Raw genomic sequence first — 117249 nt, forward strand, 5'->3', positions numbered from 1 at the left:
CCCCATTGGCCTGGGCAGGTCTGGTCCCAGCCCTGAGACCCTGGACAAAGCACTGGGCCACCCTCACCCTCAGTGTCCTCCTCCAGAGAATGGGGCACGTCCTAGGGGTGATGCCCGGCGCAGGGTCTGACCCTGGGGGTGCCTTGCCTCGCGGTCCTCACCCGTTCAGTGTGAGCCATGAACGTGTGGGAAGTGCCTGGCTCTGCAGCCTCCAGCCCCTCCCAGCCGAGCAGTCAGGGTCCCGCCAGCCCCTCTCCAGCCCTGGACGCAGCAACCCCCGGTCCCTGCTTCCTGCCTCTGCGGACGCGGCCTCTCCCAGTACCTCCTCTGGCACACGCACACGGACACTGTCTGTCTGGGTCCAACCCGCAGACAAGCCTCGCCGTGCTTTGAAACACGGACCATCAGTGTAACTGACGGTTAAGCTGAGAATGCGCCACTGCAGGGGGAAGACAGGGCTGAGGTCCTCGGAGGGGTGACCTTGGAGCGGCCCCTCCCGAGGCTGGACTCCGGCCCCGCCCAGGACCCCGCGAGCAGCTCCGCGCCTCCGGCCGTGTCCACGCCGCGCCCTCTGCCGGGAACGCGCGGCACTGCGCCCGCGGGAAGGCGCCTGCGGGGGGCGGGCTCCGGTGCGGCTCCACACCCCGCAGGGCACCGGCCCCGCCGCGGCGACGCACCTGCTCCAAATGCCGGCAGTGCCGGGGGAGAAACCGCCACCCTCTCCTGAGGGAAGCCCTTCGGGTACACACAGCTCCCGCCGCGCCGGCTCTGCCCCACGCCGTAAGCCGTCCTGCTCCCTGGGCCCCCAGGGCCTTTCTCGGGCCGCCCGGACCCCTCTGCTCCTGCCCCACCCCTCCCGCCCCCAGGCCCCACAGCCAGCCTCCCTTTCCGGGCCCTCGGCAGACCTCGCTCTCTCCGACCAAGCTGCCAGGTCTGTGACCTGTCGCCCGCCAGGGTGCAGCGCCCAGTCGGCCCGCAGTCGACCTCCTTTGAATAAATGAAGGAGCAGGTGAAACGAATGTTGACATCGAACCCGTGTCTCCAAATCCCGAGATCCGAGACGAAGAAAGGAAACATCTGCGGCCCATCCCCGCCACAGCTGCGCGTGCCAAGCGCCTGTCCGCGGGCGTCGCGGGCTCTCCCGTGACCTGCGTGCTCCTCGCCAGGCCCCGCCCGGGTCAGTGTCACGCCTGGCGGGATGACCAAACACCCAGGCCCACCCCACGGGCCCAAGCAGATGCTGGCTCCGCAGTCACCTCTTCCTGGGCAGCCCCAAGTGCTGAGTCGGCACAGATGCCGCCTGTGAGCTTTGATGAGGAAGGCCCCCAGGCGGGGTTCTGAGAAGGACCCCTCAGGAGGGACCACCGACCCCCACGGGAGACCTCTGCTTCTGTCCCATGAGGCTCACCGAGCGTAAACTCCACCTGCCTTTCACCTTTCACCCAGAGGAGCTCAAAGTTGTTGAAAGTACTCGTAAAGAACATTTAACAAAGCAAATCAGGGGGCGAGCCACACGCTGGCGGCCCACTCTGCCCACCTCCTCCCCGCGGTCCCACGGCGGGTGGGATGCACAGGCTGCAGCCCCGCCCTGGGTCCCAGGTGACAGGTGACAGGAGGGGCAGAAGGCCCGGCTGTGTTTGGGGGGGGCCGGGCAGGGGGAAGGTCTCCTCTCCCCGCACCTGCCGTGCTGTCGGACCTCTACAGTGAGCCATTGTCACTTTTATAATCAGCTAATAACAACAGACATTTGTACTTTTCGCTTTGGAAATAATAGGTGTTTGTGATCGTGAAAGTATATGAGGCTTTGTGGAAAATTGGGGAATATAGAAAGTGCCCAGAGTGAAGAGGACCAGCCCTCAGCTGCCAGGCCCTCGCGGGTCTGTCCCGCCTGTGCCTCCGTCCAAGGGTCACTGCCGCTCCGCCCCAGGTGACATCATTATGCTGCAGCCTGCCGATGGGTGGGGCCCAGAACAGGCCCGGGCTCCTAAGAGGACGACTGGTCCCAGCATTTCTGAGGGGTCTTCACCCATGTGTTCATTCATTCGTTCATTCCAGGTGTGCCAGATGCCTGATGCGGTGGGGATACAGCGGTGACCCAGGCTGACGGGATCCCAGCCCCGCCAAGTACCCAGACACCCCATGCCTGTGGCCAGGATGCAGGGCGAGAAGTGGATGCCAGGCAGGCTCAGCTGCCTGTCGCTCAGTCGGGACCAAGCCCTCTGTCCTCGAGGCCCTGAGAGGGATGGCTCAGTGGCCCTGTCTTCTGGAGGGGGTCTGCTGGCCTGGGCAGCAGGTCGTTGTTTTGCAGAACTTGTTGGTGGGGGGAGGGTCCTTCACCCTCCCCCCTCCGGCGGCCTCAGGGAAGTGTTCTGGGCACCGCAGGCAACCATGTGCCCTCACCCGGGCCTGGGGCTAGACAAGGTGGGGGACCCCTCCCCTCCCGGAATACACCTCTCTCCTCCCCAACCCCCACGGGGAACAGAGGCCCCACTCTCCAAACCCACCTGACCCTGAGCAGGCAGCTACCGGCCCCCCCTCGGACTTCCTCACCAGTACTGGGTGACCCAGCTTCCAGACTCCAGGACAGAGGCTCCCATGTGGCACTCAGGTCTGCAGGCGGCGGCCAGCACCCACGGGGCCAGCTGGAATGCTCGGAGCTCCTACCCTGACCAGGGCTTCCCTGGTTAGAAAGGGCTCTTGTGTCCGGTGGGGCCTTGGATGGGGCATGTCCAGGAGATGGTGCCCAGAGAAGGGACCCTCGCTAGCCCATGCTGCCAGCAGGGGGAAGAGGGCATCAAGGACTGGACCCCCTGGCCCCTCCTCCTCTGCCCTCACCACGCTCTGAGGCAGGAAGTCAGAATGTGTGTGTGGGGGGACGGAGGGCGGGGGTGGTGCTGTGGGACGTCTTGCTCTTCTCGGCCCGTCAGGACGTGCCCAAGGCCGTGTGCCAGGCTGGGCTCCCGGTGGCCCAGGGGACACAGCCACAGTGCTGGCCGTGGGGCCAGGTGAGGGGCTGGCACAGGGCGCTGCATCCCACACACTCACCTCTGGGCCACAGTTCCTGCTCCCTCCTGTGAGCGCCATGCTGCTCCCCTCACATGACAAACCCTCGGACCCCTCCCCTTCCACATGCACCTGACAGCCAGGGAACTCGGTGCCCACGCCGGGGCGTGGAGGAGTGCCCACGGGGTGGGGTCGGGAGCAGACTAACACGGACGTCAGGGATGTTGGGTAGAGACTCAAGGGAAGTGTGGGTCTGGGCAAAGGTGCCACAGCACATGCGAAGGCCCTGAGCCAGGAGGGAGCCAGGGGGCCGGTTGTGGAAAGAGCCACGTGAGGCTGGCACGAGACCAGGCAGAAAGGCCTGGGGTCCCTGAGGACGATGCAGACCACTGCAGGTCTTGAACACCAGAGAGATGGACACAGATGGACTTAGGTTGGACCAGGTGGCAGCAGTGGAGGTGGTCGACACGGCAGGAATCTGGAGCTGCCAGGATCTGCAGATGGTGGTGGGCTGGGTGTAAGAGGGAGAGAAAGCAAAGGAAACCCCAGGAGTTTTGAGGTGAGAATGAGGAAAGAAGAGGTGGACGCCCTGAGGTGGAGGATGGCATGTCGGGGAGCTCTGGCGGAATGAGAGGTGTGATGGTGGGGGAATCAGCCCAGCGGGGCCATCTGAGCTTGGGATGGTACTTCGAGCCCTAAGTGGACACGAGCAGCTCAAGGGCTTGAGAAGCACCCATGACTGAGGCGGGGGCGGTGGGGACGCATTTAGAGGCTGACGAGGAAGCGGCAGAGGCACAGGGGAGAGACAGCAGCGTCCTAGGGTGAGGACACTGCCAAGGGTCAATGCAGAAAAAGCTGACAGTTGGCCACTGTACTTAAAACACAGGAGGTGGTAGTGACAGTGGCCTCAGAGAAAGTGGCAGGAAAGAGAAAGTGGAGATAAGGCTGCAGAAAGCTCTGGGCAGGAGTTTGTTGTAGAGAAGAGCAGAGAAATGGGCAGGTGGGTGGACGGCTATGGGGCGCAGAGGGCTCTGTTTTTTAGGACGGAGAGTTCACAGCACCCTAAGTAGGTGAGAGGTGGGCTGTCAACAGGTTTCTCTGTGTCCATCTCTAGGGAGAATATGGGTCCTATGACCATAGGGACTATGTCCATGTGGTTCTCCAGGGACACCAGCACCCTGTACTAGGAGGCGCCAGGAAGCTCTGTGGAATGAAAGAGTGAATGAGAAATCCTTACAATTGTCCAGGTGAAGAGTGGTGAAGGCTTAGCCGGGACTGGAGTCGGGGGTGGGGTGGGGTGGTCAGAGGTTGCCAACGGGGTGGGGTGGGGAAGGGGAGGGAGGCAACAGGGGTGTGGCCCAGAGTAGGACAGGCCTTGGCGGGGGCGGCAGGGATGAGCGGTCTGTAGACCTCTGAGCCCGGGGTGCGCACCTGGTGCCCAGCAGAGATCCCACAGACTGCAGATTTGGGCCCCTGTGGATGCAACCAGTAAGGGATGGGCCCAGGATGCAGGCACCTGGTGGGTGCGGGCCTGGATATTATCCTAAGGCGACAGTCCGGAGCAAACGCACGGTGTTAAGAAGACCCAGAGAGGATGTGGATTCAGAAGTGAAGGTCACGGGCGAGCTGGACAAACGCAGCCTCCTTGTCCCGAACCGAGGAGTGAACTGGAGCAGAGGAGCAGGCTAGCGAGTGTAGACAAACCTTCCGCAGAAGGAGGAGGGCGGCTGCGGCCGGGAGAACCCACTGAGCCCGGACCTGCCGGCCGTGACCTTCGCTGGGTTCTCTGCTCCTCGCAGTCTGTCTCCGCAGTTGTAAGCTGGCCGGACGCGGGTCACGCGGTCCGATCGCCGTTCGGAATCCAGGGTCTGAGCGGCGGGCTGCACTCGTCACGGGCGACCCGTCCCCGCTGTCCCCTAGCCCAGCGGCTCGCAGACTCGCGCTCACCCGATTTACCCGGGCTTGTTAGCACAGACTGCTGGAGTTTCGATTCAGCGAGTCTGGGCTGGGCCGAAGGCTTGAATTTCCAACAACTTCCCGGGGCGCGCAGCGCAGGGGCCCCACCTGGGAACCCCGGCCCCGGGACCCCACTTCACCGAGGGGCCAGCGCGCGTGGCAGACAGGGGGCGTCGGTTGCCGGGCAGAGCCGGGCCGCGCGCGCCCCCATTGGCCCCAGGTGGGGCCGTGCCCCGCCCGACAGGTAGTCCGCCCCGCGCCGCGCCATTGGGCTGCGGCCGCGGGGTCCCCCGGGGATTGGCCCAGGTGGCGGCCCCGCCTCGACCTCATTGGCCGCAGGTGCCACCGCCTCCGCCCCGGGACCGCCCGCCCCGCCGATTGGCCGCCGGCTGGGCCTCGGGTCGGCCATGTTCGGACACCCCCCGCCCCCCTCGAGGCCTGACGCCGGACTCCGTGCGCGCCCCCACCGGCGCGCTCGCGCCGGCCGCGCCCCCGTCCCGCCCCGCCCCGCCCCGCCTGCCGCCAAGTTCCGCGGAGTTGGCCGGAGCGGTGCTCATCTGTCCCCGTGCCGCGCGCTCCCTTCCGCGTTCCGCCGTCTACCCCACCTGCGCCCCGGCCCGGCCGCTGGGGCCCCGCGCCATGGCCCGAGCGTCCGGGGTGCAGCGCTGACGGCGGCCGGCGGAGCGCGCCATGCCCAGCAGGACCGGCCGCAAGATGGACGGGAGCGGCGGCCGCGTCCGCCTGAAGGCGCACTACAGGGGGTGAGCGCGAGCGCCCGACGGCAGGGCCCGGCCGGGGCGGGGGGCGTGTGCGCCGAGGCGGCGGGGCCGAGGGCAGAGCCGGGCGCGGGGAGCTGCCCCCGACAGCGCCGGCCGTCGGCGACCGTGTCGTTGCAGCTTCGGGAGGCCAAGGGCTGGGGGCAGCCGGCCGTGGCGCGGGAGGGAGGGGACAGCGAGGCCCCTCCGGGCCCAGGGGCGTCCCGGGAGGTCCGGAGGCGCCAGCGCCTAGAGGCGGCCCCGGGCGAAGCGGGCGCTCCGGGCGCACTTGAACGTCACCGGCGGGAAGGTTCGCGGCCAGGGTGGGGTCGGACTGGCCCCCCGGCGCCCTAGCTCGGGGTCGCCGGGCCCAGCTCGGAGCGCGCGGCCTTGCGGGTCTCTCCCCGCCCCGACGAGATTTTCCTGGGGCTGGGACTTGCCCGGAGGGGAGGCGGGCGTCTGGCACGCCCCGCAGCCCCGGGCCTGTGTTGACACTCTCCCTGGAAAGTTGGCCGAAACATTCAGGCCACAGCCTGTAAGGACGAAAGTTTTTGTCAAATTGTGAAGATTGCTGGCAGGTTTTAAAAACCGAGGTTTTCCTAAACTTTTTCCACTGTACCCGACCAGCTCTCAGTGTCAGAACCGTTTCATGACCGGGTGAAGGGCGGGTGCGGTGAGCCGGCTGGTCGCGCGAATGGAGGGCGCCTGGAAGGGCTAGGGCCCTGCGTCCGCGCTCGGCGCCTGGATTCGACCTGCCTCCCTGTGAAATGGGGCGAGCCGGCGCCCGCAGGGGTCAGTGGCCGGAGCGCCTGGCCCGGCCCAGAGAGCGCTCGCTGGACTCTCGGTCGCGTCGGGACAGCCCTGGGGGGGGGCGGGGGGCGGGGGGGAGGGGCTGCGCCCAGAGGCCGGGACCGCGCTGCGCGCTCGGTGTAGACTGAGGTCGGAGAAGTAGGAGCCTTTGCTGCTGCTGCTTTCCACTGGTGTTGGTCCCCGGGAGCCCCCAGATCGGACCTGGCTGCTCCCAAGGTCGCCTCTGCCGGGGAGTGGGGAGTGGGGAGCGGAGCGGACCTTGGCCCCGCAGATGAACTTGGTGGTCTCGGCTGTAGTGGCACCGGAGGAGGGGCTTCGGGCTCGAGCTGGGGAGCACACCTTGTTTGGGGTGTCAGTCAGGCCTCTCCTGCCCGCTTTGCTGTCCTCAGCCTGACCACCTGGGAACGCAGTGGAGGGGGCAGCAAGGGGAATTGGTGGCAGTGCCCCAGAAGAAGGATTTCTGGGGGGGAAAGACTGGCCAGCCCACCTGAGGAGGCTGAGGGGGTCTTGTCTTTTGGCTGGCAAGGTGGGCTGCAGACTGAAGCTGGTGAGGTGTCAGCCAGGTCCTGCGCCTCGGCTGGTCCGAGGGTCTTGGCTCACTGAGGGTAAGGAATGGCTGCCGTACAGCAGAGACAGTCCTCTTCCCTTCCTGGAACCATGGAATAGAGCAACAAGTGACTGAAAATCAGAGTTGATCCTTAGTGAGAGGAAGTCCACACCCGGAGAGGCCAGGGGGCAGGTGGGAACCAGACCCCCAGCCTTCCCCCAGGACGAGTTCAAGTAGGCACTGCGCCAGGGGTGGAAGGCGGACCAGGCAGTTGCCGTGGGCAGAGTTCAGGGAGCCCCAGGGAGTTCTGGCTGAGCTGCCTGTCCGTCCCCTCCCCGGGCTTGGGCCCCTGGAGAGCGCTTTGGTTACCGGGGGAAATGTGACCTGTTGAGTCTGGTTTCCCGGCGATGAGGCCACACCCTATACTCTTCCCTCCTCTTTCCCGTCCCAACCTCCCCTCCTTCCTCTCCCCTCCCCTCCCCTCCCCCCTCCTCCCCTTTCCTCTGCCCCTTCGCAGTCCCCTCCCTCTCCTCCCTCCCCTCCCTGCTGCGGCTTCCTCCCTCCTTGTCCCACTCTTCCTTCTCTCCCTCCCACCCTCCTCATTTCTGCCCCAGGCTGACCGTTCCACCTCGATACCAGCTCCTCACGCCTCCCGGTGCTTTCCCTAAAGTGCTCCGCACTGGCGCCTCTAGCCGGGACGAGAGAGTCTGGCGTCTGAGTTGGGAGACGGGCGCTGACCTGATGCTGGCTCCGGAAAGTGTCCGCTGCGCTCCGCACTCACTTATCCAAACCCCGTGGGTCCGAGTGAAATTCTTTCTCCGTGCTGCCACTGCAGGTTATTTTTAACCAGCAGGGCTGGGAGCTGAGGGTCAGATACATTGGAGACACTATTCTTTTTTTTTTTTTTGAAATTTTAAGATCAGCTTATTAAGTTCAGTGCTGAAAGCCATCAGAAGAATATTCTCCTGAAAATTATTTTTTCTTAGAAAAAGAGAAAGGAAACTCAGCACCCTCTTAGCATGGCCACAGATGCGATGGCAGTCAAGCCTCTCTGAAGACGAGCTAGTCCATTAGTCGGTCGAGTCCCTCTCCCGTCGGCAGGACTGCAGTCTGGATCACCCTCCAGCCCCAGGTCATCCATTTCCTGGAACAAAGACTCATCTACCTCCGCGTTGTTTCCAGCATCTTCCAAGAACTGAATATCAGATGTGGAGACACTGTTCTTAAAAATAGGGGGTTGTCAGCCGCCCCCACTGGGGGGATGCCTTCTCCCCTCACCCTTTCCCATCCCCTCCCCTCCCTGCCCCAGGCCCTCCAGAGGCTTGAGATCACCGTTTCCCCCTCGCTTGCTGGGCCTTTGGAGGGTGTGCAGTCACCAGACAATGAGGGTGGGTCCGGGGGTCCGGCAGCTTCTGTGTTTTCAGGGGGTTTCCAGGTGATGCATGCTGGGTTTGGAGACCCTGCTCTGCCCGCTTTTCTGAGATCACAGGAACACTTGGCCGGATCTTCCTTCTCTGCAGCTCAAGCTTGTCTTCCAGAACTCTTATTGAGGGCCTGCTGTGTGCAAAGCCCGGGCCTGGGTGCATGGCTTGGGCAGACCCAGGAGTCCCGGGAGGGGCCATCCAGCAGGCTGTTGCCCCAGCCCGGGGCTCTGTCTTGGCGCCCTGAGCTGGCAGCCTCAGGATCCCGTTTGCTCAGAGATGCCTCTTGATTCGGGTTTGGGATGACATTAGGGGTGGTGGTCAGGGGTCTGGCCGGGGGTTGGGACAGTCCCTCCCCACTGGTGCCAAGGTCATGCGTTGGAGGGAAGAGCTGCAGTGCTGTCACTGGGTGATGAGCTTGGGGCCCAGGGGCGCCTCCAAACCACTGGGGAGCTGCCCACCTGAACTCTAGGCCCTGAAATGCTGGGGGGTGGGGGACTAGCTGCCACGTGGGGTTAGAACTGCGGAGGAGGGTCATGGGGCAGGGAGAGGTCAAAGGTGAAGGGATGGCAGACTGACTTCTAGAGTTCCCTGTGGCAGGGGGACTGGTGGATGCTGGGTCGTTGGCGAGTGTGGGCAGCGTGGGTACCAAGTCTGGGTGACCCCAGGATGATGGGGTGGGTGCGATGGGGGCTTGGTCTCTGGGGCCCCCGCTGATGAGCCGTGTGAGCCCTCTGTGCCTTGCATTGCCAAGACGTCGCAGGCTGTGGTGAGCTTGGGGCCCCGGGGACAGGTGCTGTGGGTCTGTGAGCAGATGGGGCCAGTTCCAACGAGAAGGGGTGGCTGGCTGGGGGCCGTATCCCCCCACCCGCTAGGGCGAGCGACCGTGGGCCGGGCCCCAGCTGTGGTGGCGCCGAGCAGGCAGGTGTGAGTGGCCCTGGATTTGTTACCTGGCGGACGGAGACTCTTATAAACACACGTCTGACAGACTTCAGAAGCCAGCGGTGTTAGCGCCAAGCAGACCCTGCATTTCTCTTGTACGGGATGTTTCACGTCTTTCTTCATACGCTCCACACCCTTGTGGTGTCAGATGCTGGCAGAATTTCCCCAAAACTTGAGCGTATTCTAAAGTGGTTCTTGCTAAGAGTCTCCGTGAGCGTAGCCGAGTCAGTGCCATCCCTGCTTTGGGTGGTGGGTGACGGGAGGGGACAGTGCATGGTGGGGGGGATGCCCCTCCCCCATCCTCGGGGGGGTCGAGCGTTTCCCTCGTGCTGACTTGCCTCACCCCCGAAGGGCCAGCCCTCAAAGGCTGACCGTGAGTCCCTGAGCTGTCTCCAGTGATCCAGCTTCTGCTTCCCTATTTTGGATGAAAAGATAAAAGGCAGTGACATTCTGGGACTGGCTTTTCCAAAAAACCGAACCTGGAATTCTGTTGTGGCCGCACCAAAGGCGCTCGAATGGTCCCTCCAGGGTTTCAAGAAGCTGCGGCCTTGGATTAATACGTTACCGCCTTCTGCCCCCACGCCCCCAGTTCCCGTCTTCTGAAGGTATATGACGTGGCCCTGTTGGCGCCATGGAGGTTGGGGGACGGTGTGATGAGGCTGGTGGGCTTGAGCTGAACAGGCTGTGTCCAGCCGCCCCACCCTTCTTGGGTGACCGTGCTGGCAGCCTCACTCCCGGTGTCCGAGCAGGTCTGCCTGGCCTCCACGGGGGGTGGACGGTGCTTTCTGCCGCGCCCACCCTGGTCCTTCCGCCCCGCTGAGGCACATCCCCGCACCCAGATAGACCTTTCTGCACAAGGGCACTCGTGGTGGTAACTTGCGTAGACTGCGGGCAGTGGTTCTGGGGAGAGGCTGTAATATTCTCTTTGGGGACAACATTGCTTCATTTATTTGGTCAATAACTTGGTTAATCATCAGTACTTCATGTGTGCGCCATGGTGAGACCTGTGCATCCTTTCTGCCCCAGGGACATCCTGATCACCAGCCTGGACTCCGCCACCACCTTCGACAAGCTCTGTGAGGAGGTGCGGGAGGTGTGCCACCTCCACCAGGGCCACCCGCTCACCCTCAAGTGGGTGGACAGTGAAGGTAGCGCCTGGGCGCGTGTCGGGCGGGTTGTGAACCTCTGAATCTGTGCGCAGCCCCTTCTGGGGGAGACGGACGACCTTGGAATTAAACCGGTTAAATTTAACCAGCTTCCCCACTGGGGTCGTTGGAAGCTGTTTCCTGGGAAGAGGCTGCGACAGGTGCGTGGACAAACTGGGCGGGGGGGTGGGGGGTGAGCTGCCCCTTGGAGGGGGAGCCACCCACCCCCGCAAGGCCAGCTCTGGTCTGGGCACCAGGGAGAGGCTGCAGGGTCTCCTGCACACCTTGCACGGCTCCTTACCCTCCTTACGTGACCTTCCTTCCCCATATCCCGGGTTTTTCTGTTGGGTGATTTGGAAGCTGAGCTCTTCATTTTCTCGGGGAAGTGGGGAGGGTAAGGGTGGCCGGGGCCCCAGGGTCCATCTCTCCTTCCCTCTCCCTCCCTCCTCTCTACCCCGCCACTTCCTTCTTTCCTGCTGCTGGACACACTTCGGAGAAAGCTGAGGGTTTGGGAGACCATCCAGGAGCTCCCTGGCAGCTCTCAGCCTGGACAAGGGGCAGGCAGGTCTCTGGCCGTGCCCCTTCCCGCAGGCACCTGGCCACGTGGGGCGCTGGCTGTCTGTGGATCTGTGCCCCTGTCCAGCTGCAGCGGGCAAGGAGCCCTTCCCTCCGCTCTAGGACTGGCTAAGTGTGTGCTTACTCTCACCCTGGCCGGGAAACCTAGGACGCCTTAGCTCCCCGCGTGGCCTTCTCAGGCTGTGGGTGAACTCATTGCCCTTATAGGCTTAACTGGTTCTGCTGTCGGGCCCTGGCTGGGGTGACCTGCTGGTCAGGCTGGGCAGCTGGTCACAAGCAGTGAGACTACCCTCCCAAACTCGGGTGCCCGCCACCGTGAACCCCTCTGCCTTGGGCCTGCGGTGGCCTCATCCATGTCTCTTGTCCACCAGGTGACCCCTGCACTGTGTCCTCCCAGATGGAGCTGGAGGAGGCCTTCCGCCTGTCCTGTCAGCGCAAGGACGAAGGGCTCATCCTTCACGGTCAGTGCCGGCCAGAGGGTGGTCTGGGGAGGGTGTGTGCATGTGTGTGTGTGCGTGCGTGTGTGTGTGTGTGCATGTGCGTGTGTGTGTGTGTTGGGGGGGGCGGGGGCGCTCTGTCAGACCAGTAGCCACGTGGAGGATCGCGTTTTAAGATCTTAGGATGCCCGAGAATGTAAGGATGTGGGATGGGATGCAATGGGGTTTTTTTCTCTTACATTTTATTAACCCAGATAAAATTGCTCTTACTTGTAAGGAGAAGCCCAGGTCCTGGAGCTGGTTAGCCTTCACTGCCCTCGTTTCCTGGGGGCAGCATCGCTTACCTGCCCCCACCTTTCCGGGAGCTCCGAGGGCCTGGGGCCCACGTGCCTGCTGGCAGAGCAGGGACAGTGCTGCAGCCCTGCCCCGGGGCAGATGAGACCCTCCCCGTGGCTTTCTGCAGGCTCACAGCCTCCCTCCGCTGGTTAAGCTCAGCGCGGGGTAGAAATTGAGTTGCGGGAAGTGTTCTTTGCTATCGTCTTTAAATCGCAGGTTTTCACGCTGTGCCCCCGGCACTTTGGGGTTCCGCAGGGTGTCTGCCGAGAGAGCGTAGTTCTGGCAGCTGTGGCCGCCCTGCCACTCTGCAGCCACTTCTGGTGCAACTTATAGTCAGGCGGGGGCCGCGGACGGCTGAGCCCAGGAGCCAGGACCGGCGCACGAAACCATCTATAGTGTTCTTTTTTTTTTTTTAATTTAATTAATTTATTTGTGGCTGCGTTGGGTCTTTGTTGCTGCGTGCGGGCTCTCTCTAGTTGCGGCGCGCAGGGGCTGCTCTTCGTTGCGGTGCGCGGGCTTCTCGTTGGCAGTGGCTTCTCTTGCTGCGGAGCATGGGCTCTAGGCGTGCGGGCTTCAGTAGTTGTGGCGTGCGGGCTCAGTAGTTGTGGCGCACGGGCTTAGCTGCTCCGCGGCATGTGGGATCTTCCTGGACCAGGGCTCAAACCCGTGTCCCCTGCATCAGCAGGCGGATTCTTAACCACTGCGCCACCAGGGAAGCCCCTGTCCACGGTTTTCTGTTGGACCATCGTTCTCTCTGATGCTGGACTCGCGGTTGGTTAAAATACCTAGTTTGTCCTTTGTATGAACGTGGATTGAACGTCAAACCTACGCTCGTCCACTGCCTGGTGGTGGTTAGCACGTCTGTGTTGACTCAACAGTGAAAGGTTTGGTACTTTCAAAATTCACTCTATTTTCTAGATTAAGAAAAAGGTCATTTGAGCTAGGTTTTAATACGTTTAACCTTTTCTAGTAACTTACTGTGGAAGCCCAGGGTATATCTTACGACGCTTAATTTTGAACTCCATTTTGAGTGTAAAGAAGTGGACCGAAATGTGCTTTCAAAAGTCAGTTTTCGAGGGAATTTCGGTTTTTTCCCATTTCCGTATGGACTTATCCATACACATCAGGAGTCCTCCTGGGACGGCTCTGCTCTCTAGACCCCTCTGGCTGCTTTTCCCCCTGAATTATTCCGTGCAGCTCCGTGTCTCGTCAAAGGGAGTTTGGCACACATCCATGTGCTGGGTTTGCCTTAATGAGCGTCTCCCAGGAGCAGGCTCTCATCGCAGCGGGGGCTCTACGGGCAGCCTGACTCCCAGCAGGACTTCTCACGAGGCCGCAGTGGGCACTGACGCTCTCTCTCTGTCTCTCTCTGTCTCTCTGTGCAGTTTTCCCCAGCATCCCCGAGGAGCCAGGCATGCCCTGTCCGGGAGAAGACAGTGAGTACCGCCTCTCCCATGACCTGTGTCACAGTGCTGGGTTGACGTGTCTGCTCTGCGAGGCGGGGGAGGATGGAGCTTGGTGGCCCGAGGCTTAGGTGCTCCTCGCAAACAGTCTGAAAGCAGAGTGGGCAGCGGGTGTGGCCTCGTGTGGGGTTTTCACTGGTGTCCTCGCCCTTGGCTAGGGGTGTATCCACCATCAGACAGGGCACCGGCTTGGTCAGTGATGCCATGAGGTAAAGCCCAGGAGAAGCCCTGATGCCCCCCGGCGGGAAGGGGCCTGGCTGGGATGGCTGGACACTGCTCCCGTGTGTCTGTCCCAGCTGCGGCCACCCCCAGTCATCGGCCCCTCCCAGTCCATACCGGGCCCCCCAGGGAGGCATCCGTTCCTCCTCCACGGCAGGTCTGTTGGTTGAAGATAGAGTCCCAGGGGCCATGGGTCGGAGGAGAGCTTCTGACCACGCCCCGGAGGCCCCCGATGAACAGCGTGCCCTGCCTCGTCTTTCGGGGCAGGGCCCCCACTGGATGGGGCGAAGAGAAACTTTACACCAGCCACCAGACCCTCCTCGGGCCCTGGCCGGGTGCTGAGGGGCTCTGGACCCCGGTGGCCGCTTGTTCGGTTAGGGGGACTTGGCTCCGCCTCCTGCCAGCAGGGGTCCCAGGGTGGGCTCCGGATCAGGTCCCTGGGCCCGGCCTCTGGGTGCCAGCAGCGTCCTGTGTGGGGTGGGAGCAGATTTGAGCAGAGGCCGGACTTGGGTGCGTGACTTGCATTTCGGGGAGCAGTCGGGGCTGAAGAGAGATTTGGGAGCCCTTAGCATAGAGGAGGTTGTTGAGGCCACGGAGGGTGTGGCCAGTGATGAGGGCCGGGCCTCGGGGTCTCCCAAAGAGAACAGGGGGCCCTGGAGGAGCAGTCAGCAAGGCCATGGAGACATCCCGATCGTGGAGCCCTGGCGGGAGTGGAGCAGGCAGTCTGAAGAGGCAGCAGCAGCCCAGGGGCCGTCAGGAGGTGCTGCCCCAGGGGGCGGACGTGAGGGGCAGGTCTGGGAAGGCTGGGGGGTGGGTGAGCAGTCCCAGTGCGTCCTGGCTGGGAGGCAGATATCCGCTGGTGGTAGATAAAGCCAGAGGTGGGGGGCGAGCCTGGAGCTTCTGAGACCTGGAAGCCGCCCTAAGAAGGTGGACGGGGGGCGGGGGGGAGTCAGTCCCACGAGTAAGACTTCCTGGCCGCCGCCCGCCCCGTCCAGGACAGCAGGCTCCTGTGCGCATGTGTGGTTTCGCTGCCAGCGGCCCTTGGACCTGCCAGGACCTGGCTCAAGACCGGACACTGCGGGGGTGGGGAGTGCGGCCAGCTGGGAGCAGACCCCATGAGCAGAAGCCCACCCGCAGGAGCCCCAGGTGGCCAGAGAGGAGCTCGGTGGTGGGGGGCTCGGAGGCGGGTGGGCCTCCCCATCCCCCGCGGGGCTGCCCCTCCCCGTGACCCCCCGCCCCGGGGTACCCATGTCTCATGGAAGGGGCACACTTTTGATAGTTCACGTTGTCTTTTCAGACACATAAAAGGATAAAATAAGGTAGACCTTCCAGGTGGAAGGAGGGTCCCCTCCACTGTGCTCTGTACGAGGGGTCCCCCAGCTAGTTTCTTTGCCCCCTTGATGGCTCTCAACCACAGTGACAGGCTGTCTGTCTGCCCAGAGCCGTCGCCAGCAGCCCGTGCGGCGCGGGGGTCGCCCAAGCATCTCTGCATCTCGGTCTCTGGCTGCCCGGCCATCAGCTCAGGCCAGGGCCCCAGCAGTGCCGCCCTGAGGGCCTCGGACCTGCCCGTTCTGTCCCCGACTCGGTGCCCTCCTGGCTTCATCCCCGCGTGGACGCCGCCCTGTCTGGGGCCTCATGTAGGGGATGGTGATGGGGGTCGGCACAGCCGATGCTGTGCCCTCCTGGGGTCGTGGGAGTCACAGGGTCTCTGCCGGAGAGGGACGTGGGCTGACGTGTGGGCAGGGGCTGCATCACCGCGGGGGAATGCGGAGAATGTGGGGCCATCCCCACTCGCGAGCAGGTCCTTGAGATGCTCACCAGGGGCGGCTCCGAGCTCCGGGCCACTCGCTTTTGTTGGAACATTCCAGCAGCCTCTCCGCGCAGGTGGAGGATGGGGTGGACGGAGGGTGGGGGTGGCGTCCTCTCCCTGGCTCTGCTTGTCCAGCTCGGTCGTGACGCTGACCTTGGGCAGTTAGGACCGCCCTGCGCTGGTCCCCCGATGGTCTGGGTGCAGGCGTGATCCTGGCACCTGCGTGGGCGTTGGTGTTCACTGAGGCCGGGCGAGTGAGAAGGGTCAGGCTGGTGGGACAAATGGCACCCTTGACCCGGGTCAGGACCGCGTGCAGATGCTGGCGGGTCTGACGGGCGGTGGCCAGACAGGGACACGCAGCAGAGATGCAGCCTCAAGGTCATGCTGGGCATGTCCGGCCGGGCCTGTGTTCATGGCAGCAAAGCGCCTTCCAGCACCTTCTGTGCAGGTTGTCAGCCTGAGTTTAATCGGTTCTATAGGGTTTTTAAAAAATGGTGTAAAGTACACCTAATATAAACTGTGCTATTTTAACCACTTTAAACTGAACAATTCAGTGGCATTTAGTAGGTTCACCACCTCTGCCGTTTCTGAAACACGTTCAGGAAGAAAACCTCGTGCCCACGAGCAGTCACAGCTCCTCCGCTCAGCGCCTGACAGCCACCAAACCGCTCCATCTCTACGGAGGTACCTGGTGTAGACATTTCGTGTAAATGGAACAGATAATATGTGGTCTTTTGTAACTGGCTTCTTAACGTGATGTTTTTGAACTTCATCCATGTTGTAACATGTATCAGAACTTCAGTCCTTTTTTTTTCCCCCAATTTTTTTTATCACGATGAAATACACGTAATATAAATTTATCATCTTAACCATTTTTAAGTGTGTAGTTCATTGATATAACCTGAATTCATGTTGTTATGCGGCCATCATCCCCATCCGTCTCCAGAACTTCCTCATCTTCCCAAACCGACACTCTGCCCCCATGAGACACTCACTGCCCACCCCTCCCCCAGCCCCGGGCCCCACCCTCCTACTTTCTGTCTCTGTGAGTGTGACTCCTCCAGGGACCTCACAGAAGCGGGATCACACAGAATTCGTCCTTTTGTGTCTGGTTTATTTCACTCGGCATCGTGTCCTCAGGGTCCATCCACGTTGGAGCAGGTGTCAGAGTTTCCTCCCTTTCTAAGTTTGAATAATATTCCATTGTATGCATGGACTGCGTTTTGTTTATCCATCTGACATGGGGTCGCTTCTGTGTTTTAGCTACTCTGAATACTGCTATGAACATGGATGTAGAAATATCTCTGAGACCCTACTTTCAGTTCTTTTGGGTATACATGCAGTCATGGAATTGCTGGGTCATAGGGTAGCTCTAGTTTTAATTTTTTGAGCAACTGCCGTGGTGCAGTGGCTGCACCATTTTACATTCCCGCCAGCAGTGCACAGTGGTTCTAATTTCCCCATATTTTCACCAATGCTTGTTGTTTTCTGGTTTTTGATAGTAGCCATCCTGGTGGGTGTGAGGTGACACCTCACTGTGGTTTTGATTTTCGTTTCCCTGATGATTAGTGATGGTTGAGCCTCTTCATGTGCTTGTTGGCCGCGTGTATGTCTTCTTCGGAGAAATGTCTACTCAAGTTCTTTGCCCATTTTGAATTGGGTTGTTTGTTTTGTTGCTGTTGAGTTTTAGGAATTCTCTACATATCCTGATATTAATCCCATATCAGATATATGATTTGCAAACATTTTCCCCCATTCTGTGAGGTTTTTTTTGTTTGTTTAACTTTGTTTATTGTGTCTTTTGATGCACAAAATTATAAAATTTTCATGAAGTGCAGTTCGTCTGTGTATGCTTTTGTTGCCTGTGCCTTGGTGTCATGTCCAAGAGATCATTGCCAAATCCCATGTCGGGAAGCTTTTGTCCTTTGTTCTCTTCTAAGAGTTGTATAGTTTCAGATCTTACGTTTAGGGTCTTTGCTGCATTTTGAGTTAACTTTTGCATATGATGTTAGATGAGGGTCCAACTCTGTTCTTTTGCATGTGAATATCCAGTTTTCCCAACACCATTTGTTGAAAAGACTGTCATTTCCCCATTGAATGGTCTTGGCACCCTTGCTGGAAATCATTTGACCATATGGGTGAGGGTTTATTTCTGGGCTCTCTCTTCTATCCCATTGGTCTATATGTCTGTCTTTATGCCGGTACCACAGTTTTGATTACTGTAGCTTTGCAGTGTGTTTTGAAATCAGGGAGTGTGAGTCCTCCAGCTTTGTTCTTTTTCAAGATTGTTTTGGCTCTTCTGGGTCCCTTGAGATTCCATAAGAATTTTAGGATGTTTTTCTGCCAAAAACATCATTGGGATTTTGGTAGTGATTGCATTGACTCTTCAGATCACTTTGGGTAGTATTGATATCTTAACGATATTAACTCTCCTAATCCATAGACACGAGATGTCATTCTACTGATTTATGTCTCGTTTAATTTCTTTCAGCACTGTTTTATAGTTTTCAGTGTACAAGTCTATCACTTCCTTGTTAGATATATGCTTAAGTATTTTATTCTTGATGCTAATGTAACTGGAACTGTGTTTGTAATTTCCTTTTTGGGTTGCTCACTGTGAGGATATAGAAATGCAACTGAGTTTTATGTGTTGACTTGCTATCCTGCTATTTTGCTGACTTTGTTCTCACATCGTTTCTGTGGAATCAGTTTTCTGTGTCATCTGCGAACAGAGATAATTTATTTATTCCTTTTCAATTTACATGCTTTTCATTTCTTTTTCTTGCCTAATTGCTCTGGTTAGAACCTCTAGTACTCTGTTGAATAGAAACGGTGATAGTGGGCATCCTCGTCTGTTCTTGATCTTGAAAGAAAAGCTTTCAGTCTTTCACCCTTGAGTGTGATGTTTGCCGTGGGTTTTTCCTGTGTGGCTTTCTTGTACTGAGGTGGTTTCCTGGTTTCTAGGGTATGAGAAATGTGCTTGGTCCTTGTCCCTAGTTTACGGGCAAGGAGCTCCTAAAACCCTGGGAATTTCCTGAGTGATAGGAGTGTCTTGTCATTCATTAGGACGTGATTTAGGGTGGGGGCCCTGATAGCCTCAGGATGGGGCTGGTCACTGGAAAGACAAAGAGATTAGAGGCTTGGAGCTTTCAGTCCCACCCCCTGACCTTAAGCGAGGGGTGAGGGGCAGGAAGTTGAACTACTGTCCAACAACTGCCAGTGATTTAATCAACTGTGCCTATGCAATGAAGCCTCCATAAAACCCCGAAAGGATGGGGTTCAGGGAGCTCTCAGATCAGATTTGGGGGAGTGGCTCCTGGAGAGCGCGGAAGCTCCGCACCCGTCCCCGTGCCTCGCCCTGTGCATCCTTCTGGCTGTTCCGGAATTAATCGGGGAAGTTAAATGTTTCTCTGAGTTCTGTGAGCTGCTGTAGCAAATGGATCGAATTGAGGAGGGGGTTGTGAGCCTCCAGTCTATAGCCGTGGGTCAGAAGCAGGTGTCAACCTGGACTGGCAACTGGCATTGGGGTGGGGTGGTGGGCAGTCTTGTAGGACTGAGCCCTTACCCTGTGGGGTCTGACGCTACCTGCAGGGAGATGGTGTCAGAATTGAGTTCATAGCTTGGTAGTACGGGAAAAGCATGCCAGGTACCTCCTATTCCTAGTTTGTGGAATATATTTATGGTAAAAGGATTTTCTACTTTGTCAGATGCCTTTTCTGCATCCACTGATACGACCGCATGTCTTTCTTTTGTTCTGTTACTGTGGTTCATCACGTTGATTGATTGTTCATCTTTTTATTCCAAGAATAACTCCCACTTGGTCATGGTGCATAAGCCTTTTAATATGCTGCTGAATTTGGTTTGCTAGTATTTTGTTGAGGAGTTTTGTGTCAGTATTCTTAGGGGACGTTGGTCCTTCGTCGTCTTTTCTTGTAGTCTCTTTGCCTTGCTTTGGCGTTAGGGTAAGTTGACCTCCTAGAACGAGTTAGGAAATGTTCCCTCTTCAGTTTTTTGGAAAAGTTGGGGAAGGATTGGTGTTAGTTCTTCTTTAAATATTTGGTAGAATTCACCAGTGAAGCTGTCAGGTCCAGGACTGTTCTTTGTCGGGGAGCTTTTTTTTTTTTATTACTGATTCACTGTCCTTACTAGTTATAGGTCTATTCAGATTGTCTGTTTCTTAGTGACTTAGTCTTGCTAGATTCTGTGTTTCTAGGAATTTGTGCGTTTCGTCTAGGTTATCCAGTTTGTTGGTGTACAATGGTTTATAGTAGTCTCTTACTGACTTCTGTGAAATCAGTGGTAATGCTCCCACTCCCATGTCTGATTTTAGTCATTTGAGCCTTTCCTTTTTTCTTAGTCCATCTATAGCTAAAAGTTTGTGAGTTTTGTTGATCTTTTCAACAAAAATGGTTCCCCTGATTTTTCTCTATTGTTTTTCTATTCTCTGTTTTGTTTATCTCTGCTTTAGTCTTTATTATTTCCTTCTGCTAGCTTTGGGTTTTATTTGTTTTTCTAGTTTCTTAAGTCGTATAGTTAGGCTGTTGATTTGAGATCTTTCTTTTTTAAAAAAATTTATTTTATTTATTTATTTTTGGCTGCGTTGGGTCTTTGTTGTCGAACGCGGGCTTTCTCTAGTTGCGTTGAGCGGGGGCTACTCTTCGTTGTGGCGCACGTGCTTCTCATGGCGGTGGCTTCTCTTGTTGCGGAGCACAGGCTCTAGGTGCACGGACTTCAGTAGTTGAGACACGTGGGCTCAGTAGTTGTGGCTCACGGGCTCTGGAGCGCAGGCTCAGTAGTTGTGGCGCACGGGCTTAGTTGCTCCGTGGCATGTGGGATCTTTCCGGACAAGAGCCAGAATCCTTGTCCCCTGTGTTGGCAGGCAGATTCTTAACCACTGCACCACCAGGGAAGCCCCGAGATCTTTCTTACTTTTTTTTTTTTGTTTTTTTTTGTTTTTGTTTTTTTGCGGTACGCGGGCCTCTCACCGCTGTGGCCTCTCCCGCTGCGGAGCACAGGCTCCGGACACGCAGGCCCAGCAGCCATGGCTCACGGGCCCAGCCGCTCCGCGGCACGTGGGATCTTCCCGGACCGGGGCACGAACCCGCGTCCCCTGCATCGGCAGGTGGACTCTCAACCACTGCGCCACCAGGGAAGCCCTTTCTTACTTCTTAAGGAAAGCATTTATAGCTGTAAATTTCTCCCTTCGCTTCGCTTTCTCTACATCCCTTAGGTCTTGGTATGTTGGTCTTTGTTTTTGTTTGTCTTCAAGTATTTTCTAATTTACATTGTGATTTCTTCTTTGATACACTGTTTAAGAGTGTGTTGTTGAATTTCCACACGTTGTGAATTTTCCAGTTTTCCTCCTCTTGTTAATTTCTAACTTGATCCTGCTGTGGTCGCAGAAGATATTTTGTATGCTATCTGTCCTTTAAAATCGATTGAGACTTACTGTGTGGCCTGATGGTTGGGAGGGCAGAGTTTTAACTGCTGCGGCACCAGGGACGTCCTCTTGGGTGTTCCGTCACATCTTATGTATCGATTCACCTGTTGTTGGACGTTGGGTTGTTTCTGCGTCTTGGCTATCGTGGACATTCATGCACAGGTTATAGGTTTTGAAGATACTGAATTGGTCATTTTGTTCTGGCCACAGCACGGAGAAGTTTTCAAGTCTGTGTATGTTGAAGCATCATCAGAATAAACTGTCAGCAGGGCCCGGGAGACGCCCCACCTTAAAGGGTTCTGGCTTCTGTCTGGTTCCGCGTCCTGCGCAAGCAGAGCTTGGTTGCCCTGCATTGCCCGCGAGGCGCAGGCGATGGGGGTGAATGTGCCGTCGGCTCAGCTGGGAGGCTGTGCTCCCTGCTGTCGGCAGCAGGGTCCTGATGGCAGCTGGGAGACCGGGAGGCTCCCTCCCACCAAGCGGAAGCACCTTTCCAGGGCGTTCCGGGGCGCTGTGTGTGGGGAGAGCTGGGCTGGCTGGTGACGTCCCCGGGGGAGGTGGGACCTGCAGGTGGTGGCTCTGGGTGGCTTATTGGAGTCCAGGAATGACGTGGCAGCACTGGGGCCCGAGGGAGGGCCACCTGCTGGCTCTGGCAAGGGCGCCGGGCAGCCCAGGGCCAAGCGCGGGGTGGTGGCAGCACAGAGGGGCTCTGTGACCTCACAGAGGTCCATCCCGCTGGGGGTCCTCCTCTGCTCACACAGAAGTGTTCATGTTGGATTTTTGTGCGTTTCAACCTGTTTCACATTTTCCTTTCTGGCTCCCCCAAATGGAAGAAATATTTCGTTTCTTGCATTCTGGTCTTTGATTCGTCTAGAACGTACAGCTGTGTCCCCGGTGGTGTTGGCCTGGGTGTCTGGCTGGACGCGTCTCCTGTCTCAGATGTGAGTGGCCAAAGCTCTCGGGCCCGAGATGCAGCAAACCCAGGTCTCTGCTCTGCCCCTCGGGCAGCGGGACTCAGGGAGCCTGTGAGATGCAGCAGATGTCGTACCTGGGGGCGGCGGGGATGTGGAGAATGCGCCGCACACGGGCCTGGGTCGCGGCTCCTCCGGAGCATACAGTCTCGGTGACAGACGGCAGGCCGGTCCCCGCCGGGATTGCCGCAGTGAGCATCAGGGTCGCACCCGGGCGCTGTGCGGGGATCCCGTCAGGGACCCTCCTCGCCTCCCCTTTGCCGTCCCACCCCCATCAGGAAGGGAGGGCACAGGGCCAGCAGGCGGCCGGGCCCCTTCCGGGCAGGGTCCCTGAGTGCCCACTGGATGGCCTGCTCTAGGCTCTGCTGGGCCACTTGTCCTTGCAGCCACGAGGCCCGACGGGAGGGAGAGGCCTGGCGCAGGGCAACGGGGACTTGGGGGTGTGCGGTGCTGCTGGGCGTGTTAGGTCCTGGGGCTGCGCAACCTGGTACCCCGAGCTCAGAACAGCTGGAGACGGAGTCTGCAGTGGGAGCTCCAGGGGAGAAAGGTCTGGGTCTTCTGGCCGCACACTCCTCCCTCCGGCTTCATGGGCACCTCCCCTCTGTGTCCGCCTGTCTTTCCTCCTCTTCTTACAAGGACATGTCATTGGATATAGGGCCACTCTCGAGCCCCTTACTTCCTCACGTCTGTGAAGACCCTTTTCCGGGTAAGGTCCCATCTGCAGATTCCAGGGTCTAGGCGTGGACATGTCTCGGGCCAGCACCCAGCCCCCTACAATCAACTACACTCAGGTCCGATCCCCCCCGCACCCTGTGGGTGTGGTCTGCCCCCGGGAGGTGCCCTGCGCACAGGGTCCCTGCGGGCCTCTGGCGTGGAGCTTTGCGGCAGACGCTGTGCAGGTTTGCAGGGAGCCCAGGGCCCTCGCAGTGTTTGGGTCGGGGTCCCGTGCGGAGCTCTGAGGGGTGGGACCGTGGATCAGATGGTGGAAGGCGGATTCACACCAGGCCCCACGCAGAGATGTGGGGGACGGGGACCTGGGGGCTGAAGCTAGTGCTGCGGCCAGGCTGGCGGTCAGGGGCATCGCCTGGGCCGGCTACTCGCGCACAGATTGCGGGTCTGGGTGGCACGTCCGTGGGTCTTCCCGCAGGGAGCAGGCCCAGCAGGGGCTAAGCATGGTCGAGACCTTCAGCCCTCCCGAGGACAGTGGGGTCCTGTTGCCCACTGCCCCGTCGGCCCCCTGTGACGGCCGCTGTCCTTAACATCTGGCTGCACTCCCCTCAGTGTGACCGGACCCCTGTCGGCCACTCCTGCCGGCCCCTCCTCCACTGGGGCTCTTCCCAGGGACCTGACTCCAGCCTGGGGGCTGGGGGTGGTTGTCAGCTGGAGCGAGCCCCCGTCCCTGGGAATGTTGGGTAGTGACTGTGTGCCTGGCCGGGAATCAGGCAGGTGTCCAGGCAGCAGCTGCAGCTCTGCCAGTGGAGCAGATGACAGACCCGTTAGCTACTGCCTTTCCTTACCTGTAAAACGGGGTAATGGGACTGTGACTCAGACACTGTTTGTAAAGCACTGAGACCTCCGTGGAGCGAGTGGTTATTCAGCGTGTTTTAAAGGACAGTTGGGGGCACTTACAGGGCAGAATAAATGCAATAAACGAAGCCCTCTCGGTCACTCGGGAGTGTCCCTGTGGGTGGTGAAGTTGGCCCCAGGAGGGCTTCCTGGAGGAGGAGTCTCGTTGGAGGCCCTGTCACACGGAGTTAGCCGTGGACACTGCGGGTGCTCGAGTGACCCCCGGGAAGGGGTGTGGGAAGGAGGGCTGCAGCGTCAACACCAGGATCCGGCCGGGGCAGGGCTGGCGGGTCTGGACTCAGCCGGGCTTCTCAGTCCTTAAAGGCCTCGGAGAAAATGCAAATCTGGGGGTTTGGTGCTGGATCCCGTCTTAAAAGCCGCCAGTGTCCTGCGAGGTCCTGGGAACCTGGTGCTGGCACCCTGTGCGCTTCGTGTCATCGGTCCCGGCCTGTCCACACGCTCAAGCGACAGAGGTGTCCCTGGACTGTTGGGTGGGCTGGCTGGTGTAGGAACCCCGCTCCAGCCTGCTCCCAGGGAGAGGCGTCCCACGTTCAGGGGGGCAGGCAGTGCTGCAGAGGACCCTGCTTGTCACCTGGGTGGCCCTTGTGTGGCTCTGGGGCCGAGCCTGGCACCCAGGGCAGGACCCCCAGGGTCGGGGAGATTGTATCTGGGCCAGGACCCTTCAGGTCTGGAGGTGGAGTCTGGCTAGGAGGATGACGGCTGGCTTTGTCTGCAGCTGTGCCCCCTGCCAGCCCCTGTGGGCTGGGCCAGGCTTCCTCACCTGTCAGGAGCCCCAGGCCTTTGGGGGCTTCCGACGCCCTCTTACTCCCAATCAGTGGCAGCGGCGTGGGGGTGGCAGCCTGGCCCTGCTCTCCCTGCAGCTGGGCCCCAAGCCATTTCCTCTCCTATTCTGGGGCCAGAAAGCTCTCACAGCCTGAGGTGTTAAACGCAAGTACCTGGATACACGCGAGTCAGCCTATGGGAGAGTGAGCGGAAGGGAGACTCACCTGGGCTCTCACCTGGGCATGTACGTCCGGAAGCCCAGAGGAGTGGTGACCGCGGAGTGGGGCCGGGTTGGGGCTGGTGGGGACAGCCATGGGCTGCAGGGGCCACGGTGGGTTGCGGGGGAAGGGGCATCCCCGCCAGTGGCTGTGGGAGAGGAGGGGGCTCAGGCTGGGCCCCCTGCCCACCCGCCTCTCTCGTTCACGCTCCCACCCGCTGTGCCCGGAGCTGCTGTCCCGCCTGTTCTCTGGCTCTGAAGCTTCGCGTGCCTCCCGGACACACGCTGGGCGACCACCCAGAAGCAGAGCTGGTCCTGGAGGGGCCTTGGCTGGGGCACGTCTCCCGCGGCCACGACCCACCAGGGAAACCAGGGGTCGCTCCGTGCGATGGTGGCGGCTCCTGAACGCGCGTGTTTGTGAGAGCCCAGAGGGCGGTGCCGCCATGCTGCCGGGTCCAAACCCCGGCTCCGGGCAGGCGAGGCAGCTTCCTGTGCCTTGGTTTCCCCTGCTGTGAAAGGGGTCTGGAGTGACCGCCCCCTTGGGTGCTGTGTGGGCACTAGCAGAGCTAGAAGGGCTCCGGGAACAGGCCGAGTACCCAGCTCGCCGCCTCCCCTGCCCCCGCTGGTGGATCAAGGGCGAGGAAGTTGCCCCCGTCGTGCGCTCACGGCCACCCAGCGTCCTCAGAGTGAGAGGACGAGAACGAGGCCCAGCGTGGGTGGGGGGCTGGGGGTGGGCCAGGCGGTCGAGCAGGTGTGGGTGGACCGGTTACCACCGAATCCTTCCAGGAGGACGGACGCCTGCTATTTCCTGGTGTTTATAGGTGTGTGTACTGTTTTATGAACAATCCAGTTTCAGGAAATTCTGTGGCGGTCCAGTGGTTAGGACTCTGCGCTTTCACTGCCGGGGCCCGGATTTGATCCCTGATCGGGGAACTAGGATCCAGCAAGCCCTGCAGAATGACCGAAAAAAAAAGAAAAAAGAAAAAAATCCAGTTCCGTTCAGCTTTGTCTCAAATTATCTGCAATAACCCGGAACAGCTACTTTCCACCTAAAATGGACTTCCGGTGAAATGCACAGTCTCCTGGTTCCGCTTGGGTTTTCTCGAGTTCTGCAAAGCTGGGTGTTTGGACTGACTGGGGGAGAGATGGCTGAAGGGCAGCAGCGGTGACACCAGCGCGTCTTTTGCGGGTTCTCCCCTTGGACTCAGGATAAATCTGCATTTCCCAGCGAAGCCCACTGTGGATGTGATGGTTCCGCGATTTCATAGTCTTAGGGTTATGCCAGCTTCTCCTGTAAAAGCCAAACGATAAATATTTGGGGCTCTTTGGGCCATTTAGCCTCTGTCTTGGGCTCTCGGCTGCCGTGTGGTGTCGAAGCAGCCCCAGTACGGCAGCGGGGGAGCAGGGCTGTGCTACCGCGAGGTGTCCTCGATGGGTACTTTCACAGCTTCTGGGGACTTTCTACTCCATTGGCGCTTCTGGAGTTGTACTGAGTTTCAAACACCCTCGCACGGTCACTCGATGCGGGTCAGAGAAGCTCCACGGTGACTTCCGCCCGGAGCAAGGGAAGGAGCTGGAGTCCAGACCCAGAGCTTTGGCGCGGACTCTGTCGGGAACACAGGTAAGCGTAGACTCCTGAGCCGGCTGCCTGCCTAGAATCGATCAGAGGAGGGAGGCCTGAGGGTGGGGGAGAGAAGTTCCAGCATGTTCCGTGCCCCCAGCGTGAAGCCTGGCCACACAGCCTGAGCACAAGCCCTAGGGGCTCCAGGGAGGGGAGCCGAGTCCCCTCGTGATTTTGGAATTGGAGGGAAGCCTGAAGCCGGCCAAGGCCGGATGCCGGGTGTAGTGGGTCCTGGGGCAGGTGTCGGAGGTCCGGGGTCCACTCTGGCCACGGCCGGCACGACACAGGCCGCGTGGGGGGCCCACCTCCCACCTCAGCCTGGAGCAGGTGCGGTTCCAGGCTGGTCACCCCGATACTTGCCTCCTTGGGAGCTCGGTTCCCCCATTTCTGCCCTTCCCGCTGGCCCCCCCCCCCCCCCCCGAGTAGCAGCAGCATCAAGACACACCTCCTGACCTGGGTTCGCTGCCTCATTGACCGGAGCCAGGCCTCTCTCCTTCCCCTCCCCCCGGGCCACAGTGCCCAGGCCTTGGGACCCGTGAGCATTCACGTTGGACCCATTCTTGGCCTCAGCGATGCAGGTCGGAGGTCACCCGCATGGTGGCCGCGGCATCCCCGCATCCCGGCCGGTAAGCCTGATGTGGTGGCCCCAGGCCCCGCCGGGCTCCGTTCCCCATGGACGCTGCGTTTGAGCAGCTCCGGGAGGCCGAGCCGCTGCCCTGGGCTCCCTTCAGGTCCATTTCAATGCAGAGATGCTTGTGGTCCTGTGACGTCAGCTCCTCGACATCCAGGCCGTGTTTTAGCTGGTGCCTCAGCTGCCGGCTCCAGCTTCCCAGGGGAGCCGGGTACCACCCGGGCCTGGAGACATGAGGAGGCAGGGATGTGAGAGGCGGGGGACAGGCCGGCCAGCCTTCCTTTAAGTATCTCCCCTGGTGTGTGAGCCCCCCTTGCCTGTTGTCGGGTCCAAGGGGAGCAGGGGGCAGCGTCGGCACATTCAGGGAAGGAGGATGCCTCCTTTCGTGCCCACTGCTCCGTAGAGCATAAAGGATCCGGCCGAGGAGGCAGTGGAAGAAAGCCCGGTAAGTGATGCGCATCTCCCGGCGGGGCAGCCGCGATGGTCCGCGTCTCGGCTGCGTGGCACCCGGCCTGCAGCCTCCCTGCTGCACAGATGCTCCAAACACAGGCGCGCTGGTGCCACCGGCCCCGGGCAGGGATGTGGCCGCAGCAGCTCCGAGTGCGCAGGGGGAACAGCGCCGAGGGGTGACAGGTTTTAGAAAAACAAGCCCCAGGGGAGCGTGCCCAGCGAGGGATGCGGCTGACGCGGGGGGAGGGGGTGGGTGGGGAGGAAACCTGCCCCTGAAATCGGAAGGTATGTGACCGAGGCCCGGCCGCGCGGCTGGTTGGCTCTGGGAGCAGCCTCGTTTTCATGTGGCAGCCTGGCCGGGGGGCCCTGCTCTCTCCCTGGGAGTTTTGCTGCCGGGGCTTAGCGGCGAAGGGTCTGGAGTGAGCGTGCATGTGTGTTGCCTGCTCTCCGCTCCGCGTTGCTGCCGCCTGCGTGTGGGCAGCGCCACGATGGGGCCGCCCGGGGCCCCCGGCTGCCCAGGCTGCCCGCGGCCGGCACCTGTTTCCCAGCCCTGAGCCCCATGCGCAGAGTGGCTGTGCTCCCGCAGCCCCGGCGGTCCTGGCTCTGGCTCCGGCTCCGCGTTGAGGGCAGGCAGGTCGTGTCGGCGTCTGGCTTCTCCGCCCGGGCCTGGGAGGTCGGCGGCTGGGTCCCTGTTCTGACATGACTGGAGGTAGACTCGGGCGCTCCGGGGCTGCACGTAGCTCGCGGGGAGGTGGGGATGTGGGTGCTTTTCTGACGTCCATTTTGCAGAAGGTGTTTTTGTAAAAATCAAAAACACCAGCAGGCAGCCCCCGCCCACCCAAGGCTGGTGGGGAGCAGGGCGGGTGGGCTGCTGGGTGGTGGGTTCCCCCCCATGTGGACGGGGCTGGGGTGACGGGGAGGCCGTTCTGCCAGAGCCACCCCTCCCCCAGGAGCAGAAGGACTGTGTACCGGCCACCCTGCAGCCAGCCCGGGATGCGGGGGTGACTCATTTGTTTTGGATCCTAGAATCAGAACGTAGGGTGCATTGGAGGGGTGCATGGGAAAGGGAGATGGAGCGGGTGTTGGCGCACACGTGCACCGGCCAAGGAGCAGAAATTAGCTGTGTCATAGTTTCTTCAGGATGTCTTGGCCTCTTTCCTTTCACGCGATCACACGCTGCCCGTGCAGGGCTGGTGGGACCCTCAGGGCAGACACGCTGCCCAAAGACCCAGGACGTGACTTCCAGGCCTCAGGGTCTCGGCTGGGTTTAGTCAAAGCCGTGAATGGGGGACAGGTGGGAGGAGTGAACGCCCCCAGAGCCACAGCCATCCTGTGTTGATGCTGCCAGGTGGGGCAGTGGCAGGGCCCACCTGTATCCATGTGGCTTCACCACTCTCCTGTCTCTGCTGCGTCAGCCACGACGGGCCGCCTTCACAAAGTTCAGAGCTGCTGACAGTTACGTAAGGAGTGTGAGCTCCGTAACCTTCCAGACTTTACTGCCAGGGCTGCCTATTTATCAGTCGGTCACACGGAGCGGCCGGGAGCCCCTCCGGGTGGATGTCACCCTCCGCCCCCCGTCCCTGGGCACCGACCTGGGGGCCCCGTCAGGGTCGTCTGTCGTCCCTGCGGAGACGTCCTGCTTCAGAAGCTCCCCGTGTTCCCGTCTTGTTCCCTTTAACATTTGAGCGGGGGGGGGGGGGGTTGTGTTTACCCCCAGGACGGAGCGGATCCCATGCAGTCCAGCCCCCTGGAGGCCCATCCTCCTCGGAGCTCTGGTCGGAGAGTGTGCCTGGCTCAGGCTCCAGGCCCCACTGAGCATCCGAAGGCCTGGGGAGCAGTTGTTTCCTGCTGTCTTGGGGCTGTCATGGGGCTGTCGTGGCGGGCGGAGGATGCCCTAAGCGCTGCCCGCCAGAGCCAGGGCCCAGCGACGCCCAGCCCCGCGGAGGACCAGCCCTCTTTCCGGGTGTCGTGTCTCTGTTTACATCACAGAACAGAGAACGATTCTTTTCCATGTTTCCCTGCCTCGCTCTCTGGGAAAGGCGCGTTTGGGGGCTGGCGGGGCTGGCCGCCCCCTTGGTGGATCCCTGCTGCCGCTGGGCCTTTGCTCGTCTTTTCCCTCCACTCTTGCAGGGCAGGCGGGGCTTGGGGCTACGGCTCCACAAGGGTCGGATGGGCGTTTCATGTTCTAGTGGGGTCCCCGGCTCCCAGCCCAGGGGTGGGCACCAAGCAGGCTCTCTGTCCATAAGAGCTTGTTGCTTTGTGGGAGGGGCAGGAAAAGCTTTGTCCAGAATCAGCCATCTGCACCAGTTACCCAGTGTTTGAGTTGTTTTGGTCACGAAATCATGGCTGACATCATCCGATCGGGAGGTGGCGCCACAAAGTCCCCGCCGTGTGTGTGGACGTGGCGGTTTATTTTAGGATCGTCCTGAAATGTAGAGTAGGCCACCTCGTTGGTGCCTGCCTGCTTCTCCTCCGTGTCTCTGAGGCCTCCACCCAGGCCCAGCCGGATTCTGATCCCCCCCAGATAGCCGAACCATGAGCCGGTGGGTCCCCGTTTCCTCCAAGAGAGATTCCAGATCAGGAGAGGCAAGGACGCCGAGTTGACAACTAACGAGCCTTTCTCGGCAGTTATTTCAAAGGTGCCGAACCGTGGTCTGACAGCTGTGGAGGCTGTTTCAGCTTCATTTCAGTCCATGATCATTTATTGGGTGAACAGGAGATTGTACACGCGATGCTGGGGTGGGGTGGGGTGGAGGGGACCCTGAATTTGCATTTTATTGTTTAGTTTGCATGTGTCTGGTCTTTTCTTTTTAATTAACAAGTTTATTTATTTATTTATTTATGGCTGCATTGAGTCTTCGTTGCTGTACATGGGCTCTCTCTAGTTACGGCGAGTGGGGGCTACTCTTCGTGGGGGCGTGTGGGCTTTTCATTGTGGTGGCTTCTCTTGTTGCGGAACACGGCCTCTAGGTGCGTGGGCTTCAGTAGTTGTGGTGCGTGGGCTCAGTAGTTGTGGCTCGTGGGCTCTAGAGCTCAGGCTCAGTAGTTGTGGTGCACGGGATTATTTGCTCCGCAGCATGTGGGATCTTCCCGGACCAGGGCTCGAACCCATGTGCCCTGCATTGGCAGGCGGATTCTTAACCACTGTGCCACCAGGGAAGTCCCTGGTCTTTTTTTTTTTTTTTTAAAGTTTATTTATTTATTTGTTTTTGGCTGAGTTGGGTCTTTGTTGCGGTGCGCGGGCTTCTCATTGCAGCGGCTTCTCTTGTTGCGGAGCACGGACTCTAGGCATGCGGGCTCAGTAGCTGTGGCTCGCGGGCTGTAGAGCGCAGGCTCCGTAGTTGTGGCGCACGGGCTTAGTTGCTCCGCGGCATGTGGGGTCTTCCCGGACCAGGGCTCGAACCCGTGTGCCCTGCATTGGCAGGCGGATTCTTAACCACTGTGCCACCAGGGAAGCCCTCCCTGGTCTTTTCAAAGTCTGCTTTTTTGCCTGTGTCTTCTGTGGGAAGTTTAAGAAGAGTTGACTTGTGGCAGTGGGGAGCATCTGTGTGTGGGTGCGGCGAAGAGCGCCTGGGAGGGAGAGCTGGGGTCAGCACCCCAGGGCTGCCCTGGTCAAGTGGCCCCGTGGCCCCCTGCCCTGCGCCTGTTTCCTTTTCTGTGATGTGGGCTTGTTGAGAGGATGGAACGAGGTTGTGTCAAACGTGGAGGAGCTGGGCATCCCGTCCTGGTCAGGAGATGCGCATGTGTACAGTTTGCGTTGTATATTGTTTTCATACCTTGCATTTAATTTTGAGTTTTAGGTTTCTATTTTAAGGTGTTGAATAGTCCATGTGGTTTAAAGGGAGAGAACAGGTGTCGCCACCCCTCTGCCACCCTTGGCATGTATTTCCAGATTTCCGGATCACACTTTTCCGTTGGGGGTGTTACTTGTTCCGCTCTGCCTCTGGACACGTCAGCTCAGCTCTCCCTCCCTCCCTCTACCCCCAGTAGGGTTGTTTTGTCATTGACTGTATCTCGTGGTCATGAGCCACCAGCATTAGACTTCCTGTCTTGTACAACTTGTAGTTTTTCTTGCTGTTACTACTTGTCTTGATTTTCGTCCTTGCAGTTTTCTAGAAGTCCTGCCTCATATTTGCCCATTATCTTCCCAGCGCAGGGACAGCCCTCCCGGGGCCCCCCAGGCCCTGAACAGCATGCCCAGGACCTCCCTTTGCCTTCATCCCGCAATCTCCTGCCACTCTGCTCTGCCCGCCGCCTCCATCCCTGGCTCCCCTGTTCCCTTTCTTGGCTTCATCTCTGGTTAAGACGTCCTCCAGAGATGTTCTGAAAGAGGGGCCCCGGGGTTGGGGGTGGGAGGTAAGGCTTTAGAGACCTGGAGTGGAAGTGCTTTTACTTGAGTGGAACATGGGTGATAGTTTAGCTGGGTATGGAAGCCTGTTAGAATCGCCCCCCTCAGCACCTTGGAGGAACCGACTGTGGTCCACTAGTTTCTGGTCTGATGGCAAAGTCAGAGGCCATTTTGATTGTTGTGTGTGTTTTTGTTTTGTTTTTTTTTTCTGCTGAAAGTTTCCAGGATCTTTTGTCTTCTGTATTCTCAGGTTTCACGATGATGTGCCTGGATGTGGGCCTTTTTGTCTCTTGTGCTGGAACTTTCAACGTGGAAACTCAAGGCATTCCTGATGGGAAGGTTCTGTTCAGTTATTTCTTTCCTTTTTTTTTTTTTGCGGTACGCGGGCCTCTCACTGTTGTGGCCTCTCCCGTTGCAGAGCACAGGCCCCGGATGTGCAGGCTCAGCGGCCGTGGCTCACGGGCCCAGCCGCTCCGCAGCACGTGGGATCTTCCCAGACCGGGGCACGAACCCGTGTCCCCTGCATCGGCAGGCAGACTCAACCACTGCGCCACCAGGGAAGCCCTGTTCAGTTATTTCTCTGATGGTTCACTTTTGACGGTTCTGTTACCTTCTCTTCCCACTGAAGGTTAGTTGGAACTCCTGGACTGGTTCTCTGATTTTCTATTTTCCACTTCTTCTATTTTATTTTCTAGGTGATATCTTTAATTTTTCTTGTCCAAACCATCTACTAAGTGTGTTGTCTTGTCCTTGTTTTTTAACTTCCAAGAGCTCTGTTTTGTTCTCTGAAGGTTGCTTTCTAGAATAGACTGTCCTGCTCTTGTTTCAGAGCTGGAAGATCAGTGTTTCTTTGAGGTTATAATTGTGGCAAGAGGCCGCATCATGTGAAGTGATTACGTGAGTCACTGAGCACTTCTCTGGCTTTAAGGCTTCCCAGGCATGAATCCTTTAATCCTCGTGCTGCCCTATGGGTACCTGCTATTATTGTTTGTGTCCCGTGGAGAGAATGCCACCCAAGGCACGGAGAGGTCAGGTCATTTTCCCACAGCACACAGCTGTGCCTGGTGGAGCTGGGGTCCATCCCCCGCAGGCTGGGCCCAAGTCCAGGCCCCTGCTCAGACCCTCGTAAATGGAGCGTGACTGTGGGTGAGAGTCCCCGCCACTTTGAGAATCAGGTGCGTGAATGAGGTCCAAGCAGAGTAGGGCAGGTGCAGGAGGAGCTGGTGTCTTCCTTCTCCACGCGTTCTTCTGCCCTTCCCACTGCGTGTCCACCCAGCTGCTTCTTCTTGGCTTGTATTGCTAGGAGGTTTCCCCCAGCCCCCATGACCCATGCTCATCTGCCCATGGGGATGACTGGTGCAGTGTCCTGGCTGGGCTGCTCCCGGGAGGCCGGGGGTCTGAAGCTGGGTGACCAGGCTGCCGTCATCCCCCCCAGGCTGGGCCCTCATTCTGCCCGCCTCCAGGGTGAGGCCAGGGGTCTCCTCCTCAGAGACCAGGAGCCTATGAGTTGAGGCCTTGGGGGGCTCCGCCCTGCCCCGTCTCCTGTGACCCCCGGTCGGCCGCCCATCTCCCAGGGTGCCACGCGGTGCCCCTCTTCCCACCCCCCCACCCCCGCTCCTCTTTGCTGTGACGGGTTTATCGGTGCTTTCCTTCCTTCGACTGTGGTCTTGGGAGGGAAGTAGGAAAATGATTGTGTCCCTGCTGCTGTGTTTATCTGGATACCACGTAGGTGATTCTTTCCCGAGGCTAGATTATGCAGGAGAACCAGCGCTGGGACAGGCCTTCGCGGGTGGGTGTGGGCGAGCGTGGGCATCTGGAATCAGCCTGTCCGAGGGCCCGCGTGACCGTGGGACGGAGGATGCGGGGCTGACGGCGGTGTGGGGTGGTGTGGCCCCCCGGCGAGGGGCAGCGGGAGGCGGCAGGGCTGGCGCGTCGCGGGCGCTTCCCAGCAGTGGTCTGTGCGTGTGAGTTGATAGACGTTATGTTTTAGAACAGGCTTGGGGTTAGGGAGAATTGGGACGGCGGCACGGGAGCCGGTAGCACCAGTGTACACGTCAGTCACAGCTAAAGATCCCACGTAGGCACGTTTCCACGAGCTCGAGCCCCACCTCACTCGGGATTCCTCAGTTTCCCCTCGTGTCCTCGTCATCCTGGACCCCACATGACATTCAGTCGTCACGTGTCCTCGGGCTCCTCTGGCTGCGACAGGCCTCAGATGCCTTTGGTTTCTGTGGCCTTGGCCGTGTGCAGGAGTGCTGGCCAGGTGTGGGTCGACTGCCCCTCTTGTCTGATGTTTGTCTCATGTTTCTCTCACACTTCGACTGGGGTCAGGGGCTTGGGGAGGAGCCGCGGAGGCGCCGCCCTTCTCATCACATCACGTCGGGGCACCTGCTCTCACATCACCAGGTGACGTGGCCTCGCTCACCTGGCTGAGGTGTGTCTGCCAGGTGCCCGCTGCAGAATCCCTCTTTCTCCCTTTGCATCCTCTCCTCTGAGGAAGGTTGTCAGCACAGCCCATCAGGAGGGGAGGGGGCGTCCCTGCGGATTACCTGGACTCTTCTGCTCGGGGTGTTTGATGTCCCTTCCATTGCTTTCTTTCTTCATATCAGTCTGGACTCACAGCTGGTGGTTTTGTACCCGGGATTCTCATCCAATATGACTTTCTTCTTCTGTTGCCCACATTGTTCCAGCTTCGGCCACTGGGAGCTCCTCAGGTGGGTCTGGGGAGTGTGAGGGCCAGACTGCTCCCCAAGAGGGTGGTGCTGGGGGCTCAGGGGTGTGAGGTGGACCTGGAGCCCCCGTGGGTGGTGAGGCAGGGGGATCTCTGACCCCCATAGGTGGGGACACAGGCTTTCCCTCCGTCCCTTCACCCAGGAGAGACGGTGAGGGCAGGAGGGCACGAAGGGCAGCATGCTGGTCGGCCTGTTACGGTGGCTCAGCTGCCGCCGTCGGACGCGGGATCTTCCCGGCGAGCATGGTCTGTTCTCTTCCGTCCTGTCCTTCCGTAAAGCAGTGATGGTGACACAGGCCCAGCCCCAGCCATTGCGGCTCCAGGTGAGGCCCCAGGACGGACGCCATGGCAGTGCTGCCCTGGGAGAGCCCAGGCGTGTTTCTGGCTGCTGACCCGACGGGCCTGGCCCGGAGCAGCTGGAAGCGGCTCCAGTCGACGTTGGTGGCCGCGCGCCCTGCTCTGGCACTGTTTGGGGAGGGGCTCCGTGCGGGTGACCATGCGGGGGGCCTGGGGCTGCCGAGCAGCCGTTCAGGACGGACCCGGCAGATGGCATCTCTCCAGGAGCAGGTCCGTCGGTGCCGTGTGTACCTTGGCCGCTGTGGAAGGTGGATTCACGTGGAGGCTGTAACTAACCGACCCGTGAGTGTGAGGTTCGCTGGTTGAGCGTCCGGTGACTGTTTTGTGATGTCAGCAGCTGAGCGCTGGGAAAGGCTACGTTCATGCTGGTGTCCCTTCTGCCAGTCTGCCTGGTGTCAGCGCTCCCACTGCGGCCGATCCCCCGCCGCCCAGCGACCCGACCGCAGGCAGAGCTGGGGGAGACACGCGGTCATCTGAGAAGGTCAGCAGGGAGACACGGACACCGGGTCCCAGCTGGTTGATGACCGTAGCTCAGGAAGTGCTACCTGTCCCCCGGCCGGCCTCCTTCAGAGTGGCACCCGTGGCCTTTGGCAGTCGGCGGGGGAGCCAAGCAGCGAGCGGCTCCCGGGAGCGGCCCCGCAGACAGCTGGCAGGGGCAGCATGCCCACCATGGCGACAGGACCGGATGTGAAGCCGCTGTGAGGGTTGTCACGCTATGGACCCTGGTCTTAAGCACCTCCTTCCTGGGTTAGCATTTCACGTCTCGCCTGAAAGCGTCTGGGTCTCAGAACGGACCCCCGGACCACGCACACCCTCGCCTCTCACCAAGCTGTGCTCTCGTTGATCACGTTCTTTCCAAATCCTTTGTCATCGGAGCTGCCTCTCCGAGCCAGTGTCACCCACCAGCGGTCCTGCTTCCAGCACGGGCGCCTCTCAGGTCCACGGAAGGAGAGGAGGTCCGCGGTGGAGCCTGTGGCCTGTGTCCCCCCACGTGGTGTCGGCGTCCGTGGGAGGGTTGTTCCTGTCGTGGCGCTCCCGAGGCCGTTTTCTCTTTCCATCGCTCCCTCTACCGATATCAGTAGGCATTTTATGCTGTAAGGAAGAGCCGTCCCTGCTCCCCTCCCTGTTTAAAAACAATGTCGTACCCTCATGGGGTACGACATTGAGGGGTTTTCTAAATTGTGAGTTTATTAAAATTCATTTCTGTCATTTCTTTTGAGGCTCTATTTGGCCGGCAGAGCCTGGGGAAGCGGCTCCCGCCGGCTTGGGGCGCGTTCCCACCAGCGTTTGAGGGCGTCCCCGCTTTCTGGTATAGTCACCTCTGGGATCAGCAAGCACGGTCCCAGTTCCAGCCTGGAGCTTCTGTTGCCCTGAGGACCTAGCCTCCCGGGGTGGGGGAGGGCCTCTAGAAGCAGAGCTGGGTTCCATGCGCCCCTCACCCCCGGGAGTAGGACCCGAGCTCGCGCTCTGACCCTCGAGCTCCCACCGGGACTGGAGCTGCTGCGGCTCCGCCCGCCTCCGTGCCTCTCGGGCTCTCTGCGCATGCACCGACCCGGTTCCCTGGCAGCCTTGGTCCTTGGCCTCTGCTCCCCCGACACGGGTTCAGTTCGAGCGCGGCTCCCAGGGTTTACCGAGGTTCCGTTGTCATCGTCCCTATGGCTGTGTCTATGCAGTACTCAGTCGGGTTTATTTATTTCTGTCTGCACTCAGTTTTAGGGTGTGTTCCTCATCCCTATTTGTTTATTTTATAGAAGGGTTGTGTAACACATGAACATGATTCAAAAATAAAAACAGTGTGCAGGGGCTTCCCTGGTGGCGCAGCGGTTGAGAGTCCGCCTGCCGATGCAGGGGACGCGGGTTCGTGCCCCGGTCCGGGAAGATCCCACGTGCCGCGGAGCGGCTGGGCCCGTGAGCCATGGCCGCTGAGCCTGCGCGTCCGGAGCCTGTGCTCCACAGCAAGAGAGGCCACAGCAGTGAGAGGCCCGCGTACAGCAAAAAAACCCAAACAAACAAAAAACTGTGTGCAAAGATTCCTGTTCATGTACCTTCGACCCATGTGCACCCAACTTCAGTAATTTCTTTGGCTTATTCCTGTGTTTCTTTTTGTAAAAATAGGTGTGTGTGTGTGTGTTATTTACCCTTTTTCGTTGCACAAAGAGTAACCTAGTACACGTACTCTTCTCTGCTCGTGCTGTCTTACTCTTGTCTGCTATTATACATACATGTGTATATGTATTTAGAATGAGAATAGAAATATAAATAAATGATAACTCCTAAAATACTGACGGCATCGCAAAATCTAGAAAAATCACTAATTAGACTCACCATTAAATATCTGCTTGGCATGATTCTATAATACGTTTCTCCCAATATGTTCTAGCTGCAAACATTGTGATTGCCTTCTCAAGTGACAATTTTGCAATATTCCCTATAGAGAAACCTCAAAGATAATTACCTCCTTCCTGTCATATAGTTGACAAAATTTTACTTTTTGGCCATTTAGAAAATCTTCTTTTTGGCCTCACAAATTATTATTGGAAACATCACGTCAATTTTTAGGATTGTTTTCAAATTTGGGAGAGCCCTCAGTTTCTTTCACTTAAGGTCTGTAAGACTTCAGAACAGTTCAGATTTTCTTGTACAGTGACTCATCTTACAGATTCTTCGAGATGATAATCACGCATTTACCGTTTTGCTGTCCAGGTCCTCGCTGTAGACACACATTGTATGAATTCTGTGTAATCTTCATTCACGTTGTAGTTTTTAGAGACGCTTGAAACGTGTGACTTGACTCAGTATTTCTGTAAACGTGTGAAGCACAGCGCGTCACCCAGAACTACCGGCAGCTCCCAGTCCTGCCACAGGTTTGTACCCACAAACGTGATGATGCTTTAAAGCTATGACGGGGGCGCTGGCCATTGTCCTGCAAAGCATCTGGGACCAGTCAGACCCCTGAGCATCAGACACCCCACGTCCACCCACATTCCTGATACATCTTCTTCAGTTAGCCGTGGCCAAATAACACATGGTATAAAAATTACCATCTCAACCCTCTCTCTGATTCTCTTTATTAAGATTTTATGTTCTAGAGCAGTTCTGGGTTTACAGCAAAATTGAGAGGAAGACACAGAGTTGCCACACCCGCCCTGCCCCCAGGCACGGCCTCCTTGTTACCAGCACCCCGCCAGAGGGTACACTTGTTGCAACCCACGAACCCACGTCATCACCCGGAGCCCGTGGTTTACACTGGGGGTCACTCGTGGTGGTGTGCGTTCTGTGTGTCTGGACAAATGTATGACGACGTGTACCCACCATGACGGTATCATACGGAGCAGTTTCCCTGCCCTAAAAATCCTCTGTGCTCCCCCGTTCCCCTCTCCCTCCCTCCAGCCTCTGGCGGCCGCTGATCCTTTTACCGTCTCCATAGTTTTGCCTTTTCCAGAACATCTTATTGTTGGAATCATGTCATGTGTAGCCCTTTCAGATTGGCTTCTCTTCTTGAGTAATATGCATTTAAGATTCCTCCATGCCTTAGGGCTTCCCTGGCGGTCCAGGGGTTACGACGCCATGCTTCCAATGCAGGGGGCATGGGTTCCATCTCTGGTTGGGGGTCTAAGATCCCACATGCCACGTGGCATGGCCAAAGTAAATAAGTAATTAATTGATTAATTTAAAAGAAAAGACTCCTCTATGTATTTTCATGACTTGAAAGCTCATTTCTTTTTAGTGCTGAATAATATTCCACGGTCTCGAAGGACCACAGTTTATTTATCCATCACCTGCTGAAGGACACCTTGGTTGCTTTCACGTTTTGACAGTTATGAATAAAGCCGCCAGAAACGTCTGTGTGCAGGTTTTTGTGTGAACGTAGTTTTCAGCTCCTTTGGGTACATACCAAGGAGCATGACTGCTGAATTGTCCGGTAAGACTATGTTTAATTTTGTAAGAAATCACCAAAACTGTCTTCCAGGGTGGCTGGTCCGTTTTGAACTCCCACCAGCAACGAGTGCGAGTCCCTGATCCGTTGGTGCACGTTCTCACCAGTGTTCGGTGGTGTCGTGTTCTGGATTTTGGTCATCCTAACAGGGCCATCTTGACCATTTTTAGCGTGTGGTTCAGAAGTGTTAACCGTATTCTCATGTTCTACAGCAGATCTTGAGAACTCTCTCATCTTCTGCTTTTAAACGAAGAATTCTGTGAGAAACAGGAGATGACAGATAGGTTTGGAGCATCGTGGCTTATAGGGTTAAGGCCTTGTCATGGGCCAACCGTGTCCACAGCTGGGAAGGGCCCCACGACCAAGAGAGCGGTGACGTTAGCACCTTTGGACAGTGGCCTGAAATGCCAGGTGGTCCTTGCAGCTTATATGCCACCAATAAGACCTTTGCTCCGAGGGATTTTAATGATTCCCTTATTTTTGCATAGTTTTTGTTTGTCCATTTTGTTCTGTTTTGGTCTCATCATCCAGAAAATGTTGGTGTCGTTACCAAAGGACTATGAAAAGATATCCGAGCAATATGTCCATTATGTCATCAGACAGATTTACTGTGGGCAGAGTGAGTAACTCAGAGGTGCTTTTTCCTCTGAAGCTGGCATTTTGGGGAGTCGGGGGTACCATCTTTCTGCTCCTGTGTGGGGAGGGCGTGGCTGCTGGAAGTGACCTGCCACGGAAAAACGTCTGACCTAACGGGGTGGGCACCCGTCCCGTCCGGCCGCCGAGGAGCTGCACTGGTGTGGAGGCAGTGAGGACGGCGTCTGGGCGGCCGCAGCGGCGGGCAGTCTGGCCTCGAGGTGGGGCTGCGGGGACAGCGGTGAGGGGCGGGCTGCTTGGTGGCTGGCACGTGCTGGCCGCCTGGACACGTGGCTTGAAGGCGTCCTTTGTTCTGATGGGGCGGAGCCAGTGCTGAATAGCGGCTTTCTGTGCGGCGGCCGCGTCAGTGAGGGCTCTGCCTTGGATGCCCCCCCATTCGAATTCCAGTTCTGCTGCTTCCCTCCTGTGTGACCTTAGGAAGGTCGCAGCCTTTCCTATGGACCTGGTGCAGCCTCCGCCTCCCTCACCTGGATAACCCTGCCCCCTGCAGGCGGAAGGGGCCTGTAAATGGGGTCTCACTGGACCGTAACCCCCTGTCACCACCCCACCCCGTCTAGCCGGGCTGAGGGGGCCCTCGCTGTGGGAGTCCCACCTCCCTCTGCAAAGGCAGCTCACGTCAGGAGGGCTGCAGGCCTCCGCCCTCCCACCCCCGTCTCCTTCCCCATCCCATTGCACACCATCCTTCCCCCCCACCACGAAAACTCACACCCCCCCCCCCACCGTTTGTCTTCTCCCCCGGCACCCAGGCTTTTGTGCTGCCCCCCACCCAACCACCAGGGTGTGGCCTCTGTGAGGGTGGGGTCCGCCTGCTTCCACCTCAGGTGTGTCCTCCCTGGGCATTCACTGAACAGGCTCCCACGAAGATGTCCCCCCCTTAAACCAGAGGTCCCCAGACCCTGGGACCAGTCAGCGATGGGCTGCACAGCGCTGCCCACTGCCCGGGAGCACTGTCAGCCCCGCCACGTGGCTCAGGCCGCCGGAGCCTTGAGCCAGCCCGAGGCCGGGTCACGTGTGCCGCTCGGCGTCTCGGGAGGGTCGCTGGTGACTGAGTGGACGGGAAGGCAGCACTGTGAAGACAGGACTGTCCACTTTGTATTTAAAACAGCATTTCTCGTTGACAAGCAACACGTGTTGAGTACAGAAAATTTGAGACACGCAATGAAATGGAAGGGGAAAATTTTGAATTGCCCCTTATGTCGCTCCCTGGCGAGCGTACCATTTTAAATTCTATTCTAGCCTCGCGTGCTTACTAATATTAAGGAAATACGGAGGCGTCAGGTTAGTTAAAATTCCTCCCTGTCTTCAGCTCACGGTTCGGGACTTGGCCGTGGGCGGGCAGGCGCTGGGGTTCGGGCTGTGCATGTGGTGACCCCGGGGGCGGCGGGTTCCCCTCGGCCGCTGCGCTGCGCCGGCCCCTCTGGTCCACTCTTGGTTTCCTGGGTGCAGAATCCCAGATGAGCAATCATGCCGTCAAAGAACATAAATACGTTTTTATCATTTAAAGTCTTGTGAACCGGCAACTTCCCTGGCGGCCCGGTGGTTAAGGCTTCGCCTTGCAATGCAGGGGTGCGGGTTGGATCCCTGGTCAGGGAGCTGGGGTCCCACGTGCCTTGGGGCCAGAGAAGCAACACATCAGACAGGAGCAATATGGTAACAAATTCAATATAGACTTTAAAAATGGTCCACACCAAAAAAAAAACATCTTTAGACGTAAGTAAATAAAAGTCCCGTGAGCTGCTGGCGCCTGTCACTGTGTGTTCAGGCGCGCTGTCACCTGAGCGCGGGCATCCGCCTCCCGGCTTGGGAGATGGGACACAGCGATGGTGGTCCCTGGGTGCCACCCCCCACATTACCTTTCCAGTTTTTATTCCCTTCCTGAACTTTCTGCATGGCGAAGAGTTGACTCTCCAGCCGGGCAGTTGGAGAGTCCATCGCGCGTTGGCATCCTCATGTGGGTGAGGGGCTGGGCGGGTGTCTGTACTGCCGTCCATCATCTGACCGACCCCCGGGGACTGTCCTGTCGCAGGGGCCTTCGAGCTGCAGCCTGGCCGGGGGAGGCCAGTGTTCCCCTTTCGTCCCGGGCCTGCCCCGGCCAGGGGAGGAATTTAGCCACTTTGTCCTGACCTTTCTGAGACGTGGCTTCTACGTGTGAACTGCGTGTGGACCCTGGGACTCACGGGTGTGTGTGGGAAGGGGCGAGAGGCGGGTGGTGGGAAGAGGACCCACGTTGCTGAGTTGATTATGTAAGACCCTGTTTCAGCCCTGTGGGGAGAGGGGCCGGGGAGGCTGAGGGCGAGTCTAGGGATTTGGGGCCTGTCTCTGTCAGCTCAGCTGCTGTAACAAACATACTCCAGGCTGGGTGGCTCAAGCAACAGGAATTCCTCACGTTTCTGGAGGCTGGGCGTTGGAAACCTGGGTCAGTTCCCGGCGAGGTCCTGCTTCCTGGGCTCCCGCTGTGTCCTCATGGGGCCGGGAGGGCTAACTGGTGAATCTTCCTCGAGTTTTAAGGGCGCTAATCCCATCATGGGCCCCACCCTCATGACTTCATCTCACCCTAATCGCCTCCCAAAGGCCCTGCATCCAAATACCACTGCACTGGGGGTCGGGCCCCCCCAGATGGGTTTGGGGGACACGGACATTCTGCTCATGGCAGGCGTCCAACCCAAAGGCACCGGGAGGGTGTGGAGGGTCCAGGCGGTATGTCTACAAGGAGCAGGGATGGGAGGGAGGGGCCTTGGAGAGCAGAGAGGTCACCAGGACACGTGCTCAGAGGGGCTGCGTTTCGTGCAGTGTTGGAATGAGGATGTGAGTGTGAGGATGCCCAGGGGTTGAGGTCAGCCGTGGAGACTCCAGGCTCCGGGGGTTGCCTCCTGTCCTGCAGCGCCTCCCCCTGTCAGGGTCTGCTTCCTGTCCCCCCGCTGCTGGGGCGGGTGACTTAAGCCGCCCAAGTTTATTCTGTCTCAGTCTAGAGCCTGGTGTGGGCAGGCTGGCTCCCTCTGAGGCTGAGGGAGGGTCCATCCGGCCCCTCCTGGGCTTGGAGACGTCGTCACGCCCACGTGGTGAGCTCCCCCTGCGCCTGTGTCTGAATTTGCCCTTTTTATAAAACCACCCGCCATTTTGAGTCAGAGCCCAGCCTGTGGCCTCATTCTGACTTCAGACACCTGCAGTGACCCTATTTCCAGATAAGGGCACATTCTGAGGTGCTGGGGCCAGGACTTAGCATTTGGATTTGGCCTGAGCAGTCCCCGCAGAGGCTGAATCCTGGGGTCCCCGTAGGCTCACAGCCTGGCAGGTCTGCAGTCTTCATGGCCAGCTGTCCTTGGTGTCCTCTTCTAGTTGGGAACCAGAAGACTGCCTGAGGATTTCTAGTGGGTGGTTCGTGACCAACCACAGAGGACCCCGCTGACCAGGCCCCAAGCCCGGTGTCCCCACAGGATCCGTCACACCACCCAGAAGACACGGCGTGGCTGCGGCATCCTCCCCTGCGGCCACCCCTTCCCGGACAGGAGGCCCTGGTCGCTGGGCAGAGTCCCGAGCTCACGTGGTCTTGAAGAAACACCCAGGGCTTCGCCAAGGAGGCCCTTGCACGTGTAGGAATGAAGCTTCCAGCCCCGTTTCATGTGCACAGTGTGTGGTTTGCTCTCTGGACCTCACGCAGCCTAAATGTCCAAGGTAGAACCCACCCAAATATTTCCACGATATTAATTTGACTTTCTGTATAAGTTACAGAACCTCGTTTTTCTTGACGTTATGATCTAAGCAGATTATTGAATACACCTCGTAAATACCGCTTTTAAAGACCACCCAATGTACCATCACCTGGATACACTTTAATAAAAGGGTCGGAGAACTATGGGCCACACACCAAATCCAGCCCACCGTTGTTTTTTGTTGTTTTTTTAAAATTGTAGCAAAGTACACTTAAAACTTACCATTTTAACCATTTCTGAGTGTATAGTTCAGTAGCGCGTTCACACTGTTGTGTAACCATCACCACCATCTGTCTGCAGAACTTTTTCATCTTCCCAAACTGACACTCTGCCCCCGTTAAACACTCTTCACCCCCTCTCCCAGCCCCTGCCCCCGCCCCACTTCTGGCAGCCACCATGTGGATCTGAGTCCTCTGGGTCCTCTAAAAGTGGCATCATACAGGACATGTCCTTTCGTGTCTGGCTTGTTTCAGCATTGTGTCCTCAAGGCTCATCCATGTTGCAGCGGGCGTTGGAATTTCCTCCTTTTTCAGGTTGAATAATACTCCCTCCTGTGGATGGACCACATTTCGCTTATCCGTCATCCACTGATGGACACTTGGGTTGCGTCCATCTTTTGACTGCTGTGAATAATGCTGCTCTGAAAATGGGTGTACAAATACCTTTTCGAGTCCCTGTTTTCAGTTCTTTTGGGACTATAGGCACAAGTGGAATTGCTGGATTGTATGGTATTCTATTGTTAGGTTTTTGAGGAACCACCAGACCATTTTCCGTAGGAGCTGCGCCACTTTACGTTCCCACCGGCGTGTACAGGGTTCCAGCTTCTTCACATCCCCACCAACACTTGGTATTTCCTGGGTTTGTTTGATAGGAGCCACCCTGTTGGGTGTGAGGTGGTGTCTCACTGTGGTTTTGACTTCGTTTCCCTGGTGATCAGTGACGCTGAGCATCTTTCCTCGGGTTTGTTGGCCATCAGTCTACTGTATCCTCTTCGGAGACATGTCTGTGCAAGTCCTTCACCCATTTTAGAGTCAGGTTGTCCGCCTGTGTGGTGTTGGGTTGTCCTGGTAAGTGTGCAATGACAGACCACAAGCGTGCACATTGGGCCCCGCCTTCTCCTGACCACGTCACCCGAGCAGAACGGGGGCGGTCCGAGGCGTTGGCTTCAGGGTGGAGAGCAGACGTGTGCCTGCGATGTCAGCGCGAAGGTGGACCGTTGTTTTCCTTCTCTTTTACGTCTTCTGATATTTTCCAAGTCTTTCATCAGCTTATTTTTATAGCATACAAGTTCATTAAGAAGGAAAAAGACTTGTGTGGAGGAGGAAGTCTTGAATCAGGAGGCAACGGAGGGCCTGTGAGTCACTCCATCCCCACGAGGACGTGGGTCTGGGGCAGCATGGCTGCAGTAAGACGTTTCCCTGCTGCCGCAGACCCTTGCCTCCCGTGGGGTCCGCCCGTGGCAGCTGCACCGTCTGTGTCCAGCCCTCCCCGGACGCCCCCTCATTTCAGCACTCTCCGGCCCCCAGTATGTTTTCCTATGTGCGGCGACTCCTGGGAGAACAGAACGAGATGCAGCGAGCCTGGGGCTCTGGGCCGTCTGTGGGGTGATGGGGGAGCCTGGGGGGCTCGCTCAGCTGCGAGGAAGGCAGGCAGCGGGGTCCCACTTCGGGGCCGGCCCAGGGGGGCAGAGCACAGGGCGGCCGGCACCTCCCTCTGCTCCCGGCCTCCCTGGGGGCGCCTGCTGGTAAGTGCAAACCACCTCCTCCGCTTTGGGGCCTTAAGAAGCACTGGGGTCCCGTGCACCTGAAGGTCACGGGCTCCTTTAGGACGGAAACTTCCCTGAGCTCCACGTTGATGTTCTTGGAAGTGAACAGAACAAGCATAAATTATTCACGGGTTTTAGCTGATCTGTTTTTGTACAAAGGGATCTTTTAAATTTAAATTATTTTTTTGCGGTACGCGGGCCTTTCACTGTTGTGGTCTCTCCCATTGCGGAGCACAGGCTCCGGACGCGCGGGCTCAGCGGCCATGGCTCACGGGCCCAGCCGCTCCGCGGCATGTGGGATCTTCCCGGACCGGGGCGCGAACCCGTATCCCCTGCATCGGCAGGCGGACTCCCAACCACTGCGCCACCAGGGAAGCCCAGATTTAATTATTTTTAAGCACTGAAGAGTGGTTTAGCTGGAGGTGAGCAAGGTGAGCAGAGGGCGAGGGCAGTGGGGGGCGGGGCCGGGCCGGGGGTCCAGGCCCCTGTGCTCAGAAAGGAGGGGCCGGGCCGGCCGGCGGAGTCAGACCCGGCCCAGGACGCACAGGGATGCCGTGTGACGGATCATTGGAAACAGACGCACAGAGAAGTTGCAGCGCCTGCGACGGGTCTCCTGCTATGAGGGAGGCTGCAGCTCGAGGCCCGGGACCCCCAGCCTGTGGGGAGGAGACGGACGGCCCATGGGCTAAGCTGGCAGCAGCTGTTCCCTTGCAAAGTGTCTCCTCCTGGGAATGGACAGGCACGGGTGGGTGTGGACACCACGCGGACATGGCGTGGTCGGGCCTAGATGCTGTGTAGACAGGTGTGGGTGAGTGTGGACACACTGTGGTTGTGGATAGACAGACGTGGATGCCATGGACAGAGGGACCTGTGGTACTTGGGCCCCCCTGTTCCAGAGACCTCCCCACGCTTGGAACTGCACTGGGCACGGCCGCCTTGGCGGGGGTGGGGGGTGCCAGGTAATCGCAGGTGTGGACACGGATGCTCACCTGCAGGCAGGGTTGTGGGCACGAGGTAGAGAGGCCTCGGTGCTGGGTCCTGGTCCACGTGTCCCTCTCCCAGTCTGACTTTGGGGGCCACATCTCCTGCTGGACACCTCTTTGTCCCCACCCCCTCGGGTGACCTCCCAGCTTGTCACGTCGGTGCAGCCACGTTCCCTGGGAGCCCACGCGTCCTCCGGAATGTTCCCTCCGATGCGCGGTGTTGGGGTTCTCCTTTGCCATCACCTCCCCCACCTCCAGGGGCAGCACCTGTCTCTGTCTCTGGACCCCGTCTTTGGCAAGAGATGGAAGAAACCTGGTTCCAGTCCAAGCTGCACATCCCAGGCCCGTGGCCTCATCCTTGTGTGTGAAGGTGCAGGCCCACGGTGTGGACAGCAGTCGCCGCGGGGTATGGGGTCTTTTCTGAGGCTCCTGCCGCGGCCTCCTTTCCCACCCTCGGCCCCTGTCTCCCGTCTTGGCTGTTCTTGGCCTTGAATTAATTTCTTGCTTTCCAGTCATTTTTCTGAAAGCTCAGTTTTGAGCTCTTTCCCTCTCGTGTCTATAACAAGTTCTGCCTGGATCCCCCCGGGCCCCCCACCCGTTTGCATATCTCCCCAGGCCACCACCGAGCAGGGCCAGGGGCCCCGGCCGTCAGCATCTGACTGCCTGTTGGCGGCTGTGGAGAAGTGGCTCCTCTGTGCCTTCGAGCCTGGGGCTTCAGCCCTCGGATGGGGCGGGCTTTCCGTGTGCCTGGGCCACTCACGCGAGATCATAGGTCCCTGAGGGCCAGGGCAGCACCAGAGGCCCATCCACCAGGAGGCCCAGAGCACGGGCCTTGGCATCCAGCCGCCCCTACTTCCCACTCCGGTCTTGGGTGGGCCACCTCTTCTCTGGGCCTCCATTTCATCTCCAGGTGGTAGATGTGGACGCAAGGAACTGAATCACGTGGATTTTGTGGGGATTAAATGCAAGTGTGTAAGCATGCTTGGCACCACGCTTGTCTTCAGTAGGTGCTGGAGCCAGTGTGCTGATGTTGGCGTATTTCTGAGTGGTAGGTGACAGTTCTGGAGGGAGCGGCTTCGGTGCACTGCTGCCGTGGTGGTTCCACGGGAATCAGAACGGTCCTGGGCTGTAAGTCGCAAGTCAGGGAACGTGGAGCAGCGTCCCCTGTGGACGTCAGGTTTGCTCCTGACTCATGGCTTCTCGCAGACACCCAGGGGTCCACTATGACCTCAGTCTCTGCTGAATCAGCCGGAGTGTCAGCACATGCACGCGCGCACACACACACACGCGCACACACACACACGCGCGCGCACACACACGCACACACACACACACACACACACCGGGGTCCTCACACAGACGGGCTTCCTTCCTTCCACGTACCTGAGTGGTGGCCCCCGGATGCCGGGTCGGGCAGATGCTGGGAAAACCAGTGACCTGGAGGATACACTCCCGGTCTCTCTTGGTTAATGAGCAGATGTGCAAAATGATGATTTAAAGTTCCAGCTTGTAATTAACGTAAGTGGCACCAAGGCGGAAACACTGGGTAGTGGGGCTGGTGCGGGGGGCGAAGGAGGTGCCGGGGCGGGGCGTGGTGTGACCCCTGAGGCGAAGCGCAGAGGACCACCGACATGGCCGTGGCGGGGGGGTTCCTGGGGGGGCGGAGGGCGGGGAACATGGCTGGTCAGAGGAACCGGGAAGACCTGCTGGTGGAACCACCCAGAGAGGTGAGGGTGAGGGTGGGGGCCACACAGGAGCCTCCGGTCACCCCTTAGTTGTGCATTTTGTGAACCTGTAAGGCATTTGTTCAACAAAACTGCATCCTGGGTGTGACCAGTTTGCTATTCCAGTTAAGTTGGACGTCACTTGTCCACATCCAGCTAAACCAGATGACTTGCAAGGAGCAGAAAAAACTTGAACTGCATTTTCGGAGTAACGAAAGTGAGATGAGGATGCTCTCTGTGGGAAAAGACAGCCCTCAGATTCCGCACCCTGGTGGCAGTGAGCTGCGTGCACTGCGTGCTCTGAACCAGCTGGTTCAGACCCCGAGTTATTTCTCGTCTTCGCGAAGCACGGAGGTATCCCCAGGGTCTTCCTGCCCCCGTGATCATGGCCCAAGGGCAAAGGAGGAGCCGGGCTCAGCCCAACCGCAGGCTGCAGTCTTCTCTTTGGTTTCATTTTATTTTGCAGTGGTAGATGCTGTTTTGCTGCAGTTATTTCAAAATCTGCCACCTGGAAAAACACGTCCCTTGGGGGACCATCTGCAGGGACCCAGGATTCCACAGAGGCTGCAGCTTTTGTGCTGACATCTAGCTTTGTCACCCCGTTCGCCCGAAGGTCACCCGCTGCCACCAGGATGTCTCCTCTGTCCCCAGCCCCGTGGCCCTGAGCTGCCCTTCCCTGCTAGTTGCCTTCCTAGTTTCCGAGCTCTGAGGTTTGCTCCCAGGGCTCTGCCCCTGGATCTGAAGGCTGTGTCCCGTCCTCTGCGTGGACAACCTCGTGTGGTCACTGTCGCGAGGGTCAGCTCCCGTGGACGAGGATACCTTTGTGTCACGTTTTGGCAATTCTCACGATATTGGAGACTTCATTATTATTGCATTGGTTACGGTGATCTGTGATCGGTGACCTGTGTAATTGTTTTGGGGGCACCACGAACCACACCCTTATGAGACGGTGAACTTAATCCACGAGTGTCGTGTGCGTTCTTACTGCTCCACCCCCCAGCCGTTCCCCCTATCCCTCCCCCTCCTCGGGTCCCCGTATTCCCTGACACGACAGTACTGAAATTAGGCCAGTTAATAACCCTGCAGTGGCCTCTGAATACTCAGGTGAGAGGAAGAGGTGCACGTCTCTCCCTGTGAATCGAAAGCTAGAAATGATTGCGCTTAACGAGGAAAGCATGTCAGAAGCTGAGACAGGCCGAGAGCTAGGCCTCTTGCACCAAACAGCCGGGTTGTGAATGCAAAGGAAAAGTTCTTGAAGGAAATTAGAAGTGCTGCTCCAGTGAACACATGAATGATAAGAAAGCGAAACAGCCTTATTGCTGATATGGAGAAAGTGTTTTTTTTCTTTGTTTTGGGGGTTTTTTTTGGCTGTGCCGTGCGGCATGCGGGATCTTAGTTCCCCAACCAGGGATGGAACCCATGCCCCCTGCATTGGGAGCGCAGAGTCTTAACCACTGGACCGCTAGGGAAGTCCCTGATGTGGAAAATGTTTTGAGTGGTCTGGGTATAAGATCAAACCAGCCACAATATTCTTTTAGGCCAAAGTCTAATCCAGAGCAACGCCCACACCCTCTTCAGTCCTGTGAAGGCTGAGAGAGGGGAGGAAGCTGCAGGAGAGAAGTTTGAAGCCGACAGAGGCTGGTTCATGAGGTTTAAGGAAAGAAGCTGTGTCTCCATAACAGCAAAGTGCAAGGGGAGGAAGCAGCAAGTGCTGATGGAGAAGCTGCAGCAAGTTATCCAAGAGATCCAACTCGGACCGTTCATGGAGGCGGCTACACTACACAACAGATTTTCAGTGTAGATGAAAGGGCCTTCTATTGGGAGAAAATGCCATCTAGGGCTTTCATAGCTAGAGAGGAGAAGCCAATGCCTGGCTTCAAAGGACAGGCTGACTTTCTTAGGGGCTAGTGCACCTGGTGACTTAAAGTCGAAGCCAATGCTCACCTACCATCTGAAAATCCTAGAGTGCTTAAGAATTTGGCCAAGTTTTCTCTGCCTGTGCTCTGTAAATGCAACAAAGCCTGGATGACAGCACATCTGTTTACAACATGGTTTACTGAGTATTTTAAGTCCACTGTTGAGACCTATTGCTCAAAAAAAAAAAAATTCCTTTCAGAATATTGCTGCTCGTTGACAATGTACCTGGTCACCCCAGAGCGCTGATGGAGATGTACAACGAGATGAATGTTGTTTCCATGCCTGCTAACACAGCTTCCATTCTGCAGCCTGTGGATCAAGGAGGAATTTCAACTTTCAAGTCTTAATATTTAAGAAATACATTTTGATCAACTATACTTCAATAAAAGTAATTTTTACAAAAATCAATTATACTTCTATTTAAAAAACAAACAAACAAAAAACACATTTTGTGGAGCTTCCCTGGTGGCGCAGTGGTTGAGAATCCGCCTGCCAATTCAGGGGACACGGGTTCAAGCCCTGGTCTGGCAAGATCCCACGTGCCGCGGAGCAAGTAAGCCCGTGCGCCGCAACTACTGAGCCTGCGCTCTAGAGCCCACGAGCCACAAGTACTGAAGCCCACACACCTAGAGCCCGTGCGCCGCAACCAGAGAAAGCCCGCGGGCAGCACTGAAGACCCAATGCAGCCAAAAATAAATAAATTTTAAAAAAGAAAGAAAGAAATTGCTGCAGCCACCCCAGCCTTCAGCAGCTACCACCCTGGTCAGTCAGCAGCCGTCAACATCAAGGCAAGACCCTCACCAGCAATAAATAAACAAATGATAAAAAGATTTGCCGCAGGCTCAGATGATGGTTAGCATTTTTCAGCAATAAAGTCGTTTTTACTTAAGGTATGTACATTTTTTGAGACATATGCTACTGCACGCTTAATACGCTATAGTCTAGTGTAGACATAGCCTCCTATGTGCTGAGAAACCGGAAAATGCGTGCGACCCGCTTTATTGCGATCTTTGCTTTCTCTTTGCTGGAAGCAAACCCACTATCCCTGAGGGTGCCTGCACGGACATGCAATCTTGACTCCGTGATTTCCTGGGGGGCTGTCCTGCGATGCCGTCCCACCCCCTGGAGGCCGGGGGCTCCTGACTTCCTTGTGCCTGATTTTCTAAGATGAGCGGCACAATGAGATAGTTACTTTTAGTAACTAGTAAAAAGACATTAAAAGATTCTCGGTTGTGGAGGGATCCCGAGGGGGCTCCCCTGGTGCTGGCCCTGCCCCCCTCATTCTCGACCTTTGAGTCTCCTCTCGATATGTAAATCCCGCATCAGAATTGAGTTGTGACAACGTGGGCTTCCCCCCAGTAAATTCTTAAAGCCTTTCAAAAGCTTAATCTCAAGGAGAATCAGGCCCTTTTGTGTGTTTAATTAGCAAAGCTGTTTTGAATCTCAAACATGGTTTAAGAGACCTAAGAAACTGCACCAGCTGAGTCCTCTAACTGGCAGGAGGCCGGTGGGCATCCTCCCTCCCCCGCTTCTCGGGGTGGCCCTGGCCGTGAAACCCCAGGGACAGCCTCCAGTGCGGGTCTGAGGCTGATTTCCAGGACAAGGCTCCCTAACCTCAGTTTCCCTTCTTGTGAAATGGGGGGTAGGAGTGGCTGCCTTGCAGGGCTGCCATGCGGGTCCAGCGCCTGCTGCCCTGCTCGAAAGCTCCTTTCCCTGCTCTCTGCCCTTCTTCCCCAGCCGTGGCCACAACTCCCCGACTATCCCTCACCCACTAGAACAGGGCGCTAGGACAAGAGCTGTGCACGGGGATGCAGGCCTCGCCCAGGTGCGTGGGACTTCTGCCATGAGCATGTGTTTTCCTATCAACTTTGTGGCCCTCGTGTCTGTTGCTCTGTTACTTAGGAGTTTAGGATCAAAAGCTTTGGAAATACTGAACCGACCTGCAGTCCAGATGCTGCCTCGTAGGCCTGCCTGTTGAACGGAGGTGTCAGTGCCTGCCTCTAGGAGGCCTGTGAGGGGACAGGATTCAGCATCTCCTCGGCGTGGACCAGCATCCGGTACAGAGTGGACACGGGGTAGATATGTGGTGGACATGTCCCATATTAGGTGTAGCAGAGACAGAACAGATACACCATAGACACGTAGTAGATAGGTAATAGAGACAGAACAGATACACAGCAGAAGTTCACATGTAACAGACAAGTAGTGGGTGCACCGTAGGATCAACACATGCTAATGGTGTGTCTTGAGTGTCCCGCCTGGGGTTCACTTAGCTGTCTGTGGGATCCTTTTCACAAGGGAGGACTGTTACGGGGGTTTGGAAAAACAGTCCAGTTTTCTTTCCCTCTCTCCCCCTTTTCCTTTTTACCAGACACAGCAGAGCAGCGTTTCCTGTCTGGTGGGTGGAGGAGTGTCCTTCTGGGTTGGGCCCTAAGGTCAGGAGGGCGATGGGCTGGGGGAGGGGGTGGGAGGGTGGTCCTGGAGCCAGTCTCCCCCACCCCCCGACCCCTTGCTCTGCCCCAGGAATCTTCTGAATTTATATTTTTTCCTCAGAGTCCGGTGTGGGCTTTTCGAGGTCTGCTTACAAGTTTTTGTTCTGTTTTTGTTGGTTTCTTTCTAGACTCCTAGAAACTTCTTGTATTTTGTTCTCTTCTTTTTTTTGTTCTCTTCTTCTTTGAAGAAGTCTAAAGATGCCCGCACTGCCTCACTAAAGGGTCCCGAAGCAAAGACGTGCAGTCAACTGCGAGGCACACAGCCCGCAACGACCCTACCCGCACTTTTTCGTTTCCTGTTTTTCTCATAATTAGGCCTCTCCCTCTGGGGAAGGGGCATGCTTCTCTTGAGGGAAGGTGGGATGCACTGCTGAGATGTGGAGGAGAAGCAGGTGTGTCTGCCGGGCCTCGGAGATGCTCTCAGACCCGCTGGGGGAGGGCGCTCCCCCCCCCCCCCGCCCCAGCCTTGCTTTTCTGCCCCTCCCCCCATGTGCGAGGCCTTTACGAACACGTGGCCCCTGCACTCTTTCTAACCATCTCTCTAATCGATTCATATCAACGTGACAAATCTTTTTTTATTTTATTTATTTATTTATTTACTTTTGGCTGCGTTGGGTCTTCGTTGCTGTGCGCAGGCTTTCCCTGGTTGCGACGAGCGGGGGCTACTCTTCGTTGTGGTGTGCGGGCTTCTCATTGCGGTGGCTTCTCTTGTTGCAGAGCACGGCTCTAGGCTCATGGGCTTCAGTAGTTGTGGCATGCGGGCTCAGTAGTTGTGGCTCGCGGGCTCTAGAGCACAGGCTCAGTAGTTGTGGTACACGGGCTTAGTTGCTCCGCGGCATGTGGGATCTTCCCGGACCAGGGCTCGAACCCTTGTCCCCTGCATGGGCAGGCGGATTCTTAACCACTGCGCCACCAGGGAAGCCCGACAAATCTTTAATATGAAGAAGTCGAATAAGCCGCTTTCTCTGGGAAGCCTTCCCCAGCGGTGGGGCTGCACTTTGTTTCTTAGTCCCTCTTAGAATGGGGCGGGGGGGGGGGGGGCGTATGGGTACTTGAACATCAGCCGCTTTGTCCGTTTAGCCGTTGCTCCTTGAGACCCACCGTGAAGAGATGTGAAGACGGTCCTCGGGAAGCTCACGGTCCGGGACGAGGGTAACTGACGGGGCTGCATGGGACGTGGGACTTGGGGCAACACCACCCGCTCCTCGCTGTGTGGCCGCCAGCGTTTCCCGGCGTCTGCGTTCGGGCGGCGGTGGGCGGCTGGGGGGAGACTGGCACCTCCCTGTGACCTGGACTGTGCGGGGTTCCTTTCCTGTTGGCGTCACGAGGCTCTCGGGGGAGCAGGGTGGGCCCCCGAGGCGGTCCCAGGCGACTTGAGAGAGCAGCTTGGGTTTCGGGGGGCGTGGGGGAGCAGGGCCAGGGCGTTCGGGCTGTGACCCCCGGTGCCACAGGAGGTGGCTGTGGGGCTTTCTCGTCCGCTCCCTCAGCTGTGGAGGCAAGGGAAGGGAATGGGGTGCTCGACGGTTGTCAGCAGCTGAAAATCAAAACTGGGGTCGCACGGCTACGTTCTCTTTGGCTGAAACCCAGACTCGGGGCCCGTGGAGCTGCGAGGCTGGCACGGCGGCCAGGCGGACGCTGGGCGCTTCCCCTGGAGCAGCGAGAAGAGGGTAGACCTGGCTGACCACAGACCGCCCGCACCTCGCGGCCTTCTGTGTACAAGGCCCCTGGTGACCGGGTCTGCTTCAGGGACTGGGATGGTGCTGCCTGTCCGCGTGGAGTTTGTGCCCTAGAGGGAGGGAGGGCACAGGCGCGTGGCTGGAAGGGCCCTGGGAGGGCTGCTTCCACGAGGAGACGCTGTTTCAGCCGAGATAAGGGGTATGGGAGCTGGCTCTGCCCAGGTGGGAGGGGGAGGGGTGGGACCGGACTGGGCCCTGGTGTGGGCGGAGCTCGGACACTGAGGGTACCTGGCCTGGCTGGAGGTGGGGGGAGGAGAGGGAAGCCGGCGCCTGTCCTGGAGCCGTTGTGAGGTGGGAGCTGCGCGGTCAGAGCGTGGACCGGGCAGGCGCCCCATGCTGAGTGGGGTGGGTCAGAGCCAGCAGGCCTGTGCGGCCTGCTGCTGCCCACGAGGCCAAAGACACGGCAGCAGAGGGTCAGGGAAAGGGGGCAGGAGTCCAGCGCTGGGAGAAGATTGGCAGGACCTGGAAGGACCAGGAAAGGGGGAACTGAAGGGTGGGTCCCACGTGAACCGTGCAGGTAAGTGTGGGCAGGTGAGTGCAGAGAGATGAGTGTGGACAGGTGGACGCAGGCAGGTTAACATGCATGTGGACAGGTGGACGCGGTAGGTGCACGGACACCATCTTCCGAGTGAGGGGAGCAGCCTTCAGGACCGGAAGTGTTTACTCTCCACTAAGTCTCCGTTCGTGGTCAGACACGTCCAGGTACTTAGTCAGCCCAGGACGCCACCAGCTGCTCAGCTGACCCCGGTTCACTGCTGTGCATTCGTGCAGCCTCGGCGGGCGTTCGAGCATCGTGGTGCGGTCCCGGCGAGGATGCTGAGGTCACGGAGGACACGGCAGTCGTGGGGAGGTGGTCTCATCACGGCGCCGGCCTCTCAGGTGCTGAGGCCACGTCCTGTCGCGTGGCTGCAAAGGGCGCGCGGTTGTGTGTCGTGGCCTCGCTGCCCCTCTCCCAGGTCTGGTGCTTCGATCCCAGAGAGGAGGCGGCGCTCTGGCCTTGTGCTCGCAGACGACCAGGAGCTGGCTTGTCCCTGGCCAGCAGGAGGGGCCGCAGGCTGCTTGCAGACAGGGACCCGAAAGGAGCTGAGGGGCGGTGGGGGGAGCCGTGGGCGCGCCCGGGGCTCGTGGTTGATAGGACGGGGATCGTGCTGGCGTGTGCGGGTCTCGCTAAACGGCCATCCGAGCGGAGTGGATTTGGGACGAGGTGATCACGTGGCCGAGAGCCGCGAGGAAGAGCTGGCCGGCTGCTTCGAGACGTGCTGTAGGGACAGGAATCCTTCCTCCAGGGTGGATAGGGCTGGCCACGAGGACCAGGGTGAGTCCAGGGCAGGGGGAGGGCCCTGCCTGGTCCCCAGCGTGGTCCCAGGACAGCAGCAGGATGAGGGAAGGGAGGCCCCGCCTTAGTCATCTCTCTGTCTCTGTCTGTCTCTCTGTCTCTCTGTCTCTGTGTCTCTCAGAGGCCTCCCTCTTGTTCCTCATTGGACCAAAGATGGTTGGGGCAGGCGAGCCGCTGGGGGCCGGGCTGCGTGAGAGACACACCTGAGGGCTTCCGTCATCACATCTTGTCTCTGACTCTGACCCTCCTGCCTCCCCTTCACAAGGACCTCGTGATGACACTGGCCCCCAGATAATCCAGGATCATCCCCTCCCAGGGTCCTTACCTTAATCGCGCCAGCGGAGTCCCTGTTTTCGTGTCAGGTGACACAGGCACAGGCTCGGGGACTAGGACGGGTCATCCCTGGGGGTGGATACTCAGCTGGGCACAGGGGCTTCCCAGCCCCCTACTGTGGGCGGTTTCTGGTCCCCTCTAGAGGGCTTCCTGGAGTGAGAGCGAGACCCAGACGGAAGGCACTGGCGGGCTCACTGGGGCTGGGGCGGGGGCAGCCTGGGAGCCCCCTCCAGCTCTCTCCGGGACCCCTGGCCTTGGATGGCCTCAGTTAGCTCATCTGTAAAGTGGAGTCCACGGTACCTGCCCCTTTGTCCTCTGATGATCAGAGGTTGTAATGGGTATTAAAACACTAATTACAACCGCTGACCTGAGCTTCATCAGAATGCCCGTGGAGGGGGCCGGGTGTGGGACAGGGAGAGGGTGCTGGCAGCAGCTGTGACGCGGGGCTGATACCGGCTCACCCTCGGAGCTGCACCTGGGCTCGGCCTCTCAGCAGCCCTGTTCACGGACCTTCTTACAGACCCGCCTGAGGAGGCAGGGGGAGCCCAGGTCACGGCCTGCGCAACGTGTGCGTCCCTGAGATTTGATCGTGTCGGTGTTGGGGGCCACACGGGAAAGGTGATGGCTTCCCAGGGCCTGGGCTGGGGACGGGGCAGGGAGGCTGTGGCCAGGCGCAGGCAGGAGGCGTGGGGAGAGTCCAGCCTCAGCCACAGGAGAAATTTGTGGACTTGGTCGCTGGCTGGGCATTGAGGGAGCGCAGGTTTCTTTCTGCCAGGGGGGCCCCGGGTGGGGGAAGAGCCGGACAGGAGGGGGCATTTCCTAAGGGCTTCCGTGAGTGACCAACAACTGAAAACAGATTCTCTAAAACTGAGGCAGGAGACCCAACAGCCAGGACTGACCCCGGCTCTTCCTCGGGCGGCCGGACCTCTGCAGTGCTGTTTCCGCAGAGGGGCTTACCCTCCGTCAGGCGCGTCATCAGGGTCCCCGGCTGCTGGGTCACACCGACGCCTCGTGCCCTTGGTCACTCGCCCACCTTCAAATCATCACTGGTGGAAAGCCCTGCACATGGCCTGGCCTGGGCTGGTGGGCATGGGGCCCTGCAGGGCGGGGGTGTAAGGAGAGGGACCCCGCCCCCCGCCCACCTCTTTCACCTGGTTTCCGATCTGCTCCTAAGGGCTGGTTTATCCAAGAGAACCACCCTCCGTGCCGCTCGCTGCTGCCACTGTGGGTGGCCACCGGCCTGCATTTGGGGGCACTCGCTCTTGAGCGCTGCCCCCGGCGCCCCACCAGCTCACCGCTTGGACCTCAGCCCTGCCTGGGACGGATCCCACCCTCGCCAGAGCCCCTCTGAGCTCCTGCTTCAGGGGGTCCAGATCCTTTCCGCCGTCCTCATTCCTTACGATCCGATCCTCAAGCTCAGGCTTCACAAGAACTTGGCACGTGTGTGTGTCCAGCCTCCTGTCCAACCATCTGTCCATCGAGGCTCCCAGATAGCCACCCAAGTGGAAGAGATGAGCGCAGGGTGAAGGGCAGGCTGGCTTCCTTTCAGGAGGGCGGGAGCCGCCCCCACACACCGCGTTCTGTCAGTTCTGGGACCAGCCTCCCGCTTCCTAACATGGCTGAAATCGGAGAGCATCGTGCAGGTCTGGGTGTCCCCGTTTAGCCGGCAACGTTTTCTTTCTTTCTGGTGCATAAAATCACGGTGTTTCTGACAGTTGATGGCCTCTTAGGTTGGATGAGGAATGTCACAGAGGTGGGCTGGCATCAGGCAGAGAGAAGGTTGGGTGCGGGCACGGACGCAGGCCTGCAGGTGGGTGATCCTGAGGGATGTAGGTCTGCGGTGTTGATGAGGGCAGGGAAGGTTAAGGCCATTGGTGTTGAGCTAAAGAGATGGGGACCTGTGGCTCGAATCTTTGAGGACAGGGCAGATGGTGTTGAAGTGTGGAGAGAGGGGAGGGAAATGGCTGGGGGGGCAGCCCACCTCCCGTCCCTCTCCCCTCCCCAGAGGGCGGGTGTAGGGCCAAAAGTTCCAGCCGTCTAATTATGCCTTGGACCGTGACGACAGCCCCCAACCTGAAGCCAATCTCATCAGCTTACAGAAGACACTCAGGACTCCTAGGGTTTTAGGAGGCGTGTGCCGGGAGCACAGTCGTGATAACTTTGCGTTTCCACCCTCTTCTCGGGCTGTAGGGGTCCCGCTCACACGTCCTGCAGCACACGGGCTTGTCGGAAGCTCTTTGCAAGAGAGCACGTGTGAATGGTCCCGCATCGTGGCCGTGGTCCGACCTCCTCTTTACCCCTGAGGCTGAGTAAGCATCTCACTAACGGGCTGTTTAGGACCCACTGCTGTTGGGTGCCCGTCCAAGTCTTTTGCTTAGTTTCAAAATCAGGTTGTTTAAAAACAACTTAATCGGCCGTGCGTCTGTTCTCCTGCTTTGCAGGAGCTCTTTGTGTGTTGTGGATGCGACGCTGCCAACACCTCCCCTCACTCAGCGGCTTGCCTTTCCACTCTTGATGAACAAAAACTGGACGCTCACTCTACAATTAGTGCTTTTTGTATCCTGTTAAAGAAATATCCCCTTAACCCCAGGTCCTGAGTATTTTCTCTCCTGCCCAAATTGCAGCTTTTCATTTGTCCTACATCACCTGGGAGTGAGTTTTGTGTATGGCGTGCGGTCAGGGCGGAGGTTATCCGCGCCCCCCCCCGCCCCCTGCCGTGGTGATAACCAGTTGATCCAGAACCACTTATAGGAAAACCCATCCTTTTCTCACCCCGATTCAGTGACATCTTTATCATACATTGTCGGGGTTGGGGGCGGGCTGTCTCTGGACTTGTTCTGTCCTGTTGGACTTTTACACCAATATCACACAGTTTTAACTCAGCTTTTTTTTATTATTATTACTTTGTTTACTTATTTTAATTTTTTTTGTCTATGTTGGGTCTTCATTGCTGTGCGCAGGCTTTCTCTAGTTGCGGCGAGCAGGGGCTACTCGTCATTGCGGTGCACGGGCTTCTCATGCAGTGGCTTCTCTTGTGGCGGATCACGGGCTCTAGGCACACAGGCATCAGTAGTTGCAGCACGTGGGCTCAGTAGTTGTGGCTTGCGGGCTCTAGAGCACAGGCTCAGTAGTTGTGGCACACGGGCTTAGTTGCTCCGTGACATGTGGAATCTTCCCGGACCAGGGATCGAACCTGTGTTCCCTGCATTAGCAGGCGATTCTTAACCGCTGTGCCACCAGGGAAGTCCCCTAACTCAGCATTACAATAACTCTTAATGTCATTGTGTTTTAAGTCCTGCGATTTTGTTTTTCTTCAAGAGTATCTTGGTTGTTTTTTACTTTTTCTATTTCTATACGAATTTTACAGTTGGTTATAAGTTTCCCAAAACCCAATGAGATTTTTTATTTGGATTACATTTGAGTTCATAGATCAACATGGGAGAATTGACATCTTTACAGCACTGAGGTTTCCAATCTATGAGAATAGATTTAACCCTTCTTTAAATTCTTTCAGTAACGTTTGTGGTCTCCTGTGTAGTAGTCCTGCACAGTTTTTGTTAGACCATGTCACTGCCGTTTACTTTTTTGTTTTTAAAGAATTTATTAGTGTCTGTTTGCTTCTGGGTGATTTTTTAAATTATTATTATTTATCTATTTTATTTTATTTTTGGCTGCATCGGGTCTTAGTTCCCCTGCAGCATGTGGGATCTTAGTTCCCCAACCAGGGATCGACCCCGCGTCCCCTACATTGGAAGGCAGATTCTTAATCACTGGACCACCAGGGAAGTCTCTGCCATTTACTTTTTTTTTTTTTTTTGCGGTACACGGGCCTCTCACTGTTGTGGCCCCTCCCGTTGCGGAGCACAGGCTCCGGACGCGCAGGCCCAGCGGCCATGGCTCACGGGCCCAGCCGCTCCGCGGCATGTGGGATCTTCCCGGACCGGGGCACGAACCCATGTCCCCTGCATCGGCAGGCGGACTCTCAACCACTGCGCCACCAGGGAAGCCCTCTGCCATTTACTTTTTAATGCTGCTTTAAGTGGTGTTCCTTTTATAATTTTGTTTTCTATTTGTTTGCTTATAAAAATGTATGGAGAAATGCAGTTGATTGTCGAACTCTTGTTAATTCACATATTAATCCTAGTATTTTGGGACTTCCCTGGTGGCACAGTGGTTAAGAATCCACCTGCCAATGCAGGGCACGCGGGTTTGATCCCTGGTCCAGGAAGATCCCACATGCTGTGGAGCAACTAAGCCCTTGTGCCACAACTACTGAGCCTGTGCTGTAGAGCCCATGAGCCACAACTCCTGAGCCCACATGCCACAACTACTGAAGCCTGCGTGCCTAGAGCCCGTGCTCCGCCACAAGAGAAGCCACCGCAATGAGAAGCCCCCGCGCACTGCAACGAAGAGTATCCCCCGCTCGCCGCAACTAGAGAAAGACCGTGTGCAGCAACGAAGACCCAACGCAGCCAAAAATAAATAAAATAAATTTAAAAAAATAAAGTAGTCATATTAAATATGAAAAACAGCTTTTAAAATTTATCTCCGTGGTGTATTTTGTGACAATGGCGAATCAACGAACCCAACGCAGCCATAAATAAATAAATTATTTAATTAATAAATTTTTAAAAAATCCTAGTATTTTATCTGCAGGTCCCTTTGGGTTTCCTATATACACTACCGTTTCGCCAGTGAGTTTTATTTCTATTTCCAAACCTTCAGCTGTTGCCTTGTGGCACTGGCACTGTTTATCTTTCCAAAACATTGAGCCTGTGTCCAAAACATTATGGAACAGAAATGCTGACAACAGGCATCCTGTCGTTCTAGATTTCAGTGGAAAGTTTTCAAAATTTTACCATTAAGGATGTTGTCTGCTGAGTGACTTTTCTTTCTTTTGTACATTCCCATCATCAAATTAAGGAGGTTCTATTTTATTCCTAGTTGAGGGTTTTATCCTGAATAACATAGACTTTTACCAGATGGATTTTTTTTTCATCTGTTGACATACTTTTCTCTTTTATTCTGTTAATAAAGTGAATTACATTATTTGGCTTTGAATGTTAAACCAACCTTGCATTCACTTAGTTCACCCTGTTTGGCTATAATGTGTTATCCTTTCTATATTTTGCTGGATTCAGTTTGCAAATATTTGTTTGGTATTTTTGCAAACTATGTTTACAAGAGAAATTGACCTATAATTTTCTTTTTTTGTAACGTTGTCAGAGTTAAACATGGAGGTATATTGGCCTTAAAAATTAATTGAGCTTTTAAAAAAATATTTATGTATCTTATTTAATTTATTTTGGCTGTGCCAGGTCTTAGTTGCAGCTCACGGGCTCTTCGTTGCAGCATGCGAACTCTTAGTTGTGCCGTGCATGTGGATCTAGTTCCCTGACCACGATCAAACCTGGGCCCCACGCATTGGAAGGCAGATTCTTAACTACTGGACCACCAGGGAAGTCCCTGAGCTTTTTTTTTTAATTCTTGGGAAGATTTACATTAAGACTGATGTTATTTCTAAATTAATTATTTAGAAGAATTTATAGCAAAGCTCCACGAGCCTGGAGTTTTCCTCGTGGGAACATTTTAAATTCTAGGTTTAATTTTTAAAATACAAATTAACTATTCAGATCTTGTATTTCTTCTTTTGTCACCTTTAGTAAGTTGTGTTTTTAAGGGTATTTTAAAGTCCAAATCATACTTATTGACATAGTACATATCTTTATTATCCTTTAAAATATCTTTAATATCTATAGGTATTAAATTATTGGAAATTTGACTTTTTGGTTTTCCTTCATGTATTTTGTGCTATATTATGTACGTACAGATTTAGGATCATTATATCTTCCGTTTGAATTGACACTTTTATCATCATGAAATGTTGCTCTTTTAGATGAAAAATATTATTAGCATTTATGTCTCCTTTGTCTGACATCAGTATAACTATGCGTGTGTGTGTTGGGGGAGAACGGGGGGATCTTAGTGTTTATGTGGTATATTTTTTCCATCTTTATACTCAACTTTTCTGTATCATATTTTGGAAACAGCTCTTATAAGCAGAAGTTAGTTGTTGTTTTTGACCTAGTGTGAAATCCATGTCTTTTACTGAAGCATTTAGTTCATTTACATTTAATGTCACACTGATAAGTTACAGTTTAAATCAATCATCTTACTATTAATTTTGTAACTGACCTATGTGTTCTTTCTTTTGGCCTTCCTTTCCTGCCTTCTTTTGATTTAATCAAGTGTTATTTTTTTATCACTCCACCCCGCTTTTTATTAGCTTTGTTAAGTAATACTTTTAAAAAATATACTTAAAAAATATTCTAGGGACTTCCCTGGTGGCTCAGTGGTTAAGAATCCACCTGCCAATACAGGGGACACAGGTTCGATCCCTGGTCCAGGAAGATCCCACATGCTGCGGAGTAACTAAGCCCGTGTGTCACAACTACTGAGCCTGCGCTCAAGAGCCTGTGAGCCACAACTACTGAGGCTGTGTGCTGCAGCTACTGAAGCCCGTGCACCTAGAGCCCGTGCTCTGCAACAAGAGAAGCCACGACAATGAGAAGCCCACACACCACAACAAAGGGTAGCCCCTGCTCGCCAAAACTAGAGAAAGCCTACGTGCAGCAGCGAAGACCCAATGCAGCCAAAAAAAAAAAATTCTAGCGGGACTTCCCTGGTGGTCCAGTGGTTAAGACTCCGCCTTCCAATGCAGGGGACACGGGTTCGAGCCCTGGTTGGGGAACTAAGATCCCACATGCCGTGGGGCAACTAAGCCTGCGTGCGGCAACTACTGAGCATGCAGCCCACAACTAGAGAGGCCACGTGCCACAACTACAGAGCCCACACGCTTTGGAGCCTGCGTGCCACAACTAGAGAGAAGCCTGCACGCTGCAACAAGGAGCCTGTGTGCGCAACTAAGACCCGACACAGCCAAAAATTAAATAAATAAATAAATATTTTAAAAAATAATAGGGACTTCCTTCGTGGCGCAGTGGTTAAGAATCCACCTGCCAATGCAGGGGACACGGGTTCGAGCCCTGGTCCGGGAAGATCCCACATGCCTCGGAGCAACTAAGCCCGTGCACCACAACTACTGAGCCTGCGCTCTAGAGCCAGTGAGCCACAACTACTGAAGCCCGTGCGCCTAGAGCCTGTGCTCTGCAGCAAGAGAAGCCACTGCAACGAGAAGCCCGCACACAGCCATGAAGAGTAGCCCCCGTTCGCCACAACTAGAGAAAGCCCGCGCAGCAACAAAGACCCAACGCAGCCAAAAATAAATAATAAATTATTTTAAAAAAATAATAATATAATAAAATAAAAAATATTCTGGCTACCTTAGGAATTTTAAGAAACATTGTTGGAATGCACCTTGTTACTATTTTTGCGATTTCTGGGTAAGGCAAGAACCTTACAACGCTTTAGTCTTATTTATCCCCTTATCAATTTTTATGCTATTGTTGTCATGTGTGTACATTTTACTTCTATTTTAAACTCCACAATCATTGTTAGTGTTGTTGGAAATAGCATGCGTTCAGACTCCCCTTCGGATGCACACATTTCTTCCTGCAGCATGTGCTTACGTCCAAGACCATCTTCCTTCCCGAAAAACTCCCTTTAGTATTTCTTCTAGCAGAGATTTGCTGACAACTAATTGGTTTTTGTTTCTGTGCAAACATCTTTCTGTTGCCTTCGTTTCTGAGGCCATTTTCTCTGGGTGTGGAGCCCAGGTGGGCAGCGTTGCTCTTTCAGCACGTCTGGTGCATCATCTGGCCTCAGCCGGTTCTGTTGGAGACTCGCCTGTTCCCCCGTTACTCCTTGGTTGCTTCTCTTTCCTCTTTGGCTGCCTTAAAATGGTCTTTGTTCTTCTGTTTTAGCAGCCTTGCAGAAGAGGGGGAATAGTGAATTCATCCTGAGGTTTGTAGAGTTTGGGGATCTGCGGCACAGTGTCTTTTGTTTCTGCTGTGATATATCAGCTGTGTCCTTTCAGATGGTGCCCGTCCCCTCTCCCTTTGTCCCCCAGGCGCCACATCCATGTCTTTTCACCGTGTCCCATATGCCCTCTTCCTCTTTCCTGCACTTTCTTCCGTCCCGGTTTTCCCCCCACTGTGTTGCAATCTGGATCTTTCCTACTACTATGTCTTATTTTGTCTAACCTGCTCTTAAATCTGTCTCCTGAATTATTCATTTCAATCATTGTATTTTCACTTTGAGAATTTCTAAAATGCTTGGGTTTTTAGAATGTGATTCCTTTTTTCATAGACCCAGTTCACAGGTGAAATTCTCTCATTTTACCTTTTTCAATATACGTAGAATATCGGAATCTCCTGGGAGGCCATTTTTATTGACTGTTTGGTCAAATGCTCCTATTTCTTGACCTTCCTGGTAACTTTTTACTGAATATCAGATACTGTGTTTGAAAAAGTGTAGGAGCTCTGAGTGAGGTTATTTTCCTCTTGAAAGGATTTGACTTTATCCCAGCAGATGGAGTGTGGGTGAGTCACCTTGATTCTGTTGAGGCTGGTCTGTTTCTCATTTTCCTTTAATATCTTTTAGTAATTGCAGCTGGAAAAGTCTGGGGGGTCACCAGGACCCCAATCTCCAGCTTTTGTCTCCCCAGCGCTGTGAGTCAGCCAGAAATCTCCACCGAGCTTTTGTTTTTTTTTTTTTAACGTTTTAGCGGCTCTTTCTGCTTGATTTCTTGGCCTTTTGCCCTGGATTCGTGCGGCGTAGGACTCAGCAAATGCCTTGAAGGGCAGCCTGGATTTTTGGTTCATTTCTCCACACTCCCCTTTCCTCTGGGACTTTGAGAGAGCCTCGTAGTGGGGGGTCACCCCGCCACTCCAGTGAGGCTGGGGGGCAGAACATGAAACCTTAAAGATCTGGCGAATTTGTCTGGCCAAGTCTGGGGCTTGCTGGGGACCTGTTGCTTGCGCTCCTTTTCTCTTTCTCCTTTTGGAGTGGGACTGACCATCCTGTGCCTGTCCCAACATTGCATTTTGGTTTTGGTTTTGTTTTTTGTTTTCTGGCCACTCCATGTGGCTTGCAGGGTCTTAGTTCCCCGACCAGGGATTGAACCTGCACCCTCGGCAGTGAGAGCCCCGAGTCTTAACCACTGGACCACCAGGGAAGTCCCCCAACATTGCATCTTGGAAACACACAACTTCCCCAGGTCCAGGCCGGGGGCGCCTTGAGTGTCATCCCCCCCCCCAGGTTTAGATGATGTTTCAGTGAGACTTTGGACGTCAGTGTTGCTGCAGGAGTGAAGGCTTCGGGGCTGTTGATGGAGTGGGTGTGTTTTGCGTGTGAGAGGGGCATGAATCTGGGGGGGCCAGGAGCAGATTGTTTTGGACCAAGCGTGCCCCCCAAATTCCTGTGTGGAGGCCCCGACCCCAGGTGTATGTGGCGCTGGGGTCGTGGGGAGGGGTGCTTGTGCCGCAGGAGAAGAGACCCCGGGAGCCCCTCTGCCGAGTAAGCTGGCCGAGGCCGTCGCCAGAACCCGGGCCTCCAGCCCGCAGACTCTGCTGCCGCCCATCTGTGGGTCCCGGGAGGACCCAGGCGGCCCCTAGGGCGGGCTTGTCTCGGCTGCCCTGAACCCCAGTTTTCATCTGCAGTTGGATCCCACGAGCGCCAGGCCTCGCTCTCCGCTTGGCCTCCCAGGAACCAGCCTTGTCTCCCATTCTGACCCGCACGTCTGGCCGTGATGCCGGCCCATCCTTGTTGTGGTCCAGCCACCACTGGCTGTCTTTGGAGGGGCTCTGTCCTCAGTCCCCTCCCATCGTTTCCCCCGGCACACTCGGGGTGCCCGTGTTCCCGGCCCGAGGTCTTCTCCCGTCGGCCTGGCCCTGTGCTCCGGGCCGCAGGTGCAGCGGGTCTGGGGGGAACGCGGGCCCCTGCAGCACAGGTGGGCTCTGAGCAGCTCCAGGACTCGTGCTGTTTATAAGAAGTGAGTCCGTAAAGGAGGACGCTTGCATGGAAGGGAGGTGGTTCGGCGGAACTCATCTGCAACAGATCGCTTGCAAGTTGGTGTACGTTTTTCCAGAGAATCTTTCTGAAAACATTGGTCAGACATTTCATCAAAACTCAACTCATTTCAGGACAAATTTGTATCTTTGTGATAAAAACTGTGAGAACGTTGAACTGTTATAATATCCCCCCTCCCTCTCAAAGCACCTCTTAGGATTGGGTTTCTCAACTGATGGTGTTTGGTGACAAAGGGACAGCTCTGAGGAGCCCTGGGAGGCCTGCCCTTTCTGGGAACCCCTAGGGTGTGGCCCTGGCCTTGCGCCCCCTGTGCCTCGTCAAGGTCTGTTCTTTAATGGGGCGTCTGGGGCCCTGTGACAGCAGCTCGAGCCAACAGGAATGGGCCCTTGGGTCTGTCTGGATGGCTTGGTCGCCCTGAACACCGGTGTTGGGTGCTGGCCGGGCCCCTGATGTACACGGAGGACGCCTTCCGGTCCTCACAGCTCCTGTCCTGGGGAGCAGAAGACCTTTCTTTTCGTAAGCGTTTCTCTTTACAAAAATCAGGAACCTGGTCCTTCGCTGGATCTCTCGCACGTGCCGGCCCCGCCGTCCCTCGGAGCCTTTGTGGGAGTGAATCCGCCACTCGGGGCTCCAGCGCTGGGTCAGGGTGCGTCCGTCAGCCGCTCCTCGAGGGAGGCGCCCCTTTCCCCTCCCCACCCCCGGCGGCTGCTCCATGGCGCCCGTGGCCACTCTCCTGTCCACGGCGCCTAGCGTCCTGACCTTCAGCCGCTGTGTCCTCACGGGCACAGCTCAGATGTCCATCTTGGCCACCAGGGAAGGTGTCCGGCAGGTGGGCTCCTGCAGGTGTCGCCGAGCCTCGGGACGTGTGTCTGCCCCGCCGCTTTGCACACAGCGCGTCACACTGGGGGGACCTCGCGCCTCTTCTCCCTGCCGTGTATGAGGCTCAGGGAAACGAACCGCATGCTGGCCCCGGTCCCCAGCTTCCTCTCCGCGGGAGGCCCCACCGGTGCTGCCGGGCCACGGCGCTGGCACGTGCTCCAGATAGCTGTGGCCACAGCTGATGGTCGGTCCCCCCAAGAGACATCCCCACAGCACGTGTCCAGAGGCGGCAGTGTGGGGTGGCAAGCCTGGCCCTGGTCACTCTGTCTTCCCGTGGCCATACGCTGGGGCTGGCCCCACCTCGTCCACACAGCCAGCCACGCCCGGGCCCTGTGTCCCTGCTCCATTGCCCAGGGAGGGGCAACCTGGCCTCAGAGGGAAGCCCCTCTCTGCAGCCTGATTGGGTGGTTTCAGTCACGTGACGGCCCTGGACCCATGACATCCCTGGGGTCACCCTTCTGGGATTGCTTTAGACCCAGATGGTCAGCTCCGCGCCAGCAATGCCAAGGCTTGGGGGCCACGTCGGGACCGTGTGCGGAAGGCAGGCTTCTGTGGGCGCTGGGCCGCTGAGAGGACCAAACTACCGCTGTGCCCACGTGGCTGGCTTCCTGCCAGGGTGGCTCTGAGACCCTTCCCAGGTCTGCACTGTAGCCTCTCAGCGGTGAACCACCTCTCAGAGCAGCGGATTTTAAGTTGCGTCTTCTGCTGGGACACATCAGAGTGAGGGGCAGGAAGCCACGAGGGAAAGGGCCCTGGAGGGGGCGACCCCACCGGCACTGCTGTATCCTGCTCACTGCTGCTCCGCCCCCAGCATGACCCGCAGAGCCACAGGAGGACACGGCTCTGGGGACAGTGCCCGGTCCCTCCTGAGACACAGCGACCATCTGGTGTGCGTAGCAGTGGGCTGCCGCGTCCACGGTCGGGTGACACCAGCCACTGGGAAATGCAGGCGAGCTGTGTGGCTCCGTGGGCTTCCTGGGACTGTTTGTCCACACTGGCCACCGTCCCTCAGGACCCCCAGCCTGTGCGGCCACCAGGCATCTCAGCAGCACCAGATACGTGGCCCATGGCCAGGCCAGCGTCCCATGTAAACCCCAGACTCCTGCTTCTAGATGGTCACGTGCAGCCTGCAGTAGGAGCCTCCTGGTGGGATGTGTGGTTGGTGAGGACGGGGGCCTGAGTGAGTGCGCTGCACGCTGGACACGGGCCCCGCCCTCCTGAGCATGGACCCCAGGGGACGCCACTCGCCCGGAGGGAGCTGGGCCTGGGGGCAGCAGCGCGCGCTCTGCTGAGGACCCCACCCCCAGCCTGAGGGACGAGGGCCCCTCACCAGCTCCCTGGCCTTGCCTCGGGCTGGTCACCAACCCGGAACCACCAGGAAGGCTCTCGGCTGACCCACATGCCCCGTCGCCGGAGCGCTCCCGCCACAGTTTCGAGGTGCTCTAGGGCTGTCCGGGGGTTGTGCTGGGCTGGTCACCTGGGCGGTGGGTCTGTGTCCAGCAAACAGTCAGAGAGGCTTCCAGTAGCATCGTGATCTGCCCTGAAAATTCGGAGCACCCCATGCTCCCCCCAAAATCTGGGGGCTGCCTGGTTTGTTTCAAGGTCTGTTGCTCTAAGCTCCTTTTTTAAAGTGTATTTTCTTCGCCTTGTCAGAGCCCTCAAGATGCCCCATTGCCATAGAAACTGAGCTCATTACAGTTCCCCGCAGCCGTCCTAATTATAGAATTCCAAAGACAAGCGGAGAGCTGCTTTGAGGGTGTCGTTCAGGCTGAGAAGGTATAGGAGCGGCTGAGCAGACGGGGCCACGAGGGCCCACTGTCGTTCCCGCTCTATGTCCGTCCAGAGCACAGGCGCCGTGGAGGCGACCGGACACCTCAAGGTGCCCCGCAGGCTCTGACTTCGAGCAGCTCTGACTCCGAAGTCGAGCCTCCTGACCCGCCAGGATTCCGGGTGGAGCAGCTGCGGGGTCAGCCGGAGCCGCCCCCCAGGGCCCGCTTCCCATGGAGGCCTGGCCAGCCCACCCGGCTGAGCTTCCGGACCGTTTACCACTGAGATCAGCCGAATGGGAAGGTGGACACTCAGGGCCCGCGGTGGGTGCAGCGGGCGGTGGGACGGGTCATCCCCAGAGCGCCCGCCCCGGGATGCGCTCTGCACATGCGTGTTCCCTGAGAACGTGTGTCCTTTTCTTTTTCACACTGTGTCGGAGCAATTCTAACCGAGGGGAGACTGCAGGCAGGTTACACAGGAGCTCTCTGAACTGTCTTTGCAACTTTCTGTACATCTGAAATCACTTCAGAACAAAAACTCTGTTTAAAAAAATATATATTTTTTTAAATGCAGGATGCCCTGCTGTCCCTTGTGGTTCCTTGTGAGTCACCTGGGCACTGCTTTCCAGGTGGCAACATGGGTGTGGATTGGAGACCACAGGGGCTCCCCCGCCTCTGCCGGAAGTGAGGCCAGGGTGTGGAGCCGGGCTGTGCACTGCCAGGGTCTCTGACGGCACCTTCCTGTCTCTGCCTGGGGTGGGGAGTGATGGAAAGTCCACCTGAGAGTTCATGTGAGTCAGTTCTCCAGACGAGAATAAACAGGACGTGTGTGTAGAGAGAGTGTTCACTGTGAGGGATTCGTTCACATGTCATGGAGGCTGCAGGCTGGGTGCAGGAAGAGCCACTGCCGTAGTTCAGGTCCGAAGTCCATCTGCTGCAGGACTTCCTCTCGCTGGGGGACGTCAGCCTTGGGGTCTCTTCAGGCCTTCGCCTGATCGGACGAGGCCCACCCTCATTGGTTTAAACGTTCATTTCATCCAGAAACACCCTCACAGAAACATCCAGAATAATGTTTGACCACAGATCTGGGCACCGTGGCCCAACGCAGCTAACACATGAAAGTAACCACCACATTCCCCTCCTTGCCAAGAGGCATCTCCGGAAACCATGCTCAGTCTCTAGTTAAAGACAACAGCACGGTCACACCTCTGCCCGACATTGCACGGCGGTCCTGTGTGCGCAGGACATGCACTGACCCTTCCCCCAGGAGGGCTGGTCGTCGGGAGGGGCCTAGAGGATGTGGCCTCCTCCTGCCTGCTCACCACTTTACTCCCTAGTTCCCCTCCCTTAACTTGCACATCTGCAACTTCTGTGGCCTGGGAGCCGTGTCACGTCAGCGCCGTGGCTATCTGAGGCAGCCCTGCCGGTCGGCGCTCTGCCGTGGGTGTGAAGCGCACGTCCACAGGCGCTGCTCCCCGCTGGTCAGGGTGCGAGCCGGTGGGGGCGTGGATGTGGGCCCCTGCGGCGGGGTCGCATGCAGCGGCCGGGGCCTTTCTGTGCAGACTCAGAGCTCTGTGTTTCTATTAAAATCTGAAGCTAGTTTATAAGCATGTCGTCGTTGCTGCCTCGGGCCCCTCCCTCTGTGTTTCTACAGTTCTGATCGTACGTCGTTCACTGCGGCACTCGAGGCACTTCAAGAGCATGGGACTCACGTGTGTTATAAAACACAACGGAGCGGACACGCGTGCCCTTAGCAGCCGACCCGCCCAGCGCAGACCCACTGCTTCTGGTCTTCCACTGGCCAGAAGGATTTCATCTCACACCTGCGCATCCTGAAACGACACACTGTCCGTTTTGCTTATTTTTTAGTTTGGTAACAAGGGCGTCATTTCACAGAGCCCGCTTTATGGACGTCAGTACGTCGCTTCATATTGATTTCTTATTTGGTTTGATTTTGGAAGATGCGTCTGGGCTGCTGAGCACAGCTCAAGTCAGGTTACGGCCGACGGGTCCTCCTGAACGGCCACGCCCGCAGGTCACTTGTCCTCTTGCCGATGGGCCTGGGCGTCCGCAAACACCCTTTGCCGGCTGCGAGCCCACGTGTGAGGTCCCTCGGGCCTTGGTCTCGGAGCAGTGCAATTGCTGGGTCCCGGGGAAGCACGCGTCCTCTCGACAGTCAGTTTTGGCCCCGGTTTCGCCCGTGTCTCGGAGGACAGGCGACTTCCGATTGCTCTGGTCCTTGATGGTATTTGCCGTTGCGGAGGCTTGTCTTTCGTTGACGCTTCTGCTGCTCTTTCCTCGCCGATCTGTGGAAGCACCTCCCGCATCCCGAATCGTTAACCTGTCTCTTGGTGCGGCTGATGATGGAGACGGTTTGTCTGCCTCTCGGGCGGCCTCCTCCCCTCACGGTACTCAGGTGTGTTCCTCTCCTCTTCGGGCCGGTGCTTTTTTGTCGCTTTGCCTCTCGTGGTTGGTCCTTATCTTTTGAGGCCGCAGCTTTGTGTGGAGTGAGGCAGGCGTCCGGTCTGCGTGGGCTGCCCTCACGATACCTGGATGGGGGCGGAGACCACAGGAGCTCACTTCCCAGGGTCTGGAGGCTGGACGGCTGAGGCCCAGGTGCCAACAGGGTCGGTGCCTGGTGAGGACACTTGGCTCGCTCGCCGCCTCCCCGGTGTCCTCCCGCCCTGGAGACCGAGCTCGAGTGTCTCCTCTTCTTGCGAGGATGCTAATCCCGTCGGGGGCCCTACGCTCTGACCACTAACCTCCATTGCTTCCTTAGGGGCCCCACCTCCAAATACAGTCACATGGGGGCTGGGGGTAGGGCTTCCACGTGTGATCTGGGAGGGCACGTAGCAGCAGGGCTCCAGGCTTCTCTCTGTGGACGGCGGGACATCGCCCGCCTTCCTTCAGTCCTGCTCCGTGCCCAGGGGTCAGCAGGGCTCCATCCTGTCCCCTCGCTGAGCTTTCCGGCCTGCTGGGGGCTCCCTGGCGCCCTTGGCCTCTGCTAGGACGTCCTTGAGTCTCTCATTTCGGGTGGCTTTGCTCAGATTTGAAGGGTGTCCGTGCCACCGCGTCCCCGGCTGAGAGCCCGGCTCCCTCTGTGTCTGTGTCACTCGGTGCCTCATGCCTCCGTCTGCGGGGACAGCCGGGGGGTGTGTGCGCCACACGCGGGGACGTTAGCGGGAACCTGCCGGGGGCCAGGCTTCCCCCAAATCAGGCCGGGAGGGCCGCACCCTGTCACCCGGGCAGGGGTCCTGGGGCGTCACCAGGGACCCCTCGGAGCCCAGGGCAGATGGGCTGGGGGGTGAGGACGCTCCCTCTGGCCGGCCCTGTTCTGTCTGGGTGTCGGCTTCTCAGTTTCCCACTTCGTCTCCCATGTAACGGGAGAGAAGCCGGTTTTGCAGTCACTGTGACCTGGTTTCGGCAGGTTCCAGCCAGAGCTGTAATTTGCTTGTTTTAAAAACATTCTGTTACGGTTTCCACGTCAGTATATTCCTGGCACTTCCCTGACTTCTCATGAAAGTCGCCTTCACTACAGAGCTTTGTAAAGGCACAAAGCTTCCCGTTGTGTCCTGAGTATTTTGTTTTCACATACTTTCAAAATGTTTTGAAGGAGCAAAGTTGGAAACGTTTTTGAGGAAGAATAAAACCAACGGTTCTGGTTATACGTTCAGCTCCGCGTTTTTAACGAGCAGCCCCCTTCCTCAGGAGTTTGAATTATCGAATGCAGGTTGTGAAAGCGACGGTTTGGGTAACTTTCAATTCAACATTAGTGTCCGGTTGGTTTGGCTTTACTTCTGTCCCTAGATTTGCTCTTCAAACGGGAGCCCGGGACGGAGGGGGCGGGATGGTGCTGGCTGGACGGATGCCCGTCTCGGGCTGACCGTGGACTCCCCGGCGGCCAGGGTCCCTCTGAGGACGGTTGGGCGTGCACGTCCAGGGGGCCCTCGGCCTGTCGGAGCCTGTCCCTGTGTGGAGAGGGGCCTGGTTTTCACGCCCGGAGGGAAGGGGGTGGAAAGGAAACACGTGGGAGGCCACACGGGCCCCGATGTCTTCACAGCCTGACCCTCCGCGGAGGGCAGCTCTCGCGGCATATCCAGGGGCATCGAGGGGAGGTCGACCCCGGGATTGTGTGAGGAGTGGCTGTGGGGACGCAGGCGTGTCAGCTCGGCGGGTGGCCTGTCCCCACCGCACCGCACCGCACGTGGCGGAGCTGGGCTTGTGGGCCACTAGGCTGTTTCTTTACCCCTTTCTGCTGTTCTTTCCAGAATCCATCTACCGCCGTGGAGCCAGAAGATGGCGGAAGCTGTACCGCGCCAACGGCCACCTCTTCCAAGCCAAGCGCTTTAACAGGGTGAGTTGCTGTCGAGGCCGCCGAGATGCCCCCACTCCCCCCCACCCAGAGGAGGTGCCGGGCTCTGCCCTGCGCACAGGCGAGGCCTCGAGCCGCTTCCACAGCCGCTGCCCCTGGATGACAACGAGCCCTTTACGAGGCTCCCTGAGCCCGGGAAGGTGCCAGCTCAGTGCCAGCTCGGGCCTTTCTGATGAACTCGGCCTGTGTGTCCCTGTTACGGGATCCCCTGTCCAGGCGCTGTGGCTCCGTGGTCCCGCCTGCCTGCGTGCATTCAGAAGGGACGCAGATTTGTCCCGTTACCGGGATGCGTGTGTTACCCCACAGTGTCCCCGTTGGTCCCAGGGGTGTCCTGCGAAGCCCAGAGCCCGAGACAGCCCTCCAGCCCCCGGCCCGCGGGCCCCGCGGGCCCCGCTGCCCGGCCCGCTCCGAAGGCGCTTTAGCCGAGCATCTGGTGTTGCTCCTCGTGCTGCCCTGTGTCCTGCGGAAACCATGGGGCTCGCGAGGCTGTGTAGCCGTCCCGCTAGCAGGTGGGTGGGGAGGCACCTGCAGGTGTCCCCATGGCCGGCGACCACGCGCCCCAGGGCTGCCGGCACAAAGCACCACAAACTGGATGCTTCGCCGTCCGTTCTCTCGCCGTCTGGAGCGCAAGCCAAGGTGGGGCGGGGCCGCTCGCCTCCCGCCGCTCTAGGAGGGTCCTTCTTCCTGTGTAGCTTCTGGGGTTGCTGGCGGTCCTCGGAGCTCCTGGGCTGGGAGCTCAGCCCTCCAGCCTCTGCCGCCTGCTCTCTGTCTCTGCTCCCCAAGGACGCCCATCACGATTAGGACCCAGTCTGACCTCATTTTAGCTTAACTAACTGCACCTACAAAGATACTTTTCCACCTAAGGTTCTGGGTGGACCTGAGTCTGGGGGGACACCACGGAGTCCAGTACAGCAGCCGAGCGCCCGCTGACCTGGGGACCCCCGCACGCGCTGAGCGCTCTGCCCCCCCGCCCCCCCCCCACGTGGCGCGCCCCCTCCGTGCCCCTCACAGCCCCGTGTGTGCCACCTCCCGCCGGGCACAGCACTCTGCCCTGAAGGTTGTGCCCGCACCTGGCACACGGGAGGCGCACACGACACAGTGGGTTATCGTTTACTGTAATGGATGACTGGGGAAGAGGCAGCGGGGGAGCCCTGGGCGCCATGTTGGGTGTAAAGAAGGGACGCGGCGTGTCTGTCGGGAATGAGAAGGGCCCCGGGAGCCTTGGCAACATTGGGAGGGCACGGGGTCCTCGGGACATCGATGCTGTGGGGAGGTCGGGCGTCGCCGAGTGCTGGCAGAGGGCTGGGGTGCGGGAGTGATGGGCCTGGCCGACGGGTGTGGACGTGAGACTTTGCAGTGAACCACCCAGACGGACCGGGTGAAGCCTGGAGAAATGGGAACGTCCAGCCCCGTGACGCGAGGCCCCCACTGCCCACCCTCCCGTGTTTATTTAAAAAACGGACGACCAGCCAGCTTGTGGCCGGTGGCTTCTCTTCCTGTGCATCTGGGCACCGGCTTGGTTCTGCCAGAGAGGGTCTCAGGCGGACGGGATGGGCCACCCTTCAGGACATCAGAGAACTGCTTCCCTTCGTGACAAATTGACTCACGGGCCCAGGACGAAACCCACCCACCCGGCAAGGCCGCCGGAGGGGCCTGGCCGCTGCCTCCCTGCAGGTTCTCCGAGGAAAACCCATTTCTCTGATGGCAGGGTGAAGAGCCTGGCACTCCTCCTGCCGCACCCTCCCCAAGCTCTGTGGGCAAAGGCTTCTCCTCAAGGAGGAGGGGAACTCAGCGGCGGGGGGGGCGGTACCCACTCCAGCCCCGTCCCCACCCGCTCTCCCCGAGCGCCAAGCGGCTTTTCACAGACACCAGGCCGAGGAGGGAGCCGACCCCGAGACCCCCGACAACTCTTAACCAGCCCCGCCATTCACAGATGGGGAGGCGGGCGTGTCGCCGTTTGTCACCAGGCACAGTTCCCACCAGGGTCCTTGGGCTGCACGTCTGAGGCCGCACCATCCACCAGTGTTCATTACGGGGCCGCGAGGCCACTCCGCGTGTCTCAGGAGCTCCACGCCTGGCTCTGCGGGCTCAGCCAGATTCCCAGGGACAAGCGCATAAAGGAGGCCACTGCCCTCCTTTGCTGGTGACCCAGGGATGGAGGCAAGGGCTGTCGGCCTCACTGGTGACCCGGGGACGGAGGCAAGGGCTGTCGGCTTCACTGGTGACCCGGGGATGGAGGCAAGGGCTGTCGGCCTCACTGGTGACCCAGGGACGGAGGCAAGGGCTGTCGGCTTCACTGGTGACCCAGGGACGGAGGCAAGGGCTGTCGGCCTCACTGGTGACCCGGGGACGGAGGCAAGGGCTCTCGGCCTCACTGGTGACCCAGGGACGGAGGCAAGGGCTGTCGGCCTCACTGGTGACCCGGGGACGGAGGCAAGGGCTGTCGGCCTCACTGGTGACCCAGGGACGGAGGCAAGGGCTGTCGGCCTCACTGGCCCGAGCTCCCTGCCTGGAGCTGTCTCTGCACTGGACACAACTGAGCTTCTCGAGCAGAGAGGAAGGCTCCGATGGGGACTCATGGGGGCGCGGGGGCAGCGTCCAGCCCACAACGGGAGGCCCTGAGGCCCTCAGCCCCGGGGCCGTTGGTCTGAGCAGCTGGAACAGGGCTGAGGCAGCGAGCAGGTATTTCAGGCTTTGTGGGCCGTGCAGCCTCTGTCACGACAGCCGGGCCCTGATTCGGCCATTGCTGTTGCCGTGTGAAAGCAGCCCCGGACGCCGGTGACTGAAGCCTGAGCGAGGAGCCGCCTCGGCAGCGTGTAAGGGGCTTAAAATACTCGCAGCCATTAGTCTACTAAGTCACGTGATCTTTCTGAGACGTGAAGCTTGGGTGTTAAGTTTTATTTATTATCATTATTGGGTTTTTTTGGCCGCAGCTCGCGGGATCTTAGTTCCCCGACCAGGGATTGAACCCGGGCCGTGGCAGCGAGAGCGCCAAGTCAACCACGGGCCGCCAGGGAGCCCCTAAGTTTTAATATTTAGTGGCGCGTTTCTTGAAACGTTGATAATTCAAATCTAGTTTTGAAATAAAGAGCCTTTGGCAACATTGTGGCTGCCCCTCCTGGGGGGATGCCTGCACGTGGCCTCGGTGCGACTGACGGGTGCTGGAACCCGGCAAACTCAGCTGCCCTTGATCCCCCGTTGTCCTGGCCTGGACCCTGGCGAGGGTGGCTCTGTAGGAAGAGGGATCTTGGTTAATTCGCGAAGATACCGGGTGGCTGTGGGTTTGCCCCTAACGTGATGCAGGCATTGTTCGATGGTGTTCTGGAGAAAGCAAAACACATTTAGCACATGGTATAAAAGGACGTGGATTTTTGTAATGGTTCCATGAACGGTGAGCGGTCCTCAGAGATGCCGCCCCTTCCCTGAACCCCGAGTTTACTCACCAGCGCTCACCCTCCTCGGGCAGAGGTGCCAAGGCTGGCGTTAAACTGGATTGGCCCGAGTCGGAGGCCTGGGGGGTGGCGCTCTGTCCAGCCCCCTGTCTGGCCCTTGCTGCCGCATCTCAGGCCGTTCCCAAAGGGAGTCCCACAGCCCGTGTTGGCCTCCTCGTGGGAGGGATGGTTCCGGCAACGTGGGGGACTTGGGTACATCCTTCTCTTTCCTGTTACCGAAGTTGAAAGCAGGGGGGCGCGCGGGCGCACGCGTGTGGACTTGTCTTCAGCAAACCTTTATTGGGCACCCACTGTGTGCCGGGCACTGTCCCAGGTGCTGACCACGTGGCCGTGACTGAGACGTATGCGCTCTGTGTATGGGGAGGGGGCTCCTTCCTGGTGGGAGATCGGCTTCTCGGTGCCCGCTGGCCGCCAGCAGCCCGTCCTGCGCCTCAGGCCCGCACCTCATGAGGGTTCGCTCTGTTTCCTAAATGAGCTGCATTGCGCGGCTGGTACCGTGTATCCTTTCTGTTCTCCAGGAGTAATTTGAGACTCTCTCAAAAGAAAGAAATTTGTTAAAAAAAAAAAAAAGGCAAAAGAGGGTAAAACGCGAAAACAAGTTATGGCTGGAAAAAAACTAAGTGGGGAACCTGTCGACGTGCGGACACCACGGAACTGCGAAGATGACTTTGGACGCCGAGTGGTGGGCGGGTGACCAGACTTCTGCACACGCTCACCTCCACGCACTTTGTGACATTCCAAAAACTTCTCCAAACAAGCCAAAAATGATCATGAATTTCAGGTGTTTAGAACCAAGAAGAATAAAAATTGACCATTTAAAATCTTTTAAAACGCTGAGAAAAATGCCAAGATAATTGCATGGAGCCCCAGAGCAGCTCAGAATCCTGACACGTCCTGACACCAGGCAGGGTCGCTTCTGTGGTCGTCGTGTAGGTGGGTGTTTGGACGAGGGTCAGGCAGCCGGCTCTCCCACCCGCTTCTCACCTGGGTCCCTCCACCCACAGGGGGCCCCTCGGCTGTTCTGAGCGCAGCCTGGTAGGAGCTACGACTCCCACTCCAGGCCCTGCGAGCAGGGGGGGCGCTGCCCGTGGAGGGGTCTCCTCACCCCTGCCTGCCGGGGCCTCCCCTTTTCCCTCACAAGGAGCAGAGCCCCAGTGCCCTCCTTGGGGCCCTCGGTTCCCCCAACCTTGGGACGGAGCTGCCGAGCCTGGGCGGGGGCCTGGTCCCGGTTGGATGAGGCGACGGGGCCACCTCCCGCCCCAGCTGCGCGTCGTGACGGTGCAGCATGTCCGCGGCGCGGCGGGGCCCCCGGGGGCACCGGGCCCGGCTGACAGCGGCTGTTCTCGTCCCGTGCAGAGAGCGTACTGTGGCCAGTGCAGTGAAAGGATATGGGGCCTCGCCAGGCAGGGCTACAGGTGCATCAACTGCAAACTGCTGGTCCATAAGCGCTGCCACGTCCTCGTCCCGCTGAGCTGCGACAGGCATATGGTGAGTGGGGGCCGGCACAGCCTGGGCGGGTGTCCACACTGCCCCAGGGGCCCTCGGCCTCCTTCTGTCCAGGCGGGGCCTGACATCGTCCCTGCCACCCGCGAGAGAGAGGAGGGGGCTCCCGTGGGCTGCAGGGTGACGGCCCAGGTCCGCGGTCCGGGTCGGGCCCTCTTCCTGAGCCCTGGGAGCCCCCGGCACTCTTGGGGGCTGCAGGGTCCACCTAGGGAGCCTCCTCGATTGTGACGTCAGCCGTGGAACCCGGAGCTGGGGCCTGACTGCAGCCACGCGTGATGGGGGCTGGGGGCGGGAGAGAGGAGTCAGCGTCACTGTGTAAATACACGCGCTTTTAAAGCACCTGCCGGGAAGCTCGCGGCCCGAGGGGCTGAGCGGTCACCTCGGCCTGTGGACTCACAGGTGGCTTCAGTGCTCGTCCTCCCGTGTTCAGTGCGATGATGTAACAGTTGAGTGATACGTGTGTTACAGTGTGTGTTACATAACAGGTGACTTACAAGTCTCCGGAAGCTCCGTCGTGGCGCCCGCCGGGTCACTGTGTTGCCGTCTCTCTGCAGGATTCTGTCATGCCTTCCCAGGAGCCTGCAGTGGACGACAAGAGTGACGACGTGGACCTTCCTTCTGAGGAGACGGATGGAAGTAGGGGCTGCTCGCCCCGCCCCCCGGGAACACCCGCCCGCCTCCCCTTCCCCCGGGGCACCCTTTTAGATCCTCTCCTCTCACCAGGGGCCAGTACCTGGGAGCATGTCCCGTGCTCGCTGCAGGACTGGGGAGGGCTCTCAGGGCCCCCTCGTCCGGTCAGAAGTGGGCGGGGCGGCCTTCCCTGGGCGCCCACGTCTCTGTGTGCTGCTGCCTGGGGAGCCTGGGGCGGGGTTGCCCTCTGTGCCGACTTCGGACGTTCTAAGAGGCACGTAGCGCAGCGGCCACCATGGATACCCATGTCTGTGGAAAGGCCTGCAGTGCGCACGGCAGGCTACTGTGTAGTTCTTGAGTTTTAGTGGATTTTTTTTCTTCTTTCTTTCTTTCTTTCTCTCTTTTTTTTTTGGTTGGGGAGAGAGTTTTTTTAATGCTAAGAAGCATTCAGAGAGTGACTCTGAATACCTGTTGGACTGATGGCCCAGCTCTGAGCTTCTGCAGTTCTGTGCACCGTTACAAGGGTGTGCAAGGGCCCTAGCCCTCGTTTGATAAATGAGTTCCATCCCCTGGGATGACAGGAGGCCACGGAGCATAAAACCCTTAGCACAGCACCTCATGTAAAGGAGACCCGTAACAAGTACCCGTCCACCAGCCAGCCATCTGCGTACCATGAGAACAAAGACCGGAAGGCTAGACACCAGAATCTTACGATCCGTCACTTCAGAAGAATCACTAGGGAAACTTGTCACAGAGGCAGGTTCCCAGCCCCAGAGGTTCAGAGTCAGCAGGTCTGGGTGGGGCCCAGGAAGCTGCATTTTCTTAAGTCTCTAGTTGAGTCAGAGTGGCTGCCAGGCCTTCACCCTGAGCACTGGCTGGCCTGGCGGCCTGGCCTGGGCCACTGTGTCTCCACAGAGGGGCAAGGGCCGTGGGGGTCTCAGGCCGCGTCCCCGACGACGCCTGTAACACCCTTTCTTCTTCCTCTCTTCCCTAGTTGCTTATATTTCTTCAACCCGGAAACATGATAACATTGAAGATGAACCTGAGGTGAGTGCAGACGGCTCGTCGGTATTTCCAGCGTCCTGTTTGCAGGTGCTTTAGCTCATTTCTGGGGCAGTCGTGGAAACTCGAATGTGAACGAGGAGGGCTGGGGGGAGCACGGCCTTGCGGCATCGGGGATCGCGCACACTGAGGCTTCCAGGGCAGAGGTCTGGGAGGTCTTCCAGACATGTAGCACAGAGGTGCTCTCTGTACAGCCGAATGGGCAGAGAGCAAGTGAACGTGGCAGCACGTGAGCCGTTGCTGAATCTGAGGTGAGCATATGGTGCTCATTGTACGTACTCTTTCACCGACGCAGAACTGGGCGTGAGGGGTCACTGGCTGAGTCTGTGTGAGCCCAAGCTGCAGGCCTGGTCTGAGCCCAGGTCAGGGGACCCCTCTGACCTCAGGATCCTCTTCTGTCAAGTGTGGATAATGATTGCGCCTTTCCGTGAGGGTAAACTGAGAGCATTGTGTAAACGCTTAGCACCATGCCCGGCGCACGGGAAGCTTTCCACGGCACTGACTGCCGGCGTGGCCGTTTCCACATCAGTACCGGTGGCTCAGGCCATCACGGTGGGCCACAAGGGGCACCCGTGACCTCCACAAAGGAAACCCCGTGTTCTTGTGCTTTGAGAGAAAGCGGGAAGGCTGGCCTCTGGGGCGTGGGCTCACTCTGACCTGGCTGTCACGCCCACTCCAGCACCCAGGTTCTTACATTTTCTGCGGCCGTCCCCCTCCCCCGTGGCGGGAGTCCCCGTCTCTGAGACTCAGTGCCTTGTGTGGCAGGGACGTTGGCGCCCACAGGCAGCTCTCACGGGCCCTCTGGTTTGGGGGGATGGGGTGTCCAGGGTCGGGGAGTCGGCCTGTCGGGTGGCAGTGAAGGGGGGGTGGCGAGGAGGGGGAGATGACAGCTCCGGGAACAGGCCCTGCCGCCTCCGCAGCTGGGTCTCACCAGGGGCACATCTGTTACGAAGCCCCAGAGGCTGCTGCCCCAAAGGTTCTTGGGGACCCAATCCTGGCACCGTCTTCTGCTGCGGGTGAGGCCTTCCCACGTGCTCTCCACCCAGACAGCACAGCGGGTCCAGGGCTGCAGTTTTAGTCAAAGTTTATTTGCATAAAAGCCTGCCTTTATTTTCTGTGTGTGCTTTCCACACTACCCAGCAGCTCTGCAATGCTCAGCAGACGCTGGTGTCCTACAGTGTAACCCGGCTCTGACACCATCGACCGGGGAACAGATCCCCCAGGTCGGGGGCTCAGTCCCACGAGACGGACCCCTCCTCCCACTTTAGATGCCAGTTGCAAGTGCTTCTGAGCGACTGGCTACAGATTGGAGGGTCCCACGACCCCCTCCTCAGGTTCAATTAATTTGTGAGAACGGCCCACGGGACTCAGAGAAACATTTTACTCACCAGATCACCGGGTTCTTTTAAAGGGTTGTAATTCGGGAGCAGCCATCTGCAGGAGGCTCACAGGGCAAGGTGTGGGGAAGGGGCGAGGGCTTCCACGGTCTCTGAGCGAGGGCCACTCCCAGATCTCCACGTCACCAACCCAGAAGCTCCCCAAACCTCTCCTTTTGGGAGTTTTACGGAGGCGTCATTACACAGGTGTGATGATGAAATCATTGGCCGTTGGCGCTGGAGTCGAGCTGTAGCCCCTCTCCCCTCCTGGGAGGTCAGGGGATGGGACTGACCTTCTGATCCCTGAGTCGGTTCCCCTGGCAGCCAGCTGCATCCTCAGGTGACCTAGAGGCTTCCCTGTAGTTGCCTCATTAACATAACAAAACATACCTTGCTGGCTCCCAGCACTTAGGAAATCCCCCCAGGTTTTAGGAGCTGTGTGCCAGGAATGGGGCCCTAGAACAGAGAGGAACTTGGTGTTACAAATCACAGCATCACAACTGGGCTCTGGGTGATAGATGAGGCTCAGGCAGCTGTGGTTCTGAGCGAGGGCATTTCCAGCTGGAGCTCAACCTCTGTGCACAGGACCTCAGGGAACAGTAACGCCTGAGAGGCCACACCTTTCCCAAGGTCAGTGTCCCCGCCTGGACGTCTAGGTCTTTCTCCCTGGTGTTCTGTGCCTGGCGTGAGTCAGGAACACTTAGTTACCTAACTCCCTCCACCAGAGAATCCTTGCCAGAGATAATTCTCAGGAGGGGAGCTGGTGCCCTTAATCACGTTGCCTTTCTCTTTCATCGTATATAGTTTCTAGAGGTACTTGCTTTGGAAGGTCTTTCCAGACATTAGCAAGTTATGCTTTGCAACCCCCCAGGGAGGGCCAGGTGGCCTTCCGGCCGCTGCACCGATGGCCCCTGGGTGTGTGAGCCTGCGGCCACCTGCTCGGCCTGTCCAGGCGGGGCTGGCCCCGAGCATCCTTCCTTGCTTGCAGAGGGCCCACCGGTGGCTGATGACGGCTCTCGGATTTCCGGTCCCTTCCACCAGAAGCTCTTGGGGATCGCTCCTGGGTGGCGCGGAGGCGGCGGCCTTTGGGACAGAGAGTCAGGACTTATGAGCAGGATGGGGCTCTGGGCTCCGGGGCGCGGACGCCACGTCTTCCCCCGTCGCGCACGAGTCTCCTTTCCGCTTCCTCCCGTTTTGTCCTCCCTCCCTCAGGACCTCAAGCCGGTCATCGATGGGATGGACGGGATCAAAATATCTCAGGGGCTCGGGCTGCAGGACTTCGACCTGCTCAGGGTCATCGGACGCGGGAGCTATGCCAAGGTCCTGCTGGTACGGCTGAAGAAGAACGATCAGGTCTACGCCATGAAGGTGGTGAAGAAGGAGCTGGTCCACGACGACGAGGTGAGGGCCCGCCTGCTCGCTCCTTCGGATAGAAGTCAGCGCACGTAACCGAGTTTGCCAGCTGACCGCTTTCAAGCGCGCAGTTCAGTGGCGTTCAGCGCATTCACGGTGTCGGGCCACCCTCGCCAGCACCCCGCCCCGTCCCCGTGAGCAGTGCCCCCCGGCCCCCTCCCCGGCCCCTACGGCCGCCACTGTCTCCTTGGATTTGCCTGTTCTGGACGCTCTGTGTAAGTGGAACCGTGCGTTATGGGACCTTCTGCGTCCGGCCTCTCTCACGGAGCGTCGTGTTCTCAAGGTCCATCCACGTGGTAGCGGGTGTCTGCGCGTCCTTCCTTCCTTTTTGGGCCTCAGCCACGTTGCGTTTTACGGATCCACCCCCTCGGGCCTCTCTGTTCACCCGCTGACGGGCCCTGGGCTTGTCTCTGCGTCGCTGCCTGAGTCGCGCTGCCGTGAACGGCTCCGTGCGGTTATTTGTCGAGTCCCTATTTCCACTCGTCCTGGGTGTTTACCCAGGAGGCGAACTGCTGGGTCATAGGGTCGTTCTATGTTTACCTTTTTGAGGAACTGTTTTTCACGGCAGCTGTGCCATTTTACATTCCCAAGAGCAACGCGTGAGGTTCCCAATTTCTGCGCGTTCTTGCCGACGCTTTTGCTATTTGCTGTTTTTTGACCATTGCTGTCCTGGTGGGTATGAAGTGGCTTTGATTGGCGTTCCCATAGTGACAACGTGTTGAGCTCCTTTTCATGGGCTTCTTGGCTTGACGTACTTTTGACCTGTTTCTTTGACCACCCTGAACGGGGGTGACGTCCCTAAGAAGCAGAGAACGGGCTTCACGGGGAGCAGACACTCTGTTCCGGTGCAGCCGCTGCTGACCCGTGAGGCCGCTTGGCGCCCGTGGAGCAGGGGCCACGGGCGGGCTCCCCGGCCCAGGCTCGCAGTTCAGAGGGCAGAGCGGGGCTGCGCCGAGTCCCGACCTGTCCTCCCAGCAAGTGCGTTTGTGCAGTGCTCACGGCGCCCAGCTGGCCCCTCAGCCCTGGGTGCTGAGCTCACAAGTGAGTTGGGACATCCGTGCCTCACAGCTGAGGCAGCGGAGGCCCCGGGAAGCGCGGGGTCCGGCCGGCGTCTTCACTGCCGGTTGCAGCCCCGCAAGAGGATTCCAAGCCCCTTCCCAGCCTGCGGCCGGCTGGAGGGTTGATGGTGTGTGAGGGCCGGTTTCTAGAACGCTGAGAGGAGAGGCCTCCAGAGAGTTACTGCTGTGGTCGCTCTCGGCATCTTCGCACGGGGTGGGGACTGGAGCTCGGCCTCGGAGGTGGTCTCAGGGGGGCGAGACCCTAGGATGTGGCGCGCGGGCCAACTGTGCGTTTGTGAGAGGCGCTGCCGTCCCGTGGCCCCCGTCCCAATCCCAGGAACCTGGGAACAGGACCTTATTTGGGGAGATGTAATCACAGATCCTGTGGCGGTCATGCTGGATCAGCTGGGGGCCCTAAATCCAGTGACGAGTGTCCCTTTAGAGAAGGGCAGGAAGGAAGGAAAACACACACGGAGAAGTCACTGTGAAGACAGAGGCGGAGAAGGGCCAGAGTCCCCTGGAGGTGCAGGAAGGACCCTCCGCGGGGCCCTGCCCACACCCTGAGCCCAGAGGCTTCTGCCTCAGAGCAGCGAGAGGATACAGTTTGGAGGATTTGAGTCTCGAGGTCTGTGGCGTTTTGTTAAACTAGCGTGGGGAGTCCGGCAGGCGGGAGGCGGGTGGACCCGGGGGCGTGGGGGCGGAGGCATCACCCACCCAACGGCGTTTCCTTCCTGAGCACCCGGGTGGCCCGGTGCCTGCGAGAACAGACGCAGGGACAGTCAAGGGCTCTGTTTGAGGCCGGCTCTGCACATGAGACGCTGAGTGCCGACACCAGGTGGCCATTGCACGAGCGAGTGGAGCTGGGGGAGGTGGGGCTGGTCAGACGAGCCATGCCGGCCAGGGCGTCCCCGGGAGCGAGGGGCAGAGGGGTCAGGACCCAGCCCCAGGACGAGGAACCCAGACGGTCTTTGGCCACCAAAGGGATGCTCACTGAGAGTCTGCTCGTTTTTCCAGAAACCTTCAGGGGAAGGCAGGCTACCGTGGACACATCCCGTTCCCTCTCGCTTCCCAACCCCTGAGACAAGAGGTCTAACCCGGGGAATTCGGGGACTCTCGTCCGACTCTGCTTTCTGGGGTTGTAATGGAACCAAAGCTGAGACTCTCAAGCTGAGTTTTCCCCAAGTTCCAGGGTGGATTGGGAGGGAGATAGGCCTGCCGTGGGAGCTGGTGCTTGGGAGGTGGGTGTGGGGTGTTGGAGAAACCTCCACTCTCTGTTTCCTCCTGTCTTAAGTGGAGATGATAATACAGACTTTCCAAGGCTGCCACGGGCAGCACACGGGGCAGTGCGGGAGAGCCTGTAGCCCGGAGGCCAGTGCACAGCTGGTGATGGTGGCTTTGGTGATGGTGGTAGAAACGGTGAGAAATGTGAACGGTGATAGATGACAGGTAACGATGCTGATGGTGGTGGAGATGCTGATGGTGGTGGAGATGATGAAGGTGAAGGTGACGGATGGTAGTGGGTGACAGTGGTGGGGTGGCGATGGTGGTGGGGAGAATTTCTCAGCGGGCGTTTTCTTCTCCTCTCTGCATGGTCTCCCCTCCAGCAGAGCTGACATTCCTCTCTTGCCTCCCCTTCTCCAGGATATGCCCGTGAAGTGTTCACACTCCCTGGCTTCTATTTCAGGACATTGACTGGGTACAGACAGAGAAGCACGTGTTCGAGCAGGCATCCAGCAACCCTTTCCTGGTCGGCTTACACTCCTGCTTCCAGACAACAAGTCGGTAAGAGGAAGGGGGCACTTCTGGGATTGTGCTGCTCTCTGACCTGAACCGTGTGGAGGCTGTGTCGTCGCGAGGTTTCTGCCGTCGTCTGTAGGGTCCTCCTCTCTGCAAGTGTGGGGGCTTTTTGGTTCCTCAGACTAGCTTCGTTGTTCTCATTGGCCGGTGTCATATTAAGTAAATTTCATACAAATGAAGCTCAATTCTTTCATTCTGTTTACAAATTATTGAACGCATCCCACTGGTACAAGCGTGGGAGCAGGATTGGGAGGCCACTGTGAGCGGGAGGCCTGTCTATCTGCTTATGGATCTCACTGGTTAGTGGGATAGATGAATAGATACTAACCAGCCTCACTTAGAAGCTTTGTACATATTAGAATTCTACCTTAAAAAGGTTTGGAACTGCTGGTCCAGGATAGTCAGCGTACACTCAGTTTGGAACTTTTTCGGCCAGATGACTTGAACTCACACAGTTTGTTTACTTGAAAAGTTACTGTGTTCTGGGTCGGGTGCTCAGGGCCCACCCCCAGGTTCGGTGACTTAGGAGAACTTGCAGGACACGGCACGTCGTCAGACTCAGGGCTAAGGCTTACTGCTGTGGAAGGACGTAAAGGGAAACGACGCACGGGGTGAAGTCAGGAGGAAACCGGGCATGAGCTGCCCGGAGTCCCTCCCTGTGGAGTCCCACAGCACACCCTGAATCCCTCCACAGGGAATTGTGAAACTCGGGGTTTACTGGGCGCGGGTCACGCAGGCACCTCTGCCTAACACGTGCCCAAGTCCCACACTCCCAGCCAGCAGCAGGTGTTCCGTGTAAACCGTGTCGTTCGTGCAGTGTGATCACGGTGAGATACGCTTATCTCTTGGGGAAGGTTTATATCAGCGCAGGGAGCCAGGGATCGAGCGAGGGCCCGACTCTGCCAGGGCCCAGCGTGCAGCAAGCCTCTCTGCGCGACGGTCTCGCTCCTGCGCTGCCCACTCTCTGCTCGGGGCTTCGTTGTGGTCAGAGCAGTGACTCACCCCCCGACACCCCCCGCACCCACCCCCACCTCTCTCGATCTTCAGTCCCCTGTTCCCACCGGAACTGGCGTTGCCACCTTCCCAGATCTCAGTGCTTCTGCCTCCTGAGTGGGTCTCAGACCCTCCCTTTCCCCCTGAGCCCCAGCTGCAGCCTCCTCGGGGCGTCCGGTCCCTGGGGCACCAGGCTGTCAGTTCCCCCACGTTGGAACTGAGCCATGTTTCGAGAACATAGATCTGAAGTATCCATCACCTGCTTCAGAGCCCCCCGACCACTTTCCCAATTGCTTCTGGGAGACGGTCCAGGCCCCTAGGCGTGTGGACGAGGCCCCTGCAACCAGGCTGCCCCTGGGTCCCTCTGTCCGTCTTTGCCGCCCTGCCTGCCGGGCCTCTTCCCCCACCCGGGGCTCCGGGAGGGCCCAGCATAGTGTCCGGTGCGCGTTCCTCACCTCTCTTTGGCTGTGACCAGTCTCTTGGGATTATGGGGCCCGCCCGAGGGTGTCCCCCCAACCCCACGCTTCCTAAATGTATTGTGAAACGAGTCTTGCTGTGTTTTTCAGTTAACTTCACTGTATGAACTTGTAGGGCGTGGATGTACAAGGGTCAGGTGTTTCAGCCTCACTTCCAGCCCTGTTACAGGAGCACAGCGCTTTCTGCACTCACGTCCCGGAAATCCGCCGGCTCACGTGTTCCCAGGTGCGTTAAGGTTAGAATTGGAAACAAAAACCATCCCGCAGGTGTTTCTGTGTGAGCCCCACGATGCAGGTGCGCACGGTAGCGCCTTTCCAAACTGACGTGAGAAGCTGTGTACAGCCTTCGCACTCACAGCCGGGAGGCATCCCCGGAGCCATTAGCATCTGCGTCTAGTTCCTTTGCCTCCCACTTTTATGGAATCCGTCAGTGACGTCTAGAAGCACCTGAGACCTGGTTAGTCCGGATAGGCGTCTTTCCGAGCTGTTTCCACGCGCCTGCTTTGACGCCGGTTTATGATATATGCCTGTCCCCCACCACCCACGGTGTGAGCTCCCTGAGAGCAGGGCCGGGTGGGGTGTTTCGTGCTCCCAGCAGTTGGTTCATACCTGGCACCTCACAGGCAGTTGTGGTGTTGAAGGATAATTTTCTTAAGGTACAGTCATGTCCTTGGTACAGATATAAAGTGAGCGTGTGTCAGCGTTTATGTGACTCACTGATTAATGAGGGACTCGTCAGAGGTTACAGCCCGCTCACAGGAGAATTCAAGTTCCCGCACACGTCGGGTGACGGGGACCCTGGGACTGGCCGATGCCTGGTGCCGAGCCGGCCGGGAGGCCGGGAGGGGCCCCACCAGGCAGACTTCCTTTGCGAGTCTGTGGATGGCACTGTTGGTGTAGAACGCACCCGGTTGGAAAGTGGCTCAGAGACGGAGGGAGAGCCCGGAAGCCGTGCCCTGGGAGGGAGGTGGCAGCAGAGCCTGGCTCCTCCGGAGATCCCGTCCTCATTTCGGTCTTTCAAAGCCTTTTGTGGTTCTCCTGACAGTGGTACCAGCAGAGGCTTGGAGCCGACAGCTGGGCTTCGCTTGCCAGCCCCCCTTACTGTTCGGGCGACCTCGCACAGGGCACCCTCTCTGGGCCCCGTCTCAGCCCTGGGACAGGGAATGGCAGGGATGCCCACCTCAGGGGCTGTGGCTGTGGGTCCGTCAGTGGAACGTTTACAGCCAGGAAGGCCCCGCTCCCGGGGAACCGTGAATGATGTAAGCTTCGGCTGAAAGGGCCTCTCTTCTTGGGGGTGCTGGGCCTTGGAACAAACAGACGGAACCTCGTGTCTGAGCCCGCGAGGACATAGGAGCCAGCAGCTGCCCTGCCCCACGTTGGGCGGCTCTCGGCACCGCGCCCGCTGCTGCTGGTGAATGAGGAGCGAGGCCACTGGAGTCGGGAACTGGGAGGTGGGTGGGCAGGGTGGCGGCGGGGACGTGGCTGGGATGGGCGTGCGGGCCACCTCGACTCTTCCCGTGGGCTCCTCGCCGAGCTGCCGCCCCGAGGGCCTGCCGTGGTGCCGGGAGCCGGCGGAGCCCTTGCAGCGCCACTGAACACAGCGGACACCCGCTCCACTCCGGAGCTGCGCCCGCGGGCCGCCACCAGCAAAACTCTGGTAAATAAGCACAGTTTCTCATGAGCAGTTATCAGAAGGGGGTCTCCGGATGGGAAGAAAACAAGCATTTCTTTTTTCTCCCCAAATCCAGTAGTGCCGTCCGGCTCTGCCACGTTCCACGTTCACTCATGGACGTGGAGTCCCGAGCGTTACAGTCACTAATGTCGCCACGTGTATACACAGGGTACAGAGCCCCGCGCGTGTACAAACGTATGCAGATGGTACAGTGGGGCTTTATTTTTATTTTTAATTTTTTTATAAATGTATTTATTTATGTATGTATTTATTTATTTATTTTTGGCCGCGTTGGGTCTTCGTTGCTGCGCACGGGCTTTCTCTAGTTGTGGCGAGCGGGGGCTGCTCTTCGTTGTGGTGCGCGGGCTTCTCATTGCGGTGGCTTCTCTTGTTGCGGAGCACGGGCTCTAGGCGCACGGGCTTCAGTAGCTGTGGCGCGTGGGCTCAGTAGTTGTGGCTCGCGGGCTCTAGAGCGCAGGCTCAGTAGCTGTGGCGCACGGGCTTAGTTGCTCTGCGGCATGTGGGATCTTCCCGGACCTGGGCTTGAACCCATGACCCCTGCATTGGCAGGTGGATTCCTAACCACTGCACCACCGGGGAAGTCCCACAGTGGGGTTTTAGTGTAAAATAAACGTCTGTGTTATGGAAAAACCATTGTTCGTATCCACACAGCCCATCTTTTCTACACAACAGCCAAAATTAACTCCGAAATGGCCAAAACAGGGGAAACGGCTTCAGTTTACGCTATTGTGGGGAAAATGGGTGATCGAGAGATGGTGGCTGGAAATCTATTTCTCCCTCCCCCAGCCCCCCACGTTAGATTGTAGTTTGGGGACCTTTTTCTCGCTTCTGCGTGATCTCAGATCACAGATGAGCAAGCCACCAGTAAAGTGCTTGCAGTCAACTTGCTGTTCCAACGTAAAGCCTTTTAACCGTTGGCCAATTGGTTGTCTATATTCACGCGCGGCCGCGGGCGCTTCTTACCCTTTAAAGAACGCAGCGGCTGTGCCTTGTTTGCGGTGCCCGCCTAGACGCTAAGCTCGGTTCTTCCTGGTTCCCGGTGGCTTCGAGATGTGAAACGCCTTGCGTGTTGGCCTTTGTAAATCGCACCTGAGGACTCAACCTGCAGCTCTGGAGAGACCTCAGCCTGGACGGGGTCCCGGGGCCCCATACAGGGGGGCCACAACGCACACGTGTACCCTGGGAACGCCGCCAAGGCGGGGCGGGGTGGGGGCAGAACCCACGAGGGACGGCCACATGGGTGTGTCCCAGGGGAGGCGGCTGTGCCGGGGAAGGATGAGGAAAGGCTTCCGAAAGCACCACGGTCCTCAGCCGGGGACGCAGGACCTGCTGGGCGAGGAGGCCTGAGGGAGGCCTAGAGGGAGACGAGGATGGTGAGTTCGCCCAATGCCAGGGAGAGCGTGGCAGGACTGACGAACGCTTGGTGCTGCCGGGGTGGCAGGCGGGGTCTGACATGGAGAGCTGGGGGCACGGGGCAAGCACGTGTCCAGTGGGCGGTGTGGACGTGGGGCTGGGAAGCGGGAGCCGAGGGGGAGCCGGGGCCACGTGTGTTGTCGCCACGGTGAGGAGCCGGCGGGCCTGCGGTGAGCAGACCCCGGGCCCAGTCTGACCTCCGCCCGCTCCTGATGGAGGGTCAGGGAGATCCGGTTCCCGGGGGCCCTGGTGGTGGTCACGGGACACCTGTGACATCTGCGTGAGGATGCGCCCACGGGGCCGTGCACGCGGCAGGAGTCATCCGCGACCTTGAGGGGCAGGTGCTCCCTCCTTGGGAACGTGAGTCACTGTACTTTCCAAAGGCAGTACGTGTGTTCCAGTCATAATTTAAACCCGGAATAGAAAGCGCGGCGCTGAGTGACAGTGGGCGTGGGTGGAGCCACGTCAGCCTCTGTTCTCCACCTGGATCCCCTGCATCCGATGGTCCGGACGCAGCCCTGACCCCTCAGGCTACCAAGCAGGGCCCCTCGGGCTAGACTGCCCGGCACGAGGGCGCACGTGGGGAGAAGTGAGTCGAGACTCCCCGGAACACTCAGGAGGTTTCAGGACTTCGCTGTATTTTTCCAGCGTTTCCATCTCTCTGGAAACACTGTGGTAGCTGTTGTGGATCACGCCACAGCCCCGGACAGTGAGGGACCCTTGGGGCATGGCCTCCGTCCGCCTAGCGCAGGGGCCTGAGTCCTCCTGCCGCTGTGCCCACACACGGCCTTCACTGAGTGTGAGTCCTTCTTTCTTCCTAATCTGGTGGCGACTGGCTGCTTTCAGACCAGGGCAAGTGGGTGGTGGGGACGTGTTATTATCGCGTGCTTGGGGACGGGCGTGCACGGGCGTGGGACGTGCCCTCCGTGAGCGGGCGTCCTCGGACCATCCCGTTAGGATGCGGTGACTCCGGTTCCCCCCGCAGCCGCTGCCTGACTGAGAGGACGTCCTGTCCAGCTGCACGCCTCCCCTGGACAGGGCCTCGCTAGAGCCGGGCGTGGGGGCTCCTTTGGTCGAAGTAACTGTCAGGACCAGGCCTGAAATTGCGCTTTTGCCAACTATTAAACGACATCAGAAACCACGTAAAAGGGTAGCTCCTTTTTTCAAAAAAACTTGACGCCATTTCAAAACGCAGGAGAGTGGAGGAGGAAGGAGCTTTGTGCGCACTGCCTGGCCTTGTCACCGGCACGTTCTGCTGCTTGTTTTCCCTTTTGCTGTTTATTTCTCCATGTGGACTTTGGAGTCAACCTGTCCAGCTCCGGAAAGGAAGACGGGGCATCCTTAGGGTGCAGGCGCTTCCTGCTCAGTTACGTGGTTTCCCTTTTCATCTGCTCTTTCGGGAGATCTTAGTTTTTCTTCGTGCAGAGTTTTCAGTTCCTCGCTTCATCTTGTCCTGAGTGTTTCTCTCTTCTGTTTCTACTGTAAGGGAGGCCTTTTCTTCCATTAGAGCAACAAGCAACGTAACGCGGTTTCTGCACATTGATTTTGGGCCCTTTTCCTCATGATTCTCTTTCTCCGGTAAATTTCAGGTGGTTTTCTTGGATTTCCGGCTGTGCAGTGATAACATCTGCAGACGATGCTGTTACCCCCTCCTTCCCGATTCGTGCCCCTCTAATGACATCAGCCGGTACCTACCACATTTGGGGACTGGTGGTGGTGGACAAACCTGTCCCCTTCCTGACCCCAAGGGGACGCGTCTGGTGTTGGCACTGAGGGCCCAGCGCCAGCTGCCGTGGGCCAGCGGGGTGTCAGGAATGCAGAACCAGACCGCGCTGGCATTCCAGTCAAATGTGTTGACGTTTGCTACACCAAGGGGCCCAGGGGCACTGGGGGAGGCAGGGAGCAGCAGGGACCAGCGTCTCCACCTGTGGCCATTGCCCTGAGTTCCGGGTCCACAGGGGCCCCGTCTGACAAGGCTGGAGGCTAAGGAGGTGCTGCCCCTGTCTGGCTTTTGGGAACAGGCTCACCCCCTGCGGACTCCTGGACCCCATCATCCCATCTCCCCCAGAGCCTCAGAAACGCAGCTCAGAGACTCCCAGTGGGGAGGTTACAGACACGCCAGTAACCGGCGTGGAGTTACAGTTTGTCTGAAGGAAGTTTACACCTCTTTTTATTTTATTGTCAAGAAAGAATATGGAATTTTTCCGAAGGTCTTCTCACCGTTTATGGGGGTGATTGTTACGACTTTTACTCCTCGGGGCCTCCTAAAATGATGAATTGTATCATTAGAACCTATTTCCCAGGGTTGAACTCTCCTTGAATTCCTGGGGAAACGCATGCCTGGTCTTAGTGTACAGTTTTGTTAATGTCCTTTTGAATTCAGTTTTCTGATCTTATTTAGGAGTTTTTCATTGATGTTTTCTGATCCATCTTACCGGACCAGGGCTTGAACCCATGTCCCCTGAATTGGCAGGCGGATTCTTAACCACTGCACCACCAGGGAAGCCTGGGGCTGGTGTTTTATCCCATGGGGGCTGTGGGGAGGTAGGGGCCTGGCCTGACTCATCCCCGAGCTGAGGAGAGCATCTCCCATGCAGATGGGGCCACGGTCCCCTCTTCCCCTGCCCCCGGCACCCTCAGCCATCGGACAGGCCCCACATCCCAGGTTTTCCTCGGGTGATGGGGGTCAGGCAGGTAGGGCCGGCCTCTGGCCTCTGCTCCTGCCCTGGTCCCAGCCTGTGAGTTGACTGTGGTGTTTACTCCCCTATCTGTCTCCAGCTCTTGATGAATCCTGTTTTGCGAGGTTTTACTATATTTTGCACATTTTGTGAAGTACCGAGGAAACGTAAGCTGCTGTCTCGGCCCCAGGGGTGGCTTCTTTCCCATCCTGGCATCACACACGTGCCAACCCTGCCTGCGCCGTGGCAGAGCCCCGGGCGTGAAGCCCAGAGACGGCCTTCGGCTGCGCTTGGCCATGGACATCGGGGCGTTTTGTCATAGCAGCCAGCTTGTCTGAGTCACACAAAGCCTTGTCATCAGAATGAATCAGCCCCTGGCGGCTCTGGTGGGGTTCTGCGCTAAAGAAATGCTGAAAGTGGTACACCTGAAACTAACACAACATTGTAAATCCAGTGTACTCCTGTAAAAACCAAAAAGGAAAAAGAAAAAGTGCAATGTTGGAAGTAGTATTAAGATTTATTTGTAGAACGAAAAAATTCTTCAGATACACAGTTGCTTTAAGAAAAAAAACCATCCTGCTCTGTTCTTGCAGCTGATCAGTTTCACAAATGAAATAAATTCCTTGATCGGCAAGTTACCTGAGACCCGGGGCCCCAGGTGACAGCCACAGACCAGCTGAACGCGTCCCCGCGTCCACGCGTAGAGATGCGGCTTCTCTTGAAACTGCCTTGACGGTCTTTCCCCTGGATACAGAAGGGAAACTACCATTGCCGCTTCTCTGGGTTCTTAAATGTCCCCTTAAATCTCTTCTGCTCCCTAAGCCGTCCTGCTGGTGTCTGTCTCCAGAACTGGTGTATTTCTTTCTGTCCCTGTGTGGGCGGCCACATCCGTTTCCTGGGGAGCACCCACGTTGGGGTGAACACACCTCCTGGGGCTGCATGATTCCGGGTCCTGGTGGCAAATACCGTCCTGTGCTTTGATGTCACAGAGTTGTTAGTAAATGGTTTTTTTTAAAACCGTTCGGTCTTAGGCCTCTCCCCAGGGGTCGAGGAGCTGCATAGCACTTCCCTCAGGGTAGCTGCCAGGATCAGACGTGCACACACGTTGGAATAGTGCCCGACGGTCAGCAGGGGCTGTACAGCTGTCATTTGTCCTTGCTGTTTGTAGCTGGTCGGCAAGCTTTTTCCGTCTCTCACCTCTGTTGTAGTGTGAAAGCGGCCACAGGCAAGATGTGCGTGAGCACAATCTGTCTGCAAAGCGGGTGGACCCGCGTCAGGGCCAGGGTTCCTGGACCCTTTCCGGGAGCATCCTTTGGAGGCGGGGGAGCCGCTTTGCCCCCACAGAGGAGCTGGGTTTTCTCCAGGATGACAGGGAAGGCTCTGGCTACCCACCCAGTGTTCAGGCTTTTGTCTCCATTTCTGCTATTTATGTATTTAGGAGTTGTTTCTAGTCTAAACATGTAATCAGAGAGTTGGAAGGCGATTTGCAGCTTGTTCACTTGCCCCGTGTTAAAGGACGTCATCACTGAATCAGGGATGCAGACAGGCTGGGGGGCTGGCGGGTTTGCTCCCCTCCGTCTGTGCTCCCAACTCCCCAGAAGCGCCCCAGAGGAGCCGTTGACCTAAAAATCCGCGAGCTGCCCTCAGCAGGGTATTTCTGGAAAATCGTGTGGGAATTTAATTTTGAAAATGGAACCTTATTAAATGTGAGAAGGATCTTATCAGAAAAGCAACCACATGGTAAATGGTAAATTTGGAGACTTGAAGGGCCCTGCCTGCATCCGGAGGACGGATCTGTCAATCCCAGGGATCCTCCCGCCGGCAGCCCCGACCCCGCTGCCCCCAACACCCCTCCTGGAGGGCAGCCGGCATCGCTCCCGGTGGCCAGGTCAGCAAGCCTGACCCTCCCCCTTGGGACCTGCTGTTCAGGGAGGGTCCCACCCACTCCTTCCCCTCCTGGCTGCCCAGCCCACTGGCAATCTTGCGGCCTCTGCCTCAGGCCCTCCTGGCCAGCGCACCTGTGCTCTCACCTGGGCACCTCCTCCCCCTTCCGCCTGCCCGTCCGCCCTTCCTGGGGTGCATCCAGACGGCGGCCAGAGGGTCCTTCGCATCACCTGGTTTGTGCATCTGCCCTCTGGCTTCCCCTTGGCCTACAGGGTGGTCCCTCAGCTCTCCGCCCTCCCCCGTGGCCCCTCCCGTCCCCCCACCACCCGGGCTTCTGCTCCCTGGGGAGGCCTTCTGCGGCCACCCAGACACATAGTGCCCTCCCTGCCCCAGTGGGCCTCCGGCCACCAGCCCTGCCTTATTTTTACCTTTTTTAACCAAAGGCAGGCCTGGCACCCCTGGGAGAACAAATAACTGTGTTGGACGCAGCGAGTGGCGAGTTTCTCTCCTGAGTTTTACTGCATTGGGGTCAGAGCTGAGCGGCTCCCCTCTGACCCCAGAGCCGGGCGGGCAGCCCCGGTCACCGCCTTCCCTGGGCCTCTCAGGAGGGTGACCGGCCAGAGAGGGGGACCCCTGGGGGTCCCGGCCGCGCCTGTGACCCTGGCCTCCCCGCCACGTGTCCCACAGGTTGTTCCTGGTCATCGAGTACGTCAACGGGGGCGACCTCATGTTTCACATGCAGAGGCAGAGGAAGCTGCCCGAGGAGCACGCCAGGTGGGTGCAGCCGGGGGCCGGGGGGAGCCTGGGGGGTCGGAGGAGGGAAGTGGATTTGGGGAAGGGGCACAGGGGGTCACTGCCTCCCGCCAGGGGCCAGGCCAGAGCCGGGAGGGTCCTGGGAGTGGCCGACCCCCTGGAGTGCTGCGTGTGCGGTGGCGCCGTGCTTTCCCCTGTTTCTGAAACGGGGTGAACGTCCCGACCATCAGCTTAGCCGCCTGGACGGCAGGGCCGCTCCCCGCCATCTGCACGGATGTACAGCAGGGGCTCGCCTGGAAGAGGAAGACCGTCTCCATTTCTTTCTAAATGACTCTCAGGGACACTGACCCCGTCACCGCCGCGCAGCCTTGGCCTCACGGGCGGGTGGGGCGTTTATTTCCACCCCGTACGTAGCTCTTTCCTGTTTTCCATATTTTTCTCTTTTCCTCATTTCCTCACTGGAAAATAATTCCACGCGGCATCATGAGTCACCGTAGATCCTTTCTGGGGGGAGGCGGGTAGTCATTGGAGAAGAGCGAGCCCCACACGCTCATGTCCTCTTTTCCTAATTGTGGTAAAACACACATGAGATAAAGTTACTGTCTCGGTGCATCTATTTGTAAGTTCGCAGCTCAGTGGCGTTAAGCACATTCATGGTGTGTACAACCACCACCACCGTCATCTCCAGGACTTTCTCATCTTCCCAAACCGACGCTCTGGCCCCATGAGACACTCACTCCCACCCCTCCCCCAGCCCCGGCCGCCACCCTCCTACTTTCTGTCTCTATGAATCGCCTCCAGGGACCTCGTAGAAGCGGGATCACGTAGGATGTGGCCTTTCGTGCCTGGCTTATTTCACTCAGCATCGTGGCCTCAAGGTCCACGCACGCCGGAGCGGGTGTCAGAGTCTCCTCCCTTTTTAGGGCTGAATATTACTGCATTGTGTCAATGGACCACATTTTGTTTATCCATCATCTGACAATGGACACTTGTGTTGCTTCTGTGTTTTAGCCACAGTGAATAGTGCTGCTGTGGACATGGGGGTACAAATGACCATTCGAGTCCCTGTTTTCAGTTCTTTTGGATATATACGCAGAAGCAGTATTGCCGGGTCACATGGCAATTCTATTTTTAATTTTTTTGAGGAGGCTCCGTACTGTTTTCCACGGCAGCTGCACCATTTTACATCCCCACCAGCAGTGCACAAGGCTTCCAGTTTCTGCACATCCTCACCAGCACTTGTTCTTTTCTGTCTGGGGGGTTTGGAGAGTGGCTGTCCTGGTGGGCGCGAGGTGACGTCTCATGGTGGGTTTGGTGTGCGTCTCCCTGACCACGAGGACGCTGCGTGCCTTGTCCTGTCCTGTTGGCCCACGTGCTCTTCAGCGGAGGATACGGGGCGTCTGTGCGCTTGGGCCCCCGTCCCGGTTCCTGGTTGGCTTCTCTCTGCTGATGACGGGTGTCACCCCTCCCCAGGTTCTACGCTGCTGAGATTTGTATCGCGCTCAACTTCCTACACGAGAGAGGGATCATCTATCGGGACCTGAAGCTGGACAACGTCCTCCTCGACGCTGACGGTCACATCAAGCTGACGGACTACGGCATGTGCAAGGTGGGCTCCCGGCCCGCTGCCCCCGCCTGCCTCTGGGGGGTCCCGGGCAACCCAGCGCCCGCTCCGTCTCGTCCTGGCTGCCGGGCTCCGGCCGCCCCCACGTCACCGGTCCTCTGTTGGTTCTCTCGCCGGCGGGCCCCTCCCTCCTGGTAACTGGCTCTATCCCTACAGGAAGGCCTGGGCCCCGGTGACACGACGAGCACTTTCTGCGGGACCCCGAACTACATCGCCCCGGAAATCCTGCGGGGAGAGGAGTACGGTGAGCGTGGGCGGGGCGCTAGGGCGCTGGGCGCAGCGGAGGCGGGGGAGCGCGCCCCAAGCCCTGGGAGTTTCCTCTCCCTGGGGACTCGGCCACGGAGCAGAGAGAGAGGGAGGTGGGCCTGCCTGGGGCCAACCCTGCCGGGGCTCCCCACCAGGGGCTCTGGGGCCGTGGCCCGGCAGCCGGGGCTTCCTAACCAAATGGCACTAAAATGCACACCTTACCTCGTCCCAGCCCCAAGCCACTAACTGGCCTCAGTCCCCAGCTGTTGTCCTGTGTGTCCACCTGGGTGTCCCCTGGCGAGGTCACTGGACAGGATCCCTCTGGTCAAGGAGCCCGAAGGGCTGAGGCGGGTGTCCCGAGTCAGTGGGCGCCGCCCTCTGGAGGGGGTTCCCAGAGCCGCTGGAGCCACGCACGGCCCCCGTGGACACTGGAGCTTGTCACCCCTTCCTTGGGTTCTGCTGTTTTCACATCCCAAACATACCATCGAATATTTCCACACATTTTCCTTGCTGTTAACAGTCGGGGGGCGGGTAGGCAGGGTGGGCAGTTCTCGCACCCTCAGATACCTGGGCAGCCAGGAGGCTGATAGGGTTGAAGTCACTTAGTAGCCAGAGAAGGACAGACGGCAGCTGTGGACCAGAGCAGGGAGTCTAGAACCTGGCCCGGGATGGGGACCCCGTGTGTGATGGAGGTGGACAGCTGCAGACCCTGGGAGCAGCTGGCCGTCCGTGGACTGCCTCGATGTGGAGACAGCTCTGCAGCTAGTAAGGGGGAGCCGAGCGTCCCGGGGACAGTGGACAGAGGGGAGGCCAGGCTGCCTGGGAGACGCTGGGGACATGCATCCTCAGCTGTGGTTCAGGAAACGCAAACTGTCATGACTGTCGCCCCGTGACGGGACAGCACAACTGGAGAGGCCCGGCCTGACAGGCCTGCACTCTCTCCCAGGGTTCAGTGTGGACTGGTGGGCGCTGGGCGTCCTGATGTTCGAGATGATGGCTGGCCGCTCCCCCTTCGACATCATCACCGACAACCCCGACATGAACACCGAGGACTACCTTTTCCAAGGTGCGCGGGCCGTGCGTCCAGCTGACTCCACACCCTGCGGGTTTTCCCCTTTCAGAGGTGCAGGTCCCCAGGCTGGTCCCCGCGGCTGCCACAGACTAGGTGGGGCCACCCGTCCACGACCGGCTCTCAGGGAGCAAAGCCCGGGCCGTGGGTGTGGGAACGGCCGTGGCTAGGGGGACACGGCACTCTCACGCCCACGGGAAAGAGAATCTGTCCCGATTTAGCCCAAACTCCCTTCCGCCCATGCCAGGTGTGCACATGAGTCCCGGGCAGCGGCTGTGCTGAGCCACAGTGCTGCCCCCTTCCAGCCACGGCTCCTTGCAATCTGGGCCCCGGGCCAGAACCGACAGCCCCGGCATGCTGGGGCTCAGGGCGAGGCTGTCCCCACGGTGGCCTCTGGCACCCGTGGACGTGGGGACGCAGGGCCAGCTGAGCCACCGTTGGTTCGTATGTGATCGTGAGCACGTGTGACCGTGGGCACTAGGGCCCTTTGCGGCCTCGAGACCCTGCTGGGGTGTAGGACGGGGCCCAGGGCACCACGAGTGCCCCGAACCGCCTGCTCAGGAGGGTTCCCAGCGCCCTGCAGGCCGCCGGCTCCCTGGCTGCTGGGCAGAGCTGACATGGCGGGCGGGGCCGGGCACGGAGAGGGGGCTGGCTCTCACCTCCCGGTCCGGGTCGTTGCAGTCATCCTGGAGAAGCCCATCCGGATCCCCCGGTTCCTCTCGGTCAAGGCCTCCCACGTGTTGAAAGGATTTTTAAACAAGGTACGCTTGTGGCCCCCGTGGCGGCCGAGCCAGCCGTGGCTGCGGCCCTTCCTCTGTTGCTGGGGCCACGGCTCCACCAGCTGGTTGGCATTTTTAGTGTCGGGCGTGGGTGTGGCTCTCTGCGTCCTTCCTTGGTCCTACGGATGCTTGTTCACGCTTGACAAAATGTAACGACGAGGAACGATGCCAAAGAGGAACTTCCCGGAGGAGCTTAACCTACCGGCAGGAAGCGTTTCCAATGAAGGGAACGTCTGGCCTTCGCCTGGGTGCTGGGCCGGCGGGGGGCGGGGGCGGTCCCGGGGAGGGCAGGCCCGTTCCCCTGCTGGGCACGGGAATCAGGGGCCGCCTTGCTCTGTGCTGACTTGTCCTCATTTGAACTCTGACCCCCAGGACCCTAAGGAGAGGCTCGGCTGCCGGCCGCAGACTGGATTTTCCGACATCAAGTCTCACGCTTTCTTCCGTAGTATAGACTGGGACCTGGTAAAGCAGCGCGGAATCTGATACCGCCCCCCGCCCTGTGCGGTGGGCGGCCCTCGAGGGGGGTGCGATGGGTGGAGATGGGCGGGGAGCCATCTGGAAACTCCTGAAGAACAAGGAGGGGGCCTGGCGAGCCCCTGGGGGCGGGGGCTGCTTCTTGAAGGTCCTGGGAACAGCCTTGCCTGGGCGCCCATGCCATGCTGGGGGGTCCCGTGGCGGGGTGCCCGGTCTGTGACCGCTGCCATCCGCCTGAGTTGATTCAGCTCCCGGATGTTTCCGCTTGGCTGGCTAGCTAGTTCCAATAGGACATCCCGGTGCACCGTGGCCCCTCCCCCCTGCAGTGGACCTTGACCCACCCAGGCCTCAGGGACTCAACCTCCAGGGCCTGGACCTTCTCCCACCCCCACTGCAGCCACCTGGGTCTGAGCCACCCTCATCCGGGCTGGTCCCCGGCTTCGCGCGTGGCCCCTAGCAGCAACGGCCTCCTCTGCTGGGCCTTCGTGATCCCCTCGACGCCCGACATACCAGGTCCGCTCCTGTCTTTGCACAGCTGTGCCCCTCCCCGACCTCCACCGCTCCCTCACCTCTTTCAGGCCATCTCCTCAGAACCGGAGCCGCCACCCCTCACCCCCGTCCTCTGCCAGCCTCCTCTTTCCCATAACACCGCAGGGCTAAGTGGTGGGATGCACAGGACATCACTCGGGTGGCACCGTTCTCGTCCACTGTTTGTTTTTGTTTTTTTTATTTGGTTGCGATGGGTCTTAGTTGTGGGGGTAGGCTCCTTAGTTGTGGCTTGCCAGATCCTTAGTTGCAGCTCGTGGGGTCCTTAGTTGTGGCATGCGAACTCTTAGTTGCGGCATGAGTGTGGGATCTAGTTCTCTGACCAGAGATCAAACCTGGGCCCCCTGCACTGGGAGGGCGGAGTTTTATCAACAGCACCAGCAGGGAAGTCCCTCGTCCACTGCTTTTGACTGAGGGAAGAGGAGGTGACATTGTGTATGGGATACTCCGGGGGGCTTTGCCACGGACTGAGGCAGCCTTGGCCCCCAGAGCAGGGGCAGGGGTGGGGCTGGGCTCAGAGGACCCCAGGCCAGCACCCAGCTGTGCTTGCCTCGTAGTCTCTCTGACTCTTGCTGTTTAAATGTTTCTAAAGCAGCCTGAGACCTGAGGGAGGGAAAATCGTGTAAGAAATGCCCCCTTTTTTCACTTTTTACCAGAATGTATTTCATACATACAGAAGAATACGGACACTTGCTCATGAGAGGAAGTCAGGGAAGAAGGGAAGGCCTTGTGTCCCCGTAACAGTGCCCAGGGCGTGGCCCAACCCTACCAGCTGCCGGGGCCTTGTGACTGCAGTGTGTGCACGGGTGTGCAGACACACGCACGCACACGAACACTGGTGACCCCACTCTGCCTGCGGGTCGGCCCGTTCCCTCTGCTCCTGCATCCCCTGGGTGACAGACACAGGCGTTCCTCTGCCGGGGCTCTGGCAGGTGCGCTGGCCTCAGCCCTGACACCTGGGCATTACTGGGAAGGATTCGTCTGTTTCTGTGGCATCCTCATTTCATGCACCAACTTCGCCAGCAGAACCTGCGTTCATCCTTCCCAAGTCCCCAGACTCATGGAACATGTTTCAGCATTCCACGCCCAGTTTGTTTCTCTTGCTATAACTGGAGTTCCTGATGGCTCTGGGTCCCACAGTGCAAAGAGCCGGTGTGAGCTGAGCTGGGCTGGGGGCTTATTTTTGACTCAGCTGTCGCTCGCTCCCCACACGGGGCCTTGGGACAGTTCCACATCTTGGACGGGGTCCCACGGAGGCCCCACCCAGGTGGAGGTTTCCAGGCTCAGCACTCACGCAGACCCTCCAAGGGAAGGGGGCAGCCCGTCCCGAAAGGCTTGGGGCATCCTCTTCCTGAGTCAAGCTGCTCTGGGCCTTGAGAGCTGAGGGCTCCGGGCTGCAGGGCTGGCTGCTGGCTCACACGTGGCTGGTGTGGGTGGGCGCAGACCCCGCGGGGCAGGACCTTACCTCTCACTTACGACTCGATCTGTGTTCTTAGGAGTGCGCCTGGCCCAGCACAGGTGCGCAGCGCACACCTGGGTGGGTTATGTCACCGAGTGTGTGAACGTGGGGGCCGCTCCATCCTCGCCGTCCTCCGTCCTCACTGTGAGCGGCGTGGCGCTGAGTTGCTCTGCCCCAGAGCGCGACTCACTCTCTCTAGGCATGAGCATGTCTCATCCTCCTAAATGTCGAGTAGGAAGCAGAGTCTGGGTCCTGAGACGCCCCATTTCCCACCTGACAAGCGTTTTACTGCCTTGCATCCCATTGGGATTAGAAATACATAGAGGGCTTCCCTGGTGGCACAGTGGTTAAGAATCCGCCTGCCAATCCAGGGGACACAGGTTCGAGCCCTGGTCCAGGAAGATCCCACAAGCCGCGGAGCAACTAAGCCCGTGCGCCAACAGCTACTGAGCCTGAGCTCTAGAGCCCGTGAGCCATGACCACTGAGCCCACGTGCCACAACTACTGAAGCCCGTGCTCCGCAGCAAGAGAAGCCACCGCAATGAGAAGCCCGCGCACTGCAACGAGGAGTAGCCCCCGCCCGCCACAACTAGAGAAAGCCCTTGCAAGGCAATGAAGACCCAATGCAGCCAAAAATAAATTTACATATAAAAAGAAAACCATAGAAATGGCCACTTAAGGCTTTTCTGGGAGAAGGGGTTCCGGTGTGGGCGTCCCTGCCAGGTCCCAGCTCCTTTATGACCTGGGTTCCCAGATTAAGAAAGGAAGAAACTTCCCCAAACTAGCCTCCTTTGGTTTAAGTGGTGGGGCTGCCGAGGGGGGCGCAAACCCCAGATGGCGTGGGATCCCGCGTGGGTGGCCGGACCTTGCGCTCCATCCCAGGTACATCCCGCACGGCCTGCGCTGCCAGCATTTTTCAGCTCAAGTAGGGTTTTTATGACTGGAAAATTTTCCTGCTGGACTTTAAGAGAAAAACAATCGGTCTTTAAACATGAGGCATATTTAAAGGCGGTCTCTTCTGTTCGATTCCGTGGTTTATGTTTGTGCAAACTCCAAGCGGGCGCTGAGCCGGCGCGCGTGGGTCTGACCGCGTGTCTTCTTGCAGCTGGGGAAGAAGCAGGCCCTGCCGCCCTTCCAGCCGCAGATAACGGACGACTACGGCCTGGACAACTTCGACACGCAGTTCACCAGCGAGCCGGTGCAGCTGACCCCGGACGACGAGTAAGACCTGCCAGACGGGCGGGGCGTCCTGAGCGGCGGGGGCGTGGCCGTGGGCGGGTCTCGCGTGGGGGGCGGGGGCGGGGCATCCCGAGCTGCGGGCCGGGGTCTCGCGCGGCCCGTCGAGCCTGCCCTGTCCGGTACCCACAGGGACGTCCTCAAGAGGATCGACCAGTCGGAGTTTGAAGGGTTTGAATACACCCACCCGCTGCTCCTGTCCGCCGAGGAGTCCGCGTGAGGCGCCGCGTTCTCGTCGTGGACGCGGGCAGCCGGTGCGGGCCTGTCCCCGACCACCGCGCATGCATGCATGCCGGGCTGGGTGCTGGCGGCCCGGGCAGAACAGCCCCTCCATGCGGCCCGCGGCCGCCTGCACCAGAGGAACTTGCTTCTTGGGCCTGCGCCGCGGAGGCCGCGGTGCCCGTGTCCGAGGGAGGAAGTGTCCCCGACTTCGAAGGTGCACACTTTCCACAGAAACAGAACTGACCTGCTCCGCCGGGAGAGTTAGCCTGTAACGTCCTGAGGAATAAAGTGTCCCGATGATGTTGAAGCTTCCCTCTGATGCCTTTTTTTCGCGGGTGGCACCCGCCCAGCGTCGCAGGCACAGCCCCACCCGGAGGAGGCGCGGGCCGGGGACGGGAGTGTAAGTGCCTGCGGGGACCCACTGCAATGGAGCATTTTTACAAATTCGGAACATTTTCTAAATCCTGGTAAGTTCCTGTTGTTAATATTTAACAAGTATTTTCATACCGAGCACGTCAGTAGCCCCTGTGGTCTGACGCCCAGGTCCCCCCTTCACCAGGTGGGCACCGCTGGTCCCGACCCAGGCATTAGACTGACCAGGAAAATTGGATCATAGAGGTTCTAAAACACGGCTCACCAAAGCACCCGTAGACCAAAAAACAAAAAAAATCTGAAAACTAAATCCGCACAAAATATATTTCTGGAAACACTAAGCAGTGCCTATGTGACGTCTTGTGTTACGTATCAGATTTTGGGAAAATATTTTTATCAGAAATAATGATGCTCAGAATTAGAAATTTTAAAAGATATATGTATGATGGGTCCTAAGCCTTAAAGTGAAACAGTAAATCTGGAATACCCTCACACACGCATCTCTGGGCACGGCTCACCCCCACTTCCCATAATCTGCAAAGGGGGCGCGTGTCACTCGGCCACCGTCGTAAGTGAAAAGTCAAACCCGAGGTTTTCTAGAACGAGGTAGATCGTGGGTTTGCAAGTCCCTGACATGTCAGGTGTGGCTCAGGGACAGGCAGAGTGTTGGGGGGGGGCAGGGGCCTTGCCCGCCCTCGGGGACAGCAGTCCCCGGATGTCCCACATCGCCACACACCCCTAGGCCTTGCTTCTCTCCATGTGTCTGCGGCCTCGGGCGGATCACGGTAATTAAAGGATAACAGAGAAGCCGCGGCCTCACCGGCCTCACCGTGACCCTCCGCAGACACGCCAGCCTCCCCAGGCCCCTGACCCCGGTGGCAGAGCAGTGTCCATGGAACGTGTAGGCTTGTCCCAACCAGCACCCCAGTTGTGACCAGGACCCACCTCCAGAGACGGAAATGAGGGACCACGGACCAGAGTCAGAGCTGCCTGGGCCTGAGGGGCGTGGCAGCCCCGCGGTGACGTCGTCCTGGAGCCACGTGTGAGGGCTGCGAGGTCGCCTGGGCGGGGGAGACCCCGCTTGCCCAGGACAGGGTCACGGACGGCCTCAGGAGCCCCCTTCCTCCCAACAGGGGTCGCGTGCTGCATCGGGTATGGTGACATCTTTGCTCAGACAGCACAGGGGCCACGGATCTGTTCAAACTTAAGGCATTTATATGAAGGTTGCGGTGCTGCCAAACAGCTTCCCGGTCACCAGTGCGGGTGCTCGTGTCCAAGACGTGTGCGTGACCTGTGCTCCTGGGGAGGGGAGATTTTGTGCACAGTCACTTGTTTTTATAAATTGAAGGTGAAGGGTGTGCTGAGGCGGGGTTTGGAAACAAATCATTAACATTTTCCAGCGGCTCCAGTCACAATACGGTGTCCTTTTGATACGGTTCTTGGAAACTGGGGCCGTCAGAACTGTAAAGAGGTAACCGCGTCCCTGTGGTTTGTACAGTGAATGGCGGCGCACGTGGCCATGGCTTTCCTCCTGCAGAGGGGGTGCCCACCGAGGCCACACCCGCTCGTGTCTTGCACATTATTAAAGACGTTAATGACAGTGCGTGCTGTTGTCGTTTTCATTAGAAGTAGGCGTCTCCAGGAGCAAAGGCTCCTGAAGCCATTTTTGAAAAACAGAGTTTATTTTTCAGAGCAGTTTTAGGTTCGCAGCAAGAGTGAGGGTACGGTACAGAGTTCCCACGTGCCCCCCCGCCCCGCTGCCGCCTCCGTCTCCCAGCATCCCCGTAGGGGGTGCATTTGCTACCAGGGAAGAACCTGCTCTGCTGCATCACCCGGGAGCAGTACATTCTGTGGGTTTGGACCCAGGCTCGATACACGTATTGCGTAACCACCCTTGTAGTTCAGAGTATTTTCCTGCCCTAAACTCCTCTGTGCTCTGCCTATCTATGCCCGCTCCCCACCAACCCCTGGGGACCACTGGTCTTTTCACCGTCTCCACGGCTTTTGCCTGTCCCAGAAGGTCCTAGAGTTGGAACCACACGTGTAGCCTTTTCACGTTGGCGCCTTTCACTGAGAAATGTGCACTGACGCTTCCTGTGTCTTTTCATGGCTCGTCTGAAGCCCTTTTTGAAAGGAAAATACCAACTTCTGGGGGTTAACCCTAGGCTTCCACATCCTACCGCCTCCCTCCCGCCGGTGCTGCAGCCGCTGTGGCTGTGCTGGAGACGAGGCTCTTCCAGAACCTGTGGGCCAACAGCGCCGGAAGGAAAACTACCCACACCCGCTCCCTGGCCCTGCTTCCCGTGGGCACTGAGAGCACGAACGAGACACAGCTCACACAAGAGGCCGGCAGGCGGGCCTGTCCCTCCCCGTGAATTCCCGACTTGAGGGGAGCTGCTCTGAACCCCTGCGGGTGGTGACAGGCACCAGTGACAGTGCCTTCCTTGCTGGCAGTAACCTACAGCTGCAGAAGGAGCAGGTTCACCCGGGGGTTAAAACACGGTCGTGAAACGTGAGCCAGTCGGAGGTGAGCAAAGCGTCCGTTCTGCCAACTTGGGTACAAACACCCGAACCGCTGGTGACACCGTCTGTCACCTGCCTGGGCTGCTCTGTCCACTTCAGTCACCACGCTGCTCAGCATCACCCCAAAAGGAAAAAGGACCCAATGTTCTGGCCTCAACACAGACGCGGGACGTGAACGCCTCACGCTGACGCGCTCTAATACACAGCTTTGGGGGACGCAGGGCGGAGGGGCAGCGGCCCAGCCGGTGGAGGGGGAGCCGTGGGCCGGGCTGCTCACCACACCACGTCGTCCGTGCTCTCCGCCAGGCACTGGGCCAGGTGGCTCTCAATGTCCAGCTGGGTCAGCCTGCGAGGAGAGGAGAGGGTCACGGGCAGGGAGGGCGCCCGGCCAGAGCACGCGACACCCGCTTCACGCCCTTCCTGGGTGCTCACCACGCACCAAAGAGTAGCTGGAGAGAAACCGGGGACGGTGCCCTCGGCTGGCAGAACCAAGGAGGCGGCCCCCCAACCAGAAAGGGCCTTTCCAAACCCTGCTCCTGGGTCCAAGGTCCCCAGGGCGCCCAGAAGGCTTGTTGGATGCCCGTTCCCAGGCTCACCTGGCACCTGCGTCTGAGATTGAGGGGAACCCTGTGTCAGAAAGTCCCAAGTAAAGGGCGTGGGCAAGACACGGGGCCCCCCAGGTGGGGGGCGGGGTCCCCACCCCCCATGGCGGGGGCTCTGTCTCATCAGTCAGACAAGCCCACCAGGTGTGTCCGCACCAACAAATGCCCATGCGTCCCTTCCCTCCTTCCCTCCGAAGTTTTCCTTCGAAAACTACCCGCTTGGCAACCAGAAAAGAAAAGGCGTGAGCGCTGGTGACTAGGAGGGCGGTCACTACGAAGGTGGGCGGTCACTACGAAGGTGGGCGTGCGCCTCAGACCTGAGAATGTGTCTTCTTCACTCAGGGACTCGGCCCCTCTGGGGAAGAGGACTTAGTGGGGCTCCAAGGCCCGCGGGTCAGCCCCTCGGCATTGGGTGGGGGAGGGGAGAGTGGGCGCCGGTCACAGCGGGCGCCTCCCATCCCTGACCTCGTCTGATGCCATCAAGGAGGAGAGGCCGGGAATGACCGTCCCCCATGTGCTGGTGGCCCGTGTACGGTCAGCTTGCAGCCACGGTGCCCAGAGGGCGGCAGAGCCAGGCGTTCGGCAGACCAAGCTGGTCACCTGGCCAGAGCAGACAGGCCCTTCCCTGCACCACTACGTCCCGGCGCCCAGCCTGAAATGACCTCCTTTCACCGCGTGGCTCGGCGAGCCCGAGGGCCACGGCCTCTCCCCTGATGCACGCCCACGGCGGCCTCTGCTGCTCGCGGGAGCCCCTGCCAGTCCGGGTGGCCTTCTGCTCCCTCCTGGGGATTTGAGGCCCCCGGTCAGTGCCTCCTCGAGTCCCTAGAGGCCCCTCAGCCCGTCCTGGGAAGCAGCCCCTCCACGTGCCTTCTCCGAGGCCACCATAAGACCCTAAGATCTGGACCGGGTCACCTCGTCCGGGGGCTGCCCGGCACTGTCCCTCGGTGGGGACACAGTCTGGGATTCCCTCACACACCCCAACAGGAGCCTCGTGGCGGGTCCACTTTGCACACTGAGCTTCTGCCTCTGTCTCCCACTCGTGCCCGGTGCGTGGACGGGAGGCCCAGCACAGGAAGGGGCTCTGCTCCGACCCTCCAGGGGCCTCGGAGCGCGTGAGACCCCACGGGCTGGCCTGGGTCTCATCACGCGGACACGGTGCCCGTCTGGTTTCCCGTCCTCACGTCAGGTGGCGGGTGAGAGCCAATCTCCGGAACCAGCCCCGAGCTCACGGACCCCGAGGGGCTTTCACACACACGTGGTACATGACGGCCCTCAGGTCAGAGAAGAATCTCAGAGAACAAACGGTTCTGAGTGACCCGGAAAGCGCGAGGCTCCAAGAAAGACAAGCACCGTCTCACTGCCCGTGGCGCCCAGGCCGCCCGCACCTCCCGCGGCCCAGCAGCCCATCCCTCTGCTCCGAGGGGCGGCAGGGCTTCCATCTCTGCCCCAAAACAGTCCCCAGAATCACTGAAAGCAAGTGTGGCACAGTCCCATTTCCGTCCCCTAATGGCCTGACCTGTCCCCTTGCCCCAGGGGTGGAGGGGCTCGGGGTGTGGCCCGGCAAGGGCCCGCTCTCTCCTTCTTAATCAGAGGGAAGAACGTGCTAGAAGCATTCCAGACACGCGGAGGCCTGGACCCAACCGCACTGACACCTACTCTGCAATCCCGAGGCATTCTGCCCAGCCTCAGTCTAACTGCTTAAAGAGCTCAGACTAGAACTTTCTTTCTAACATATCTGGGAGTCCTTTTTTAGACTGTGTAGAAAAACAAGTAATCCAAGAACAAAAGCCACCCCTAGACCGGGACGGAGGGGCTGGGCCGCACGTCTGCTGCCAAGAAGACGTTCTTTCAACGGGAACGAATCAAGAGGACTTCGTATTTTAAAAAGCGTTCATGGCTTCATCAGGACTCGTAGGCAGGGTTGGGGGGACGACTTCCCTGGTGGCGCAGTGGTTAAGAATCCTCTTTCCAATGCTGGGGACACGGGTTCGAGCCCTGGTCGGGGAACTACGATCCCACATGCTGCAGGGCAACTAAGCCCGCGCGCCGCAACAAAAAATCCCATGTGCTGCAACTAAGACCCAATGCACCAAAAATAAACAAATGTTTAAAAAAAAAAAAAATTGGTGAGAGAGCTGGTGTTTGCAGCCCACAACTGTCCTGAAGCATCAGTACAGGCAAGAGACATGTTCGGTGAGACACTGGGTCTGGGAAAAATTTTCCAGCGCTACGAGGAGCACGGGCATCTCAGCGCGGCTGCCACACCCACTGCACACCCCCCCCCGCCCCCGCCATGCCAGACCTGTGCCGGCTGGGGGGCCTCGCCCACAGCCCCCCCTGGGGACAGCCACCTCCTCACCCCTCGCCCTCACTCTCCCCACCCCAAGCCGTCCAGGCCCCCAAAAGCTTGGCTCCAGTGAAGTGTCGCCACTGGAGGAGCCTGGATGTTTCACTGCAGACCTGTGCAGTTCTGTGCCGCACGTTTTGATCACTGGTTTGATGACTTTTGTCTGTCATCAGCTGCTAGTTCTATAAGCCACTCCCTTCACCCCCCAGGGCTGGTTTTACTTCTGGAAAACCAAAGACAAGGCACGTAACTGAACCCACCCTCCAGGCCACGGGACACGCAGAGCACGTCCAGCTACCGAAACCGGCCGTCCACCCCCTTCATCCGACCAAACTCCTTCCCGCCGTCCTGACCCCCATGACCCCCCACACACACCTGTGTCCTCGGCTTTGTGACATGTGGCCCACAAGCTGGGCAATTGGGACTTCTTAGCAAAGTCCAATTCCACCACCCTTACTTTTAAAAAGGTATAAAAGTATACATTAGACTTTTAAAAAGAGATAAGTATCTCTAGACACAGAAATGAAATCTTGTTTTTAAAACTGGCAATCCACCCGCGGGGGAAGGTGCTCGAGGGGCTGTAACAGAAAACTGCTCAGTGACCCACAGCCTGGACTGGCTCTGGAGGCAGTCCACCCGGGGATGCCAGTCACTTCCCGGTTCCCGGATGTCAGGGTGGACCCGGTTGGAGCCAGAGCCTCCCTGCCCTCATGCTGCAGAGTCTCAGAGGCCCCGTCCAGGAGGCTGCAGGCTGTCAGCAGGGCCCCAGGCCGGTGGACCAGGAAGTAGACCCCCAGACCTGCACCCCTGTGCCCTCTGGCTCATCAGCACCGTCTCTGCGCTTTGCCCACTTTTTCTGCGTGAAATTATCACTTTAGAATGCCAAAGTCGCGCTCAGTTACCCTAGCTTTCTGAAACTGCCTGTGGTTTCCAGAGAAAGAGCCACCGGGTGGCAGCAGAGGGGAGGGAAGGCCCAGGGGGGCCACTCACCTGGGGGCGAAGACGGCCTGGCACATGGGGCAGCTCTGCAGTGTCGGCAACCCCTCTACGGACGGCTGCTCCTCAGCGCTGGAGGTCCCGCGGGGCTCGGGCGCGGGGTGTCGTTGGGGGGACCAGGCGGAGGACCCCGTGCGCCCCAGGGCCTCGCGGAGCACCCGGTCGCAGTCGCTTGGGTCCCCGCCTCGCCGCGGGGCCGGCGGGAAGGGCGTCCAGGAGAAGGTCTCGGTTCCCACGATGAAGCTTTCCGGGGGCGCGCGCTCAGGGCTGCGCGTGGGCTCCTACAAGACGGGGTCGTCGGACCGCGCCCGCCCCGCCCCGCCCCAGCCCGAGACCCGGGGCCACGCGGGGACCACTGCACACGCACCTGGCCGGGGAAAGCGGGCAGCGGCGGCGGCTCGCCGTCCACGTTCAGCTCCGCACACGCGGCGCGCAGCAGCTCAGCCCACGGCCGCGCACACTCGCCGCCGTCCGGAGGGGAACCGGGGGGCTTGCTCGGGGACCTGGGGCGACGGGGCGGTGAGAACTCAGCCGGCGGGGAGGGCACAGGAGAGAGGACTCAGCGGGGGGGACAGGTGTGCAGCTCGGCGTGGGGAGGTGAGAATTCCGCGGGTGGGGGTCGGGTGGGAAGAGCTGAGGGGGCGGGGCAGGTCCGAGGTGGGCTCGGGGAAGCACGTGGGGACGTGACACCCGGCCACTGCTCGGCCGGGGACACTAGCCTCCCCATTCTCCCTGCTGCCCCCAGCCCCGGCCTCACCGGACCCCCGAGGGTGGCCTCCGGCGGCTCAGTCTCAGCCTCGACCTCTTCGCCGCCTCCATCCGCCCGGAGCCAGCGCGTCCGGCGGAAATGAGCGGCCCGCGCGCCGGACCCCGCCCCCAGCACAGACCCCGCCCCCGGCACAGACCCCGCCCCGGGCACTCCCGGCTCGCCAGGGCGGAACCCAACCCAGGACCCCCTAGTCAATCCCCGCACGGCCAGACGTGAGCTGTGGACCCCAACTCCCACCCCCACGTGGGCGCTTGACCCGACCCTGGGGACCCCACGACCTGCTCCGCAGGCCATGAGGTGACCTCCCCTTTGTGGCACTATCGGAGGGTGGTATCCTGACCCCAACCTTTGGGGAGACGGAGGGCAGGGTTCCTCCGTCCACCGCGGAGGCGGCACTGAGGTCGGGAGGCTGCCTTGCCCTGCCCTGAGGGAGTCATTTTCCAGCTGAGCCGGCGGATGCCGCCCTCACCCCTCAGGCCTGGGGTCTGCAGCGGCTTCTAGGAGGAGGAACTGCGCGGGAAGTCCTGGCGTCCCCACCCGCCGCTTCCAGGCCTCATCTAGCTCTGCCACCTCCCTTTGCATCGGCAGCCCTGAGCCTGGGCGTCCAGCTCTGACGACCCGGGCGATCCTTCCCCGTTTCCTTACAAAAGGGAGGAGCTTAGTTCCCTTAATTAAGAAATAGAGGGACTTCCCTGGTGGTCCAACGGTTAAGACTCCGCGCTCCCAATGCGGGGTGGGGGGTGGGGTGGGGCCTGGGTTCGATCCCTGGTCAGGGACCTAGAGCCCGTGTGCCGCAACTAAGACCCGGTGCAGCCAAATAAGTAAATAAATAAAAAGCAATGTGAGACGACCAAGTGCAGCGCCCGAGTCCTGGGCCAGGGGCGGGGGCCTGGAGGTGGAGGGCCTTTGAGGGGGCTTCTGTGACACCCCGGGCGCCAGGCATTCTCGTCCAGTGACCTTGCAATCCACCACGTGGTGGCAGCAGACGCTCAGGCACCCTCGGCCACTCCTGTCGGTGCAGAGTTTGTGCCCTGGGGGCCCCAGGATGGGACTGAGGTGTGCAGGACGAGCCGGGTGGTGGTGGGGTTCCCAGACACGGCACCACTGGCTCTGGCTTCAGCTTCCGCTGCTTCAGAGCCTCTCCTGGAACTGTCACCGCGCCTCTGAGCGCCAGCCGTGGGGACTTCCAGGAGGAACGCAGGCAGACGGGGCCCCAGCAGGCCTCGCCGGCCGGCGCGTGCCCCACTGTCGGGCCGTTCTGGGAAGCCGCCTGGGGACATCAGTGTGAGCAGCTGCTCCTCCCCCGCAGGGCTCTGGGAACTGAGCCCTGGGGTCTTCAGCGTCCTGGCCTCTGCCTGTACAGACCTCACACAGCCGACGCCCCAGCCCGAGGCAGGAGCAGGGAGGGTCTCAGGTGCCCCGAGGAGGTGCAGGCCCCGGTGGCTGTCAGGGCCTGGCTGAGCCTGGCTCTGGCCTTCAGCACAGCGGGTGGGGGGCACTCATGCTCCTTTGGCCTTAACCACGCCAAAGGGCCTCATTTACCCTGGGCTGCTGGGGGGTGCGTGGGATCTAGACCCCAGGCCAGGCAGAACAGAGGCCCTCGGGATCCATGCTCTGGGGATGGCAGAGCCAGAGCGACATGTCAAAGCTGTCTCCTGGGGGCTTCTCCTCTCTGGTTTCATCCGGCTGCTGGGGATTAACTCCCCCATCGCCACTGAGACCTACAGCCGGGGACACTTCCACCGAGAACAGAGCCGGGGTGACCCGTATGCCTGCTCGCGGCAGGTGCCGGCACCCGGCAGGAGCCCCGTCCCCTTGGCTGCCGCTTTCCCGACAGCTGCCCGCCGCCTGCCCAGCCCGCACGAGGACCTTCTGGAGGTGGACGGGGACCCACCTTGTCCCAGCTGTCCTGGCGTTATCAGCAAGACGCGGTGGCGGGGGGGGGGGGGGGGGGGGGGGGGGCGGGGAGGTGGGGCTGGAGGAAGTTTAAAAGTTGAACGTGATTAAAAGGCTCCCGTTTTCTGAGCCACCTGCTGCAGTGACAGGCCGCGGGCTTGGCTGGAGAAGCATTTCTGATCGGGACGGAGGCTGGCACCGCGGGACAAGATTTTTACAAGCCAAGTTTATGTTTACAGAGAATATTTCACGTTCTGGAGGAGGCAGCCCTCCAGCGAAGCAGAAAGGGCGCCAGTGGGCAGGGGTGGCGGCCCCACCAGCTGTGAGGCCACCTCCCCCCACGCTCTCTGGCTTTGTCCACGATGGCGCGCCAGGTACGCCCTCCCCTCCCAGAATCAGGGTAACATCTGTGGCCAGCTGGTCGGGGGCCCAGCCCTCCCCAGCACCTTCCGATACCTGTGGGCTCCTGGTGTCCTTAGAGCCAGGGTGACTGTGCTCTGTCCTCCCCCCCAACGGAGCGGAGTTTGCCGCTGACTGACTGGCGCTGATGCCTCTACTCCACGGTGGGCCGGCCGGGCGAGACCTGTCAGCTGGACCCCGGCCCAGGGCCGGCTGGCGAGGTCTGAGCCCCACTGGCTTCCCCACGCCCTCCTTTGGGACCAGCTCTGCCATCGGGGCAGCCAAGACGGCACAGGCGGGCAGGGCAGGGCCTGAGGCCGGCGGGCACGACCAGCCCCAGAGAGCACCGCAGCCTCCAATTTCCAAGTGGAACAGGGCGCCGGGGGCACGTGCTCCGTGTGGGTGCCCTGTCGGTGCCCACACCAGCCAGGATGGCCTCAAGGGCTGGGCCGCCCCCTTCCTGAAGCCCGGCCTCCTGACGCGGCCACACCTGCTGGCCTGTGGGTGCCAAGAGGGCAAGGCTGCCTGGAGCCGGGCAGTGCATTCGCGGGCACGCAACGCGCCGGACAGACGGGCGGGATTGAAACAGCTGCCCGGGAAACATCGCAGGGTCCGTCGGGCAGCAGAGCGCGCGCAGGGCCCACTCACCGGTGTGGGAGTTAGGGCACCCTTGGCCTCCTCAGGGACCCTCGTCACGGCTGCAGAGGGGTGGGCGTCCATGGTTGGGACCTGCCACGGTCAGCAGGCTAAAGCCAAGGGCCAGCTCGGCCTCCAGCCTCCACTTTAAGAGCCTGAAAGTCACGGGGCAGCCAGGGACCCTTCCACCGAGAACAGAGCCGGGGTGAGCCGGTGTGGCAGAGACAGCAGCCTGCGGCCGAGCACCCATCCTGGCCACCACCTCTCCCTGGACAGCCACCTTCTCCCAGCATGCATAGCGAACCTTGTCACTCCCTCAAGGTCCCCACTGTTCCCGACCCACCCCCCTCCTCTGCTGCTGCCCTGCGTGCAGCAACACCGGCTCTGCCTGTCCCCATGTCTCCACTCCTGCCAACCCTTGGGCTCTCCTCTGGGGCCCCCTCCGCAGAGAAGCCCTCTGGACTCTCCCTGCCCCTGTCGCCTGCCTGGGTTTCCCTGCCGTCCCCGCCCCCTCAGTGGGACTTGTAGGGCTAGGGTACTGTGTGCCTTCCTGGGTAGGCGAGCCTGCACTCTGCCCCCACGGTGTCCCCGGAGCCTCGGGGGTGCCGGAATCCGAGGATGAGTGGGGCCGGCGAGAGGGCGCCATGTCAGCTCTCCTGTGGGGAACGGAAGTCCAGCAGGGACCAAGCTTTGAGGGTACTGGGCGGCTGAACAGTGTCCCCGGGGAACCTGTGAGTGTGACGTTGTTTGGAAATAGGGTCTTTGCAGCTAGAATCAAGTTAAGATGATGCCGTACTAGGTCAGGGTGGGCCCTGAATCCAGCATCACCGGTGTCCGCACAAGAAGAGGGGTGTTTGGACACAGCCACACAGGACAAGCCACGTGACTGCAGAGGCAGCGATTGGAGGGATGTGGCCACGAGCCCTGGAGCACCTGGAACCCCAGGAGGCCAGAAGAGGCAGGAAGGAGTCTCCCCGGCACCTCCAGAGGGCACGGGGCCCTACGACACCTTGAGTGTGGAGTCTGAGAGAGTGGATCCCGTTGTTTGAAGCCCCAGGTGGGTCATTTGTGCAGTAGCCACAGGACACTGACACAGAGACTCGGGCCTCTCCAAGCTGTCAGCACCACGTGCAGCTGGAAAACTGCCCCTCCCCCTCCCCCTCCCCTCCCCCTCCCTCCCCTCCCCTCCCCCTCCCTCTCCCTTCTCCTCCTCCTCCCCTCCCCTCCCCTCCCCCTCCTCCCTTCCTCCCTCCCCTCCTCCCCTCCCCTCTCCTCCCTCTCCCTTCCCCTCTCCCTTCCCCTCCCCTCCCCCCTTCCCTCCCCTCCCCCTCCCTCTCCCTTCTCCTCCTCCTCCCCTCCCCTCCCCTCCCCCTCCTCCCTTCCTCCCTCCCCTCCTCCCCTCCCCTCTCCTCCCTCTCCCTTCCCCTCTCCCTTCCCCTCCCCTCCCCCCCTCCCCTCCCCTCCCCCTCCCTCTCCCTTCTCCTCCTCCTCCCCTCCCCTCCCCTCCCCCTCCTCCCTTCCTCCCTCCCCTCCTCCCCTCCCCTCTCCTCCCTCTCCCTTCCCCTCTCCCTTCCCCTCCCCTCCCCTCCCTCCCCTCCTCCTCCTCCCTTCTTCCCTCCCCCCTCCCCCCTCCCCTCCCCCCTCCCCCTCCCCTCTCCCTCCCCTCCCCTCCCCCTCCCCTCCCCTCCCCCTCCCCTCCCCTCCCCCTCCCCCTCCCCTCCCCTCCCCCTCCCCCTCCCCTCCCCCTCCCTCCCCCTCCCCCTCCCCCTTCCCTCCCCCTCCCCTCCCCCTCCCTCCCCTCCCCCTCCCCTCCCCCTCCCCTCCCCCTCCCTCCCCTCCCCTCCCCTCCCCTCCCCCTCCCTCTCCCTTCTCCTCCTCCTCCCCTCCCCTCCCCTCCTCCTCCTCCCTTCCTCCCTCCCCCCTCCCCTCCCCTCTCCCTCTCCTCCCCTCCCCTCTCCCTCCCCTCCCCTCCCCTCCCCTCCCCTCTCCCTCCCCTCCCCTCCCCCCTCCCCCCTCCCCTCCCCCTCTGGGTGGAGAGGGTGGGCCAGTGCCGCTTGTTGTCCCACTCGGGCCAGCTCCTCGCTCCAGTGGTCTCTTGCCTGCTTATGGCAGATCTGCTGGCCAGAGCCTGGCCTTCTAGGCCCCCACCGCGTCACCCCCATTTCTGTGTGAGCCATTTCTGACCACCTGCTGTGAGGGAAGCCTGATGCAGAAAGCTCTGACCGCCTCCCTGGAGACCTCCTCAGGCAGGGGCTGTCCTCAGGCTGGCCTGGGTGTCCCGGTGTGGCTCATGGGGTGGGCATCCCCATCAGAGGTGTTGCTGGGCCTCAGCTGGGTCCTCTCCCTGCTCCCCCCGCCCCCCGCCCCGGCCTGCCTGTTATCCTCCTCTTTTCCCTCCCCCTTCAGCCCCCTCCTCTCTTCACAAGGGCACAAAGGCTTTAGCTCCTCCCCGTGTGGACACAGAGGCTCGGTCAGGGCTCAGCAGACAGGTGTCTGACCTCCCTGCAAGAACGAGTAGGGGTCTGTTGGGGCAGGGTGGGCACAGGCAAGAAGCTGCTTCCTCCCTCCCACCCCCGCCCCCAGGGGCCTTGCACCTGGAGTTATTTTACCTGAGTCTTACTGGGATCCAGGACTATGGCCACCAGAGGTCCCAGCAGCAACCCCAGGTCACGGGGCGTCAGCCTGAGGCAGCTCGAGGGACGCCAGCCCCTGGCAGAGGGCCTGTGTCTTCTTTCCACTGCCACGTTTGGGGCAGCAGCTGCTCAGGGCACAGCTGTCTGTTGTCTGGCCCAGGGGGGCAGGAGGGGACCGGGCCACCTCTCTGACGTGAGACCCCTGGGCTTCACCATCCAAGAGGCAGGAGCAGCAGGGACGCCCCCCCCAGGCCCCACCCACTCCCGTTGCCCTGGGTGCTGAGCTGCTTCTGCCTTGGGTGTCGCAGGGCCCTCAGGGGCCTGGCAACCCCCCAGGCCAGAGGGCAGCCCCGGGTCCTGAGTGTCCCCTTTGAGGCCTGCAGGGGACTGTCCGGCCAGTGGGGCCTGTGGCCCCGTGGAATCACTTCTCTGAACTGGCCTTACTCCCACCTGTAGCCCAGGTTCCTGCCTGTGCCCACCCTGCCCCAACAGACCCCTACCCGTTCTTGCAGGGAGGTCAAACACCCGTCTGCGGAGCCCTGACCGAGCCTCTGTGTCCACACGGGGCGGGCTAAAGCCAAGCTGGGGCCCAGCAGGACGTGGCTGGAAGCCGGCTGGTGGCCGGTCGGTATCCACCCAGGCTGCTGCCTCAGCCCCTGGGGCCACTGAGGCTAGCCTGCCTCCACTCCTGCCGCCTCCGTCTCCCCTCCTTGGGCCTCACCCCCTGGGCCACTCTGCAGGCCCTGGGCTGGGATGCTGGCAGGAGGGTGGGAGGGCCCTGGCTGGGGCAACAGCCCAGGGAGAGAGCTGGCCGCTCACAGCTCCGGAGGCGGCTTCTGGCCCATCTGGCCGCTCAGAAGGAGAAGGTGGGGGGAGGGGTGGGGGAGGGGGAGAGTGCAGGAATTTAGGGACACCCCCAGGTGAGGGGGGGCGGGAAGGGGACCAGGAGTCAGGGACACGGGACCTGTTTGGGGTCATTCTCAGGCAGTGGGCACCTCCCAGGCTGCTGCCGCCCACCTGCCCAGACAGCGGCACCGGGCCCTGACACGACTGAGCCCCAGTCGGGCATCCAGGGCCTGGGAGCGGCTCAGCAGGCCCTGGAGAAGGGGCGCAGCCCGGCTCCTCCCCCACTGCTTCCTCCCTCCCCCTCGGGAGTGCCTGGGACCCCTCCGTGGCCAAGCCCCCCTGACCACATTGCCGGTCACCCCACCCAGGCCAGGCACGGCTGAGCTGGCCTTCCCGGCAACCCCCGTGCACAGGGGTCTCCCTCTCTGGGGCCAGCCGAGCCCACGCCATCCTCCTCCCAGCTCAGCCCTGCGTTGACTGTCACCCGTCCAGGAGCGGGGTGGGGGGGTGGGGGGGGCGGCTCTGAGGCTGAGGTTGGGGGGGTGGGGGGCTCTGAGGCCGAGGTGGGGCAGGTTCCTGACGATTCATGCAGAGGCTGCGGCAGCGCCTGCGTGGTGGAGCTGCCAGGATGGGCTCCCTGAGCTGCTTCCCCCGTGTCTGGCCCATGCGGGGCTCACTTCCGGGCACCAGCCCCGCATCGGAGGACAGACTGGCCGTCCAGCCCCTGTCATCGGCTGCGTGACAGTGAGCTCCGAGCAGGGACTTGAACCCAGGTCTCCTGTGCTGCTGCCCGGCTGGTGGACTTCCCGATTTAGTGGCACTGAGTGGCCTTGAAGGGGGAGTTGGGGTCAGGGGGTGAAGGTGGTGCTGGAGCTCCAAGCCCTGGGGCAGGGACAAGGGGCAGCTTCTCTGGCCTGGGAGACCCAGGCCCGGCCTAGGCAGACGGTGGAGCCAGCTCCCCTCCTGGGTGCCCACGTGCCCCACGGGCTGCTCCTGGGCTGGGGAGGGGCCCCCGAGACCCTCAGGGAGAGGAATATGCCCCCGACTCTGCACCCACGCCCAGCGACCCCAGCTGCCCGGGGTCTGCTGTCCTGCGGCTGGTGAGTGTGGCCAGTGTCCCTCTGGCGTCCCCAGGCCTGGGCGCCCGGCCTGCCCCTCGATTGGTAAAGACTGTCCCAAATCTCCTGGACCACAGCCTCCTTTGAGGGACCCATCTGCTGCTGGGTGCCCGGGGTGGCCGGTCGCCCCGAATAGCAGCCTCTCTTCCC

General features: G+C 59.0%; 2 protein-coding genes across 4 annotated transcripts; one reads left to right on the top strand and one right to left on the bottom strand.

Annotated features, from left to right (window-relative positions):
- Window positions 1-5480: 5480 nt before the first annotated feature.
- PRKCZ (protein kinase C zeta) lies at window positions 5481-102274 on the top strand. Of its 2 annotated transcripts, XM_060013120.1 has the most exons (18): window positions 5481-5720; window positions 10461-10582; window positions 11527-11616; window positions 13314-13364; window positions 72023-72108; window positions 76935-77066; window positions 77636-77717; window positions 78706-78758; window positions 81362-81550; window positions 84305-84402; window positions 94242-94328; window positions 95781-95916; window positions 96088-96175; window positions 97124-97243; window positions 97928-98007; window positions 98398-98487; window positions 101610-101725; window positions 101873-102274. In XM_060013120.1, the coding sequence occupies exons 1-18, from the start codon at window positions 5650-5652 to the stop codon at window positions 101958-101960; spliced, it is 1779 nt and encodes a 592-aa protein (XP_059869103.1). In that variant the 5' UTR covers window positions 5481-5649; the 3' UTR covers window positions 101961-102274. The 2 variants fall into 2 exon arrangements, with proteins under 2 accessions (XP_059869103.1, XP_059869111.1); XM_060013128.1 differs by lacking the exons at window positions 5481-5720; window positions 10461-10582; window positions 11527-11616; window positions 13314-13364 and adding an exon at window positions 27781-27805.
- A 1753-nt stretch (window positions 102275-104027) lies between these two features.
- Window positions 104028-112831, bottom strand: FAAP20 (FA core complex associated protein 20). Of its 2 annotated transcripts, XM_060013141.1 has the most exons (5): window positions 112515-112831; window positions 111924-112057; window positions 109170-109305; window positions 108797-109083; window positions 104030-105203 (listed from the first exon to the last, which is right to left on the bottom strand). In XM_060013141.1, the coding sequence occupies exons 1-5, from the start codon at window positions 112584-112586 to the stop codon at window positions 105131-105133; spliced, it is 702 nt and encodes a 233-aa protein (XP_059869124.1). In that variant the 5' UTR covers window positions 112587-112831; the 3' UTR covers window positions 104030-105130. The 2 variants fall into 2 exon arrangements, with proteins under 2 accessions (XP_059869134.1, XP_059869124.1); XM_060013151.1 differs by lacking the exons at window positions 111924-112057; window positions 112515-112831 and adding an exon at window positions 109560-109636 and having other exon boundaries at window positions 104028-105203.
- Between the last annotated feature and the right edge of the window lie 4418 nt (window positions 112832-117249).

Source organism: Delphinus delphis, chromosome 1 (assembly GCF_949987515.2).
Source record: "Delphinus delphis chromosome 1, mDelDel1.2, whole genome shotgun sequence".
Taxonomy (NCBI): Eukaryota; Metazoa; Chordata; class Mammalia; order Artiodactyla; family Delphinidae; genus Delphinus; species Delphinus delphis.

Bases quoted from the DNA above. Each gene is read 5' to 3' on its own strand.
- FAAP20 (XM_060013141.1), bottom strand. From the start codon at position 112,586: ATGGACGCCCACCCCTCTGCAGCCGTGACGAGGGTCCCTGAGGAGGCC. The intron at 109,084-109,169 runs GTGCGTGTGCAG...CCCGTCTTGTAG, and splicing joins TGCCCGCTTTCCCCGGCCAG to GAGCCCACGCGCAGCCCTGA. The intron at 105,204-108,796 runs GTGAGTGGCCCC...CTCTCCTCGCAG, and splicing joins CAGGCCGTCTTCGCCCCCAG to GCTGACCCAGCTGGACATTG.
- PRKCZ (XM_060013120.1), top strand. From the start codon at position 5,650: ATGCCCAGCAGGACCGGCCGCAAGATGGACGGGAGCGGCGGCCGCGTC. The intron at 84,403-94,241 runs GTAAGAGGAAGG...CGTGTCCCACAG, and splicing joins TGCTTCCAGACAACAAGTCG to GTTGTTCCTGGTCATCGAGT. The intron at 97,244-97,927 runs GTGCGCGGGCCG...GGGTCGTTGCAG, and splicing joins CGAGGACTACCTTTTCCAAG to TCATCCTGGAGAAGCCCATC.